The 129,208-nt window shown below is 52.7% G+C and overlaps 8 protein-coding genes across 16 annotated transcripts; 4 read left to right on the top strand and 4 right to left on the bottom strand.

Moving 5' to 3' along the window:
- Nucleotides 1–1,196: 1,196 nt before the first annotated feature.
- Nucleotides 1,197–2,375, bottom strand: LOC136565219 (C-C motif chemokine 4 homolog). Its single transcript, XM_066563698.1, has 3 exons — nt 2,257–2,375; nt 1,635–1,746; nt 1,197–1,284 (listed from the first exon to the last, which is right to left on the bottom strand). The coding sequence occupies exons 1-3, from the start codon at nt 2,327–2,329 to the stop codon at nt 1,197–1,199; spliced, it is 273 nt and encodes a 90-aa protein (XP_066419795.1). The 5' UTR covers nt 2,330–2,375.
- Nucleotides 2,376–13,505: 11,130 nt separating this feature from the next.
- On the top strand, nt 13,506–15,012 carry LOC136565024 (C-C motif chemokine 4 homolog). Its single transcript, XM_066563416.1, has 3 exons — nt 13,506–13,653; nt 14,151–14,265; nt 14,714–15,012. Exons 1-3 carry the CDS (start codon nt 13,584–13,586, stop codon nt 14,799–14,801), a joined length of 273 nt encoding a protein of 90 aa, XP_066419513.1. The 5' UTR covers nt 13,506–13,583; the 3' UTR covers nt 14,802–15,012.
- Nucleotides 15,013–21,362: 6,350 nt separating this feature from the next.
- Nucleotides 21,363–26,975, bottom strand: TRIM50 (tripartite motif containing 50). Of its 2 annotated transcripts, none has more exons than XM_066563626.1 (6): nt 26,363–26,975; nt 25,620–25,715; nt 23,598–23,828; nt 23,432–23,493; nt 22,803–22,915; nt 21,363–22,304 (listed from the first exon to the last, which is right to left on the bottom strand). In XM_066563626.1, the coding sequence occupies exons 1-6, from the start codon at nt 26,798–26,800 to the stop codon at nt 21,733–21,735; spliced, it is 1,512 nt and encodes a 503-aa protein (XP_066419723.1). In that variant the 5' UTR covers nt 26,801–26,975; the 3' UTR covers nt 21,363–21,732. The 2 variants fall into 2 exon arrangements, with proteins under 2 accessions (XP_066419723.1, XP_066419724.1); XM_066563627.1 differs by having other exon boundaries at nt 23,471–23,493.
- A 538-nt stretch (nt 26,976–27,513) lies between these two features.
- Nucleotides 27,514–38,165, bottom strand: LOC136565040 (C-C motif chemokine 5-like). Of its 6 annotated transcripts, XR_010784794.1 has the most exons (4): nt 37,632–38,017; nt 37,433–37,532; nt 30,755–30,848; nt 30,617–30,663 (listed from the first exon to the last, which is right to left on the bottom strand). XR_010784794.1 is itself a non-coding variant. In XM_066563441.1 (3 exons), exons 1-3 carry the CDS (start codon nt 28,775–28,777, stop codon nt 27,762–27,764), a joined length of 288 nt encoding a protein of 95 aa, XP_066419538.1. In that variant the 5' UTR covers nt 28,778–30,603; the 3' UTR covers nt 27,514–27,761. The 6 variants fall into 6 exon arrangements, 1 of the variants encoding a protein (XP_066419538.1); XM_066563441.1 differs by lacking the exons at nt 30,617–30,663; nt 30,755–30,848; nt 37,433–37,532; nt 37,632–38,017 and adding exons at nt 27,514–27,861; nt 28,320–28,434; nt 28,705–30,603; XR_010784792.1 differs by lacking the exons at nt 30,617–30,663; nt 30,755–30,848; nt 37,632–38,017 and adding exons at nt 27,745–28,434; nt 38,038–38,165.
- A 771-nt stretch (nt 38,166–38,936) lies between these two features.
- HIP1 (huntingtin interacting protein 1) lies at nt 38,937–82,820 on the top strand. Of its 3 annotated transcripts, none has more exons than XM_066563298.1 (31): nt 38,937–39,053; nt 68,099–68,162; nt 68,706–68,848; nt 69,388–69,444; nt 69,886–69,966; nt 70,634–70,710; nt 70,868–70,929; nt 72,153–72,293; nt 72,669–72,726; nt 73,261–73,336; nt 73,808–73,939; nt 74,550–74,647; nt 74,788–74,860; nt 75,153–75,336; nt 75,433–75,521; nt 75,615–75,731; nt 75,819–75,920; nt 76,611–76,805; nt 76,923–77,070; nt 77,162–77,248; nt 77,355–77,462; nt 77,876–78,012; nt 78,119–78,229; nt 78,348–78,406; nt 78,516–78,609; nt 78,948–79,048; nt 79,161–79,266; nt 79,396–79,519; nt 79,992–80,053; nt 80,570–80,681; nt 81,144–82,820. In XM_066563298.1, exons 1-31 carry the CDS (start codon nt 38,937–38,939, stop codon nt 81,224–81,226), a joined length of 3,198 nt encoding a protein of 1,065 aa, XP_066419395.1. In that variant the 3' UTR covers nt 81,227–82,820. The 3 variants fall into 3 exon arrangements, with proteins under 3 accessions (XP_066419395.1, XP_066419393.1, XP_066419394.1); XM_066563296.1 differs by lacking the exon at nt 81,144–82,820 and adding an exon at nt 80,986–81,103; XM_066563297.1 differs by lacking the exons at nt 38,937–39,053; nt 81,144–82,820 and adding exons at nt 60,623–60,706; nt 80,986–81,103.
- Nucleotides 82,821–84,467: 1,647 nt separating this feature from the next.
- On the top strand, nt 84,468–97,183 carry POM121 (POM121 transmembrane nucleoporin). Its single transcript, XM_066563751.1, has 13 exons — nt 84,468–84,613; nt 84,711–85,001; nt 85,269–85,427; nt 87,548–87,628; nt 87,906–88,077; nt 89,012–89,103; nt 89,857–89,927; nt 90,620–90,744; nt 91,137–91,239; nt 91,460–91,630; nt 91,957–93,693; nt 94,550–94,678; nt 94,883–97,183. The coding sequence occupies exons 1-13, from the start codon at nt 84,468–84,470 to the stop codon at nt 94,975–94,977; spliced, it is 3,372 nt and encodes a 1,123-aa protein (XP_066419848.1). The 3' UTR covers nt 94,978–97,183.
- A 221-nt stretch (nt 97,184–97,404) lies between these two features.
- On the bottom strand, nt 97,405–100,700 carry NSUN5 (NOP2/Sun RNA methyltransferase 5). Its single transcript, XM_066563292.1, has 10 exons — nt 100,601–100,700; nt 100,363–100,485; nt 100,041–100,215; nt 99,855–99,963; nt 99,464–99,602; nt 98,988–99,103; nt 98,493–98,671; nt 98,207–98,411; nt 97,983–98,135; nt 97,405–97,855 (listed from the first exon to the last, which is right to left on the bottom strand). Exons 1-10 carry the CDS (start codon nt 100,691–100,693, stop codon nt 97,750–97,752), a joined length of 1,398 nt encoding a protein of 465 aa, XP_066419389.1. The 5' UTR covers nt 100,694–100,700; the 3' UTR covers nt 97,405–97,749.
- A 5,579-nt stretch (nt 100,701–106,279) lies between these two features.
- On the top strand, nt 106,280–126,614 carry FKBP6 (FKBP prolyl isomerase family member 6 (inactive)). The gene is made up of 8 exons (XM_066563750.1): nt 106,280–106,574; nt 107,943–108,032; nt 108,612–108,814; nt 109,963–110,082; nt 111,050–111,244; nt 111,527–111,636; nt 114,902–114,989; nt 126,133–126,614. The coding sequence occupies exons 1-7, from the start codon at nt 106,280–106,282 to the stop codon at nt 114,975–114,977; spliced, it is 1,089 nt and encodes a 362-aa protein (XP_066419847.1). The 3' UTR covers nt 114,978–114,989; nt 126,133–126,614.
- Nucleotides 126,615–129,208: the final 2,594 nt, after the last annotated feature.

The raw sequence follows: 129,208 nt of genomic DNA, 5'->3' as shown, positions 1-129,208 counted from the left end.
CAGCCCTGGAAGTGTCCAAGGCCAGGTTGGACAGGGCTTGGACCACGAGAGTCCAGTAGAAGGTGTCCCTGCCCACAGCAGGGGTGGAATGAGATGAGCTTTAAGTTCCTTTATAACCCAAATCCTTTTGTGATTTCTTCACGGAGTGCAGATGTCAAGGAACTCTAAGCATGATATCCATGGACAAGGTGTGCCCAGCACTGTGCCTTTGGACACCTGCTCCTTCCCATCCATGTTCCCATGGAAAGCTGCATCCTGAGAACAACTGCAGCAGCTTTTCTACTGGTTGTTTTACCCCTACAGCAAGAGCTGGACCTTTCCCCTTGTTCTACAGGTGGGAAAGTGAGGAACAACCCCCATTGGGGTGGTCAGAATGAAAGATGGGGTCCCTGTCCCTCTCCAGCACTGCTGGTCTCAATGCTGCACACCCAAGTATCAGTTTGATGTGGGTGTGTGGGGCTGGGAGCAGCAAATGTGTGTGACGTGCCTGGGAATGTAGAGAGCAGATTCACGAATGTAAAAGTCCCCCATGTGGGTATAAACACTTCTAATTCTGTAGAGGATGTGGGGACTGGGGGTGTGTGCTGTGGGGGAATGAGGTTTTGGAGGCTGTTCCTGAGTCTGCAGTATGGAAACTTTATGGGTTTGCCTCAAACCATTTTCCATCTTCATGTGTCCTATGGAGGCTCAGATGCCTCATAGGTTTGTTCTGTGTGTGCTGGTGAACACCACACAGAGGCACATAAAAGGGAAAAAGCAAAGGTTTTCTCCAAATTCTTTATTCTCCAGAATCAAGAGTTGACATGTATAAACCAGGGTTTCCCATCATCCAACATTGGGTCATCCTCCTAGAAATACCCTCCCTGTCACCCCCCTATAAATAATATAATTATCCACAGAAAAAAAAAAGGACTGACTGCCCCATATGATGATTTCTTAAGTAACTTCAAATAATACAACAGCCAAGGTGCAGTCCCATGGGCCTGGGTTTGGGGCAGAGGGTGAGGCTGAAGCCCAGTCTGTGCGAGCCAAGGATGAGCAGCAGCCCCGAACACAAGGTGCCCTTCCAGCAGTCCCTTGGGAACATCTGCAGGTGCTCCTGTGGCTCCTCTTGTCCCAGGGTTCTGCTCCATGGCTGGAGCTCAGGATAACGTGACTTGTCCATGACAGTAGCCACTCTTGCCACACTGCTTCGCTCAGTTATGCTCCAAAATTCTCAGGTAGCTTTGGACCCAGGTGTTTTCAGGATTGGCACAGACCTGGCGGCCTTCCTTTGTGACAAACCTGTGGAACAGGGATGGGACCTGTTAGATCTCCGCTCACACCTGCTTCCCAGGAGAGCCTGGATCCCAGCTCTGAGCACTGCAAGAAGTTTTCCCCTGTGCTGATGCTGAAGGCAGCAGCTGGCTGTGATGCTCTCCACTCCCATCCCTTCCCCCACACTGCTTCCTCCACTCCTGCAGGAGCATCCCTAGGAATCCCCCCACGAGCATCCCCAGCAATCCCTGTGAGAGCCCTTTCTCCTTGGTATTCCCCTCTCCCTGCTCTGTTCCTACAGCCCCCTTGCAGTGCAGAGCTGGTCACTCACCCACCCCCCCAGTGCTGTCCCTGCCCTGTCCCATGCTGGCACTCACACGATGCCTGGCTGGGGGCAGCTGCTGCTGGTGCTGTAATGGTGCTGGATGAGCTTCCATGGGAGCCTGTGCTGGCTGTATGTGAAACAGCAGATTGGGATCTCGAGTCCAGCTAGAAGAGGCAAAGAAAGACCATGTAAGCTCTGGGACCTGTGCCGGCAGGAAAGGTAGTGAGAAATTAGAGAATAATTAAGGTTGAAATGGACATTGGGGATCATCTGGTCCAATGCCCTGAGCAGTATCAAGGTGCTGTGAGATTGTCACTCTGCCATTGCTCGGAGCTTCACTTCCACAACTCCTCCAGCCCCAGGGCAGAGGTGGAAATCTCTCAATTCTAACCAGGAATAAGTACTTTGAGCCCAGGTTGGATGGATGGGTGGGTGGATGGATGCATGGAGGATGGATGGATGGATGGATGGATGGATGGATGGATGGATGGATGGATGGATGGATGGATGATTTTCTGATTCCAGGGTTCCTACATGCAGTTGATCTCTGGGCAGAGTGAAGAATGGCAAAAATGCTGAAAAATTCCCACTTATCTGTCATGGGAGCTCAATGGAGAAATAATATGGAAGGTTCATATCTGTTCTCCCTTCATAAATGAAAAAGCAGGACTCACCTGGTCCAGAGAAAGTTTGGGAGAAGGAGGCTGAAATGAGGAGAAGAGCCAATCCAGCTGCAGGGACCTTCATCTTTCCGTCAGGTGAGGGCTGTCAGGGCAGGAGCAGAAGCTCTGAAAGATGCAGCTCAGTGTGCAAAAGCTGGATTCATCCCTCTTTTAAAAGGGAGTCCTGGAGACAGCTGGGAGCAGCCTAAATGGAAATTCCAAGATGATGACAAAGGATAACATGAAAGTGAAACAGCTGAAGGGAATCAGAGGGAACAGAAAAAAGCGAGGTAGAATGGAATATGGTCCCTCACAATGCCAAGTGACTCAGCATTCATTTTTGCTTTATTCAAATGAAAAGGAAACTAAAATGTGCCAAGTGACCTGGCCACAAAAAGAAGAATGGTCCCACTGGACTCCAGAGGGTGGTTTCCCTATGAGGCTGTGTAGGGAAAGACAGTGTTTGCCTAGGATTACGCAGCTCTGGAAAAACCCCAGCAGGCAGCACAGAAGTGCTCTCGTGCCGTTGTGTGCTGGATGTTTGCCAGAGACTGCTGAGCTGCTGTCCCAGAGCTCAGGGGTAGCTGCACTGAGGGCTCTGTGCCACCCAAAGCACTCAGCCTGGCCTCCCCACACCCGTAGGGCTGGCGCTGAGCTGAGGCTGGAATTCATCCAGCCCAGTCCCTGGAGATGCTGCCCAGAACCATGTCCGGTGGGCTGTGAGACTCCACAGCCTCTCTGGACAGCCTGCTTCAGAGTGCAATAAAGTTTTATCTGGTGTTTAATTAGAATTTCTTGCTGCCTCTTGTCCTGTTAGTGGCCACCACTGAGAATTAGGCTGCATCTACTTTGCTCCACCTACATTGGTAAGAATCCTCTGAGCCCTCTCCATCCTGAACTGTAACAGCATCTCCTCCCTGGAGAAATGCTACTATCTCTTCATCATCTCTATGGCCCTTTGCTGGACTGTCTCAGTATGTCCATACATCTCTAATCCTGGGGAGTCCAGAACTGGACCCAGCACTTGAGGAACAGACTCACCAATGCTTAGTAGAGGGGAAGTGTCCCCTCCTTCAACCTGCTGTCAATGTTCCTCCTCATGCAGCCCAGGAGCCTGATGGAATTTTGGTGGCAAGGGAATATTTGCTGCTCATGTCCAGCCTGGTGCCCACCAGGAGCCCCAGGTCCTTCTGTGCCAAACTGCTTTCCAGCTGGTCAGCACTGCCATATACTCATGCCTGGGGATGTTCCTTCACAGGGTCAGGACTTTGCACTTCTTTGAGCTTCATGAGGTTCTCCATCTTGATGAGGTCTCCATGGATTTCACACAGGCCAAAAGTGATAAGACAAGAGGGAACAGCTTTAAACTAAAAAAAAAAGGGAGATTAAATATTAGCAAGAAATTCTTCTCTGTGAGGGTAGTGAGACCCTGGAGCAGCTTGCTTCCAGGGAGAAGCGGTGGCTGCCCCCTCCCTGGAAGTGTCCAAGGCCAGGTTGGACAGGCCTTGGAGCAGCCTGGGATAGTGGAAAGTGTCCCTGCCCATGGCAGGAGGGACAGACCTGCATGGGTTTTAAGGTCTCTTTGATCCCAATACATTCCATGATTCTATGATGGCAGCATGTCCCTCTCAAGTGACAAGCTACCCTCGCAACCTTGTGTCACCTGCCATCTTGCTGAGGGTTACCTTTGTCCCATCAGCCAGGACATAAACATATTAAGGACTACCCAGTATCGATCCCTGGCTTTCCCTGCTGCTGACTGGCCTCTAGCTGGACTTTGTGCAATAGATCACAACCCTCCAAGTACAGTGTTGACCCCATTCTCAGCCTCTCTCACTGCTGTTTCACTAATCCACCCTTTATCACTTTGCCCTTAGCAGTCACAGGCATCCCAAAGGGCAAGATTTCACCTGGGAGCAGGGAGTTCACTAGCAGAAGGGGTTTGTCACTCCTGAGACATTTTGCCAGCCTCAGCCACTGCCTCCAAGAGATGCATTGGGTAGAAGATGGATTTCCTGGCTAAAGAGGTGAGATGAAAGTGGGGGACAACCAGCCTGATGTGGGAGAGACCAAGTCTCAGCAGGCCAACAACTCAGGGCAGCTCCTTGGGGAGCAGGAAGAGGGCTGACCTGGGCTTTCTGATCCCCTGTCACATTCTGGGCATGCAGTTAAAGACCCCTGCACGGCAGAGAGGCTACTCAGGCCTCTGGTTGTGTTCCTGAGCCTGGATTTTCTCTCCCAGAACTCTAAACCCTCTGCTTGGCTACCCTGGAGCTGCACATGAGAGCAATAGAGGCACTGTCCTTCACCAGCTGGCTTGTCCCTGGCAGGGACTGAAAGGAGAAGCTTGGAGGTTCCTTAGACTGGTCTGCTCCTTCCCATGCTTATTCCATGGGGAGGGTTTGTTTTGCATCCCTCCTTTCCCTCATGGTCTGGTCCTGCATTACATCCCTAGTGCTGCCGGTTGTGGCACATCCTCTTCTTGGCAGAGACCTCACCAGAGAGGCCAAGGATGTGCTTTTAGAGGGAGCAAAGTCTCCATAAGTCCTGACAAGGATATCAGGGAAGGTGGTGGATTTTGCCAGAAGCAAGTCTGGCAGGATCAGCTCTTTGTTCCCTTGGTAAGTCTGATCAGCTCAGCACAGAACAAGAAGTGGCTCCAGCTTGTGGCTGAATTGCTGATGGAAAAAACCCAAATTATGGCTTTTTGCCACGGAAATAATTCATTCAGAAACCAACAGTGGGAGTTTTATGTTCCTCTGTTCTTGCAAGTCACATTCGAGTGTGACAAACGCCAGCACCGAATGGAGCAGTGACAAAGGCTGTGGCTGCAGAAAGGCACCCTGTGGCTGACATCACCCTGTCACCAGCAGGTGACAGCTTTGCTCATGGGAACTTCGCACCTTCTGCTCACCAGCTGCTGCCTGCAAGGCACAAACCATGAGGCTGATTATGTGCATGGGGCACAGGGGGATGTGGGGAAGTGTGGTGGCTGCGATGGGACCTGCAGCTCTGTCTTTCACCTGGAAGCTCTGAGACGGTCGGTGAGGAAAAAAAGCACAACTGAGTGTGAGGAGGAGGAGGTGGTTATGTCACCAGTGGGTGCCCACAGAGCTGCTTTGTCAGCTGGGATGTCGCTTCCCCCGGAATGCCGGGAAGGCTCCCGGACCAGGGGGGCAGCTCCTGCCCGTCACCGTCACCCCGCCCACAGGGCTCCTGCTTTCAGTCACCGGCTGCCTCCCCTGGAGCTCTGCGCGGCCATCCCAAGCCAGTCGCCCTTGCAGACCTCTGGGCCCAGCTTCTGTTTTCTGGTTTCGGTTTTCTGCTTCTGTCCACTGGTTTTCGCTTCTCTGGCAAATCACAGAGCTCTCTGCTATTGCAGTTCATGCAGTTTAAGTGTTTATTAGCTGACCCCTCCCAAGCTTCCTTTATTATTCCTGGAAAAAAGCCATTCTTTACCACTTTTGCCTCACTCGACCTGGGGTATGAGGTTTGTTTTGGTGCACGCAGGGTAGAAATAGAAACTTAAAATTATTCAAAGGTAAAACATGTAGAAAAGGCTGTTATGGGGCTCCTGAGTCTTCACCCTGGGGTATAAACAGTGACAAAGATTAGCCCAGAAGCTTTCAAACTCCTTCAAGCTGCTCTGAAATCCTGCCCTTGTCTAGAGACACAGGTCACAAAGTCAAGAACCCAGGGCAGGGGAATGGTGGTACTTTGCCCATGGGTGATGGTGAGGGCTCTCTCCAGGCTGGTGGGGGACTTTGTCAGCCTCCCCCTGGGGCACAGCTCACCTGTGGGGGCTGCACTATCCCAGCCCTGGCACTGAAGGACCTTGGAGCACAGGAAGAATTATTATTCCATCCCTGTTACTTCCTGTAGCCTTTTCTCCTCTTTCCGTAGGTCCACAAGTGGATGCAAGCTCTGGGGAGTGGGATGATCCATTTGGGAGATGCTGGTGGCTTCACCTGGGGCAGAGGTGAGGTGCTCTGGGTGTCAAAGGACTGTCCCTCAGGCGATCCCTGACTGAGCCCAGGTCCCTCTACTCCCACTCACAAACTGACCCCACCAAGCCCCAAGGTGTGGCTGCGCATCCCTGCGTGGTCCCCATGGGATGCAGGAACCCTGGGGCAATGGAGGGATGGGGATGCTGTGGCCATGGAGGTGGTGGAGGGATGCAGGAGAGGCCGTGGGTGTTGTAGAAGGATGCAGGGGCCCACAGGGGGAGGCTGCAGGGCTATGAAGGGATGCAGGACAGGCTGTGGAGCTGCAGCACAATCAGTGAGCAGTGCCAAAGCTCCCTGAGCCCTCCCCTCTCTCCCAGGGGATGCGGGTGCCAGGCACATCCCATGCTAGCTGGGCCAGCCAGACAATATCCCCTTTGAAGGGCACAAATCCAGCTGGGGTGGAAAAACCCTCCATATTACAGAGGATAGGACCTGCACTTCAGAGAAACACTGCTGAGCACCCCTACCATCAAACAGCCCCACACATGGGAAGTGGTTTGATAGCTTTGAATAAATCATGAGGCCAGTAAACAGCAGTGCATGAGCATGGCTGTTCACTGGCAGCTGCAGAGCTCACACCTCGCTGTGGGACTGGGGCTCACACCTCCTGGGGGGCTCTGACCTCCCCACAGTGATACAGCCCTGCCAGGACCCTGCAGAGAGGGGCCAGCACTGGGCAAGGGAGTCCAGAGGGCCATCAGTCCCCATCCCTGGAGGGGTTTAACAGATGTGTGGATGTGGCACTTGGGGACCTGCATTAATGGTGGCTCTGGTAATGCTTGGAGGATGGTTGGACTCAATGATCTCAGAGGGCTTTTGCAGCCTAAATGATCCCATGATTCTATGATTAGGGATGTCCTCCAGCTGTGGCAATAGCCCTGACACAAGTCTGAAGGTTATCCCTGCTCTAAGGGGAGGTTGTGGTTCTAACCTGTGGGGATCAGCCAGACATCCCTGGGGCCACCTTCACCCATCTCACCCAAAAATGCCTAGAATGCTGCACAGCAGGAGCACCAATGAAAATGAAAACTATTTGTGTCTTGTTTATTTTTATTTTTCCTTGAATATAATGAGCAGGCAAGGCCCACTGGGTTCATTAAAAGTGGGTTTGGTATTCATAGAATCATAGAATAAAAGAGTGGTTTTAGTTGGAAGGGACCTTGTGGTGGTTTGACAGGAAATATGTTTTCTGGGATACTGTGGTCAGGCCAATTGGTGCTCAGATTTTGACCATTGGGACATTGGATCCGCCTCTGAGAACACGGGGTTAAAAGCAGGGCTCTCCCCGGGAGCCTTTGTTGGGTTTCCAGCGGGAAAGAGTTCGGGAGGGGAAAAGCCATGTGGCCGGGAGAGGTAGGCCTGACCCCAGGGGTGGAAGGGTGGAAGAGAGAGAGAGAGACACCGGGAGCCATCGGGTGGCCCCCGGGAGACAGAGAGAGAGAGAGAGAGAGAGAGAGAGCCAGTGCCTGGGACTGTAACCCTGAAACTTGATAAACATGGGCCTGTGCCGGCAGCACGGCTGGGAAGGAGAAGGAGGGGGCGGTGCAGCCGGCCGCTTGTAGGAGCTTTTAACCCCTTTTTGGACAATGAAAACTTTACAGAACATTGACCTTTCCTAGAAGAGAGATAGAGTGGAAGATGAAGAAGGAAATGGGCAAGTGTGAGAGAGGTCTGGGCAAGTGAGAGATGTTGGAAGAATAGAGAAGAAACTCAGGTGGAAGAGATGATGGAGTGGCTTATGCTGGACTCTGTGTGTAGCCATGGACAGAGCCATGTTTCCTTGTGATACAGGGACTGCATTCTAGGGGGAGGCAATGCCTCAGGACCAAGAGGGCTCGGTGTGGGTACCCCTCGGCCCCAGGGGCTGAAAAATATGGGGGGGACAGGTGTCCCAAAGGAGAGATTGTGGGGACAGGTGTCCCAAAGGAGAGATTGTGCCTTTTTGGAGTGGGACGAAGCATCCTTAAAAGTCGACCCTAGAAGCAGCTCTGGTCTGTGTTCAGTGGTGAGAGCACTGGACATGAAAGGAATAGGTCACCACTGGCACAAGAAGGACTCCTTCTCCTCTTGATGAACTGAGGATTGAGTATTCTGAAGGGTGGTGCTGGACTGAGAGTCGATGATTTGGGGGATGTATTGTATTGGGAATTTGGTGGGGAGGAGGAGGAGATGTATTTGTGAAGTTTTCATTTTCCTTGTGTGTTTCTTTTTTTTTTTTTCCCTTCCCTTGTAATTTAGTTAATAATTTTTTTCCCTAAGTGGGAGCCTGCTTTGCTTATTCCTGGTCACATCTCACAGCAGAAACCAGGGAGAGAGTATACTCATGGGGGCACTGGCATTGTCCCAGTGTCAAACCATGACAGACCTTAAAGAGCACCTTGTTCCACCCCCCCCGCCGCCATGGACCTTCCACTGTCCCAGGCTGCTCCAAATGTCCAGCCTGGCCTTGGGCACTGGCAGGGATCCAGGGGCAGCCACAGCTGCTCTGGGCATCCTGTGCCAGGGCCTGCCCACCCTCACAAAGAATTCCTTCCTCATATCTATTCTAACTCTACTGTCTTCTAGTTTCCATCCCAGCAGAGCTCTGAATTTTCAGCCTGGTCCTCCCTGCTGTTTTCTGGGGGACTCAACAATGATCTGAGTGAGGTGGACAGAGGATGCAGCCCCAGCAGAGACACTTTTTCTGGTTCTTCCAGACATTTGGGGGTTGAGGGATGCTGAAGGGGGTGGGTTGGGTATGTCCCAGCCCCTGGAGCCAGCAGTCAGGATGAACCAGGGACACAGCCCCACAGTCACCTCCCTAAGGCTCAAAAATTGCAAAACCTCAGGTTTTCCCTGTTTCTTTCTTTTCTTTTCATGCCAAGAATGGAGAGGGGTGTGGAGCAAAGATGCTTTTTTATTTCACCTTAATTTTCTTTGAAATACTGTACAGTTCATCCTCTTTGGTTTGCTCTGCTTCAAAAGAAAGGCCAGGAAAAATCAGAGGCATCAGCCATTAGAAAGAAGAGTATTCCCTAGAATATTTTATTTTGTAAAATGCCTTTGCTGGAGTAAGAATGGGACCTTCAGCAAGATACACATTTCTTATCAGCTATGACCAACTTCCTGTCCTGACATGACTGTGGGGAAACAAAGTGTTTTCTGTGAACCAGCCAGAGGTGACCAGCCAAGGTGGCCATGCTCTCCCCTGGACCCACCACACTGGAGACAGATGGTCCCCAGTCACTCCCACAGGCACAGCTTCTTACTGGAGTCAGTTCCAGGATGTGACATCATTTAAAAAATTCCAACATTTCTCCAGCAATGTCAAGAATGGTGGGGGTGACATTTCTGGACACTGGTGGAATGTCATCAGTGCTGGAGCTGGAGCAGGGCAGGATGGAGCTGCTGCAGGGGTTTGGCTTAGGGGCAATTTCTGAACTCAGGATATCTTTAATGACATCCTTTTCTGAGTGATTCCCAATTCCTCAGCATTAAATCCGGCTATAAATAGCAACTTACATCACCCAGTCTCACCAGTTTTTTTCCAGGTTCTCCTTTCATTCACGACAGAGAATTTCCCTTTTTCTGACAGAACTTATTTTGGGCATTTGCTTTACTTAGCACTTTCTCCTGGGATTTTTCGGGGGACTTGTAGAAAACCTCAATCATATCCCTCTATGTAAAACAGGGCAACATCAACCAGACTCCTTCAGATGGCAGATCTCACTGACTCCAAGCACTGCCTGCTAGGTCAGGAATTCTGAAACCACTTCATGGGAAAACTTCCTTCTTACACCACCACTTTGCTGTGTAATTAAATTAATCCCCCCAGAGATGCTCCAGCCCATTTTTCCCACTCTTCCATGGCCATCTTCATGTCTCAAGGCAACTCCCAGGGAAGATAGTTCCTCATCTGAGACACACTCAACCTCCCTTCCTAAAAGAAGGAAGAGCTGGAAGAGATGACTTTCTCTTTTCATCATCATTGGAATGTGGAAATGGGTAAGAAAACATTTTTTAAGAGGATGTTGCATCCCAGGGCATCACTGGCATAACTGTAACCTCCCACCTCTATCCAGCTGGCCATGAGCTGGCAGAGCAGGATCTTTTATCAGATTTCTAAGGAAGAATTAGATTCCTAGAAACCAAGTAACTTGGCTTTGGGGTTATTTTTGGCTCTCAGCAGTAGAAAAGTTTCAGCCCTTACCAGTCCCCTATAAGACACACTACCTAAACTAAACTGATCCTAAACTGACTTAGGAAATTTTTGCTTTGATTAATTTCGAAATAGCCCCTGAGTGTCTAAAATAATTTGGGATGTGCTTGCTGACAAAGGGATTAAGGCACAGAGGTGTCCAGCTGCCTGAAAGGAAAAATCTCTCATTGAAAACATTTGAATAATCAAATCAGATCCCAAACTAATTCTTCTGTTTTCACGAAACTCATCTTTTAGCAGAACATTCTCCACATTTTGGCACTGCGCATCTCAGGAGCAGGACGGGAGCACTTGGCTGGAGGTTCCGGATCTCCAGGTGCAACCCACAGATGCTTGAAGGCACAGTCAGAGGGGACAGCTCAGAGGCAAATGCTCCTCCATCCATGTACGAGTTATGTTCCCTGAGCAGCCAGACAGGATCCGAGAGAGCTGATGCTCACTCCCTCCTGGCCCAGCTGGAGTCCCTCGGAACGCCAGGTTCCCACCTCCTGCCTGGCTGGGCGCCCTGCTTGTGGAGGCAGGCTCTCTCCTCATCTTCCCAGGATGTTTGGAGACAAGCAAGATGACAGACAGAGTGAGGCAATGGGATATAGACTGATGAGTGAGCCTGCAAGGTGCCTCTTTGCAAAGGGAAAGATGGAAATGGGCCAGATCAGCTATGGAAGGGGATGCTCAGCTTGGCAAGAGCCATATTTGCTTCATGGGTTAGATCTGCCCTCCCCAGCCTTACTGAGAGACACCACCACAGCTCCCAGCAGGAGCCTTCCTGAGGGTGGGGACAAGTCTGGGGCATCTCCTGTGCCTTGTCCTCTGGAACCCTCCCTGCCCACCTGGAGCATGGAGCTAACTCCGCACGACTAGTGGAGAGCTGAAGGATATTGGGAAAACATCAGGTTATTTACAGAAGGTTCCTGGGGCAGTAACTGGAAACCTTTAATAGAAATAGGATGAGTCAGTACCCAGCGCTGCTGGGGGGAGTGCAGAGATGCCAGGGTGAGGTTGGGTTGCTCCATTTACATTATAAACCTTCCACTGTTATTTAGGAAGTATCTATCAAGACATCACCACTCCAAATAACAAAATGGAGACATTCCCCAGGAATGTCTGCGTTCCTGTAGAGAACAGGAAATCCTTCTAAGCACTCATCACCTCCCTGCCCAGCCTTCCCTCTCCTCCTCAGGAAGTCTGTCAGACCTCCATGGCTCTCTGTGTGGAGGGTGGTGTCTTCTTTCCAGTGACCTATCCCTGTCTCAGCCCTTGCCCAGCCTTCACAGAGCTGTTACTCTCTCCTACACATTGTACTTCTTCTCCAGTCACAGAATCACAGAATCACAGAATTTCTAGGTTTGAAGAGACCTTCAAGATCATCGAGTCCAGCCCATGTTCTAACATCTCAACTAGATCATGGCACCAAGTGCCACATCCAGTCTTTTTTTAAACACATCAAGGGATGGTGACTCCACCACCTCCCTGGGTAGATGATTCCAGTATTTGACCACTCTTTCTGTGAAAAACTTCCTTCTTAATTCTAGCCTGTATCTCCCGTGGCGCAGCTTGAGACTGTGTCCTCTTGTTCTGTCTTGTTGTTGCCCGGAGAAAGAGACCGACCCCCAGCTCACCACAGTCACCCTTCAGGAAGTTGAAGAGAGTGATAAGGTCACCCCTGAGTCTCCTTTTCTCCAGGCTGAACAACCCCAGCTCCCTCAGTCGTTCTTCATAGGGCTTGTGTTCCAAGCCCCTCACCAGCCTCGTTGCTCTCCTTTGGACACGCTCAAGCATCTCAACGTCCCTCCTAAACTGAGGGGCCCAGAACTGGACGCAATACTCAAGGTGTGGCCTCACCAGTGCCGAGTACAGGCGAAGAATGACCTCCCTGCTCCTGCTGGCCACACTATTCCTGATACTAGCCAGGATGCCATTGGCCTTCTTGGCCACCTGGGCACACTGCTGGCTCATGTTCAGCCGACTGTCAACCAGCACGCCCAGGTCCCTTTCCTCCTGGGCACTGTCCAGCCACACCGTCCCCAGCCTAGAACGTTGCAGGGGGTTATTGTGGCCAAAGTGCAGGACTCGGCACTTGGACTGTGGTCTGTGGTCATTTTCTCTCATCAGCTAAGACAGGATACCCTTTTCTTCCCAACATCCTAGTTTCTGTCCAAGCCCTCACCACACAGTTAATCTGCTCTTCATTTTCAGAATCACTGTTTCCTTCCTCACCCTGCTCCTGGAACTCCTTCTGCCTCATCTTCAGGGTTATCCACAAATATCCACATTTCTTTCAACTCTCTGCATCCTCATGCCCAGTCTACCAGTAGCTCTTGAAATGTAACTGTATATTCTTTATTTTAAAAAAGCAACAGTTTGATTAAATTGCAATTTAATGTCTCCTAATAGGACCTGGGGTGCATCAGGCAGTTCCAGGAGATAACAAGTAGCCCATCTCAGCACTCCTTTCCTTTAAATTAAGGAGGAAACTTGAGTGTTTCAGCTTCTCAGATTCCTCTTTCATGCCCACCACTACCTATGCCAGTGCCTGCAGTGCTGTCACAGCTGCAGGACATGCCCTGAGGCACCTCCAGCCATGGGGAACACATGCAGGACACTGGTGACAGCTCCCATCTCCTGCTCCTGGGGCACCAAGGGCTTTGCAAATATGGGAGAATCCTTGGTAAAGGAGACTTGTCTCTTTTTCCCTAACCAGCCTCATCCCACTAATGCTTCTGGCCCCTCCAGCATAGTTCTCTCATGGATACACTCTCCCCTCCAAGCTGCCAGGAAGGTTGGGTAACAGGGGACTTAGCAAATGCAGGAACCTCCACAGAGGAACTTCTTACTAAGGGACAGGCATGAGAGAAGCAGAAATAGCCACAGTGACTGTTTCATATCCTGTGTCACTGGGGAGGCACTGAATCGAGCAGGGAGCTTCACTCTTCCGGAGCTGGGGCTGCCCTGTTCCATCACGAGACTGCAGCACAAGTGGACTCTGGTGGAAATTCCACCATGCCTACGCAAGCTCTGCACAGACCTCTCGCTCAATAAATTGAGAGGCTGCTGATGGTCTCAGCATCAGACAGCAAAGACGCTTCCAAGCTACCCTTGCCTGCTCCAGCTCCAGCCACCACTTCTTCAGCAACATGAAGGTGTTTGTGGTTGCCCTCACCATCCTCATCGCTGCCTTCTGCTACCAGACCTCTGCTGCTCCACGTAAGTCCAGGGTCTCCTCACCTTCCCGAAGTGGGGACAGGAGAGATGTCGCTGCTGGGACAGCCCCTTCTGACAGCAATTCCACTCTGGGTCTCTCCCTCTGTCCCACCATCTTCTGGCAGGTGCTCCAGGGCTGTGGGACAAGAAGAGCTCAAAGACCATTAGCATAAAAGCTAAAGGTTTGCTACCTTTTTTAGGGTAAAAGCACAACCATGCCTCCCATCCCTGCTACAGGGATCAAATGTGGGCACCCTGAGTAGGGCTAGGGCTGACCAGATTTGGGCTGGGAGATTTTGCCTGGTGGCATGGGCTGTGTCAATGCTAGCTCAGGGTAAACCCAGCAGGGAAATAACTGAAGGAAGAAGAAAAAAGACCCCATCTTTTCTCTTCCTCCTCCCCATTATCCCTGCTCCCTAGACCCAGGGATGGGTAATCCCAGCTCCCTGCCTTGTCCCCCATCCCTTTGCACTGCTCATGACTGTCTTTGCCCTTCACAGTTGGCTCCGACCCACCAATCTCCTGCTGCTTCTCCTATGTCTCACGGCAGCTGCCCCGCAGCTTTGTGAAGGATTACTACGAAACCAACAGCCAGTGCTCCCAGCCTGCTGTCGTGTGAGTCCCTCCTCCGGGGCAGGGTGGTTTTGGGCTGAGGAGCCAGGGAGGGAAAGGCCCTTTTCCAAAGACAAGGAAGGAAAGCTGGGATAGACAAGAAGAACAAGGTGATGCTTGGAGCACAAAAGCCATATGCTGCTCCTGCTCTACCCCTTTGCAGATAAAACTGGTGGCTGCTGGATAGGATGGGCAAGGCATGGAGCTGCTCATCTTTGGGAGAGGCAGGACTTGGGCAGGGCTCTTGTCCTGGCCCTGGAAGTACCCAAGGCCAGGTTGGATGGGGCTTGAAATAACCTGGTCTAGTGGAAGATGTCCATGCCCATGGCAGGGAGTGGAACTGAATAAGCTTTAAGGTGCCCTCCAAAGCAAACCATTCCATAATTCTATGATTCTGTGATTCTCCATTCAGTGCTCTCCCACCAAAAACTGACCTACTTGCACCCCACAGGTTCATCACCAGGAAGGGCCGGGAAGTCTGTGCCAACCCCAAGGAGGACTGGGTCCAGCAGTACGTGAATGAGCTGGAGCTGGACTGAGCTCCTGCACAGACCCAGCTACTCCATGTCCCCAGCTGCCGCGATGGACAAGCGTGATCAGCTGGGGTCGACTGGAAGTGCTTCAATGTCATTTAGAGCTAGCTGAGAAACTGAAAACATTCCAAAACCCAACTTAATGTTGTGCTATTTCATTTTTTCTAGGGGAGGGATCAGGTGCAATAACTCTGAGATAAAAAATATTTTTATTTAATATGTTTTTGGGTTTTTTTACCTGTAGACTCAGATTATATTTTCTGTATTTAAGTAACTATATTTTTGACATAAAATTAAATTCAGATGACAATAAATAAATATTTTTGTAAGAATCTTCTGTGTTTGCCTCTGTTACAATCCTTTGGGATGACAATAGCTGAAATTATAATAGTGACAGCAGGTTCTTTATTTCCTTTTCCACACTGTCAAAACTCCTACAAGCTTTCTGTGTCTGAACATCCTGTTTTGCAAAATAATAACAAGAAAAGCCGTGAAGGAGGAGTTGTGAGAAAGGCAGGGATTACATTCAGGTAACTTGTCTTAAGCTTTTTCTAAGTTATTTAATTTCCATTCATTATGACAATTGGAAGCTCATTAAATTCCATTTCTGGCCCCATTATAGTCAATCAAAATATTACCTTTAGGGGCTGAAATTTAACACATTGGCTGTTTTAGGGAAAGCTTTCTGAGAGCTACAGATAAAATGGATCAGCTATTTCCAGAGCCGAGGGTGGAAAAAATATGTTTCACTGCAAGAATTTTAGAATTATTTCATTAAGCTCTCATTTAGCTGAGACATGAAGCTTGGCAGATATTCCCTTAGTAATACTTTGACTCCAAAACTTGCTCATCTCTGGAGATGCCTGTCCAGAGATGACCATGCCAGACCCCAGCCCAGGGCAGGACCTGCCCCTGCAAGGAAACATTTCCCCTGGTCCCCCCCTGCAGCTGAAGGAAATGGACCTCACCTTAGTGAAGGTATTTCCCATGTCCTTGATGGCATTTCCCACACCACTGATTGCTCTGATCAGCTCTGGACAGGATCTGTTGGATCAGCAAAGAGTATTTGGGTTCCTCCTGCCTGGATCTCTGGTGCACTCCACGGAACAATGCTCAGCTTACCACACTGAGTTTCCATACTGGATTTGGGATTTCAAACATAAACACCAGCAGGACACAGGCCAGCAGGGCAGGAGGCAGCCCTGGGAAGGGGTGACCTTGAGGAAAGGGTGGATGGTGAGCAGAGAGAGGAGGGTCAGGTGGGGCTGGGAGGAATCAGGGGGATGTGGGTGTGTCTGAGGGAGGAAGGAACACATCACTCCTCACTCGGGGAGCTGCAGCCCCTGGCTCCTCAGCCCATGGGGCCCTGTGCATCCCATCTGTCATCCCACCCCAGTGCTCACAGCATCCAGCTTAAAATAGCACCCTGAGAGGAGGGAAGTGAGGTAGAGAGCGGGAGCAGAGCCCCCTTCCCTGAGACGCTGCTGGGAGAGGAAGGAGCCCATGGCTGGGAGATTTAGATGGACAATGCCACCGGCATGTGAAGGGGTTGGCTTTGGTGAAAGCCTGGACTCACCAGACCCTGCACAGCCCAGGGCCAGCTCCAGAAGGCAGACTCATCTTGGCCACTGAGTACCAGCCACCCTGAGTGCTTCTGGATAGATTCACCCTGAGGACTGAGATTGGCACAAAGCCTAGTGCCCAGAGCTGCCCTCACTCCAGGGAACAGCAGGAACAGGAGACAGGAGGGGGAAGAGGTGTGTTGGGATTATCCCAAAATCACTTGAGCCTTCACAGTCCCTCTTGGATACAAACCCTGCCTGCCTCTGTGGCACTGGGAGCAGTCCCACAGCCTCAGATTTCTTGTGGAAGGGCACAGGGTCATCCAGTGAATACCATCCAGCCCGGGCAATGCTGGAGCCTGCGGCAGACAGGCTGTCTGTCTTGTGCAGTGTGCTAAAGCACCCAGGGCGCATTCCAGCCTCCCACAGCCCCGCCCTCCCCCTCCGCTCCAGGGTACCTCAGCTGGCTCCTCACTGCTCTTCTGGGAGCCTGCAGGAGCCCAGAATTACTCATGTCTTTCTTGATCTTGCACCCGCCTGTGTGTGACAGCTCAGAAGAGCGCGAGGAGCTGCAACTTCACACCCCCAGCAAAGAGGTGAGAACTGAGCACCTTCTGCAGAGGATGAGGAATGGCTCAGAGCAGGCAGGGGCTGCACTACCCATGGCACCATCAGCTTAGATCCTCACCCAGGGGTCACCCTGCCATGTGTCCTGGATATATTTGTGGTTGTGCAGCTGTTTGAGGCTGATTTTGCTGCTAGAGCTGAAGCATGCAAGGAGACCCTCACACCATGCAATCCTTAGGTCACAGAATCATGGAATCATAAAATCATGGAATAGCTTCAGTTTGAAGGGACCTCAAAGCTCATCCTGTTCCACCCCCTGCCATGGGCAGGGACACTTTCTGTCCTTGCAGGCCCCCAGCCTGGTAATAATTACATTGACTCCATGATTCACAGAAGGCTGATCAATCACTTTATTAAACTATACTTATTAAGAAACCCATTGCTTTTATAGACAGTTACAATACAGGTGGACCCAACTGCTCCTTCAAACACCATCACCACTGGTCAATCAAGAAACCACCCTTTGGTAAACAAATCTCCGTAACACATTCCACATGTTCACAACAACAGGGACAGCAAGTGAAGATAAGAATTATTTCTCATTCTTTTCTCTGATCTTCTCACAGCCTTTCCCAGCACAATGCCTGGGAAAGTTGTGCTGCTCTCTGTAGCCAGAGAGCTGCTGCCACTACCTTCCACTATCCAGGTTGCTTCAAGCCCCATCCAACCTGGCCTTGGACACTGCCAGGGCTGGGGCAGCAACAGCTGCTCTGGGGAACCTGTGCCAGGGCCTCCCCATCCTCATGGTAAAGAGTTTTTTCTGCCCAGGAAGTTCACGCCTGGGGCTCAGGGCTAATTGTGGTGCTCATTCCTCCCATAAACAGTCCCATGGGGTGCTCAAGCAGGTGGACACCAGAATCACAGAACATGCTGAACTAGAAGAGATCCTTAAGCTTAACAGATGGAGAGAAAAGTGGAGTTGGGACTAAGAGGAGGGTGGTTTTCTGCAGAATTTTCTCTGGATTCAGATCAAAACAAGAACAATGCTGTTAAAGGGGTTTGGAATTTGTAAATTATTCATCCTGAAATCAGAGTGTGGAATTTATTGAATGTTTTGCACAATGTATATAAAAAAAATTCTCTTTTTTTTTGGTTTTGTGGGGGTTGGTTTGTTTGGTAAAGTTTTTTGGTTTTTTGTTTGTTTTTTTTTTTTTGACAAAAGTCCTGAGCAAGCCTAGCTGTGAACAAAAATTCAATCATTACTATGATAAGAATATCATTATTATATATGCATATGTCTCCATATTTGCTGTTTACATCACTCTACTGTGTCTGTAGGCATTTTGAGGCACACCAAATACCAGAGGAATTGGAGGGTGGAGTCCAGATTCTCACAGAAGGAGGAGCAGGGCTGTGCAGATGGGGTGTGGATTGAAGCCAGTCAATGTTCATGGTCTGAGCTTTTACATCTCCACTTTTCAGAGAGGAATTAGACACACTGAAGGGAAAATGTTTGTTCACCCAGAAGTGCCAATTCTGTACCTTCCTCCCCATCCCCAGGGCCCTGGTTTGCCACAGGGAGGGGAGGCTCAGTCTCCAGAACAGCTCTTCCCAGAGACACCATGAGCAGGGGGTGTGTCACTTCTGAAGCACAAGAATCCAAAAATATAATGTAAAAGGGGATGGGTTTGTTAGCTGCATACAAAAGTAGTGTTTTCCTAAAGTGGTGCAATACCCCAGTCTTCCAGGGCTAAGGAAGACACATAAGTATTACAGAAGAAATTGTGCCTGGCTGCTGCCCTTCCCTGTGATGGCCAACAAAAGGCAGAAGTGGCCTGGAGGACCCAAAAGAACATTTCTGCTGAGTTCTTAGAAAGACGCAGACGATGATTCACATCCCTCTGAGATGATGAAGCATTTTCTTCTGGAAGAGAAGGGTGCAACATTTTTAAGAAAGCACATTTCTAAATCTGCAGGTCTGTTAACTGTGCTGAATCATAACAAGGGACACTGCCAGTGCCTGGGAGTGAGGAAACTGCCCCGGAGCCAATGCCTAAAGTGTTACTTTAATCTATTGATTGCTCAGAAAAACAGTAATATCCAATCCATGGTCCCTCTGCTGGATTTGGTATCTCAAGGGATTCCTGCCTTCAGCCAAACCACACCCCTTGAGCAGAACAGTCCTTGGCTGGGGTAATAGATGGACTCGCTGACTTTAGAGGTGTTTTCTAACCTGAACAATTCCATGATTCTATGATTCTCTGCTGTGCTGTGCAGCCATTCCCTCTGGATGAGGCTGAGCAGGATCTGGTCCTTGCAGGACAGGGTCTGTGTGGAGGCTATAGCCAGACATCTATGCACTGCCTTCGAGGATAGGGACAAACTCACCATGGCTTAGAGAGAAATCCTGCTTGCAAATCACCCCAGGATCAGTTTCGGGGCAGCAGGGAGCTCCCAAAGCCAGGTCCCAGTGCTCCCAGCTGCTCTCCAGCTGCCAACCAGTCTAGGCATCAGAGGGCAGACTGGTATGCTCCAAGCAGTTCCTTAGAAGCACGTGATGCAGAGTCCACCAGACGGAAAATCTTGGAGCCTACTCAGAACTATCTCATACCTTTGACCTCCACTGTCCTTCTCGGGGGAGGCAGATTCATGATTGCTAGAAACACTTTGGATGCTGCATTGGGGTGAGCTCACATCCTTTCTACTCATTCATTTCTTCCCCTGCTTGCAAGATCTCTGAATTGTTGCACTTCCTTCTGCTTCTTCTGGAAACACTTTACCCACCCAGGCCTGCAGCAAGTGCCACTTGTCCATCACCTGCCAGGATCAGGTTGCTCTGGACAGTTTCTATTCCATCACCTCCTCCCACTCCTGGTTCAGTGACATTTTCCCTGGTTCCTTCCCTGCACAACAGGTTTCTGTGGCTGTCCTCACTACTGCCTCCACCAACTGCCTCTGCTTTCAGCTCTTTGTTAAGGCTGTGAAGTTTATGTCCTTTCTTATTTCCTCAGGCTCCATAAACTTCTCCACGGAGTGAATATAAGATCATAATCTCCATGTAATATCTCCAGGGTGTCAATGCACTGCAGGAACCCACTGAGATCTATCATCCTTCTCCTTCCTGGGATGTGGCAAAGCTGTGACTAAGCTTGTCTCACTAGTCTGTTTTCTCTGTTGTGCAGCCACCAAAAGAAAGATCCTGAAGGAATGTGGGACTCCCCAAAACACAGCAAAACTCAGTCAAGAGGAACTGCTCTCCCAGTCCAGCTAATTTATTCACTAGAAGACTCCTAAAGCATCAACCAGGACATCCTCAGAGAATTGGAGAGAGACAATTTATAAGGGCCTGGAGTGGCAGGACAAGGGGGAATGGCTGCCCAGTGCCAGAGGGCAGGGTTAGATGAGTTATGGGAAAGAATTCTTCCCTCTGAGGGTGGGGAGGCCCTGGCACAGGTTGCCCAGTGAAGCTGTGGCTGCCCCAGCCCTGGAAGTGTCCAAGACCAGATTGGGCAGGGCTTGGAGCAACCTGATCTAGTGGAAAGTGTCACTGCCCATGGCAGGGGGTGGAACAACATGAGCTTTAAAGTCCTTTCCAACCCAAACCAGTTCAGGACTCTATGAGCTGAGCATTTCAGACTGTATTTTACTAAATCTCATTTTATCTCATTTTTTATCTCATTTTATTTGCATTGAATTGGACTTCAAATTAGGCAGCTTCTTGATTTCTGTCTGAAGGACACACTGCATAGCCACTCCAGCTGGTAATCCAGGGCTGGTGGCACTGCTTGCACCCCATGTGCCATGAGGTAGTGTCTTGTGCACCCAGGGCAGTGTCTCCTCCTCCTGGCCCTGTGCAAAGAGACCATGGCCCCACTCAGGTTCAGATGAGCTTTTCCCCCAGTAACACATTGGCAGCCTGTTCAAGGCAAGAGCCTTGGGGCAGCAAGACAGCCTGGAGGAGAAGGGATGTACCAGGGGATGGACAGACCAAAGGTGAACACTGGAGACAGAGTTTGGGCTATTTTTCTTTCCCTGGATCTTGCAGCCCTGAAGTACCCCTGCCCTGTGATGGGCAACTCCCCACACTTGGAGCTTTTCCACTCATGGGGTTTTGAAGGGGGGTGGAGGGGCTGGAGCTAACAGACCTGTAGGGATCTCCTGAGCAGGGGACCAGAGACAGCAGCCCAGGGACCACCCACATCCAAACAGATGTCCTCTCTCTTCACCCCAGGCCCCAGTACCACAAGGCTGGGGTGAAGCCACCACACAGGCATCTGCCACTCCCAAATCCCTGCCTGGAGAGTGCGGCTGCGTCCCACAGATGCCACAGTGGGATCTCTAGAGGATCCTCTGGGCTAGAGAGAATCAGGTCCAGCAGCACCCTTTGCCTTCTGAGATATTTCAGAGTAGCAGCAGTAGTACCATTAACCACACAAGGTTCCCCAAATCAAGCCTTTATTGCTTTATTCCAATACAATTCACATCAAAGTCAGCACTACATGGCAGGCTGGGCACATACGCTGCTCCAGCAGCCTGTGAGATGAGTATCAGGGCATCAGTGATCAGGGGACTCCGCTGTCCCCACTAGTGGCACAGAGGGTTGTGGCACATTCCTGCTGCAAAGTGCCTTCCCAACACATGGCACACAGTGGGTGTCACACATGGCAGGTCACTCCAGCAGCCAGAACTATGTGAGAATCCTGTCAGGACACTCACTGGGGCACTGAGGTTTTCCCCTAGTGCTGCCCCACTCACCAGGAGAAGCTGGTTGGGCTCCCAGGTCTCTACCCAAACCAGGGCAGCCACTCTCACAAGATGATGCATCCAGTCCCCTGTGGGTCCCTGACCCAGGAGATCACCAAGGGTTCTGCATTTCTGCCCCCCAAAAAAGCACCCAAGAAAAAGAGAGGCCGGAGATTGCCTGAGAACTTGTCAGTGAAGGTGTAAATGTGGGAGCGGTCGCTCACGTTGTAGAAGGAGATCTCTCCCGCCTCGTAGTCCAGGAAGATCCCGACGCGCCGGGGCCTCACGCTCAGGGTCACGGGGGACACGGGTACGGTCAGGGCCTCGTAGGTGCCCCCATTTTGCAGCCGCAGCACCCAGTAACCATTGTTGGGGGAGAAGAGGACAGAGCCTTTCCGGCCGGCAGCCTCTCGACACAGCCCCAGGCCCCACTCAGGCTTGTCTCCCACCTGCACCTCCCAGTAGTGGCGGCCCGAGAAGAAGCTGGGGCTGCCCAGCACCGCTGGGGCGCTGCCAAACCTCCTGGGGCTGTCAAAGAGGGACAAAAGCAGCTTCTTGCTCCCGCGCCGGACGCTCTTGCGGTCCTCAGACACAGAGAGGTCTGGGTGTGCTGTCTCTGGGTCCAGAATCACGTCCACTGAACAGAGAGAAGGATGGAAGGATGGACAAGGCTTCAGGCATCTGCAGGCACAGACACAAGCAGGTGCCTGTGACCTGAATGCTGGGCTCTCCCAAACCATCCCATATCCCACAATTATTTGCTCGTGGTTTTGCACAGCTTCCAGCACTGCCTGGGGGGAAATGTAATATAGAAAATGAGCCACATCAAAATACTTGGTGTCAGGCTGCAGAGCCAAATTTGCTTTCTGAAGCAAATCTTGCTTCAGAAAGAGGTCTGAAAGCAAGACGTCATGGGCAACATCGTGCTTGAAACCCCCGAGGGACATCCTGGGCTTCAGCGTCCCCTCACAATCCATCCAAGACCACAACAAAGGTCTTCCCACCATGAAACCAGCCTGAACTCATCAGTGCACAACCCTGGAGCAGCTGGACAAAGCTTATTGGAAAAACCTCCCTGTGCCCCAGGGTACTGGAGAAAACCAGAACCCAAATGTGCCAGGAGCTGCCCCCTCACCTTTGAACTTCTTCAGCATGTCCCTCATGCCCAGGCAGCGCTCAGGAATGCTGTAGTTTTCCTTCAGGGTCACAGACACAGCCTTGAGAGATTGGAATTTTACCCCTTCACACCTGAGAAGGGAGGGATGTCCTTGGATTGTATCCATAGCCAGCACCATGGCCCCTCTCCAGCTGGGAGGGGGGTCAGTGCCCTTTTGGTGCCCTTTGTCTCCCTGGAGCTCGGGCTGGGAAGAGCACTGGGGATAATTACTTGCATATTGGCAATCCAAATGAGATCAGAATTAAACGATACAGGGAGCAGCAATGCCAGGCCTGGGGAAGGAAGGAACAAAGCCACTGGGCAGCACATCCCTTAGGAGGGGATGCAGCTCACATGTCACAACCCAGGCAAGGCCTTGGCTCTGAGCCCCTGGAAAACCTCTGAGGGATTGTCTCAGTCCCTCCTGTGTCTACCCCAGGAAGACCAAAGCAGATGCTGGGCAGGGAGGATGGGGTGGCTGTTGTGGAACAGATGCAAACATCTGCCTCAAAGGCTGGAGGCATCCGGGACAGAAGGAGGAACAGCCATGGTGCCTGCCAAGAATAACCATGGGTACCCGCCAAGAATAATCATGGGTAGGTACCTACCAGGAATAATCATGGCACCTATCAGGAAAAATCACCCACCTACTCAGGATGCTTTTCATGTCCTAGAAGAAGACAAAAACGACTCTGGGTTTGTCTGGGCCAAGCCACCCACCCAGGTGACACAGGCACCAGGGCTGAATTAGTGGTGCTGGTGGCAAAGCCTAACCTTGAGCAGCCCATCAGCTGGCTGCTGGCTCTTCCCTTTTATCTCCAGGATCAGCTCCTCCAGCAAGCACTTCTCCTCCACCAGCCTGGCCAGGTTTTCATTAATCAGCAGCAGAATCTGCTTCTCTTCCTCCTCCAGCTTCTGGAGCAGTAGCTTCTCCTCATCAGCCAGCAGCCGATGCAGCTTCCCAAACTCACTCACAATCTTCTCCCGCTTTTTCTTTACTGTCTCCTTGGGATAAGAAGATTCATGGGTTGAATGTTATCCAGGCAGCCAAGACAGAGCCAGATGCTCCGGCATCCATGCCCGGCATCAGGCCCTGGGAAAATACTGCATTTTTATGATAAGTGCATGAATTTAAAAAACAGCCAGAGGCAAACTTGTGCTTCCACCTCACTGTAGTTCCTGCTCTGCATCCTTGGTTTACCAGCAGCAGGACTTTGCCTGGGGCATTGCTGCTCAGCTGTACCCCAGAGGTCTGGGGTGTGTTGAGCTGCAAGGAGGTGCCCTCAGGTATCGGGGTAGGTTTTTATTACAAGTCATACCTGCAGCCAAATCCAGGCTAATAAACTGCTCAGGCAGGTGGACAATGCTGGAAAAATCCCCAGTTAAGAGCAAGAGGTAGAAAAGTCATAAAATCATGGAATGGTTTCAGTTGGAAGGGATCTTAAAGATCATCTGCTTCCACCCCCTGCCATGGGCAGGGACACCTTGCACTAGACCAGGTTGCTCCAAGCCCAATCTAGCCTGGCCTTTGAAACTTTCAGGAACGGGGCAGTCAAAGCTTCTTTGGGCAACCTATGCCATGGCCTCAGCACCCTCACATGGAGGAATTTCTTCCTTATATCTAATCTAAATCTCTCCTCTCTTAGTGTAAGACAGTTCCCTCATATCCTGTCTCTATCTGCCATGTAAAGGAAGCCCTGGGGATGTGGAGGATGGAAAGGCAGAGCCCAGGAAGCTCCCCAGGTTTCACTACAAGGTGAAGAACCAGCAATTGGCAGGGTCTGCCAGTGCCTTAGGGCTTTTCACCTCATCCCTAAAAGCTGGCTGGAAACCTGGAGCTGCAGAAAGATACTCTGCAGTGAGCTTGGGCCAGGAAACCTCAGAATGAAGAAGATAAAAGGAAATTTAACTTCTTTTTTTTTTCCCCATCCAAGTACTTGAGCCTGAGTCATGAAGACTTGATAAGCCAGGACAGCCTCTTCCCCCCACCATTCACATGGGAATCTTTGCTCTTTTTGCTATAAAAGCACAGCCAAAGGAAACTGGAGGCAGCTGAGCCTTGACTCAGGCAGATGGGAGGACAGTGACACAGCTCTCACAATCTCTGTCCTTCTCCCCCAGTGGGGACAGAGGGCTCATAGGGACATCCTTAAAACCCACCACCACTTGTCTGGATTGCCACAGGCAAGGGAGCTGAGTGAAAAACTAGGGGAATTCAGAGAAACCTGTCTTCCCTGCCAGAGCTGATTAACCATCTGCTCAAATTCAGGGTTGGATAACTCATTTCCTTTCATTTCCTTTTCTGCATTTACTTTTACTTTCCAGCTTTCACTCCAAGAGATTTGAAAACCAGCTGTTTGCTGGTGTCTGCTCTTCCCAGAACTGTCTGGAGTGGGACAGAGTTGCAATAATTCAGCTTTTTTTTTTTCTTATGAAAACACTTCTGGTTCCTGTTGCTGTGGAGTGGAGCTCACCATACAGCTCATGCCTGGCTTGAAACTCAAGCACATGTTGTAAAACAAAAGGCAATAAAAAATAGCCCATGTCTACTTGTTTAACCAGCATAAAGTCCTCATGATTCCAGAGAATCTGGCATGCTCCTCCTTGCAAATCTTTTTATAGAGCTGCACACAGCTACTGAGCCTGGCTTCCAGCATTGCTCATACATGTGACAGCAGAACACAGCCTGGAGACAATGATAAATCAGTGTCCCCAGACAAGATCATTCAGGGTGGTTTTTTCTGAAATCCTGATATCTCTGAAGCTCATTCTTTAAGAATTAAGACAGGCACCTGCCTTGCACTCCTGGGTTTTCATCCTTTCTGCTGACTCATGCTTCTTCACCTCCTCCACCTCCTTTAAGAGACTCTCCAGGGATTTCTGGAGTTTGACCTGGAAAGAGGAAAAATGGGCTCAACTCACCCCAACAGCACCCGCTGAGCACTGCAAGTTGGCTGGGTCTCCTCTGCCGGGGGAGAGACACTGACCCAGTGCCAGGCAGTGCCAGGCACTGGCACCCAAACAAAGCAGCTGTGCTCTTCACTCAGCTCACAGTGTTAACCCTCCCCATGCTCTGCAGGTTTCCCCTATGTTTTTCCGCACTATTGAGGTTCTGGACACCAAAGCGACAGCCCTCTTTCAATGCTGGGGTGAAGGGTGGATAGTGGTACTCTCAGGATCATAGCTCAGATGTGGGATTTGGGTGCCAGCATTCCTCTACCGAGGCAAAATGTTCTCTGGGACCCACCAGCTCAGCTTCTCCAGGGGTTGTGAGTGGGCAGGGAGCCAGGCTGCGTCCCTGAGGTGGATGGACGGGGTGAGCCTGGGTCCACCAACAGTTTGGAAGATAAGGCAGGTCCAGCTTTATCCCTGCAGCGAGGGCGGCTGGGGGGGTGGGGGGGGGAGGTCACCGTCTGCGCTACCCCTCCTTCTGCTTTCCCAGCGATGCCACTGAGCGTGCTGGGGTCCCGGTGGCCGCACACCCCCGTGCCAGAGTGCCTCGGGGCAGGACAGGGACCCGGTGCCTCACCCTCCCGTACCTTGTAGACGTGCGCCGCCTCCTCGATGGGGTACACGGTGTGCGGGCGGTGCTGCAGGGACTCCCGACACACCACGCAGATGGGCTCCTCGTCCTCCTCGCAGAACAGCTTCAGCCGCTCGTCGTGCTGAGGGCACAGGGGGGTCCCCGGCTCCAGCTCGGGCCCCAGGCCGCCCCGCAGCCCCAGCTGGCGGATGCTCTCCACGATGTTGGCCAGCTGCCGGTTGGGTCGGAAGCCGCTGCGGTGGCAGGAGGCCCGGCACTGCGGGCAGGAGAAGGGCCCGTCGGCCCATAGCCCCTTGTCCTGGCAGTGCTTGGCGATGCAGCCTCGGCAGAAGTTGTGGCCGCAGTCGATGCTGACCGGCTCGCTCATGTACTCCAGGCAGATGGGGCAAATGGCCTCCTCCTGCAGCCGCTCCAGGGCACCTGCCAGCGCCATGGTGGCCCGCTGGGTCTCCACGGGCGCTTCCCTCGGCCCTCGTCAGCCAGCAAAGGTGGGCTCCCAGGCAGGCATGGCTGGCACAGCCCCACGGCGAGGAAGAACGGGCAGTGCCATGAAAGCCTGGAGGACGAGCCGGCCTCGCTACCGGGTAGTACCGGCCCCGGAGCCTCCGTGCTGCTGGGGGGAGGAGCTGGCACCGGCCGGGACAGCTGCAGCCAGCCCCAAAGGCTGGGACTGCCTCCAGCCCGGCGGGGCAAAGCCAGATAAAAACCCGGCGGGGAGAGCGGGACAGATTAGGAAGCACCAGAACTAACCCAGAGACAGCCCCGGGCGGGGACGGTGGTGGAGATGGGGTTGGGTCTGGTGATGGCTGAGCTCAGCAGCCCCGTGGAGCCCCTGAGGCACCTGCCCGCTGACCAGAGATGTTGGCCGAGGTAAAGGACCCCTCTCCACACCAACATTGTGCCAAAACATCCGCCGTGATACCCACCCACTGCAAAGAGCCAGGAGTTTGGAAATGTGCCGCGGCAAGGAGGCAGGCAGGACAGGCAGGATGAGAAGTGCTCTCCCTTGCATGCACAGAGAGGCTGGGGGACAGCCAGGTGTCACCCCATCACCCACAGACCCTCGGGTGTCAGCCCTGACCCCCTTCCAACCATTGCTACACACCCCAGTCTCCTTGGAGCATCCCAAGAACCGCTGGGAGAAGCTGCAAGTTTTGCTCCTTTTTATTATACAAAAATAACTTCAACACCTTCAGTACAAAGGAGAATGAAAAGTTTCACTGAAAATGTCAAATAAATTAGGACTGGCATTGCACAGCCTTCCATAAAAAAGCTAAACACTGAGTTGAATACCCTGCCAAATTCCCATTCAATGAGAAAATAGAATATGTCTTGGAGGTGTCCATGAGAGCACATCCTTGCAGAAGTGGTGCTTGGAGAGAGCAGGGTATTGCTCATCCACTGTGCTTATTGTCCTCTAATTGATTCATTATGTCCTTGACCCACTTGTCATTAGGGTTGGCACAGACCAGCTTGTCCTTGATGGTGGTAAATCTGGAAAACAAAATCCAGTGAGGAGAGATGAAGGAAAGGAAGACAGAGAGGATAGTGAGACCACCTGCTCCATGCCAACAGTGACACCCACCAGACACCTCTACAGGCTGCAAAACAGCCCTAGGGAAATGGGGTGGGGGTGGCTCCATGTCCTTACAGGTGTCCTGCTCTCTGCACTTAAACCGCTTTGTCCCCAGCATCTCTACATCTGGGACACCGTCCTGGCTGGGTCCCCCTATCTGGGGTGAGGGGGGTGACCAGCAAAAGCTCTTTTGGCTCAAATCTAATAAGGAGGTCCACAAACTCGCTCTCTGGGATGTGGGATTGCCCTCTGACATGTTCCCAGGCTGTTCTCCTCACATGGGAGAGCCCTGCCCAGTGCTTTTCCATGTCAGGATGAAGTATGATGTGGGGTTCCCCCACACTGTAAGGACAAGCCGGGCAGAAGATCTACTTACATCACAGCTGGTAGGGAGCAGTAGCTGCCCGTGGGCTCATAATTTACCACACGGCTCAAGGACAATGGACTGGTAATGTACTTATCACAGCAGGGACCACAACATCTGAGAGAAACTGGAAGAGAAATTTTCTGTTACATCAGACCAGGAAAAATGCCAGTGGGGAGAAGTAGGGTCAGAAGTTGAGAAGATTCCCACTGGAGGAAGTGCTGCTCCTACAGTGGGCTCCCACCACAGCCATCTTCCCCATCAGGGAACCAAGGTAAGACAGGCTTCTCCTTTCCTACAGCAGATGCTAGTAAGAGAGAGCTGCCAAGCATTACTAGACCTTATTCAGCAGACAGAAAGAGGAGACAGCTCCTTGGAGAGGAGAGATTGGACTCACTTGGAGAAGAGGTGGTCTGGTGGCAGAAGACAACCACAAAAAGTACAGAAAGGGCTGCCGTGAAGGTCTTCATGGTCCTATTGGGTGGAGGTGAATTGTAGGAGTGAGGCTGGACTGTTGCAGAGTGTCCCTCACTGTTCCTGGTGTGGGATCCCTGGGTTCAGCCCTCTTTATATAGGGAGACAGCAACCAAGGATGGAAACATTGCTGAAAGCCATGATGCAATGGAAAAAGTGCAGTGTCAAGGATACCACACAGCTTTGCAGAGGAAACCGTCCAGAGCCCTGATGACCGCAGCGTCCTGACATGGCACAGGGTACGATACCATAAGATACCATGAGTGGACACAGAACAGGATATGACCTGTCATTTCATTTCCCATGACCTAAGGGTTCTGCAGAAAACCTAGAATTAGTAATTCTGAAGATCAGTAGGTGGACCTCTTGCCTAGAAGTCACAGCAGTGGATGAAGGCCAACCATGGTTGTCATGCACTTGTGTTTCCCAGAACATCTGCATCATGGACAAACAGATCTCACCTCTGCCATAGAGTCAGGCTGACCACCCATGTGCCCACCCAGCCATGCTGGGTCCCACTTGCAACAAGTCTTTGGGGAACCGGTTCTGCTACATCACAACTTCTCAAATACTAGTGACAGCTAAAATAGTATTCAGTTCTTCATGGACATGGGAATTGGCCACTGATGCCCACAGTGAACTTTAGGAGCTGATGACTATGTTAGCAGAGCAAAGCTGACAAAGATGGTTATTTGGTTCCAGCAATGTAGCACTAGCACCCTCTTGACACTGCTCTGTCATTGTCCCAGCTGCCAAACACGCACAGAGAAAAGACTGGTTGATTTAGCACATGTTGCTTAGGATGGGAATGGTGTCTCTGCACTGTCAGAAAAACTGTTGGAAATGTTAGATCCCTCCAGAAGGACTCTGCTGTTTTCCAGGCAAAGGTTTGTGGACAAAGCCTCAAGAGAGTGGAGGAAGAGCAAAGTCTCCATGGTGCTAGAAAATGTGTCTGGGTGCTGGGCAACCACAGACACAATGGGAAAGCCACAGGAGCAGTCTGCCTTTCCTGATGGTCCAGTAACAAAAGGGGTCTTGCTCCTCTATGGAGGAGGATGATCACAAAATAGAATCCCCCACCCAAAGTGGGTTACCTTGTAGGAAGCCAGAGGAGGAAATCAAAGAGAAATAAGATATTGCCTGGAAGGGTGGATTGCAGGCCTGGGGCTCCCAAGTGCTCCAGGGCATGTGATAGATAATCAGCACATCTCAGGAGACTGAACTGCATGGAAAAGTGAGGCACACTCATTGGAGGCTGCAGGGTGCTGCCATGGCAGGGTTTGTTTTACACAAAGCTTTTTCTCTCACTACAACACCCTGTACTAAGCATGAACAAAATTGAGCCTGGGCGACAGCACATATGATGCCTTGGTGCTAGGGAGATGCAGCTACAAGCCTGGGGAGTGGGCAGCTGAGGAGGACCTGCCCACTGAGCCCTGGGAGCACAGGGCATGTTGCTGGGTTTCTGGAAAGACATTTCCTTAGCAGAGACATATCTGCCCCTTCCCACGGCAGGCAGGCTCCATACAGCCCATGGATTCTCTGCAGCCATCACAGCCCATTCCCCAGCTTGGCACATCTGTTCTCTTCTCTGAAGCTCTTTCTCTATGGCTTGCTTTCATCCCAGCTCCTGCTAAGGGGTTAAACTCCCAGAATGAGAGTCAGTTGAGACAGTCAGAATCACAGCTGAGGTTTTACTTGTGAAGAAGACTCAGAATATCCTGCTCCAAACAGCTGACAAGCTCAGGATTCCTCTGGGATCCTTCCTGCTCCATGACTTGCCTTGTTCTCTGTTCCAAAGCCCATTCAGATACTGGGATGAAACCTGGTACCTCCAAGGGCCTGAAGTCCTGCCACCATCATGGATCTACTCTCCCCCACACTGCAGAGTGGGACAAAGAAAGGTGTTAGGAGACCGAAAGCCAAAGCTCAGCAAGAAAGAGTGCAAGGACAGGGACAAACTGCCTGCATACCTTAGAAGCAGGAATACTGATGGAGCTTGGTGTGCCACTCCAAGGGAGACATGGAACAAAGGATGGAGCAACACAGAGGCACTGCAGTAATTCTCTGTTGAAATCAAAGCAAATATAAAACAAAAGATGGAGTGACACAGCAGTGTTGTAGATAGACTCCATGGAAAACAATGCAGCAAATGAAAACTAAGTCAAAGGAATGATCTAGATGGAAATCAAAAGCTGAACTTTGCTTAATTCAGAAATACATATTACTTTTCTCACCTCTATTTATGCTACTAACTGAAGTCAATCAAATTCCACCTAATCTGTAAATGACATTAACTGTAACTTTATCTTTTCCCAAGAAAATATTATAAATAGGGCTGAAGTGGGGAGGGAGGTCAGGAGACTCCAACATTTTTGTGGTCAGTTATTGTCAGTGGCAACTTCTAAACCTGTTGCAGTCTTCTCTGAGCAGTGCTAATAAACTGCTCAGTGTGAGTCACAGAATCACAGAACCACAGAATAATTAATGTTGGAAAAGTCCTTCAAGATCAGGTGTCACCAACATCTACTCCTTCCATCCCCTGCTCTTTCCATTTCTGCCAATACATTCAGAAACAAAATTGCACAAATTCCTATTGAGACCAACCCTACACTGTTCTGACACATCTCCACACAGGGACCAGAATAAAACTGAGAGGAGGAGAACAGACTGAGGAATGAGCTGGAGCCTCCTTGCTGATGGCTCACACAAACACAGCCCAGCTCAGAGCAGCTTTAGTTGAGTGTTCTGGATGTTCCACAACATTCAACTACAGGTTTGATCAAAATGTCAAGATTTGTTTTGAAAAATCAGTATTTTATAGCAGGAATATAAACATTGTGCCTCAACATTGTCAATGAATTCTCTCTCCTTTTGGATACACCTTGCTGTATTTCCTGCTTCCATTCAACCAAAAGGAATTTTTGGAGGTTTCGACACCTCTGTTATTTCCCCTATTCACTGTTTTCCTCAACTTTGTTCCTTCCTTAAAGATTCTGTATTCTTGCTTCTTCCTACCAAGACAAATAATGCAAACCTCTAAATATTTTGATTTCTAAAACCTCCTCCATATTATACATTCTAAATAGTGGCTATTTATGGAGTCTATAAAACCTCCGCCTTATGGTGTGCTTCAGCTCTAGACAGAAACCAAACACAGTATCTTTGGATCCATCACCAGGACAGGTTGGGGATGTGGGAGGAAACCTCTGCTCAGCCCTGAGGGTAGCCTGCTCCATCATACCACCTCCTGGGCTGGAGCCATGTCTGGGGGATCACTTTATCACAGTGCTCCTGGGAGCTGCTGGATCACTAATGTGGGAAACTGGGTTTAACTGTGAGCAAACCAGTTGGAAACAGAAAGAAAATTACTGGGGCCAGAGATCCCAGGGTGGTGCAGCTCCAAGCAAGATCTCAGATGAGAAGAAGTATTTTCAAGAAGAATTGAGACTTTCCACATTGAATTGAAGTCTGCAAGATGATAAGTGGCCTAGAAAGAGAGACAAAGCGAATACTCACTGCCTGCCCCAGAGCAGGAGCCACAGATTATTCAGTGGAGTGGGCAAGAGGAAGGTTCAAAAGGAACAGAGGGAGGCAGCTCTTCACATGAGGAGCTCCTTTCCAAGGGACATGGTGAGGACAAGGAAATTTTCTTGAGTCTGAGTATGGATTTCAGGGTGATAAGCTTGAGAAGATTTGGAAAATTAGAATGGTTGGAGGCTGGGAGCACACTCCAGGGTGCAGTAAAAATATTGATCTGTCTCTTCAAGGGGTCTGCTGTGACCACATCTAGAGGTATCAAAGCTGATGTAGATGGATCCTTAGTCTACATCCTCTGTGACTGTTCATCTTTGATGCTCCAGGACAATTGATCCAAAAGAACCATCAGGGCTACAGAGCAGCTTATGAAATTGCATTGAAATCCCGGGACTGAAATCCACAGGCACACCAGGATGTGCCTCCAGAGAAATATTTTTGGTAAATGTCAGCAGAAAGACTCCAACAGTTTCTAAGCACACAGCAAGGCAGAAATAAATTGCTGCAGTCCATACAATTTTCCAAGACAAATTTGGGGCACCTATAAAAGCTTCACTTTGTGACCAGGAGTCTAAAAGAGCAGGATGCGGGTGGATGCCATGTTGGAATGTGGCCCTCACAGAAATCTGGTGGTACTTCCCAGGACAGCCAAATGATGCCTCTGCCACAAGTCCTTTGTTTCCCCAACAATGTCCTCAGTACTGAGCAGCAACTGGCCTGGAGCTGATCATGGCTTGTCCAGCAGCTGCAGCACAGCATGACAGGTTTAGCCACAGTTCAGAGAAAGGAAAAGAAAACCATTTGGTGTTGGGTTTGAGACGGGTAGGACCTGAGGCTGCTGAGTACCAGAGTGACAGCTGCATTGTCCTTGCACACTCTGCCGCCTGTTGTCATCAGCTGGAGGTACAGGGGACATCTGCAAGTTAGGCCATAGAGTTGCAGGAATCCTGAAAACAACATTTGACAAGAGTACTGGTCGATGTTGGATCGTGGAAAACATAGAAATCATGGAGTCATTCAGGTTGGAAAAGACCTCTAACATCATTGAGTACAGCATTGCCAAGGCCACCACTAACTGTAGCCCTAAGCATCACATCTCTATTTCTGTTAAATCCCTCCAGGGATGGTGACTCCACCACTGCCCTGGGCAGCCCATTCCAATGCTTGACCACTCTTTCAGTGAAGAAATTTTCCTTAATATCCAACCTGGACCTCCCTTGGTTCAACTTGAGGCGTTTCTCCTTGTCATATCACTCGTTCCCTAGGAGCAGAGCCTGACCCCCACCTGGCTCCACCCTCCTGCTAGGGAGTTGTAGAGAGCCAGAACGTTTCCTGTATCATAAAGGGAAGACAGGGATATACTGGCTCTCTACATTCATACTCATGCCCTGTTGCAGTACCTGCCTTGTGCTCTCCCAAGACTGCTCTGCAATGAGCACACAGCTCCCACACTCAACTCTGCACACACCAAGTCTCACACAGAAATCCTTTCCTCAGTAATCCAACTCTGGCAGCCAAAGCTCCCAATACAGAAATAAAGGAAGAATTAGGAAGAATTTATTCATAGAAAGGGTTATTAGACATTGGAATGGGCTGCCCAGGGAGGTGGTGGAGTCATCATCCCTGGAGATGAATGGATGTGACACTTAGTGCCATGGTCTAATCGACATGGTGGTGATCAGTCATAGGCTGGACTTGATGATCTCAGAGTTCTTTTCCAACCAATTCATTCTGTGAAATCAGGCTTGCCATGTCCTGCCTTGGAAGAAAGCTGGGCTTGGTGGGGTGCTCCATCTGGACCTGCTGGCCATGCCAAGGGGACACCGTCCAGCAAGTGGCAAAAACACTTCCCACCTCCAGGTCCTGCTCATGAGCTGGTTTCTCACTTAGGCATTTGCCCATGCAGCCCAGTGTCCCTGTGGAGTTCAGGTCTTCTCCTGCAAATCCATCTGGAAACCTCTTCAGCTTTGCTTTTGAAGTCTTGGGCAAGCAGAGGCAGTTGCTGAGGCTTTGCAGAAAACACAGGAGATGATGTTTTGGGGTTACAGCCCTCCTTGTAACACCTGGGCAAGTAGGAGACCTAGACAGGACAGAGGTGAGGGCGCCATTGCACTTCAAGCACCTTAGCCAAGCAGTCCTCTCCAAGACCCTCTCCCAGTCCCAGGCTGTTCACCTCCAATGCTCTCCCAAGACTCCAATACTCTCCCAGGTCCTGCACCAAGACTGTCCCTGCCCCACATAGCAGCCCAGGATCTCTTTGGGAGCACAAGCAAAGACTCAGCAGCAACATCTGTTTGCCCAAAGCATTCAAAACATGGGATCAAAAGATGAAAATTCTCCCCATGCTCCCATGCCTGCTCCTCCTGGCACAATCTTTGCTCTCCAAGGACCCTCCTGCTGGGTCTGGACCACTACCCTGCCCTTTCCAGCTGGGTACTTTGGCTCAGAAGTTGTTTTTATCCCAGAGTCTGAGCAAATTACCCCATCACCAGGGCAGAGCTGCATCTGGGGCTGCAGGATTTGGTTTATGGAAGGCCTGACATAGCCACTGCCCTTTCAAGATGTGGCCCCAGGAATTGCTTGTCTGCTTGGGTGCGATCAGGATGGTGTGCCTTGGAATGTGTAAAGGGACTACTGAAGGGGATCCATTTAGGATCCATTTTTCCCACCTCCAAGCCTGAAAGAGCAGGATCTTAGCACAGCCCTCTCTGGCACAGCCAGCGAGATAACAGAGGAAGGACTGTGGAGCTCTGTGATTCTGTTTTCCCGGTGAAACAAGGGGAATCTGTGCTCTCCCTGAGCCCAGGCCAGGCCACGGGAGGATGATGTGTGTTGCAGCAGCACCCTGGGACTCTCCAGCTCTGGCTGGGGAGGGAATTGTAAAAACAGACTCTAGCTCCCAGCCCCCACAAAAAGAGCATCCCTGAGCCCCGGACAGGGCCCATAGCCCCTGCAGTCTCTTCTGGCCCTTCTCCTGCGGGCCCCTGCAGTCTCTTCTGGCCCTTCTCCTGCCACTTGTCCTTCCCCTTTGGATTAAGGATGTCCTGACAGAATGGGAGCAGACCCTCTTTAGGGTCCTGTGGACAGGAGCCTCTGGGCATGGAGCAGGAAAAGGAAACTATGGAGCCCTGCAACAGGGGAAGGATGAGCTCCAGTCCCACCTGCCTGGCCTGAGCAGCACTTGATGGGTGCCACATACTGCTCAGCAAGAAAAAAGAGAGGGCACACATTGTCCTCTCCATGTCCAGACAATGTCTGTCCCCATACAGGCCAGACACTCCTATGAAGGGCTCTGCCATCACCCTTCAGTCCAGCCTCTTGAACAGGAGTGAAGACAGAGCATTCAGAGCAGGTGAACCCCAGCCATGGCTTCCAAAAAGGACCTGCTGGGGAGGAAGAGCCCAACCTGCTCTACCTCCACACCCTGCTCAGTTTCAGCCCTTCTCCATTATCTCCCCATGGAACCTGAGACAGAGGAACAGACGCTCAACAAGAACAGCTCTGTGCCTTCCCCTCTCAACTACCTGAAAACAAGGCATCCTCTCCCAGTGGAAAGGAGCCTCTCAAATCCCTGCAAAGTCCCACAGCACATTCCAGCAGAGATGCTGCATGAATGGGCCAGCCCAGAGTGGTCTGACCAGCCACTCATGGGCTGGATCCCAGCTCCATCCTGTTACAGCCCATTCCTGGGGGAGGCAGGAGCAGCCAGTAGAAACAGCCCATTCTGTCCCATACCCAAGCACCATCCTCTGCTCCTGCCCAGGTCCCAGAGTGAGCACTGAGCCCTGGCTAGGGAAGAAGAGGATGTGGCTCTACTCTTCAGTAGGAGGGCGTAGCTACACCAGGCCGCAGCCTAGTGGTCCCTTGCCATGGGCTCCAGGAGCAGGATATTCTGAGCGAGGTGGAGGGTGGGAGAGGTCACAAGGATACTGCTGTCCTTTGTCCAGTGCTCTCCTTTGCTCTTCCTTTCCTCCATCTCTATTCAGGAATGATGTAATTTATTCAATTATTAATCATCTTGCTGCAACAGTGGATGAATCAAACCCATTAAACCTCCCCTGGGAGCAGCCCCAAGGAAGGAGGCAGGTTTCCAGAAAATACATTAAGGACAATGCAGACAGGCAGTTGAGACAAGCCACAGTGGGAGGAATAGCCTTGCTGCTCTATCAAATTGGATTTGATCAACTGGGATTTGATATCCAATGCACAGGGACTGGGAAGGCCTGTGATGCAAACAGCCTGCCACACACCCTGCTGGGCAGCTCCAGGAAGGTCCTGGTGTGGCAATTATTTCAGCTGAAAAGCCACAATAGAGAGATATGTGGGAGAATTGCTTATACAAGAGCTCCTGACAGCCCACATGCTAAAAAGCTGTTTCCAGATTGACCCATCATCCCAGCAGTGCTTTGCACTGTTCCTCCCCACCCAGAGCAAAGTCATTGATTTGTTATGATCTGCTTTTTAGGATCCAGGAACCCAGCTGGCACAACCCCAGCACAGCCCATTTGCTGTACCTGGGGATTCAGTTTTCAGTCCCTTCACAAAAAAAAAAAAAAAGTAATTTCTCCCAGTATTGCAGAAATGTTCCAAGTGAGAAATTCACCTCTGGAATAGGATGGTAGTCCTGGTCAAAATTACAGGAGTCATCAATTCACCAGGTTGAGAGAATCCCAGAATGGTTTGGGTTGGAAGAAACTTAAAGCTCATCCTGTCACTGAAACAGCATGAAAAACACAACCTTTCCAACAAATTTTAATGTTAGAGAACTCAAGCATTATTTTATTCTGGCCAGGATGATGTTCTGGCCAGAATGTGCAGCAGAAGTAATTTCATCCACACATTGGGTTGTGCAAAGAAAATAATTCCATCACATGTCTCTTTTCTAGATTTTTCACATACTTATACAGTCAAAACTCAAAGAGATTAATTGGTTCAATGTTTATTGGTCCCAAGTAACACAGATCTTAGAATTTGGTTTCCTATTGGTTATTGATCCCTTTACCTTAGCTGCTAATCAGGTCCTCTTTCTTCTCTTATGATCTTTTCCCAGACCAAGTGTCTCCAACACACCAGAAAGGATGTTCAGGTGTTGATGTTCATTAATAGTCGCTTACCTCTGGTGCATCCTCTGGCGGCTCCCAGTCCCTTGAGATGTTAAGCTCATCAGGCCTTGCCCAGGGAACAGTCTCTTGAAAAGAAACTTCCATTCCCTTCCTGGGCAAAGATGAACAAAACCCCTGATTAAAGTTAGTTTAAAAATTTAGAAGTTGCATCATTTCCAACAATCCTGTTCCACCCCTGCCATGGGCATACCTTCTACTAGACCAGCTTTCTCCAAGCCCCATGCAATGTGGCCTGAATAACTTCCAGGGATGGGGCAGCCACAGCTTCTCTGGGCAACCGGTGCCAGGGCTTCAATCACCCTTACAGCCAAGAACTCCTTCCCGATATCCAATCTAATTCTACAAAAATCTCTGATCTGAGTGACAGGACCAGAGACACAGGCTCAGATCAGGTTATAATAAAACACAGTCCAGCTGTTCAGGGGAAGCAAAATCCTTCTCTCAGCTCTGCTCTCTTCTTTTTCAGACACCTGCAACCACATTTTGCCCCTCTGCCAATGCTACACCCTTCCTGCTGGCCTCTGCCAGCTGTGCCGGCAGCACCCCCCTCCAGAGCTCCCACCCACAGTCCGGATTCCACAAAGGCAAAGCCTCACACAACCCTTCCGCAGGCTGCCGGGACCCTGCTCGCGCTGACAAACGGTGGAGCCGCCTCCCACCCCCGGCCTCAGGCAGGGCTGGGGAGCCACGAACACCCCGTGGGCCACGGGGGCTCAGCTCCGAGAGGGGCCGGGCTGGGCCTGAGACGGGCAGTAGGGAGGGGACAGCGGTGCCGCGTCATCCCCGTGGTCACACTCTGGCCTCGGCTGAGGGGCCGCAGCCTCGCAGGCCGCACGGACAACCTGTAAGGACTCCCGCGGCCTGCGGACCCGAATGGCTCAGCCGCGGCTTAGAGCCGTTGGACAACGGCCCCCCGGGCCCGGCGGACCCCGCGGCGGTGCCCTGTACACGGCCGAGCACTTCCCGGCGAGGCCCGAGCGCGGCCCGATTCCCGCGAGGGCCCGGCATCAGCGCCATCGCCACCGCCGCCAGGGGGCGCCGCGCCCCGCATCGGTGAGGGGCGGGGCGGGACACCGAGGTGTGAGCGGCAGGGTCGTGAGCCAATTACAGCAGGGGACTGCGCGAAGGCCCGGCCGCAGAGCTTGGGTGGGCGGTGCTAAGGGCGCGGCCCCTTAAGGTGGAGCAATGGGCAGGGGACTCTTGGGGGACGGGAGCTAGCGTTGACCGGCGTCCAGATGAACCAATGAACTTGGCGGTTGCCACGCAGGGGCTGGGCCTCCCGGCCGCTCCTCCCCAGGGGCGACACCGGGAACCAATGAGAGCGAGAAGTCGGACCTGCGGGCGGAGCTGCGGGTGGAGCTGCGGGTGGAAGGGTGGTGCTCGCGGGGCGTGCTCCAGCGTGAGTGGCAGGTGGGCGGGCCAATGGCGCGGGGCCCGCGCGGCGGCGGCGCTGCGCGGGACAGCAGGGCCGGGCGGTGGCGGGCCCGAGACGGCCATGGACCGCGTGAGCAGCACTATGAAGCAGGTGTCCAACCCGCTGCCCAAGGTGCTGAGCCGGCGGGCGGGCGGCGGCGGCCTGGAGGCGGAGCGGGAGAGCTTCGAGCGCGCCCAGGTGCGGGCGGGACAGGGCGGGGCGGGGAATGCGAACGGCGAGGAACGGAAGGTGGCAGCTGAGGGGGCCGGGCCAGGCTGGGGCGCGGTGCGATGGGAACGGCCCGCCGGGTACGGGGAGTGGCTACAGCGGGGCGCGGCTGTGCCGGGAGGGCGGGGTTAGGCAGAGTGGGCGAGGTTCTTTGGGTGGGCGCGGTCAGCCAGGTGGGCCGGGGCGGGGACAGCTCCGGTTGCCCAGCAGGTGGGTGTTGGCACAGGGGGCGGAGCTTGGGAGGGTGGGCGCGGCCGGGCCGGGCGAGCTGGGCTGGCGCCAGTGGGCAGGGCTGGCCAGGTAGGTGGAGATTGACGGGGCGGGGCTGGCCCCACCCTCCCGGGAGGGCAGTGGGTCGCAATGGGGGGACAGGGATGGGGATCCTCCGGGCCCCGTGGCTGGGCCTGAATCCTGGCCTTAGAGGAACAGCCGGGGACATCAGAGTGCAGTGGCACCCGGGGTGCCCCAGCCCAGCAGTGTCTGCTCAGCCTGGCCTCCCCGCCAGCGGGGCTAGGGAACATTCGCCCGCTGGCCTGAGCTGCTGGGTCTCCAAGCCCAGCCACAGGCGGGCATCATGCCCAGGACAGTGCCACCCTGTTCTTGGAACCATCCTGAGCACACATAGCCTGTGTCTTCACTGGCTGGAGGGGACATGGAATGGCTCTTTGGCCAGTTGCCCCACTGGGTTCTGCTCTGGTGTCACTCCGGGACCCCAGGTGCAGACAGGGTCTGTCCCTGCAGGTGGCTCCTGGGAAGAGGCACTGATATGTTGAAAAGCAGACAGAACTTGCTCCTCAGCAGCATCCAGAGTATCTGGATGGGGCCCTTCACTCAGGTTTTAGGTGATGGATTGGTGTCCTGCACACAGGAAAGGTGGCGGCCAAGCTGGAGGGGTGGCAGGAGTGCTTTGGTGGAAAAAGCTGGTGATTTGGGAAAAGGATGTGCTTGGAGCAGCTGGGGATATGCCTGGACAAGGCATGGGGGAAGTGAAGAAGGATGGCAGCAGAGGGAGATGGGGACAGCTTGGCCGTGCTCCATTTCCAGGGATGGAAAGTACCAGTGAAGCAGAGCTGTCCAGACCTACTGCAGGAGAGGAAGGGAAACTGAGGCAGAAGCAAGGGTAGAAGTGGGACCAGTGAGAGCAGACTTGGATGAGCCCAGAGTGGGAACAGCACATGAGTGATGGCTTAGGGATGGAATAAGCTTTGAAGTTGGATGCAGGATCATGTGCAGGGCTCTGCTCACCTTCCTGCTCAGGTTACCTCAGGCATCAATTATTTACTCATACTGCTAAAGGTAGGAATGGAACTGGTTTGCTCCTGGAACCTTCTGGCTCCTTGTGTCAGCAACAGCCCCGTGGGCCTGGAGCTCTTTCAGGCTCCCCCTGAACTCATGGTTTCCCGGGAAGGGCCCAGTGGAGGGGGCGGTGGGGCAGCGCCACTCCCCACATCGCTACGAGCTGGATTTCATCTTCCTCATTTGATTTCCAGACTAATGACACAGCATGGCCTTGTCTGGCTTTTCCTTCTTCTGTGCTTCAGCTCCATGCAATTCCCTTTCTAACTCATTTTCCATTTTCTTTCCCCCCCCCCCCTTTTTTTTTTTTTCATAATTCGCTCTCTGCAGTTTAGAGAACTTGCCAGGCACCCCTTAGGTCTTGGTCATACAGTTGTTATCCAACTTCTTCTTTCTGAGGTTTTTTTTAGAGAAACTTTGTGGGTTTGGGGTTTTTTCTTTTTGAAAGTGACTTCTTTTAAGAAAACTTTCATCTGTTAAATGACTTTAAAATGAAAAATTTCCCTCTATTTTCAGCATGTACAGACTCCTTCCCTCCCCTCCAATCCTGGCTGTCTCAGGGCAGCAGCACATGCATTGCAAAGCCTATTTTGGGCTAAAAGAGCCCAAACAGGCGGAAAGTGTGTCCAAATAGGTCTTTGGGGAGCCTGAGGAACACCTGCTTGGGTTGGCAGCACCCAATTTCTGTGGTCTGAGCTCAGTCTGGAAGAACAAGAACACTCTACGAAGCTGTGGTGATGGTAGGACACCCTAGTAGTGGGGAGGTCTGATGTTCCTATGGTGGTAGGATGTTTCTGTGGTGTTGGTAAACAGGTGTTGGAGTGGTTCCATGGTGATGGGATATTTTGGTGGTGGAAAGCTTCCATGATGGTCATTTCATTGCACAACGACTCTGCCCTGACAACCTCCATCTGTTGGCTTGCAGACAAACAGGAATAAATTTCCTGGTGGCCTCTCTTCTGTTCCTACAGTTGCTCAAGTATCTTGATTTTCCTGGGAATGCAAATGTGGGAAACCTGAGGACATGCCCAGATGTGGTGTTCCTTTCATACTGTCCTTGCTGCCTGCTGGGCAAGAGGAGCTCAGGGAGAATAAGACACAGCCAAGGACTCCTCTCTTTTTTTTGTTAATGCTGGTAGTTTTCTTAGGAAGTTGAGCAACGGGAACACCAAATCCTGCAGTTCTGCTGCCATCAGGATGAGCTGGGTGCAGCCCTGCCATGGGAGTATGAGTGTTGCAATGACTGTTACCCCTTTGCTGGTGTTTCATGTGGTGATTCACCATTCATCACCTCAACCTTGGCACAAATCTTTGGGCACAGCAAAGGTCACCAACAGAGGAGAAAAAACACAGAAGATGAAAATTCTGCCATATTTTAAGATAAATGTTTGTGTTTCATATGGTGTCTGATGTTTGCATCCCCTCCAAGTTCTCCTGGTTGGATTAAGGGGTATGTCCTGGAGCTGGAGCTCTGCAGGGAAGGTCTTCTTTGTTTAGGGTAGTGCTTGGGATCTTCCTTCCTTGGGACCTTCCCTCCTTCTTCCTCTTTCCACGCTGTAATTGTCCACAGCAGACATCCTTGTGCCATGATGGAGCCAAGGACTGAAATTCCTTCTGTGCTTAGCTAGTTGGCAAAGACTGGATATTCAACAGTCAGATGAGCCGAAATGTTGAGGGTGAAATGAGAGTTGGAAGGACACAGGACTTCAGCGGGGCAGGGATGATGCTCCAGGGGTGATGTCCCAGGCTCTCCTGCTCCTTCACTCATGTTTTGGACTGCCATAGGATATTTCCCTTCATTCCCAGCAGGGATATGGCCAGCAGGGCATCAGTGCAGGTGCAACTGCAGACTCCCAGAGGTGGTACATGACATTCCCAAGCAAAGCAGCAGCTGACTCCTGGAAGGCTGGAGGTGTGGAAGATCCTTACACAGCTCAGCTCTTCCTGCACCAACCTGTTCCTTCTTTTTGTAAACCCATCACTGGATGGGGCAAAAATGCTCTGACATCAAAACTGAGAGAAGTGCTCTTGAAGTTGCAGCAGGACATGCTCTGAGCTTTTGTCCTTGTCTCTGCCCTGTGGGTTTTGGGTGGAAGGGAGGCAGCATATTGTGGTAGTGTGTTGTCATCTCCTGGGCTGCAAAGTCACCAAATAATTCTCTTGTGTACCCTATCCTGAGCACTGCTCCAGTGCCCAGCTGTGCTCCATCAGGAGCCATCATGTCCCACACCACTGCAGGCTGCCCTGTCCTGAGTCCATGCTGTGCCCCAGGGATGAGGACATGAGATGGAGACAGTGCCTGGGGCTGTGGAGGAGCTACAGAAATTCCATGTTTGTTTCCCAGGGCTCATTGGCTGCTGGAGCTTTATACCAGCCAACGAGGCTGCATGCCCAGCATGGTCCCTGCTATAGGGACAATTCCAAGGGTAGTCCATCCTGATAAGGGTGAGGGTTGGGAGGAGACACTTCTTTAGAATTCCTGCAGAAAATCTAAACATCTTACATTTTAGGTTCTTTGGCTGCAGTTTTTTTCTGGGAAATTCAGGGAGTAGCAAAGGGGAACAGGGACCACTTGGACTGCCCACAGCTGCCACTACCTCTGGCACACTTACACACTGGGTCCTTAGGACTGTGTGCAACAATAAAAGCAATTTATGACTCAGGAATTACCCTGCAAAGACATATTTGCAGCAGAAGGTGATTGCTGGCAGCATCTCCTTTCCTGCCATCAGAGTCCCCAGGGTGGTGCTGGGGATATCAGACCCTCCTGCTAAGGATTTCCCAGTGGGAAAGTGAGGCATTTCCATGTCAGGGAGATGCAGAACTCTGAATGCAGCTGATGCCACATCTCCTCAGGAAGGTTTTAATGTTCTTAGTATGAGCCATCCCTCAGGGGCTGCAAAGCTGTTTTGCTTCTACCTTGCTGCTGGAGGAGCCTTCTCTAAAACCAGATGCAGAGAGATGGTGCAAAAGTATTAGGTGCAAATAAAATGGATTTTTTTTTTCTCCCTCAGTGTCAGTTAATAAATCCTTTTGATATGTGAACCCAACTTTTTCACAGCCAAATGCAGGTTAAAAGCAGCTTTGTGCCCATGCTGTCTCTACCATGGGCTGTGCCACCTCTGGACGGCCATCACAGCCCCATTAATGCAATTCATCCTTTTCTCCCATCATTCTTTTAAGTGGGAATATCGTCCTGCGTCTTCCAAACACAGCAACCCAGCTGATTTCAGATCAGACCCAGCGCAGTCCAACTCACAGTTGCAAAGGAAATACCATTTACTACTGAAAAAAACCCATTTTTTGTGGTTCAGATGCTGCAACCACCAGCAGCTTTGCCAAGAAATTCAGTTCTTACACAGGAAATGAGGCTCCTTTCAAAGCACCAGAGTGGGGCTATATATATATACAGCCTCTCTGAAAAGATATTTAAAGAAACATATTGACACTAGCAAGAACAGGAAAAAATAGCTCCTGGCTGTGGGGAGTGAGGGCTGATGGCAGCTGAGCCCATCCTGGGGGAGTGGGTGGTATAGGGAATTCATTCATGGCCCTTTCATCTCCAGGAAAAGGAGCTCCTGGGGTTGGTGCTGTGTGAACCCCCATGCGTTTGGTCTCCTGGCTTTTACTAGGAACTAGAGGTGCTGGGGATTGAATGCAACTTGAGCAGTGAGGTAATGAGTCATCTCATCTCTTTTCAGAGAGTCCCTCTTAGAAACTTATTTCCATCCCCAGGGAAAGAAAATAGTTTGCCTTGTACCAGATATGGGGCTGCTTTTCTCATTAGTACATGCAGGAATGGAGGGGTTTAGGAGGTTTTTTTTTAGATATAGAAATATCTATTTTAGATGCAGAAATATCTGAATTTTTTAATGTGGAGATGGACTCCAGAAGCAGCTAAGCCTCAACCTCGGGAGGATTGAATAGATTTGGTGCTGAAAGTACTGCCACCGAGTCCAGGAGCTTCTGTAGCTGGGAAAACATGATGGTTTTGGACCACCAAGTGGTAAGGGGGAACCGTGCCCTGAATTACAGCAGAGGCTGAGTTGGGAGATGGGGATGCTGGGGGATGTTGCTGCCCCAAAAACCCCTTTCCCTCTCAGTCAGCATGTACTTCCCCACCAAGGATGTCCTGTGCTAGGGGTGCAGGGGGTTTCTTGCCCTCTGAAATGTATCCAGTTTAACTCCATCATCTGCAGAGCTGAGGAGAAACAGCCAGGAAAGCAGAGTTTTCGCTGAATTCCCTATCAGAAGACTCTGGACTGAGTGTGGTCCCCTCTGCTGCCCCTGGCCATGACCCAAGTCCAGCGAAAACAGTCAGGAAGGGCATGTGGGATGTGGGCATCTGTCATGAGGAGGGGGTGGCTCATGCTAGCTTTGCTCTCCCAGAAGAAAAAAACCTGTGAACAGGGGCTGGAGCTGCACAAGGGACAATTTTGGCTGAAAGACTGAGAATCCAAGGATGGGGAAAAGGTGCCCATTGCAGCCCATTGCATCATCCCATGTACATGACATGCGGCCAGGATGAGCATCGCCTGCTCCAGCACTGTCTGGCACATGGCACTGCAGCACAAGCCCCAGCACCTGGGTTCTGTGCTCATCCTCATCCCATCACCCTCTGCTGGCTCTTTACCCTCTGAACCTGGGACAGAGGATCAGCAGCTGGGAGTCATACAGCAGCATGAGGGCTGGAGGAAGGGCTGGATCCTGGCCCTCATCCCTGCCACCAGCTTGGCTGATTGTTTTGCAGTCACCAAATAAGAAAACTTTCTGGGGACAGCCTGTTCCCTGGGTGACAGCAGAAATAGGCAGCACAGCCGGTGTTTTAGCCCGGATGTGCAAGTCCAGCCCACGGCTGGACTAATTATACATGGTGTGCTGTTCCAGGCTAATCACAGGGCAGACTAAATGATCCCAATCCACAGTAGAAAGGTGAGTTATTCTCTCAAAGGTGTACACAGACACTGAATAGTTTATTGTGGACTCACCGAGAGGGTTGGGTTGGAAGGCACCTTTAAAGTTCAGCTTGTTCCACTTCCTGCCATGGGCAGGGACACCTTCCTAGACCAGGTGCTCCAAGAGAGAGACCAGGTTGCTCCAAGTCCTGTCCAGCCTGGCTTTGGACAATTCCAGAAATTAAAGTCGAGCTGTTGGAGTGAGTCCAGAGGAAGCCACAAAGATGTGCTGGGGCCTGGAGCCCCTCTGCTCTGGAGACAGGCTGAGACAGATGAGAGTGTTCACCTGGAGAAAAGAAGACTCTGGAGAGATGTTAGAGCCCCTCCAGTGCCTAAAGGGTCTCCAGGAGAGCTGGAGAGAGACTTTGGAGAAGGGGCTGGAGTGACAGGACAAGGGGGAATGGCTTCAGAAAGACAGAGAGTGGATAGATACGGGATTCTGGGAAGAATTCCTGACTGTGAGGGTGGTGAGGCCTTGGCACAGGTTGCCCAGAGAAGCTGTGTCTGCCCCATCCCTGGAAGTGTCTAAGGCCGGGTTGGATGGCACTTGGAGCAGCCTGGTCTTATTTCTAGTGGAAGGTGTCCCTGCCTATGGCTGGGGGTAGAACTGGGTGATCTTTAAGGTCCTTTCCAACCCAAACCACTCCAGTATTCTATGCTATGTGAGTTCAAGCTTTCCTTGTGCTCTTTAGGCCCAGTGGGCCATGACTGCTGAGGTCTCCCCACTGATGCCATCCCCTGTTTTCTGGGCTCTTAGGAGGAGAGAGGGCAATTCCTGGGTTTCCCTGAGGTTCTGGCACAAGCACCTTGTAACACAGTTTGTACTTACGAAACCCTGTGTTCTTGTTCACTTCCATGAGAACATGGAAAAAACTATTTTCCAACCAGCATCTACTAATTCAAATAAAGCACAATGCCACAGGCTCTCTCAAGAGTGCTGAGCTGCTCACATCTGTCTTTTATTCCAATAAAAGAGACAAATGGTAAAATAAGCAGCAAGTCTCCAGGCTGGCCCTGCTGAAAGAAGCCACTTCTCCCAAAGGATCCCTTTCTCTGATGGAAGTTTCCTCTTTCCTACATTGCAAGCACTTAGCACAGCAGGACTAAACACCCACCGGGGAGGGGCAAAGGCTGATAGTGTTAAACTGGGATTTAGTGTCATCACACATGTAGGAATGTGGTTTTTGTTGATGGAGTGCTAAAATTATTTTTTGTTTTTTAAAAAAGGAAAAAAGTTTAAAAGTTTTTCTTTTTAATTAGGTAAAAAGATACTTCATAAAGCTTTAGGGTCTTTACTTCAAACTTAAGGATAGTTAATTGGACAGAAACTGAGAAAGAAACAGAAAAGGTCTCACTTAAGTAATTTATTAGAAAAAGAAGATAACAAAAAGAAATAATTGTTTTTATGAGGTGTTTTATTAGGAGTAAGAGCTTTTTGTCTTAGTGTTTTTTGGTTTTTTTTTTGGTAAAGAGTTTTGTTATTTTGCTTTTTATTAAAACTTTTTTGTTTTCAACACTGCCACAGAAGCCATCCTGCTAATTTTATGCCATCTGAAGTAGCTGAGCTATCTTGAGTGTGATGTAGATCTTCAAGAGCTTATAAGACCTGGCTTGAAGACACCCCTATATCACACACAAAGCTGGCTACCAGTCAGACTAGGTAAAAATAGCATCTAAAATTGTGGAAGTCTTGGAATAAAGTAGCTACAGCTCAGCAGAATTTTATTAGTTTGCTCCACTGCCAAGCAACAAAGGATCTTCTTCGCCTCCAGACTCGAGTATGGCACACTGGGGCAACCCAGGTCCCCTTGAACCTGAGTTTCATGGCCAAACCATCAAACCAGCCCGGCAACCTCCCTATGAGCTGAGTACAGCTAGAGCAACTCTGGACCTGCCTGATTCCTCAGTCCACAATGTTCCCAGCCCCTGGACTGGTACTTTCTGCATTAGTGGGAACAAATGTACCTTTTTGTTGGAGCACCAAACTTTCACAACCAAGGGACAGGAGGGGATCGATGAGTGAGTGCCGAGCATGTGGAGGGCACAGGCTCCAGGACAAAGCTGATGGACATTCCCAGCCCAGCCCATGGTTGGGACTGACACCCTGTGTTGGCCTGAAGATGTTGTTGGAAGCCGTGGCCAGGGTCTGATTCTGCAGCAGATACAGAGCTGATCCCATTGTCATCACACAGCAACAACCACAACCACAACCAACCCTTAGGCCATGCTCTCCATTGGTGTGAGGCTTGGCAGGCTGGAGCAGTGTCCACCAAAGAAGGGACTGAGATTCTGCAGTTTGAAAAGGCAGCTCCATGTGCTAAGAGACTGTTCTAAAACATTGGGGTTAGGCTGGAAGATCTTTAAAGATCATCTGGTCCCAATCCCCTGCTGTGGGCAGAGACATCTTTCTCCAGGATCAGGCACCTGGGCACAGGAAGGCTCTTTTTAACTGCTGAAAAGAGCAATTGGCATCTTCTGCACAAGCCAGATATGGCCCTTAGATCCCCAGCCTGATCCTGGTGGAGTCACAGTTCATCCACAACCTCTGCATCCTACCTCTAAATGAACTAAATGCAACCTTTGCATCCCACTGAATAAAGCATGGATCAGCACTCTGGCATCTCCACGGGCTTGGCAGCAGGTCACACTGGTGCTGGCCCTCACCTTGCTGATCCATGGGCATCACAGAATCCTTTGGATTGGGAAATACCTCCAAGGTCATCAAGTCCAGCCTGTGACTGATTCCTACTTTGTCACCCAGCCCAGAGCTCTGCATGCCATATCCAGTCATTCCTTAGACACCTCCAGGGATGGGTACTCCACCACCTCTCTGGGAAGCCCTTTCCAATGCTGGCCAGTGCTTTCTGTGAAGAAATTCCTTCTGATGTCCAACCTGAACCTCCCCTGGTTCAGCTTGAGGTGATGCCCTCTTGTCCCATCTGTTGTCCCTCTCATCCTGAACCATGGTTACCAAGTGTGCCAGCTTTAGGTTGCTCCATATGGACTACCCAGTCCAGCTCTACAACCCTTGGAACTGCTCAGGAGGAAGGTCCCACAGCACCAATTAGTGGTGTGAGGACATCTTCTGAGGTCTTAAGGGAATGCTGAAGTAGTGACAGAGGAAGACTGACTTTCTGGGTGTTGAAGAAGTCAGTGTAGGCTGGGAATGGCTGTGCCAGAAGAGGTGCTTCTTATGCACTATGTCAGTGAAGCCACTGAAGAACTCATCTCTTCGGGTGGTGCTGTTCCCAGTCAGTGACCTGATGGTGTTTTTCCAGCCAGGAATGTTTTGTGCACTTCACTAATGGGAATGAAATGTTCCAACAGTCTGCAAGGTTTGGCTGCTTCTGCAGAGATAAATACTTGTCTGGAGAGGGCAAAGGTGGGTATTCCTGAGTCTGCTGAATTTTATGGTCACCTGGAACTCACATAGTCCATCCTGTCCTGCAGGTGAGGCTGTTAACCCTTTCAGCAGCCTGGGGAAAGGAGAACTGTGTTTTGGTGGAGCTCCTTCCACCTTGTGATCCCAGGGGACACTCCATGCTCTGTCCCTGATCATCATGGTACCTTTGATCCTTCCCAAGCACAAGGAACCCAGAATTGTGTTGGGGTGATGGATGGGGCCAGTCCTAGACCTTCTCCTCACACAGGAGGGGTGACAGGTGGTGGGGTGCCTTGGGACACAGCACAGACAACATTTTGGTGGGTGGGATCCAGCCTGGAATTTCTGCCATGCCCCACAACTTTCCTTCCTTGGGGGTGCCTCAAGAGGCGGGTTGAGCAAGACCCTCTCCTGGCTTTACCCATGCCCTCAACAGGAGGGCAAACTGCTCCCTTGTTTGTTGTCCTGGCTCTTGCAGTCCCACTCCAGCTCTTTTTATAGCTCGAGAAGAAGTGCCTTGAATTTCTGAGTCGTCTTGGAGGCCAAGCACACAGGGAGGAGTCGCAGCTGGAAATAGGGCTGCTCTCTGCTCCTGCATTCCAGATTTTTTATTTTTTTAGCTGAAATGTCCAAATTTGAAGAGTCCCATTGCCACAGGCAGAGAACTGGGAACCATCCACATTTTTTCCATTCACTCTGGATACTCTTTCTCCCTTGCCTTATTTCCAGTGCCCTCACACCAGCCACTGAGCCCCCTCGGAATGATTTTCCCAGCAAATGGGGTCTGTCATCCCTGTCTGTGTTTTCTGTAACCCCCAGATTTTACCCTTCAACACAGCTGGTTTGGCAGGAGAGCTCCCTGAGGAATTAGTAGTGTCTGGGGGGTGGAGGAGCAATCAGGTACCAGCCAAAGCTTCTGAGTGGTGAGCAAAGAGCTCAGACTAAATATCCAGCAATTTCTGCCTATGGGGAGGGAAGCAAAGCTTTGGCAGCAACACAGACACAAATAAACCAGAGAAAATGAAAGAGGAGAAGTTGTTGGACAAAACCTGTGGTTTCCAGCCCACTATTATCTGGGATTTTTGCTGTGGTGCTATGCTGGGGCAGGGGCATGTGGACAGAGCTGTTCTGGCACAGCATCCCCAGCATCCTGGGGTCGGCTGCTCTCTCCCATAGGAGCAGGGTATAATTAACTGTGTCACATCTAGACTTTTCCATTAATCCCTTAATATCTGGATACCAATGTGGGGCACACCCTAGCTGCAGTCTCCCCTTTGAGAGTTCTTTTAGCACAGAACCACTTTGGTTCCCTGCTGCCCCTTGTCTATCAGCCTCCAGAGTGCCATGTGTGTGCACCAGCGTCTCTGTGAGCTGGGAATGGGGTATGCCAGGGAAAAATAGATCTGGGATCAAATCTGAAACGAATCTTTTTTCTAATCAGCCATCACATGGAAAAGACAATTAGCCAGTGTCCCCATTAGATCTTTTATCGTTTTAACTCTTTTCCCTCCCTTTCTGTGGCATTCACTAACTCTGGGAGTAGTTGCAATCCAACTTCTCTTCCCATCAGCAGGAAAAAGAAAATTTTCACATAGTGGGAATACTAAGAACTGTGGATTCCTATCAGAGGGGTAAAGTCCGTCAGACCCTTTCATTGGATAATAAGCAAATTTTGGGTACCCATTCCCAGCACCTCCAAGGAATTCTTTCTTTCCAGGTGCAGCAGGAAGTGCTGTGATTTCTGCTTGGGGAAATAGCAAGCATCTCATGAACAGGGTGTGTAGCCATGGTTGAAATCTTCTGCTTCTTCTTCCCATGGGTATTTCCATCTTTCCCAGCCCTGCAGGGTAATGATGGTGCTCAGGTCCTTCCACAGCAATCCTCAGCTGGTCCCACAGCCTGGGTGTTTCAGGACCTGGATATCTCTGAGTTGTTTCTGATAATACCATACAGCAGATTTCTTGCACGTTTTTCTTTATTTATCCTGAAATGTGAAAAAAAAAAAAAAGTCCTGATTCCCTGAACATCATCAGAGCACGAAGGATTTTCTCCGCAGAAGAAACTACTGCACTACTGGGTGCAGTTCCCACGGTCCTCGGGCTGGTGCCTGGCTTAGCCATCCATCACCTTCACAGAGGCCACTCTGATTCCTGTGGCTTTTGTGTCCCGGGAGCCTTGTCCCTGTGTCACTGGACCCAACCCTGTCACCTCCCAGCGCAATATCTGTCTAGCAGGAGGATGTACCAGGGGCGGGTGGGGGAGTGGAGTGGGGGTATGAGGACCAGGGTGTCCTGGGCTGGGCTGACCTGACCTTGCCGTGGCTGACAGCTGCTGAATTGCTGGAAAAGATGGAAACTGGGTCTGTTTAGTGTCTCTCAGAGCCAATTCCTTGTATTTGGGTGTCCCATAGGCCCCTCTGCCAGTGTCAGTAGTATTGTGTGTGCTCCTGTGATTTGCATTTGAGAGCAGAGATTTCCCTCCCACATTAAACCCCCTCTTTTCCTGGAATTACATGGAAATCCTGGGGCTGCCCTTCCCTCTGCCCTGATGAACTCTAGCAGGGGCATCCCTGAGGTGCAGAGCCCTTCAGGCACCCCTCTTCCCACCTTCATCCTTGTGTGGAAGATCCTGCTCATAAGGGCCAGAGGAGGCAGGGAACACAGTGGCAGGCACAGCCATCCACGCCCAGCCCATTCCACTGTGGAATTACACATGCGGGATGCCCCCCGCGCCACGGGGAACCAGTGGCTCCCAGCACAGGGGCCATCCCTGTGCTCCTGACGGAGCTGCTTCTTGTCATCTCTGCTTATTCCAAGTGCCTCCCATCCGTTTTCCCAATGCTTCCAGTAGGCACAGGCATGTTTTCCACACCCAGAGTTGGGTTTCATGCTCTTAGTGCCCCTCCAGCCTCGGTACTGGGGCTGGCCAGAGCAGAACAGTGCAACCCTTCTCCTTGGGCTGGGTGAGCCTAAGGGTATGCTGGCAGTGCTCCAGCCACTGGTGTTTATTTCCACACAAGGAAAATGAAATATTTATATGTCAGGAAGGGATTTTGCAGCCTTTTTCATGGAATCGTGCCTGCTATTCCCTCCTCAATCATCTCACACAGGCAGCAATAACACATGAAACACAGTTTCCTTTATGTGTCGGGTTTTTTCCACCTTGGGCTCCACCCTGGTTGGAGCAGAGATCCCTGCTCCAGCCCTGCCAGCTCCCCAGGCCCTTCTGAACCTTCTACCCAGGGGCATGCAGCTTGCCAGGTGCTCTCAGTTATGGGCCTCTTGCGGGAGCATCACCTGTGCAGGAGTAGCCACAGGCACTGGAGAGGTGTTGGATGTGGGAGCAGGGACTACTAAAAGAGTGCAAGGAATGCTTGGACTTGCATAGCAGAGAATCCTGGAGTGGTTTGGGTTGAAAGGAACCTTAAAGACCATCTCACTCCACTCCTTGCCATGGGCAGGGACATCTTCCACTAGACCAGGTTGCTCCAAGCTCTACCCAGCCTGGCCTTGGAATGGGGCAGACACAGCTTCTCTGGGCAATGAGTGGCAGGGCTTCACCACGCTCATAGGGAAGAATTTCTTCCTAATATCCTATCTATCCCTGCCCTCTGGTAGTGGGAAGCCATTCCCCCTTGTCCTGTCACTCCAGGCCTTTGTCCAAAGTCCTTCTCCAGCTCTCTTGGTGCCCCTTGAGGCAGAGGAAGGGGCTCTAAGGTCTCTCTAGAGCCTTCTCCAAGTGAACAGCCCAAGGTATTCCAGCCTGGCTCCAGAGCAGAGGGGCTCCAGCCCTCAAGGTTCACCCATGGGGTTTCATCCTGGTGCTGGTGCATATGAGGGGATGCCAGGCAGGGAATTTACCGTGTCATTTTTAGCTGTCATTTGGACACCTATTTGCTCCAACATTTCCCCCTTGGCCTGAACTGGGCACCCCAGTCCTGCTGGGTCTGCTGGGAGGGAGAGCAGCTCTTGGACCCTCTGCAAACCCACAGCTCTCCAGAGCACATGGCTCCACGGCCTTTTGGGAAGGAGCTGTTTGGGACGTGGGGAGTTGGATGGGGTCTCGGTGCTGGAGTGGGGGGAGAGAGCTGGGAAGTGCCCTCTGGTGCCAAAGCAAGCAGCCAAACCTGTGGGAGCACTAGGAGGAGGCAGCATTGCTGTGAGCCAGCATTGCTTGCTCTGCTCTGACCTCCCCCTGCAACCACACAGCACATAAATAGGAACAAGCTCAGGGTTGGAAAGTGTCCCCAGGCTAGATGTATGTTGCATATTTCCTATAAATACCTCGACTGCTGCCTATTAGCCAGAGGCAGGCACAACACCCACATTTCCCCCCACAGCCCCAGCGCTGCTGAGGGGGCTGCAGGCAGGGGCTGGCCAGGGACTGGCCTTGTAGGATGTGATCTGGTGCAGGGAAAACACGTGCTGTGGCATTTCCCAACCTATTGCATCCAGTGGTTTTACTTCAGGCAAGTTTGTTCCCCCTTTGCTACGCATCTGCAACAAAACTGCTCACATTTAGGTCTTGTGAGAGATGCTGAGGTGTGTGTGCCTGTACTGGAGCATCCACACAGCCTCCTGCTCCCTTGTCAGGGTTCACGGGGATATTAAGCTCGGCAGAGGTGGGGGAAGCTCCTGGGAAGTGGTTATGGGCTGGGCACTGAGCTGAGCACCACACTTGGCATTGCCAGGCTCTGCTGTCTCAATTCAAGGGGCAAGCAAAAGCAGATAATTAAAGTGATTCCTCTGATGAGGCAATGGAGGGATCACCTAAGGCAAATGTTTGGAGATTCACAAGGGCCTCACTATGCTTTGGGGGAGGGAGGAAGGCACCTGAGGGCAGACGCTGAATGTGTTTTGGCACTGTGCTTCGTGTGAAGCCTCAGCTCCCCATTTATGAAGTCTCCAGGGCAGAACTTGGCAACTTTAAAAGGAAATGAGTGGGAGATGTGTTTTATGGCTTCAAACTGAAAGAGAGTAGGTTCGGATTGGGTATTAGGGAGGAATTCTTCCTTGCAAGGGTGGTTGCCCAGAGAAGCTGTGGCTGCCCCATCCCTGGAAGTGTCCAAGACTAGGTTGGATGCAGCTTGGAGCAGCCTGGGATAGTGGAAAGTGTCCCTGCCCATGGCAGGGGTGGAATGAAATGGGCTTTAAGGTCCCTTCCAACACAAATCCCTCTGGGATTCTGTGATTTATCAACCATCTTCTGAGTCACTGGTAACACTGATCCAAGGAAGGGCTGCAATTAGAGAAAGGAGGACAAAGTTGGGGGTTATTGATGGGTGGGTCAGTGGACTCATGGCTCGGGGTAAACATCCCCGTGGATGGGGAGAGCTGCTGGGGGGCATTGACCTCTGTAAACTTTGGGGCTTGCAGGGTGGTGGGTGATATTGGAGCTCCAGTCCACTGGAGCCCACGGAGGCGTCGGGTTTAGATGTGGCAGGATGAGCCAGTTCCCACTGCAGTTGTCTTCTTTGCTGACCCTGCTTCCTTCTTTTGGGTGTTGGCTCATCTCAGTGGTGTCAGCGTGAGGCGAGAAGGAAGTGACACCACAGCAGAGCAATGTGCGTGTGCAAAGGAAGATCCAGCCTGGGGTTCCTAGGAGGGTTCCCAGATAACCTGCATGTAGGGATGGGGCTGCAGGGGACCCAGGAGACATCTGCAGTGATGAGCAAGTTGTCACATAGAGCTGAAGTGTGCAGGTTTATATCCCACTGCCATGATTCACCTGTGCCAGCCCTTTACCTGCCTCATGGTTGAGCATTTCTTCCCCATCTCTAACCTGACCCCACCCTTCTTCAGTTTAACATCATTGTCCTGTGTGGGACCCCAGAGGTGCAGGCAGCTCCAGGGGGATCTCAGAAGATGCTTGGCTTTTTGGGCTGTCAGTACACATGGCTGCATCATGTCCCATTTGTCACCCACCAGAATCCCCCAGTCCTCTACAGGGTCATCTCCATCCATCCATCCATCCATCCATCCATCTATCCATCCATCCATCCATCCATCCATCCATCCATCCATCCATCCATCCATCCATCCATCCATCCATTTATAAAATCAATGATGGCAGAATACCCTGAATCACTATGGAATCAGTGGATCCAGGATATGGAAGTCCTGCAAATAGAGATGAGAGGGCAATGTTGAGGACCATTGATGGGAGTTAATGGCCCTGTGGGTGGAGAGAGATGCTGAGGGTGTTTATCCTCACAGACTTCTGAGGTCCCTGCAGACCTCCCTAGTCTGTGCTGGCACTAGGGATCGCCCTGGCCCAGGTCCATGATCTTGGCCTTGGCCTGACTGAACCTCATGACGCTCCCATGGACCTACTGCTCCAGCCTGTCTAGCTCCTTCTGGAGGCCCTCCCTTCCCTCCAGCCCATTGATGGCACCATTCAGATCAGTCTCATCCTTTCTATGGGTTCCCAGCCCTACACACCAGGTAGGAAACAGGAGTTTCATCTGCCTCTGGTTTGCAGCATTGTCAGGAGCTGGAAGCAGCAAGGGGGGGGGAGGATGTTGTTTATCCCATCCCACCTCTCTCTTTCCCTCTTGCATTTTTAATCCTGTTAGCATTGTATTGCTGCTCTCTGAGCTCCTGCTTACCTTGTAGCAGCCCCACTGAGCCATGTTCCAGAGGGCTGTGTGATTGCTGTAACACCAACAAGAATGGATTGAACAGGGAGCTAAAAATACCAAATGATCAATAATGGCACCATGAACCTGGCTTTTTTTGTTTGGTTGGTTGGTTGGTTGTTTTGGTTTTTCTGGGGTTTTTTTGTTTGTTTGTTTGTTTGTTTTTTTAAGAAAATCTCTATATTGACAGCTCAACCAAGTGGCTTCCTGTAAAGGCAGGAGGGATAATGGAGCTTGGCTCCCTCTCTGCTGGGCTAGCAGCAGCTTCACCCACACCTCTCTGTCCATGGCCCTGGGAGCCCTTCTGGATCTCCTGGCTGGGGTGATGAGAAAGGACCGCTCTCCTCCCTGCTTTCCATGCTGGTCTAGTCGTGGTGAGCAGCTGGGGGAGCTTGGTGCTGAAATAACCCCTGGCACTCCATGACAGCACAGCCCTGGGCACAGCCAACAGCCCTGGCCCTGTGCCTGCTTCAGCTTGATCTGCTTTTTCCTCTCGCTTTCACATGTCCAGGAAACTGCAGCATTACATGGATTTGAAAATGGCCTTGAGCTTTTTAAGCACTGCTCCCAAGCAGATATTTTTCCTAAATAAGGATTTGCAAAGGTATTTGGGCATTAGCTGGCCAGGGGGATTTCCAGAAGTGTTGGAGCAGCCAAATACCCTTTAAATCTGCCTCCATGCACTGCAGGGTTGGGGCTGGAAGTAGCTGGTTCACCAGGACTGTGACCATTTGGGGACATTTTTTACATCAGCAGTGTCAGCATGAGGGTTTTCCAAAGGTTGTTCATTGATGGATCTCTTTGGAAAATCACAGTGGGCTGAACCCTGAGGGATTTGGCTGTACTGCAGTATCTGAGTCGAGAGAAACTCATCACACCTCCAGCTCCTGCCAGTACTGTTCCATCCCTGTATCCTGACTAATCCATGATGTGGTGCTGGCAGTAGGGAGCATGCCTGGTGCAGGTCTTGGCTCTGTTTTGGAAAGACATGGAACAGTGCAGGAAAGCCAATTCCTGTTACAGTGTTCTAACATCCCACTCAGAGGAAAAACTCAACTTCCTGTCACCACATTGGTGGCAATGGCTTTTTTCCCCACTAAGTCCCACTGTCCCAAATACCCCCAGTGCCCAGCATTCACCCCCTGCTCCTAAAATGGAAGCTCCTTGCACAGCCAGTGCTGGTCATCCAGCTCCAAGGGCCAGACACCAAACCCAGCCTAACCCAGCCTCCACAGCATATTCGCCAAGGGAGTGCTCCAGGGCTGGAAAGTTGCTGGAAAAAACTGAAACCTGAAAAAAACCCAGACAATAAATAGTTTTCCAAGTGCTTGGTGGTTTTCCCAGTGAACCTGCTAGTCTCCCTAGAGCTCTGAAAATGCCAGGATCCTGGAGCTCCCATATCACAACAATGCTTCAGCAGCATTGGGCAGGTGTAAGCCATGGAGCAGGATTAGTTTATTGTGAGCTGGGGAGGTGGGTTTAAACTGCTGTACACTGGAGGAGATGGGAAAAAATACCATTCTCTGAGGAAAATGAATTTAGGAGTCTGAATCCAAGGAGTTGGTTGAGCCCTGATTTGGTTCCTTCCCTTGGGGAAGACTTGGGAAATACAGAGAGATCAAGAAGGAGCAACAGATATTATTAGTCATCTAGGAGGGAGGCGGCTGCAGAGGAAGATGGTTTTTAGTGGAGTATTTTTAGACCTGGTAAAATGAACAGAAGGAGAGGAAAAAAGAGAGGAGGAGACCTTTGAGAGGCACGTAAATGCTCCCTGGAGCAGCTTGGCCCAGGCTTCCCACTCTCATCCTGAGCATTAGCTCAGGCAGAGATTTGCTCCAACAGAAATCAGAGATGTAAAAGCCAAAGCCTTAGGGAGCATTCCGAGGAGCCTCTCTAGGCTGCAATGACAAAAGGCCACACTTGCTGAGACATTTTACCCTAATTCCCATCATTTTAATGAGAGGTGATTGCTGAAATTGAGTTTAAAAAATTGCTTGCAGAGCCTCCAGCAGGTGGGGGGAAATGCTGAATGTCTCTTCTTTTTTCGTCCATCGTGATCCAGGCTACACATCCCATCCTGGAAGCTGGCAGGACAGTCACAGAGCTGCGGGAGGGTGGGGGTACTTCCAGGGTGGGGAAAAGGGACTTGCAGTGAAGCATCCAGGTAGATTCAGTACAGCCAGGGAGAGAGGAAGGATCTGCAGCTCTCCAGATCAGACCAGAGGATGATGAATGAAGGCCCTCAGAGGACAGGGTGAAGGAGGAGCTGCTTCCCTCCTGGTTCTTCAGGGAAGCAGCCCTCACTTTGCCTTCCCTCTTCCCTGTGGGAAAGGCTCCTTCCTACGCCGGTGGAGGCAGTGCCTGAGATGCCCTGCAGTTGTGCAGCAGCCCCATCAGTGCATCCCTCCTAATTCCCTCCATCCCACCCGGAGAGACTTGCTAGGGCCTCTGCAAGTGGATCCCAAATTGTTCATATAGGATGCAGCCCTGGAGAGATTTGCTGGATCCTGGGATGAAGTGTGTGGATTTGCACATTTGACTGGGATACTCTGTGTATCCCCTGTTCTTCATGAGAGCACATGGGAATAACCCAAGAGCACCCTGGGGCCAGGAATGCCTCTTCACCCTTGTGTCCTCACGGTGATGCAGTGAACTACAGCAAGGAGCTCCCTTGGGAAGAGCATGAAATTCCTTCCACCTCAGTGGATCCCTGAAGTGGTGGGATCTATCCCCATAGGCTGCACCAGCCTTTCTTGAGCCCTGGATTGGTTGGGTGCTGTCATTCCTGGTTGGTGCTTCCAGCTTTCCTGGCTTCTCTGAAACTGGGGTTTCTCTTTGCTCTGAGGACCCCCCAAAATTGCTTTTAAGTTAATTTCCAGATTTTCTCCTCGAGCTGCCTTGGCTCTGATTTTTGCCCCCTGGCTGAAGCCCCTCCCACGCTGTGAAGCCAGGTGGATTTGGAGCTCTCTGCCTTTGCCCAAAGTGCTTCCTGGTGGTGTCCAAACTCTGGACTTTGCCAGCTGGAGCAGCTCAGCCATGAGGAACCACACTGCAGCTATGGCCTCAAATACTTGGATGTCCTGGCTCTGCAGGAGGCCCTGGATACCTTCCCCCTGAGCTGAGCACTTTGTTCAGAGGGGAGCTGGTCTGAAAGCTTATTTGGAAAAATAAGGTTAATGATGATTAGCTGATTTTAATTTGGGGGATTGAGCAGGAGTGCTGGGAGCACAAAGCCTGTGAGTGGGGGGTGAGCAGTCTGGCATGGTTGCAAGCAAGTTCCAGTAGCATTACAGCATGTCACCAGTAACTATGAAAAAATTGATGTATCCTACTTATTATTTCAAAGGGTATTTTTCATGCAGGTGGCATTGTAGAGAAAGTCCCATCTATCCTGTGCATGTGGGAGGGACTGGGTTTAGTCTAGATCCTCTTTGGTTTTGGCTGTGCTCTTTGCATACCTGCCCTAAAGTCTCTTCATGCAAATGAGCCATTAGTACTTAATGACCAAGTGCTAATTGCAGCACTGTGGCCTCTGGAAGCTGTGGCTTGGCTTCTTGGTGACTTTGGAGATGGTGCCCTGGAAATTCTGGATTGCACCTCCAGCATATCCTGGGGCAGCGGGCAGCAGGGGTCGTAGCACTGAGTTCAGAGTAATGCTAAACCCAGCTAAGGGGAAATCAATTAATTCCACGATCCCTTTAAGCTGGGGGAACACTGTGCTGGGGGGTGGGCTGCATAGTGAGGATCCAAGCTCTCACTTTTCATGTTGAGAACACAGCTGGGAGTCACTCGCTGTGGGGCTTCACTGGGGGAAGGGCACAAAGCCTGGCCCCATGATGGCACCTGTGACAGGAGCAGGTACCTGCCCTGATTGCAGAGCATTGATCCGGGCTCGTTCCCAGGCTCAGACCAGCATCCAGACTCTGCTCCCAAAGGAACTTGGCTGCTGCTTGAAACCATCTGCTCTAGCAAAACACATTTAGTCCAGCAAAAAACCTGTGAGCTGTGCGCTGCGAGACAAGCAGTGCTGCCGAGCAGTGCTCCATCCATCTGTCCATCCCAGGGATCTCACAGGGCTTTAACAACCACCTGATGAAAACATGACCTGGATTTGACCCTACACTGGGATGAACTGGGTGGTTGTGGAGCTGGGTGTTGGGAGAGTGCAGGGGTGGGAGGGCTCTGTCTGCTTGGGGATGTGGGATCCTATTATCTCATTAAGAGAGGCCAAACCATCATCCCAGAGTAAGTGGCTGAGCTGTGACTAGACTGCAGTAATCCCGAGGGATTAGTGTGTTGGATTAGTGTGTTGGTTGGGCTGGCCCCACAGCAGCACTTTGTTCTTTGGGCCCTGAAGCATCTCCACCGGCAAGCCAAGGGCCCTGGCAGTGCTTTGGGGTTGCTTTCAGGAAATTCACTAAGTGACAGAAGAATGGTTTCAGTTTCTTTTGTGCCTTCCCATCAGAAAATATTCCTTGAGCACAAGGAGGAGCTGGGAAAAACCAAAATCCTCCTGCCTGGACACTTTCCTGTCCCCCGGCGAGATGGTCATGGTGGTCAGCGAGCTGTTCCTGCCTGCCCGTGGGACTGACTCCAGCCAGGGGCTTGTTACTACGCTGGTTTAATTGCTCTTGTTGGAAGCAAGATGCTAGCAGCCAAATAGGCTCTGGAACAAGGGAACTCTGCAGAGGTGCCAGACAGACCCACCGGTGTAGCTTCACCCCCAGGCACAGAGATGGGGCAGGAGATGGGGCAAGGGATGGAGCAGAAGGGCTGACAGGGAATGAATGGATGAGGGGGCAGACAAAGGGGTAGGGAGTCTGACAGGGAGTAAGAGAGGGCTCTGGCAGTGGGGCAGGGGATGGAGCAGGAGGCCAGGGATGGGGCAGCAGATCTGGCAGTGGAGCAGGGCTTCGGGTGGGGGTCGTGCATCTAGTAATAGGGCAGCAGGACTAGAGCGGCTGCGCCGAGGGATGCGAAGCTCCCTGCCCGCGAGCCCTCTGGCCGTCATCCTCTCCTACGCTCTGCCGCTGCCCCGGAGCGGGCGCGGCGGGGGTGGGCGGGCGGTTCTGCGGGACGCCCCCCGAGCGTGCCGCCCCCCGCCCCCGCCCCCCGAGGGCTCCTTTGTTATTCCGGCCGAGTGCCGCGGCCGCGCCCCCCGCCTCGGTCGTGCCGCCCCTCGCGGGAGCGCGCCCCGCGCCCCCCTCGCCCCCGCCCCGCCCGCTCCGTCGCCGCCGCTGCCCGGCAGAACCTTCGAGCGCCGCCGCCCCGCGGGGCCGCCGCCATGGGCGCCGCCGCGCCGCGCTGAGCCCGCACCGAGCCCCGAGCCCCCGCCATGGAGCTGGGCAAGGTGGTAAGTACCGGGCCACGGCCACCCCCCGGGGACCCTCGCGCCCCCCTCCCGGGCTCATTCGTGGAATCAGGGTTCGCATCCAGGGAAACTCCTTCCCGGGGAAGTTCTTTACCCTCGGTACCGGCGGTTCCCGGAGGAACATCACGGGGAGCGGGGATGGTTCGTGTGGCAGCGGGACCCGCCGGCGGGTGTGGGGGGTTCGTCTCCGTGGGAATGCGGAGCTTCCCGTGCGGCTGCGGCCGGGGCGGGTTCGCTACCACACGTCCGTGTGAGTCGTCTTCCCCCAGTCCTCAGCTCGGCCGGGTTCAGGCCGTGCCACGAACACCCGCGTCCCCACGAGCGCTCGTGTCCCCACGAGTGTTGGTGTCCCCATGCATCCGTGTCCCCACCAGCACTCGCCATGCATCCATGTTGCCATGGCCCCACGAGCACCTGTGTCCCCCACATACCTGTATCTCCATGCACCTGTGTCCCTGTGCCCAGTGCTGCTGTCACAGCTCCTCTGGCCCATGGGGACTGCGCCTTGCCCAGGTAGAAGGAATGAAAACGAATTTGGGGCAAGAAGTGGGTTTTTAGGGACTGTTCCAACATGGGGGCATGTTCACCCCTGTGCTGCCCTCCTGGGAAGAGGGATTTGGCTTTTCCCGGTGCTCCAGCATGTCCCTCAGATGCAGCACTGAGTCCACGTGGTCATGGCTGCTCTTGGCACCACTGCAAGATCCAGACATCCTGGGGGGCTAACAGGAGAGGGCTGCCCCATCCTGCTCCTGGGAGTTGCTGCTCACCCAGAAGCATTGCGAGGAACAATTTCCACCAACACTAGATCTGAGCTTAATTTCAGAATATTCTGCTAGGACAATAAGAGCTGCCATGTTCCTGCTGGGGTGATGCTTCTCAAGAAAGGTGGGTCCTGGGTGGTAGTTGATCACAGAAAAGCATATCTGGATGAGCTCCTTGCATCTGCTCCCCAGATCCTTCATCCTCACTCCTTTATCTCTTCCTGTTCCAAAAAATGCCTAAATATTTGCATCTGCTGGGAAGCAGAAGACTCTGGTCAGCGTCACTGGGAATGTTTCAGGAATTTTTGAAGGTGGTGGTAGACCTTCCTGGACTGATCCTGTCAGACATGGCCACACTCCCTCCCTAGACAGAAGTGACCACTGCTGGAAGAGATTATCCTTGCATAAAATCCCCATTTAAAATTAAAAGCCTGGCTATTGGGGCAGCTTATGGGAAAGGCTCTGGCTGCAGCTGAGCCAGCTCGGCACGGATTGACTGCCCCGAGCAGTAATTAAGTGAGAAGAGTAATGAATAAATGTGCATGTTTTAATGGAGGGATGGGGATCCTGGGGGTCCCCCTGGATTTCTGCCTCTCCTCAGATCCAGCTCCCTGTGAAGGGCTCTGGTTGTGCTCTGGGGTTGGAAGTGCCAGGCAGCGGCAGCCTGGGCTCTGAACTTTCCAGTGTCAGCTTCCCCAGTTGTTCCCTCTGAGATCTGGATTTTGTAGCCTTGCTTTTTGCCAGCTGTTCTCCCCAAAATTTCTTCTTACCATCATTTTTCCCCTAAGGTTTATCTGTGTAAAAGAAAAGTCCACGTTCCTTAAACTGGATTTTAAAATTCTGTGTCCAAGTAATTAAACTACATAAGTTATTTATGGCTGGAGGAAGCTAGTTGCCCAGCACTCCAGGTGCTGGTTCCTTGTGGTGGGCAGTGATGTGATCACTGTGTTAAACTCTTGTTTCTGGGAGCCACACTCTCCTTGTGATCATTCCAGCTCTCTCCTGCTGGCATTGAGTGTCTCACTGGAACCCTTGGGATCCACCACAGATTGGTTGGCTGGTTGTCCTCCTTCTTTCCTTTGCCTCGAAGGTGGAGGAGAAATTACATCACACTGTTTCATCCTACCCCATCCCTCCTGATGGTGTGGAACTTGGAATTCTCACTGGAGGCTCTGGAAGAGCCAGTGGTGGGTCAAGTCCTTGCACACAGCTCATGGGTGCATCCTCCTGTGGATCCCAACCTCTGCTTCCCTCAGGAGGAACTGGGAGCTGGTGGAGTGGGCTGTCTAGGCACGTTCCAAATGGACATAATGGGCATCCTACAACTTTACTTTGGTTTTGCTGCTGGGATAGCAGCACTACAGCCCTCAAGGCAAAGGCATGCTAGAAGCTAGGCATCAGCTTCCAGCCTTGCATGTCTGCTAGTGGTCAGAGACCTCTGAACTTCACACCACCACTGCATTTCCTGGCTTAGGTGTTTTTTTCCCAGGAAACCCCACCTGTGCTGGAAGAGCTCCATAACGCTCCTTTATCAGGCATTGCTGAGTGCTGGAGGGACTGGTGGTGTCATTGATCTAAAGTCATCATCCTCCTGGCCTCAGGAGAGAGAGCAGATCTGGAGGCAGCAATGCCAGAGCAAGGTCTCTGCCAAGAAGAGCATCGTGGTGATGCCATTGGATTCCAGCGTGACTCACGGAGTTTGTTGCCATCTTCCATGTGACTCTGTTTTGGGGTGTTCCAAGTGCAGACTGTGGGACAAGGAGACCCCAGACACCTACACTGGTATCACTTGGGGTTCATGGCTGTCTTTGGACACCTTCATCCTCCTCCTGCTGGCATCTGGGCTGGTGCCATCAGCATCTCCTCCGGGAGAGGGACATCTGAAGCCACCACGACTGGGAGTGACCCCAGTGGATGCAGTGAGGTTTTGGGGTCTCTGTCACTGAAATATGTTGTTGGTTTGAGGAAAATAGTTGTTTTGATGGCCCCAGCATTGCGAAATCTGAGACTTGTGTCATTTTGGGAGTTATACTCATCTGGAGGGAGCAGGAGGTAAGAAGAGCGGCAGCATATTCTGGAATATGCTCACACAGCCTGGACAAAGAGCTTCATCCCCAGAGCAGGTCCAGGATGTAGCCAGCCAGGATAGGAGCACTTGCTTTCCACACTCATGGATTCAGCAGCAGATGCAGCCAAATAGCCGGGATTAAGTGATGGGAAGGTATTTTTCAAATCTCCTGACTCCCTGCTCTCAAGAAGCCTATGGGACTGAGCGGAAAGGCAGGTTGAGCATCCTCCTGTCCAATACATAGAAATATATCCCTGGGTTTTACATCCCATGTGGCCAGCCAGGCCTGCCAGCATTGCTTTCCTGCCTTCCTGCCTCCCTTTCCCTCCAGCTGCTGTCAGGCACAAAACCAGGCTTGTTTCCTGCTCCTGCTGCTTCTGTCAGGCCACAGGTGCCCAGCATGGGGGGACTGTAGCCACCCCAGCTGTCCCCAGGAGCTCTTGCCAGTCCTCAGTGGAGCATTGACTACCCCAGGTGTTACCCAGCTGGCTTTTTTCCAGGGTTTTGCTGGACAAAACCTTTCCTTGAGCCCCTCGAGGCTGGGATTTGACATTAGCTGCTGAAGGTGGGTGATGTTTAAAGAGATTCACAGAATGACTAGGTTGGAGGAGATCTTCAAGATCATTGAGTCCAACCCATGCCCTAACACTTCAACTAAACCCTGGCACCCAGTGCCACATCCGGTCTTGTTTTAAACACACCCAGGGATAGTGACTCCACCACCTCCCTGGGCAGGCCATTCCAGAACTTTATCACTCTTTCTGTACAAAACTTTTTCCTAATATCCAACTTACATTTCCCTTGGTGCAGCTTAAGATGTGCCCTTGGAAGAGCTTGCCTGGCTCCCATGTTCTGTACACCCTCCAGAGCCTGAGCCAAGCTTTGCTTTACTGGGATTTGCATTTTAATTAAGCCCATGGATTTTTCTTCCAGGCTTGTTGTAGTCAGGTCTTCCTGCTCGCTCCCTTCTCTGAAGCTCCTGTGACTGCAGGGCTTGTGAGCAGTTTTCCAGAGGTACACTCCATCCCGGCTCTCCATTTATAGAAAGGAATTAAGAAGAAATGAGGGAGCATTACTAAGAGGATTTGCACTGCGACTTACTCAGTTTGTCCAAATAATTTGCAGTAGCTCTGGATTCTTTAATCAACACTCGTTTCCTTCTGGAAATGAAAGAAGCAGGAAGGCGTTGTGCTGCTCCTGAGCCAAGTTTGGCTCTTTGCCTTCAAATGGGAAATTTTGCATTCAGAGAGTAATCTGGGAAGAGCTGGCGGGGAGTGAGGGTGTGTGTGGCAGAGGGAAGTGCGTGTCAGGGCTCAGAAAGCCTCTGTCATCCTGACCCTCTTCCTCCATGCAGTTTTGGGCTTCTCTGTCTGGAGCCTGCAGATACATGCCTGGAGAGGTGAGATGAGACCTGGTCCGTGGGTCACCCTAGTGTGGAGCTGTTGGTGGCTCTGCCCTGCTGTGGGATCTCCATGTGAGAAGGTCTGGGCTAGATCAGGGGTTTGGAATTCCTGTGGGATAAAGCTGTGGTGGCCTGTCAAGCCATATGGTGTGGCCTGTCAGGCAGTAGACCTTCCACAGGTTTCTGGGAATCCCCTTGATGTTGCAGAGGGAGGAAAAGACTATTGGAAAGATGTCATTGCTCGGGGATAGATAGTCCCAGACTGCTCCTCTCCCAAATGGCCTGTGCCTTTCCATGCACACGTCAGTGGGGTTTCCTCACCCTGCTCAAGTGACGCTTGGAAAGCTAACAGTGCTTCCAGCATTCCATTGCAGCCTTCCCAGCCCCACTATCTTTCCCAGCCCTTGCAGCACCCATGGAGCCACTCCCCAGCCTGGCAGAGCCCTGTGCACAGCCTTGCCCCACGTCCTGCCCCACTGAGCCCAGTCCTGGCCCTGTGGCTCTTCAGGGCTGACCGGATGGCAGTGTCACGCTCACACTTCTCCTTCTGCAACAGACCCCTCTGGACTCTCCTCCTGCTTCCTGCCTGGCCTATTGCACAAGAGGAAACTCCAGGGTTTCCTGTCCCAGCAGCAGGGTGCGGTGTGGGGCTGCCTGATGTCCCCTGCCCTGTTCACGAAACTGGAGCAGGGCCGGCAGTGCTGCCCAAATGTGTCCTGGTGGGTCAGAAGTCACCCCCATAGGTTGGAAGCTCATAATTAAATTAAAATTCCATCAGCTGCAGGTGTGGGATGGTGGTGGGGAGCGGCATCTCTGAGTCAGGGTAAAAGACCCTCTGTGGGGAAGGAGTCTGGGCTTGCTGTCCAGGCAGTCCCAAATTTCTCTCTGCTCTGACCCAATTTTGCAGCCAAATCACCCCCCCTGACCCCGCTTGTCCCCCAGAGGTAACAATTCTAGCCTTGGTCTCCTGCTAGTGCTCCATGCTCCCCCAGTTTGCTGCTGTGGGCACTGCCAGAGACACTGATTATGGCAATTTGGGCAGACCCCAAGTGGCTCTGGGGATGGGACCCCCGCCCTGTACTCCTGGGAATGCAATGTGAAAGTGGGCTGTCCACAACTACACCCAGAAAGTGAGACCCAGCTTTTCCTCGGAAACCTTTCTGCCTTCCAGGTGGATGTGTGTGCTTCAAATGGAATTGAGGGACTTGGGGATGGAAGCTCCAGCTGGTCCCTGCCTGGAACCAGGGGCTGCCAGCCCCCATCACCCTCCCACTGTGTCCTCTCACTCTTGGGGGTCACTGGGGCTTCCTTAGTTAGAAAAAGTGTCCTTGCTTTGCTGGGAAAAGCTGACACAAAGGAGCAGTTCAACTGGGAGCTCCATTTCTAGCTTTCCCAGGGATGCAGCACAGCTTCCCTCCGGAGACCACCCCTGTTCTGGTCGTTCAAGGACAGTAGAAGCAGGTTGGGAAAGTGGGGCCTACATCCCACTTCTGGCTATGAACTTCTGCTCCCCAGCTCTGGCTTTGCATTTGGCTTGTTCCTTGTGGTCCAGGACTCCATTCTGAGGTGGAATGTGCATTTATCCTGGCACTTCTCACTGTGCCAGCTGGTTCATCACAGCTGTCCTGACAGTCTTGGGGCTGAAGACTGGGATTTTGAATGAGGACAAGCTGCCCCTGGAGGTGGATCCATGACATGTGTCACAGATGGATGTTGGGATGCAGGCATCCTGCTCTAGGCCTCTATGACATGGTCATCCAGACTGGCATGTTTTTAATGCTGAATTTAATTTTATGGTTTTCCTGACAAGGGGCTGAGGCTTCTGAGAATTCGGGTCCCCTGACACCTCAACATGAGCCTCCTACATCTTGCTGCTGACCTCCTATGTCACCTCCATGGTCCTTACTGGTCACCTCCATGGTCACCACCCAGAGCCAGTAGGGATAGGGCTGCAAACACCATAGAGCAGTGGCATCCCTGCAGCAGAACTGGAACACCCGGTCACAGTTTCAGCTAAGGGGGTGCTTGACTCTGGGCTGGGGGTGTAGGGCTGGGATGCAGCTGTGGGTGGGGTCTCATCTGTCTCAGGCTGTCATCATTCTTGCTCCAGCTGGCACATGTTTTGGTGGCAGAGGGACTTCCTGGGGGATTTGGGCTGTACTCCACCACATTTGGGGCTCCTGTGGGCCCCTCCAGCCCTGCTCAGCACAGACTCGCTGGAGTCCATATAGATGAAGCCACGTCGGGCCACCTCAGAGAGGACCAGGAAGCAGGGTTGCAGCAATGATTGTAGTGAGAAAGGCACTGAAATTAATCTCACGACTTTAATTGGTTTATATCAGTAATGAGCTGCTTCTGGCAGTGCTGAGCCAGGCGGTTCCTTCCCTTGGCAGCAGGATGTTCATTGGAGCAGGTGCCAAGGAAGCACTTGGTGATGTGGGAGCCTGGGGAGAGGATGACCCTGAGCTGGCATCTTTGTGTCCCTGTGAAGGATCAGGGCTAGAGTTAGAGTTAGAAATCCTGCCTGGAAAATTCTTCCAGTGGCTGCCACTGCATTCCATAGGGTAAATGGTGGCTGGCTGTGCCAAGGCTCCTCAGCATGGACTCCCCAGGGTCCTCAACACCTGCATGGCAAGTGCTGCCTGTGGGTTTCACTCCTGTCCCTCTAATCCGTGGAGCAGCCAGGACCTTTGCCAGGCTGCGCTGGCAGTGGTCTTGCCATCCTACTGCCCAATTTTTTGTGCCCCCTCAAATTGTCCTCCCCATTGAGCACCCCAAAAGTGGGGTAGGAGCTGCCAGCTGCTGCCCACGATCCAAAGGCAGAGGAGGAATTTGCCTTCCCTCTGCCTGTCTCACCACTCTGAGGGCAGCAGAGGGTTCTTTGTGGGCACTGCTTTAATTGTTTCATTATTATCCTGAGTAAATGAGTCCTGGCAGCAGCTGAACCTGGTGGATGCCAACTGCATCCCAGAAAGGCATCTGGGAAAGGTCAGCATTCATCTGGCACAAGCAGGGATTGGGGACCTGGATGGAACCCAGCCACTGCAGAGCCGGAGGGTCTCAGTGAGCAAGGGGGGGAACCGTGAAGGAGCCTCAACCTTTTCCATCTCACCCTCCCCCCCCCCATCACTTCTCTCTTGCAGACCGTCAGCATCAATAAGGCCATTAATGCACAGGAAGTGGCTGTCAAGGAAAAACATGCCAGGAATATCCTTCTCAAAGCTGGCCATGGGACTGTGGGAGCAAGGCTGGGGCTGCCTGGAAAAGGGGCAGCCTCAAGAGGATGTGTGAGGAGAGGTGCCCAGGGTGCTGGGGAGGCTGGGGGCTATTAACAACATTGGATATTTTTCCAGCATGGCACAGGGTCCCTGCTACTGCTGTCACAGCCTTTGAAATGTTGGTAGGTGCCCAGGCTAGTGCTCCCAGCACTGCCATCCCAGGAGAAGGCAGGAGGGGAAGGTGCCCACAGTAGGCTGGGACACTGCCACCAAAAGTGGATCCCCAGCATCCCAGCCAGGCACCTGGGAAGGCTCATCAGAGGCACAGCCCCAGCCTTGCATGTGCCATGGTGTTCCCAGAGCAGGGCTGGTGGCAGGGGAGAGGGTGGCTTGTGCCACTCTGGGGACAGCGAATGCCTGGACTGGCATCATTAGCTCCCTGTGGTGGCCTGGCCACTCTGGCTGCAGCTGTCTTTGGGTGGCCTTTCTCCGTCACCAAAGGGCAGAGGAGTGCTTCCTTGACCACCGGCACCATGCATCCTGGGCACGCACCACGAGAAGGGAGCACAGACCTTCTGGTCAGTGGTGAACCGGCTCCCACTGTCCGGCAATGCCGTGCTCTGCTGGAAGTTCTGCCATGTCTTCCACAAGCTCCTCCGGGATGGACATTCCAATGTGAGTGCCCACAGCTCAGCTTGGGGCCAGGTCCTTTCCCCTGCAGGGCTGCACTGGGTGATGGGAGGTGCTGGAGGGTCAGTGTCTGTCTGGGGGGGTCTGTCCTGGGGTGGGGACTGGAGGGCCATTGGTCTCCCAGGGGTCAGTCCTGAGCAGGACCTGGAGCTGGAGGGTTGGTGCCCTCCTGTGGGTCAATCCTATGGGGGCATCAGTGCTGGAGCTCTCCCAAAGGGTCAGTGCCCTCCTGCAGGTCAATCCTGGGTGCCAGAGCCCTCCTGGTGCTGCCCTGCCCAAAATCTTGTGTGCCTCAAACCGCAGTGCCAGTGCCAGAGGAAAGTGCTCAGCACCTGCAATGACGTGCGTGCAGGAGCCATCAGCAAGGATCCTCCTTGGGGAACTGGAGGCACCCAGGGCTGGTGGCGGCAATAAAGGGTTGGGAATGCATCAAGACCTCCCATGTGTCACCCAGTTCCTGGTTTCAAGTATGGAACACTTTGTCCTGGTGCTCTGCCTAGTGATTGTCACCATCATTCCTCCAGGTCCTGAAAGACTCTGTGCGATACAAGAATGAGCTGAGTGACATGAGCAGGATGTGGGTAGGTGACCAACCCTCCCAGCCATGGTGGGGAGACCATGGGGGTGCCATGGCCAGGCTGGGGGGGTGTAGGCTTGGGGGATTCCCTCTCCCAGGAAGCAGAGCATAGCCATGGCTGACCTGTGGCTGTTATCACCTACCTGGGCTGGGTTTCAGTTGCATTCTGTGTTCCCTTCCACCAAAATCAAATGCCTCCTTCCTATTTTATGGCAAAACCCAATAAAAACTTGGCTCTGACAGTCAAATGAAGCATTGAAACATGCAGAGAAGGTGATGAGAAGGTCTGACCAAATTCCTTCAGTTCAGCCAGTCTGCATCCAGGTGCTAGTGAGGAGGGTTTGGCTGTGGTTTTGGGGACATAAGGGAGGGGTCAGTTATTCTGCAGCAGAAGGCTTTTCTACAGCCTGCCCTGGATCTCAGCAGCTTTTTGGGGTCCCCACAGGGCCACCTGAGCGAGGGCTACGGTCAGCTCTGCAGCATCTACCTCAAACTGCTGAGAACCAAGATGGAATTTCACACCAAGGTAAGCCTCCCTGTCCCTGTCACCAAGGCTGTAGCAAGGGGTGGGCACTGGGGTGACAGCAAGGTACCAGCATGGCTATCCTGCTGCCTCCATTAAATATTCCTGAATCTGCCAGTGGCCATCAAAAATTGCCCAAGGGCCAATGCTTCAGGGGTGGCAGGATTCCTGGTGGCCCAGGGCTCCTTGGGCTGGGCTGGGATTTGGTGGATTACAAGTAGTAGGAGACACACACACACTCCATTCTCCCTCAGCTATCCTAGATGGGAAAACTGCTGGAAAGAGGTGTTTTCTGTGCCCATCACCCTGTTTTGGAAGTGTGATGTGACCTTCCCCAAAAGGCCAGGGCAGGTACCCCCTGGGGTGGATATCACTCCATCCTGTCCAGTTCTCTGCTGGCAGCCCTGTCTGCTCCCTGCTAGGCAGGTTTCTCAGCCCAGGGAGAATCAGCTCTTCTTGCTGGGAAGAGAACAGATGCTGTGGATTAGGGATGCTGTGGTCACCCAGGGTTCAGAGACCCTGTGCTACCTCCCTTTCCCCTCACATCTCTCCCCTGGCTCATCCAAGAGCTGACTTTGAGGCTGCAGGATCACAGCTCTGGTGCTCCCAGAGCTGTGGCCAGACCAGGAGATTTTCTGGAACCCTTTCCTGACTCCTGTTTTCCCCACAGAATCCCCGATTCCCTGGAAATCTGCAGATGTCTGACCGGCAGCTTGATGAGGCTGGGGAGAATGACGTCAATAACTTGTGAGTGCAGGGCAGGGGAAGGTCTGGGAGGGAGTGGGTGCAGGTGGGTGGCATGATCTGCCCAACCCCACTGGCAGCATGACCAAGCAGGGACAAGACCCTTCCTCATGGGTGTCCTTGGAGACAGTCCCCAACCATCCTCAATCCTGTTTCCTAGTTTTCAGCTGACGGTGGAGATGTTTGACTACCTGGAGTGTGAGCTGAACCTCTTCCAGACAGGTAAAGGTCTCCATTGCTCTGAGACATGGTGGAGTGAGAGATCTGCTGGAGTCCAGCCCCTTGGTGGGGCTGATCCAAGCTGGATGAGGCTCTGACCGGGGATGTTGGCTGAGGCCATCACAGCTCAGCTCTTCTATGGGCAGTTCACCTGAATTATGGTTCAAGGCAAAGTGGAAGGTGCTGCACCTGGGTCAGGGCAACCCCTCGTATCAATCCAGGGTGAAGGATGGAGGGATGGAGAGCAGCCCTGCCGGGAAAGACGTGGGGGTGCTGGAGGATGAGGAGTTCAACATGCCCCAGCCATGTGTGCTCCAAAACCTCCCATGCCCTGGGCTGATCCCCCAGCATGGGCAGCAGGTGAGGGGGCAATTCTGCCCCTCTGCCCCACTTAAGTAAGATCCCACCTGCAGAGCTGCCTCCAGCCCTGGTGTCCCAGCACAGGAAGGACATAGGGCTACTGGAGCAAGTCCAGAAGAGGCCACAGAGATGCTTGGAGGGTTGGAGCCCTTCTGCTCTGAAGACAGGTTGGGAGAGCTGGGGGTGGCCAGCTGGAGAACAGAAGGGTCCAGGAAGACCTTAGAGCTTCTTCCAGTGCCTAAAGGGGCTCCAAGAGCACCAGAAAGGAACTTCAGACAAGGGATGGAGTGACAGGACAAGGTGGAATGGCTTGCCACTGACAGACAGCAGGGTTAGGTGGGAAATTGGGAAGAAATTCTTGGCTGTGAGGGTGGTGAGACCCTAGCACAGGTTGTCCAGTTAAGCTGTGGCTGCCCCATCCCTGGAAGAGTTCAAGGCCAGGTTGGATAGAGTTTAGAGCACCCTGGTCTAGTGGAAGATGTTGGAATAAGATGGTCTTCAGCTGCTCCAAGCTGGTTTTGGAGCATCTTCCATCTGGCACACCCAGCACACTCCAGTGGCCAGTGGGACAACAGTGACAGGCAGAGCACAGGGTCACATGTCAGCTCTGCCCAGGAATATGGCTGGGGCTCAGTCCTGGTTGGAGGCCTATGGTGCCGGGCTGTAGTGTTCCCAGGCCTGGGTGGGAAACCTGGGTGGGAATTTTGCCTCCCACTGAGCTCACAAACTGCAGGGCGGCAGGCTGTGTCCCTAAGGGCCAGTGGGTGTCTTGCTCTGGATGACATGTGTGGATTTGGCAGACACAGTGTGGCACCCTGGGGTGCTACTGCTGCTGCTGGATCTGATCCTGCACTCCTTCCCTGCAGTGTTCAGCTCTCTGGACATGTCACGCTCAGTGTCAGTGACAGCAGCAGGGCAGTGCCGTCTGGCCCCGCTCATCCAGGTGATCCTGGACTGCAGCCACCTCTATGACTACACTGTCAAGCTGCTCTTCAAGCTCCACTCCTGTGAGTCTCCCCAGCACCACCGCCTTTGACAGGGGGAACACACAGGGAGGCACTGGGTCCACCACCCTGCTCAGCCTGGGCTGTTGACCACCACATCTTCCCCCACCTCTTTTTGCGGGGTGAAGGGAGTCACCATGGCAAAACACACATCCTTCAGGATCGGGAATTATGGCAGCCACCAGCCCACACTTCTCTCTGCTCTGAGGAGTGTGGGGTGTGGTCCCCTCCTGCAGCAGGACACTGTGTGGAGTAGTCGGACCCCCGAAGGAGGGTGGCCATCTCTGGGAAACAGCTATCTCCATGTGGCTGTGCTGATGGGTTGTTCCCTGATCCATGAAGACACCCGCTGACATTTCTACTTTCTGCTTCTTCTAGGTCTGCCAGCAGATACACTGCAGGGCCACCGGGATCGCTTCCTGGAGCAGTTCCGAAAGTAAGTGCCCACACCCAGAGCATTGGTGCTCTGGGAGTGCTCCCAAGGCACTGAGATCAAAAATGGGTGAGCAGGGACGTGCTGTGGTCTCTGGTACATGATTATTTAGAGTAACCAAAACAAAAACTGGCCACCAAGAGCAAAGAGGGGATGTCATGGTGCCAGGGGAGGATGTTGTTGTGCTGAGAGACAGCTTGATTCAAGGTCAGAAACTCAAAGAGCAGATAGCAGTGCTGACTATGCTCTGACCACACAGAGACTTACCTTGGGACAGTGATCAACAGCGCCAAGATCTTGACTGGGATGCTCAGGTGACTGGGAGAGGTGGGAGCTAGAAGTGGTGTGCCTGGCCACCGTCCCTCCTCCCCTCCTCCCCAAAACTTTTAAGTCCTAAGTTTGGTGGCAGCACAAAACACATTCCCTTCCAGAGCACTACAGTGGCCAGATGACCTCCCCCCCCCCCGCCCCAGAGTCAGGCAAGAGGTTGTCCAGGTTGAACAAGAATCATCTCTAACCATTCCCTGCTCCTTGCAGGCTCAAGGACCTTTTCTATCGCTCCAGCAACCTCCAGTACTTCAAGCGGCTGATTCAGATCCCGCAGCTTCCAGAGGTGAGACCCTGCAGTCCCCATGTTCCCTGTCCCTGTGCCCAGGGGCAGCAGTGGGGGCTCTGGCAAAAGGCCCAAAAAAACCTATTGCTGCCTTTCCCAGCTTCTTAGGTCTGGTGACAGTGTGGGGCTCCTGGGCCTTGAGGATTCTTTTATCCCTCACTGGGTGGCATCCAACTGGATGTAGCTGCCCTCTGACTGGAAGCTGAGATCCCCTCTCTCACTTATCCATAGCCCTTGATAAGATCCAACCCTGCGGGTCCTGGTTCTATCCCCGCGGGTCCTGGTTCTATCCTTAAGAATTCTGATTCTATTCCTCCGCATCATCACTCCAGGACCTGTGGGTCCTGGCTCCATTCTCATGGGTCAAGGCATGGCCAGCTCGGCTCCAGGGCAGGATTTTAACCAACTGTGCTTTCAGTCCAGCAGCAGTGCCAGTCTTTCCACCTTAGCCCTGCTCCACTCCCTCCACAGAGCCCTCCCAATTTCCTGCGTGCCTCTGCGCTGTCAGAGCACATCAGCCCTGTGGTGGTGATCCCCGCCGAGGCGTCCTCACCTGACAGTGAGCCCATCACAGACCTGGTGGAGATGGACGCAGCCTCGCAGGTGAGGATGGTGGGGGCTCTCTGCCTCTGAGCCGGGGTTATTTCTCTAAATCCATGCAGCGGTGAGGGCTGAGACAGTGGGGATGGCCTTGGGAGCTGGGGAGTGTCACTGGAAAGAGGTGGGTTGATGCTGGGTGGCTGTCTGGGTGCTGGATGTCCCATCTGGGTGCTGCTTATCCCATCTGGATGCTGGGTGTCCTGTCTGGGTGCTGCTGGGGCTGAACTAGCCTGAATTCTCCCAGTGCTGCTCAGTGGTGTGGTGCCCTCCAGTGAGAAAGGAGAGATTTGTCTTCAAGCATTGCCATGGAGACCTTTAGTTCTTCACCCTCCTCTCCACCAAGGGTTGTCTTCAGGCATTGAGTGGGGAGGGGAAGGAGCATGCAGTGACATGGCTTTGGGGATCTTCTCTCTCTAGCAGTTAGGTGGGGATGGACCACAGATGCCCCATGTTCATCAAGTTCATCACATTCAGTGTCCTGGAAGCAGGGGGAACCAGCCGCGGTGTCCAGGCAGCTTGTAGGCTGGCTTGGCAGTGACACTGGGGACATAGAGGGACAAGGGCTCCCAAGTGGTAGTGGGGTCACTCTAGGTCTGTCCTGTTTTTCCCACAGAGCCTGTTTGACAACAAGTTTGATGACATCTTTGGCAGCTCCTTCAGCTGTGACCCCTTCAACTTTAACAGCCAGAACGGGATGAACAAGGATGACAAGTAAGCAATCCTGGCGATGCTGCAGAATGGCCAAGATGGTACCAGGAGCTCCCTGTCTGGGACGGCATCACAGCCATAGTGACACAGGCAGGCTGTGTCCCTGAGGCACTGAGAGTGTATCCCATGTCTCTCCTTCCTAGGGACCGGCTAATTGAGCAGCTTTATGGGGAGATCACAGCCCTGAAGGAGGAGCTGGAGAACTTCAAGGCTGAGGTGGGTGGACAAGATAGTGACCAGATCTCTGTCCTGCCCTCTTCCCAGTGGCTTCCCCTGTACAAGGGGTCCCCAGGTGTGCCAGGGGGCTGCATCCCTGTCGGGGGGGTGGGCTCAGGCCCACTGCCTAGCATCCTTGTGCTTTGCCCAGATGCATTTGGGGGCCGGCAGGCTGGTACCCATGGGGGGGGGGCTGCTGGACAGTACTGGTGGGCATTGGATGGTACCAGTGGACATTGACTAGTCCTGGCAAGCACTGAACAGCACCATCAGCCCCCACCCATCCCCGCAGAGCGCGCGGGGTGCAGTGCAGCTGCGTGGCCGTGCCAGCGAGTTGGAGGCTGAGCTGGCCGAGCAGCAGCACCTGAAGCAGCAGGCACAGGACGAGAGTGAGTTCCTGCGTGCAGAGCTGGAGGAGCTGAAGAAGCAGCGGGAGGACACAGAGAAGGCTCAGCGGAGCCTGACGGAAATTGAGAGTGAGCAGGGAGTGCCAGCACTGGCATGGGGTGGGGTGAGCCCCAGGCAGTGGGGGGTCTCAGGTGCTCAGCTCTGTGTCCCTGTGTGCATGGCAGGACGGGCACAGGCCAATGAGCAGCGGTACAGCAAACTGAAGGAGAAGTACAGCGAGCTGGTGCAGAACCACGCTGACCTGCTGCGCAAGGTGGGCTCCCCAAACCGCCCCCCCCAGCATCCCCTCTCCCAGCCGTGTCCTCTGATACCGGGGGCTGCTCAGCTCATTCTCTGATGTTGCCAGAATGCGGAGGTGACCAAGCAGATTACAGTGGCCAGGCAGGCCCAGGGGGATGTGGAGCGGGAGAAGAAGGAGCTGGAGGACTCCTTCCAGCGCGTGAGCGAGCAGGCACAGAGGAAGGTGAGTAGGGATGGTGGGGGACACACCAGGGATGAGCCGGGGCTCCCCATGGGGCACCAGTGCTGCTAACTTCTCCCCTTGCTCCAGTCTCAGGAGCAGGCAGAGGTGCTGGAGACACTGAAGCGAGAGCTGGCAGCCAGCAGACAAGAGCTGCAGGTCCTCCAGGGCACGCTGGAGTCCAGCACACAGGTGAGAGCACCCTCTGGGCTGGGTAGCCAGGCCTTAACCATTTTAGAGGTGATACCCACCACTGGCCTCAAAACTAGCTCCCTGTCATCATCTTTGCCACATCTGAGCAGGTTTGATGTCACATAGGGGAGTTTCGTGGTCCTGAGTGTGGTATTATGTGGAGTAATGGGCTCCAGCAGCAGGGATCATGGAATAAAAATGCCTGGAAGAACAGGGTCAGTCAGCAGCTCTGTCTCTGCTGTAAGCCCAGGTAGCAGTGTAGCATCACACTGCAAGATGTGCCAGAGGGTAACCCATGCCCACAGAGCTGTGGAAGACAGCAGGGGTGCCTGGGCTCATAGGAGGCAGAAGCTGGCAGGAAATTGCAGTCACCCAGCTATGAGGTGGGCAGACTCGGCAGCTGGATGGGCATGGGGCAGAGGCAGCACCCTGCATCCACTCCTCCATCAGGATGGTGACAGTTGTGATAAAAATGCATTTTCACTGATAAAAGTGAAAAAGCTTCCCAGGAGCCTCGGTTTTCACCAGATAAGATCATCAGTGCTTCTCAGTGTGGGGAGCTGTTCTTGTGCAGGCCATGGTGCACCAAGCAGGGACAGTCAGGGTGGCACAAGCCTGGAAGAAGAATGGGTCCCCAAATGGAGGGTTCACCCTCAGCACAGCCCCAACTGCTGTTTCATGCCCCACCAGGCAGGAGCTGAGCAGAACACTCGGATTGCCAGCCTGGAGCAGGAGAGGGATAGGCTGAGCCAAGCAGCAGAGCAGCACAGGGACAAGATGGCAGCTCTGCAGACTGAGCTGCGGCAGCTGCAGGACACACTCAGCCACGAGCGGGAGAGCAGCAGGACAGAGCTGGAAATGCTGCAGACCCAGCTGAGAGACAAGGTACCACAAGGGTCCTGCCATCCCCCTTCTGGCCAGACCAGAGAGGTTTGGGTGGGCCAGGTGCAGGGAGTGCCTGGTGGCCCAGCAAGGGCTCTGAGCTCGGCTCTGGCCCAGCAGGAGAGCACAGAGCGGGCGCTGCAGCAGCACCTGGCTGAGGAGCAGCTGTCCCTGCTGCAGAGCACCACGCGCGAGGCCGAGCGCATGGTGCAGGACGCCCTGGCTCGCATGGAGGATCCTGCTCATATCAGCTGCACCGGCTCAGCAGGTGATGCCCCTGCTGCTCCCAAATCTGGTGTTATCACAGCCTGCCTGCTCCCTGTGGTCGCAGCTGAGCCCTGCCTCCTGTCTGCCTGCAGATTGCCTCCTGTCCCAGACGCTGGCGGCCTCCGAGTGCGCAGAGCGGCTGCAGGACGCACACAGCAAGTACCTTTTGGATGGCGCAGGTGAGAGGTGGCAGCCCCGGGCATTGGGCACAGGGGCAGCCCTGCCACACGGGGCAGGTGGCCAGCGCAATGGGGGCTGAGGCCTGTGCCCACTGTCCTGCCACAGCCGTGGGCTCCCTCCTGCCCCACCTGGCACTCTTCGCCCACCTGGTCAGCAACACCCTCCTGCAGGGCAGTGCGACCTCCCATGTGGCCCCTGTGGAGCCTGCTGACCGTGAGTGCTGCCCCAGGCCAGGGGTTGGGGGTGATGACCCCTGAGCAGGGGTCAGAGTGGGCAGGGGATCAGGGTGAACATGGTGTGTGGGTATGGGTCAGGGTGGGCAAGGGCTGGGGTGTGCAGGGACCAAGATGGGCAGGAGATCAGGGTGAGCAGGGGCTGGGGTGAGCAGATGTCAGGGTGGGAAGCACCAGGGCAAAGAGGATACTGGGGTGAGCAGAGGCCAGGGTGTGCAGGGGTCATGGCAGGATGCTGGGATAAGGTGGGCAAGATGCTGGGGCAAATAGGTGCTGAAGTGGGCAGAAACCAGGGCAGGCAGAGGCCAGCACAGGCAGGATGCTGTGGAGGGTAGGAACCAGACATCTTCCCCCAACATGTTGCCCCTTCAGCCCCCCATGCTGCCCATGCAGGTCTGCTGGAGCTGTGCAAGCAGTGTGGCAGTGAGACTGTGAGCTACCTCAGCGCCCTGCAAGACCCAGGGAAGGTCGCAAATGCTGACTGCAGCCTGGTGACAGCCTACCTGGGCCAGATCAGCGCTATCGGGGAGGTGGGTGGCCCAGGAGGGCTAGTAGGATGGGATCAAGCCATGGCAGGCACCAGCAGAGGGACTGTCGTGCTCCTGGATGGTCCCTTTCATCCCATCCTGTCCCCAGGAGCTGCGTCCCAGAGGTCTGGACGTCAAGCAGGAGGAGCTGGGTGACCTAGTGGACAAGGAGATGGCAGCAACGGCCGCGGCCATCGAAATCGCATCTGCCCGTATTGAGGTGAGGGTCACCAGGAGCAGAGAGGTGCCCACAGGCACGATGCTGGGGGCCTGCTGGGGCCCCTGTAGAGGCCAGGGAGACACACTGGGCTCAGTACAGCCTCTCTCCCCTCAACCAGGAGATGCTAAGCAAGGCACGGGCTGGTGACACTGGGGTCCAACTGGAAGTTAATGAGAGGTGAGTGATGATCAGAGCAGTGGACGGAGCCAGGCAGGCAGGATGGGGACAGATGCTGCAGGCAGGGCAGCTGCTCCACAATGGGGACTCAGTGGTGTTTGTCTCACAGGATTCTGGGCTCCTGCACAGGCCTCATGCAGGCCATCCGTGTCCTGGTCCTGGCCTCCAAGGATCTCCAGAGAGAGATTGTGGAGAGCGGACGGGTGAGCTGGGACAGGGGTGGGGGCAAGAGGGTGCTTGTCCAGCTGGGGGTCATTGTGCACTTGTTGGGACATGCTGCTCCAACCGTTGTCCTGCTGGGACTTCCCCACCAGCTGCCAGGAGCTCCTTGCTGACCCCAGGGGCTCACCCTGGTTATAGTTCCTGGGGTGTCGTGGTGATCCCTGATCTCCCTTCCCACACAGGGCACCCCACAGCCCCCAAGTTCAGTGTGTCCCCACCTCCCACACACAACCTGAATGACACCCTGACCTCCTCCTTTTTCCCCCCAGAGCAGGGGTTTGGGGTGATCAGTAACTAATTGTGCCTTTACCAATGGCAGGGTGCAGCATCCCCCAAGGAGTTCTATGCCAAGAATTCACGCTGGACTGAGGGTCTCATCTCTGCTTCCAAGGCAGTGGGCTGGGGTGCCACTGTCATGGTGTAAGTGCCACTGTCACCAGAACAGGGAGAGGATGGCAGAGTCCTGCCATCGTTCCAGGGAGGGGACATGGGTGGCAGGATGATGCTCCAGCTCCTCTTTGCTGTCCCGCAGTGATGCTGCTGACCTGGTAGTGCAAGGCAAGGGGACATTTGAGGAGCTGATGGTCTGTTCCCGGGAGATTGCGGCCAGCACCGCTCAGCTGGTGGCAGCCTCCAAGGTAGGAGCAAGGCTGCTACCCTTCCCATGATTCAGGGAGATGCGGGGGCACCATGTGGTCACCCCAAATCCTGGGGCTGGTCTTCTGCTCACCTGGCGGGGTGTGACCCCCTCCTCACTGTCCTGTCAGGTGAAGGCAGACAAAGACAGCGCCAACCTCTGCAAGCTCCAGCAAGCCTCCCGGGGCGTCAACCAGGCCACAGCCAGTGTGGTGGCCTCCACCAAGGCTGGGAAGTCTCAAGTGGAGGAGAAAGGTAAGTGTTGGGCTGCAGGGATCTTAGAATCATGTAATCACTAAGTTTGGAGAAGCTCTCTAAGACAATTGAGTTTACCTGTTCCCCCACCACTAACCATGTCCTCAAGTGCCACATCTACATGGTTTTTAAATCCCTCCAGGAATTGTGACTCCACCATACCCTGGGCAGCCTCTGCCAGTGCTGAACAACCCTTTTAATGAAGAAATTTTCCTTTTTATCCAACGTAAACCTCCTCTTGAGGCTGTTATCTCTGGTCTTAATGCTTGGAGCACAAACCTCCCCAAAACCTCTCCTCCTGGCACTCACAACTCTTGGTTGGCTGTGCCCCTGTGGTCTCTGCCCATGGCTGCCCGTCACTTCCTCCCTGCATATCCCATGGTACCAGACCCTGCCAGCAGTATGGGAGCTGCTGGGGAGTCTGACTGGGAGAGCAGAGCTTGAGGGGGGCTGGTGGTGTCTTTCTCCACAGATAGCATGGACTTCTCCAGCATGACACTGACCCAGATCAAGCGTCAGGAGATGGACTCACAGGTAGGGGATTCCCATGTTTTGAGAAACGCAGCCGGTCAAGTGTCTCTTGGGCTGCCTGAGGTGGGGCATCAAATTTGCGATCACCATGCCCAGCTGCCCCCAGGTAGCACAAGCAAAGGCAAAGCCCAAGGTGTGAAGGCAACAGATGGGTTGCCCAGGAGTCACATGCTCTTGGTCCTCAATCCCTCCCCAATGCTGTTTGCATCGTGACATAGCAGCCCATGGCCACCCCTGCCCCCCGTGTACTGCCCGCAGCACCCACCTCCGCCTGCCATGGGGCAGCTCTGGGGAATTCCCCTGCCTGGGATGCCCACACAGATCATTGTGCCTTCACTTGTCTGCATAAGTAGTGCCCACCTGAGCTCCATCCCCTCCCCAGGTCCACTCGTCATTGGAGAACTTGTGGGATGCACCTCTGTGGTCTTTGGGCTTGATGTTGGGGGCATAATGGGTGTGAAAGGGGAGTGCTTGGCCCAGCTCTGTGCTGGGGTGGGCATGTCCTGGCCATGTCCCCAGGTGCGGGTGCTGGAGCTGGAGAACCAGCTGCAGAAGGAGCGGCAGAAGCTGGGGGAGCTGCGCAAGAAGCACTACGAGCTGGCTGGCGTGGCGGAGGGCTGGGAGGAGGATGGTGAGTGGTGCCAGCCCTGCTCCCGCTGGGCAGCTGGAAAAGGTGGGGCAGGATGGAGAAGCCCTGCCTGCCATCCATGGCAATGAGAAGGTTTTGCTGCATCCCTCACAAGCCTGGGGATAGTTGGCACACATGGGCAAGTCCTATGGGGTCTCTCCACAGGAAAAACCCCATCATGTGGGATCTACATCATCCCCAGGAAGGGGGTTCAGGTGCTACTAGAGCAGCCTTGTGGTCCCAGAGGGATGGGGCAGAGGGATGCCGGTGGACAGCGCACCCCCTGACCCTGTCTTCCCAATTATAGCTGCAGATTAGCACCAGTGATAGAAGCAGCCCACAGGGGACACCTGGAACCCTGTGGGGGACACCCCTGGGACCCCACTTGGTGCAGTCTGTTGAGAAGAACCCCAAGGAAGTGGCACAGAAGCCCCCCTGAAGCACACATTCCCTGTGTCCCCCCAGGAGCCGCCTCCAGAACCAGAGTCGAGCCGCCAGCAAGACCCCAGGGCTGGGGCGAGGGCGCAAACTGCACCTGTATTTATTAGAGCTGCTGGGGGTGGGGGGAGGTGTCCACGCAGGGGTCTTTAACCCTTTAGTTTTGTTTTTGCACAGATTCTGAGAACTCTTAGAGCCTTCTCTGGCTGAGCGAGAGCGGTCAGGTTTCTCTTGCCTCTAGCTGCTTTTTCAGCCTTAATCCAGCCCCTGGCTCGACGTGAATGTCCCCCCGCCCTGGGAATGAGCATGCTGACAGCCCCGGGGGTGCCACCAGGTGGGGGACAGCCTTTGGGGTGCTGCTGGGCTTGGTGCTAAGTGTGCTCCCCCTCAGTGGGACACTGGAGTGCCTTTGGCCACTGCAAGCTGAGAGGTGGTGTTCTCACAGGATACCCTGGCTGGTGACACAGGGTGCTAGGAACAGCTAGGAAAGGGGCAGGAGCAGGAGGGATGCTGCTATGAGCTCCTGTCCCTCATTCCAGGTCCCCAAAATGCCTCCCAAACCCCCCTGAGCTGGGCTGCTCTGCCCTGACAGTTCACTGTGTTCATGCCAGCAATAAACCCTCTGCAAGGTGCTGGGTGTGGCTTTGGGCCACCACAGTGCCACCACACAAGCCACTAGTTCCTGGGGACAGGGGGTGACTCTAGGGCAGCACACAGAGGGTCTAGGGGGAAGCCAGGGTGCCCCAAAACCAGAGCACCCCAAAGCCAGAGTAAGCAGCTCCCTGTCCCTGCTCACTTTGGTGCCACCCTGGCGTCATCGCCACCCTCTTTGGGTGCAGGGGGTCCAGGGCCAGGGGTGGCCATGGAGCTGGCACCAGCCAGGGAACCTTTGTGCCTTGAGCAGGGGGCTCAGAGGGCAGGGGGCATCAGCCACCTCTGGGCCCCCCAGCTCATCTCGCTGCAGTGGAGACAGTGAGGTCAGACCATGCAGCAATGTTCCCATCCCCCACAGTCCTGGTGCCCCTGCTGGGGCCAGTGTCCCTCCACTCGAGGTCCTGAGGACGGGATTTGGCCTTTCCCCCTTTGGGAAGAGGCTGGGCTGTCACTGTGTGCTTTCCCAGCAATGCCGCCCCGTCAGCACCCAGCTGGCACCTGGAGCAGTGGGACCTGCCACTGCCATGGCCTCAGAGATGCCACCCCTCCACGCAGCCGTCCAGCGTGCAGGGAGCCACTGTTCCCATGTCCCCCCCAACCCTGCTGCCAGAGCACCCGCTCCGTGTGCCAGAGGGACCTGGGCTCCTGCTGCTTCCCCATCCTCAACTTGTGCTAGCTCCCCTTGGATGCAATACCAACCATCCCATTCCTGCAGGACACAGGGAGCCCCAAAACCCTCCCCACATTTTTGGGGGAGTCTCGCCTGCACGCCCAACTACCTCAGGCCTTGGGGCCCGGGAGCAGCATGGGGGTCACGGTGGCAGTGGGGGCTTGGGAACAACGGCACTGCTTTCAGCCTAATCCACTTGTCCCTTTTGTATCTCAGCCAGGCATGGGCAGAGGGTCCCTGCAGTGTCCCCAGTGATGACAGATGGTGTTGGGGATGGTGGGGGTGCCCCCCCACTGCAGGGCAAGTCGATTTGGGTTTTCATTGTATGATAATGACCATGTTGTTTGTTTTGGATTTTTCTCAATAAAGCCTTCAGCCCAGCCCCGCAGCTTGAAGGGGGGGGACACAGGGGACCTGTGTCACAAGGGGGTTGTGGGCTCTGCCCTCATCAGTGTGCTCAGCGGGCCCCAAAATCACTTGGTGTCGAGGTGACCCAGGTGTTGTTCCGGCGATGACCTCCAGCCTTTGCCCCCGCTGTCCCACACCTGCGTGTCCCCACAGCCAGCCTGCATGTCACCTTTTTGCTGGGAGGGCACTAGGATGTGGTCCCAGCTCAGCCCTGAGGAGCGTGGGTGGCTTTGTCCTCCCTTCCTGGGAGGATGATGCTGTACTGGGGAGGCCATGCAGATCACCCTGTCACCCCAGCAGAGCCGGGTGGCCCACATGGTCCACAGAGAGGGATCTCAGAGGAACGTCCCCTCCTAAGCATGGTTAACCCATCTGGGTGGCACCTAGTCTCCTCCTGTCTTGCCAGGGCCACCTGGACCCCTGGGATGCAGAAAGCCGTGTGACAGCAGCCACTGTCCCTGTCATTTTCCCTGCTGTTGTCCCTGCCTGCCATGGTCCCTGCCCTGCAGAACACAACTGGCTGGCAGTGGGGTGGGATATCCCCAGGAATAGCCATGTCTCCTGAGGAACCCAGGGGCTCAGCCAGCCAGAGATTTCCCGCAGTTTCCAACCCTGTCCCCAGAGCAGGATGGTGGCAATGGCACCCTTCAGCTGGGGCAAGGGGACAGGCTGGACACGGTGGTGACTGGGGAGAGGCAGGAATGTGCCTGCCGCTGGGTTCCTGCGCGTGGGACACAAAGTCAGATATAGGGTCGGGACTGGGGACATATGACAGGGACTGGGACAGCGGGACTCGGAGGCTGGAATGGTATAGGGGGGCTGTAGGGGACAGGGTGGGGAGAGAGACATAGGGAGGGGCAGAGGGGGGAACACAGAGGCTGGAATGATGTTGCGGGGTTGTTAGAGACAAGACAGGAACACAGAGACCGGGAGTACATGGGAATTGGGATGGTAAACAGGACTGTGGATTGGAGATGGGGAAATTGGAAGCTGGGTGGGGGAGACGTGGTGGGGAAGGGATGGGGCTGGGGCAAGCCCAAAGGTGCCGGTGGGAACAAGGGAGATGGATGACGGGGGGGGGAGACCCCGGCGGGGGAACGAGAAGGGACGACAGGAGCGCCATGTCGGGTCCCGGGGCTGCGGCCCGCCCGCTCGCCCGCCCCACTCTGCGCATGCCGAAAGCCCGCGGAGACAGGGCTGGCCGTGCTCCCGCCCATTTAGCCCCGCCTACTTCGGGCCCCGCCCATCCCGCGCGGCTGGAAGGGCCGCTCACCCCAGAAGCTCCGCCCCATAAAGCCATGGCCCCCGCGTTGACAGAAGAGGGCCGGCCCCGTTCGTCCCGCCTCTCTCGTTAAGCCCCGCCTACCCATGGGACCCCGGTCCCTCCGTGCATGCCGGCAGGACTCGTCGGGCTGGGACTGGAAGCCCCGCCTACTGGGCGTATCCCTCCAGCTAAGCCCCGCCTCCGCTGTACGCGCCGAGAGGGCCGGCCGCGCTCACCCTAAGCTCCGCCCACTCAGGAAGCTTCCGCCCTGCTGTTAAGCCCCGCCTCGTCCTCTCCCCCCCCCGCCCCCCCCCCCCCCCCCGCAGAGCACGCCGGGAGTGGCGGGCGCGCGGCGATGGCGGGCGCGGGGCCGGGCGGGGGGCGGGATGGGGCCGTGAGGGCCGCGCTGGCCGTGGCCGCCGCGCTGGTCCTCGCCTTGGCCTGGCTGCTGCTGCGGGGCGCGCTGCTGGGCGCGGCGGCGCTGGGCGCGGCGGGCGCCTGGTGTGCCATGCGGCCCGGCCCGCCCGCCCCGCGCCCGCCCGGCAAAGCCGCCGCCAACGGGGGCCCGGCCGCCAGGGCCGCGCCGCGTCGTCCGCAGCCCGGGTAAGCAAGGGGAAGTTGGGGTAGAGCGGGTGGGGAAGCCCCAGGCCGCGTCGGAGGTGCTGACCGCGCTCTGTCCCCGCAGGTTGCCGCGCTGCCGGCCGCAGGCCCCGCGCCGCCGCTACCCGCTGCCTGAGGCCCTGCCGGCCGTGCCTCTGTGCTTGCCCGCCGCCCGCTGGGAGGGCGGCTCCCCCCGCAGCACGCCTTGGGCCCGCCGGGCAGGGCCGCTCCGCAGCCCCGTCACCGTGAGAATCGCCCCGCCGGCCGTCGGCATCGCCCGCTCCCCAGCGTGAGTATGGGGGAGACCGGGACACACCTGGGGGAGGAGCCCGGTTGTCAGCCACGGTGGGAACCAGAACACACTGCGAGGAACGCTCAGTCCACTGTGCTGTGCCCGGGAGCAGCATCCCATTCTGAGTGCTACCGCGTGGCTGGGAGGATGGTGCTGTCCAAACCTCCGGGAAGGGCTGCAGGGGAGACCTGTGTCCTCCCTTCTGAGGGGGGATCAGACCGGGACCCCAGCCTGTCTCACACCTCACTGTGCTCTGTTCCACAGTCTAGAACAGCTGGTCTCACCTCTGGCCTTCCCAGTCACCAGCAGCCCTGACCCATGTGCGAAGGAGACTGTGCTGAATGCCATCAGGGAGAGCAGGAAAAGGGCTGTGGAGGAGGAGGAGGACCAGACTTTTGAGAATGATCAGGAGACCAAAAGAAGGTAAAAAGGGAGCTGTTCAAGTTGCAGACAGTGTGTTGGGAAGGTCACAAATGGGATTCTTGCTCAAGAGGTGACAAATGGGATGTGTCCCAGGGCATACCAGGCCCCATGAGACCTGGATTCAGGGCTGGAAAAGTACTGTGAGAAGTTAACTGCAGAGAGGAAGCACACCCCATCCATCACCCAGCCCTTGGTGCTGCATCTGAAAGTTCTCCTTTGCAGTCAAAGGAATGTGGTTTAGGTGTGGGTCCAGTGTGTTCCCCTGCCTGGCTGGGATGTGTTTTGGGAAGCCTAGGTGGGAACAGGCTTGTGCCCTCACAGGGGTTTGAAGACTGAGAAAGCATGGTGGGAAATGTTGGTATCTGCTGTAGGCTCTGTCCTTCCGTCAGCCCCAGGCTCCCAGGAGAGATGGGATTACCAGGTGGAAGCATTGCACTTGGAGAGCTCCAAGCACTTCCCTTGTGAGCTGATCTAGCAGAGGGAGGTGAAACAAGAGAGAAAATGAGACACTGCTGCTTTTGTTACTCAAGGTCAGCAACTTCCATCCCTGAGTTCGAAGGAGGGAGGGTGCTATGTTTTTGCCAGTGTCCATAGGAAGGACAAGGAGCAAATCCTGAGAGCCATGGTCTGCTAGAGCCTTTCCAACCACCCAGCCACAGCACTGTCTTGCTATCCCACCCTCCTGCTTTTCCTAGAATCACAGGATGATTTGGGTTGGAAGGGACCTTAAAGGTCATCCAGTGCCACCCTCTATAATAGGCAGGGACATGCTGCACTAGACCAGGGTGCTCCAAGCCCTGTCCAACCTGGCCTTGAACACTTCCAGGAATGAGGCAGCCACACTTTCTCTGGACAGCCTATTCCAGGGCTCACCACTCTCAGAAGGAAGTATTTATTCTGTATATCCAGCCTAAATTGCCCTGCTTTCAATTTGAAGCCTTTCCCCCTTGTCCTATGACAGCTCTTCTTGATGCAGTCCTTCTCCAGGTTCCTTGCAAACCCCTTCAGATCCTGAAAGGCTGCTGGGATGTCCACACAACCTTCTCTGCTTCAGGCTGAGCAGCCCCTGATGTCTCAGCCTGTTTCCACAGGGAAGGTGCTCTAGTCCGCCTTAGCGAATTTGTAGCTCTTTTCTGGACTTGCTCCAAGAGTTGCCTTGTCCTTCCTAGTTGTGTTCATGGAGGCTTTTCCATCTGGGCTGGGATGGGGAGCTGAGACACTGCTTGGGCAGTGCCTGGGGCATTGTCCTGCCCCGGGGCTGCTGCTGTAGGTGGCCCAGGGAGCAGAGCAGGGTAAAGCAGGGCACACCATCCTCTTCCAGCGCTGAATTCCCACCTCTGAATGCTTGGCTCATTGGATCCAAGCCCCACAAGAGCCAATCAGGACAACAGAATGTGTGTGCAGACAAAATCAGCTCAGAGTATTTTTCTTTAAACTGTTTTTGTAATATGTCGATACACAGCTCTGCTACAAAAGCCAATTTTGAAGGCATTAATGTCTGGCAAGCACAAGGAATGGTTGTAGATAGAAAATTTCGTGTACTTGGTGGACAGAAAGGAGCTGTGTCAGCTGGAGAGTGTGGGACCACCTGTGCCTTGGAGTCAGCTTGCCCTGGGCTTGAGGGGAGCTTTTGGCCAAGTGACAGGGCTGTCCTACACCTCCAGTTCCACTTTACAGTAGGGTGTCTTTTGTGATTTTGACACTTCAGATCCTCATGAAATCATAAGGGGAAGGGGAATTCAGTTTTTTACTTGAAGTGTCCAGGGCAGTGGTTAGGAAGAGGTCAGAGCTCAATCCTGTTCAGAAAGACTGAGCAGCTCGTTCCTAGAAGTGTTTTGGCTTAGAGTAATGGATTTAAGCAATTTTTTTTTTTTTTACATGAAATTACTGTGCCAAGCAGGCAGCTGGATGAGCTCCTGGTGTTTGGGGTGAGTCAGTGAGGACAGGCCCATAGGGAGAGAAAATGTGCAGCAGGGTGTAGGTGGGGAAAAGCTCTGTCCTGAGTATTGGGTGCCAGGAAAAAAGCAAGGTTTGATCTCTCTCTGGGTGCTCAGCCTGCCTTTCCCTAGGCTGGGAGAAGCTTCCACACTGTCATAGGCTTTCACACTCTCTTCCCACAGGCGCCACGACAGCAGTGGAAGTGGGCAGTCAGCATTTGAGCCACTGATAGCCAATGGTGCCCCTGCTTCTCTTATACCCAAGTAAGTGCCCAACGGCCAAAAGCAGCTCCTAGAATGGGAGGGAGCAAATGTCTGTGGGATCTGGAAAAGGGGGCTTGGGTTTTGCTTGCAGAGCCTGTCTTCAGGGCAAAGCAAGAGAGACTGTGATTGTGCCTTCTGTCTGTCACCCTGTGACAGCAAGGCTGTGCTGCTGCTGAGAGTTGTTTCTAAGCAGGATTTCCTTCCTCCACCTGCTCTGTATGAAAAGGACCAATGGGCAGGAGCAGCGAGGAGCTCATCAAACCTTCATCCCCCCCAGGCCAGGCTCTCTGAAGAGGGGCCTCATCTCACAGTGCCCAGATGACTGCTCTAACAAGAGGTCTCGCACCTCCTCCATGAGCTCCCTCAACAACACTTACGCTGGTGGGATCCCCAGCTCCATCCGCAATGCCATTGCCAGCTCCTACAGCTCCAGCCGGGGCCTCACACAGGTAGGGACACTGTATCTTGGCATTCTTTTGGGATCACCCCTGTAATCCCAGCTCTGGGCTCGTGAGGAGACAGTGGTGTGGCATGGTGTCTGGACCCAGTGTGGCTCAGCCTCGCAGTCTCACCACCTCAGAGAGCAGGTGAGCTGTGGGCCGTGGGCCAAGCAGCAATTGTTTAGTTTTTGGAGGAGTCCCAGGCTGAGCTGCACTACTGCTTTTACACCAAACCAAGAAAGAGACTGTTTTCTCCTCTCTCCTTCTTCTTGGTCTCCTTGACTGGATAGATCCAGGTGAAGGAAAAAATGGTGTTGCTGTGCTGACATCTTTTCAGCAGGACTCAGCAGTGTGGGAGCCGTGTGTTCCCATTCTGACTCAGGTCCCACCTGCTGACGGTGATGGAGCACTGCTTGTGGCCTGGCTGGGCTTGCAAATGTGCCAGGGACAGATAGCCATGGCTACTGGAGCTTTGTCTGTGTGGGGAAAGGTTTGCTCCAGGCGGTGGGAGGGAGGGGTTTGCTGGGACTGCAGAGTCTCACCCTTGCATTGGAATCCATCTGCTTTGAACTCCTGGCAAGGAGGTGCTGCCTTCTGCCAGAGCAGCCCCACACACAAGGGTGTCCAAAGCAGTTGGGTGGCCTCTACCTGTGTCACACAAAGGCAAGGTCCCAGCAGTGTACTTCCTCCCTGGGCTCAGTCAGGGCAGTAAAGGCCCTGGAGGCTGCTTGTTTCTTATGTGCGTTCAGCTTAGGGTGGCCAGATTTTGTGCTCCCTAAAATGTGGAGGGGAGTTTAAGTGGTGGTGAAGCAGGAGAAGCTCTGAGCTCATTGGGCTCAACAACCATGGCCCTGGGCAATGGGGCTTATTGTGGGAGAGCAGGGGGCCTGTACTCTTTGCCAGACCCATGCCAAGTTACTGCTGGTATCTCTCTGCATTCCAGCTGTGGAAGAGAAGAGGTGTGAGTGTGTCCCCTCTGTCCAGCCCAGCGTCCTCCCGCCCCCAGACACCAGAGTGGCCTCTCAAGAAAGCCAGGTAATCAGCTGATGGCCAGCCAGCAAGAGAGCGGTCTTTCCCAGCCATCTTAGCATGTAAATCCCACTTTCCACTGGAGCTGGGACAGTCCATGCTCCTCTCCTACACACAGTGATGTAGAGACCCACTTGTGTCAATTGGCCTCCCTGTCACCTTGTCATGCTGTGGTGTGTCTGAGCTGTGTCACCCCTGGCCCACTCCCCGTTAAGGTCAGAGATTTAAGGGCACAGGTTGCCACAGTAGTGATGGTGCCTGGTGGCATTGGCCTGGCCAGGATTGCCAGATCATTAGGAAGAGACAGGCCCTGATTTTTGCCTTGTCAAAGTCAAATCCCAGGATCTGTATTTTAGTGCCTGCCTTGGAGCACAGCCTGTGTTCTCCTCTTTCTGAAATCAGAGGAGCCTGAACTTATGTCAGAACTAAAACTGGCACAACCACCTGGATGGGCCCAACCTGCAAGGGGCAGTGACTGCCATCTGAGACCCCCAGCTACCCTTCTGAGGCTGACTCATCTTGTGGAGGGTGCACAGGCTCAGCCAACCTGAGCCTGGAGGAGGAAGCAATTCCTCTCCCTGGAGTTGGGCAAAGCTTTTGTCTTGAGATCTGTTTGCAGGAGGCAAATAATCATCAGGGATACTCCTGCAAGTCTTCAGCGATACTCCTGCAAGTCTTCAGCCTGTTCAGTCTCATCCTGCTCCCTGCAGACAGGGATGGGCCCAGGGTTGACCTTAACTGTACCTCCTGCTTACACAGGGAAGAAGAGTCACAGCATTCCAACGCTTCCACCCCAGTGAAATCAGACAAGGAGCTGCAGACAGAGAAAGGTAAGTGTAGGTGTGCTCTGACACTGCACCCAGGTCACCAGTGCAAGCAAGAGAGGAGGACAGGAGGCAGCCAAGGTCTGCAGTGGGATTGGCTTGAGGGGTCACCTGGAAACTTGGCGTGTGCTGGTCCCAAGGCAGTGGCACTTCTGCCCTTAGTGACTGCCCTAGTGGGATTTCCAAGTGATAAGGGGGTGCTGACAGTGTTGGGGTGCTAGCAGATGCCTGGGAACTGGCTTGCAAGGGGGAGTTCCAGCTCCCAGCCCAGCATGGGTCAGGTGTCAGCCTTGATCCGCAAACTGCAGTGGCATGACCCAATTCCAGTCTGAGCTTATTCCAATGCTTCCTCAGCTAAAACGGAGAGGAAATCCTCTGTGCCCGTGGCAGATGGGCCCCATAATACAGTGCCAGCTGTGGCACGTATTTTGGGTAAGGCAGTGTGTTGGCACAATCCATGGGATTCCCATCTAGGAAGGGGCCACTGCCCCACAGAGCCCCACCAGCCTCATGTCACAGACCTCCTGGATGTGAAGCTGCTCTTCAGGGTATCACAACCTTGTCCTCAGCTTAAAACCATGCCCCTGGCCCTGCCCTCTGCGTGGGGCCACCCAGAGTGGGGTCAGAAGGGACAGACCCATCACTACAACCAAACACTTCTCTGCCCAGAGCTCAGCCTAACTTGTCTCCTTCTATAGGTGTGGAGTCACCAGTGTGGAAGAAGCAGAATTCCCTGAGCCCACCATCTGCTTCGGGGAGCAGTGGGAAGCGCAAGCGGAAGATCCCATTGCTGTCATCTTTCCGTGGGGACCAGCTAGTGCTGGTATGTTGCTGTCTCACAGGCTTTTTGGTCCCGCTCTGGCAATAGAATGTGCTCACTGCAATTTCTGCAGGGCTGGGGGCACACTGACCTGCCTGCCCTCAGGAAGGAGGCCCCGTCCTTGGTCGAGTGGGAAGTGACGCTCTCCCCAGCCCCAGTGTCTGGTGGGCTGTGCGTGGTTGTGCTGCCTGCTGCCGGACCAGGTAATGGCCTGGGGAAGGCCTGCCATGCCCTCAGTGCCACGCCGGGGGCCCACCAGTGTCCGGGACCCGAGCAGCTGCGGCAGGACCACCTGCTTCACAGGGCTCACCACAGACAGTCGCCAGCACACCTTCAGAGAGGCTCTGCCCGCTTCCCTGGGAAGGAGCTAAGCTGCTGCTGCTCTCTCTTGGCAGCCCCCACCACCTCAGCTGGGCTACTCCGTCACCTCAGAGGACCTGGATGCAGAGAAGAAGGCAGTGCTGCAGTGGTTCAACAGTGTCTTGGAGGATAAGGCTGGTAAGGATGGGCTGGAAATGTGGAGGAGTAGGAACAAGCTTGGGTCTGGGGGTGCTCTTGATGCCTTCCAGCTGAAGAAATCTCATGCTTTGTGGTGCTGAGTGAAGTTGCCCAGGGCTGTAGGGTATAGGTGCAGTTCCCCTGCCTGCTGGGAAATTCTGCTAAGGGTTTGTTCCTCACAGCCAGTTGTGGGTCCTGATATCTTGCTGTTTCCCTGTAGATGCAGTCCCCAGCACCACTGCAGAGACAATGCCTGTGTCCAAGCCACCGGTGTTTGTTGTGACCTCCCCTGGGCCTATGCCTGCCTCCACAGCTCCTGCCCCAGCCAGCTCCTCACTTCTGGACAGTCTGAAGAAGATGCAGAGCAGCCAGGCTGTGTCCACAACACCAGGTGAGGCGGAGGAGGAGAGTTGGCACGGTGGAATGCCAGCAGAGTCAGGCAGGTGCAGCAGGAACTCCTCGTTGTCTCTGCATGAAGCAGCTGACAAAAAACGTCTGTTCAAATGCTCTGCTGGCAGCAGAGCTAGCATTCAGGGCTTGAGGGGACACCTTTGGGGATGCTGAGCCCCTGATCGTGCTGGAAGCTATGGTAACCATGGAGGGCTAGGTGTGATGGGAGCTCTGGGAGCCTTTGCAGCCATAGGTCAGTACCGTGGCCGAAGGGTGGGCTTCTGAAGGTGTCCCCTTGTCCATAAATAAGCTCTTTCCCCTTTCCAGATTCCACTGGAACTGTGGCAGCATCCCAGCCACCTCTGTCAGCTGCACAGCCACCTGCTCCTGCTGTGTCCTTGGAGTCAAGCTCTCTTCCTGCCATCTCTGCTGACACCAGGCCTGTGCCTGTATTGAGCACACCTTCCCCCAGTGCTCCCACTGCCCTGGTGGTGCAACCGCCCAGCAGCCTGGCCCCTCCTGTGTTCACTGAGCTGGGCCAGACGCCCAGCAAGCCTCCCTCCTTCCAAAAGCCAAGCATCCTGTTCGGGATGCTGAACACCCCGCCAGCCAGCCAGCCAGCAGTGACGGCGGCCGCTTCTGTGCCCACCATGGCCACTGCTACACCCACTGCATCCACTGCTGTGCCCACTCCACCCACTGCCATGCCCACCACAACCCCCATCTTCAAACCCATCTTCGGTGCTGTGCCGAAGAGTGAGAATGCAGCAGTCTGCACGGCTGTCACTTCCACCACAGCCACCATGCCCGTAAGCTCAGGCCCTGCCTCAACATCCTCCACGTCTTCCATATTCAAGCCCATCTTTGGCAGCATCACTGCAGCTTCATCTCCAGCAAAAGTTTCTCCTTTTGCCTTCAAATCTGCGGCACAGCCAGCCTCAGAGCCGACAACTGCCTCCACAGCTGCTCTGGCAGGAATCACGGGTCTTCCCAACATCATCTTCACCACTGCAGCTACAACTGCCACCTCCCAGAGTTCCTCCACGGATGCCACCATTAAACCTGTCTTCAGCTTTGGACAGAACCCGCCTGCTTCCACTGGCCCTGCTGCTAGTGTGACTGTCACTGCTGCCACCTCCACCAGCACAACACAGCCCTTCCTGTTTGGAGGCCTCTCCAGCTCTGCTCCCAGCACAGAAACCAGCTTTACCCCCTCAGGGCCCGTGTTCCAGTTTGGGAAGCCACCTCCAGCTGCAGTCACTGCCACCACCAGTGTCCCAGGAGGCCCTGCCTTTGGCCAGGTACCTTCAAACTCAACGGTTGCTGCCACCACCATGGGCTTTAGCATATTTGGGAGCACTACACTGACCACCTCTGCCCCAGCCACCACAGCTCAAGCGCCGCTGACATTTGGCTCCTCAGTTTCAGCTTTTGGCAGCTTTTCAGCCAGCACAAAGCCACCACCACCGTACCCTGGCACTGGGAGCCAGCTCACCTTCAGCGCTGGAGCTGCTGAGAGCCAGGTGCCCACCAGCAAGCCTGCTGCTGGCCCCATCAGCTTCACCCCCCAATTCAATTTCGGAGCCTCCCCGGCACAGTCGGTGGCTCAGCCAGCATTTGGCAGTGGTGCCCAGCCAGCCTTTGGCACAACCAGTGCCCAGGGCTCCTTTGGCACCAGCAGCACCCAGGCAGCATTTGGGACCACCACCTCGGTGTTTTCTTTTGGAACAGCCACCTCCACCACATCCAGCTTTGGTGCCACCACCCAGACCACAAGCAGCAGCACCGGTGCCAGTGTCTTTGGCACCACTCCATCTCCATTCACTTTTGGGGCCAGCACCCAGCCGGGCCCCTCCACCAGCGCCTTTGGGATGGGTACACCGGGCCTCAGCAGTGGGTCCCCAGCTGTGGCCTTCAGCTTCGGGGCTGGGCAGAGTGGGGCAGCCCCAGCAGCAGCACCCTTCGGCTCATCTCTGCCGCAGAGTGCACTGGGAGCACAGGGCCAGAGCACTCCCTTCGCCTTCACCATGACCAGCACTCCCAACAGCAAGCCTGCGTTTGGAGGTGAGTCATTGTGGAACCATGGAATGGGTCATGTTGGAAGGGACCTTTAAGATAATGTTGATCCACCCCCCCTGCCATTGGCAGAGACACCTTCCACTAGACCAGGTTGCTCAGGACCCTGTCCAACATGGCCTGGAACATTTCCAGGATGGGATGGAGGCAGGCAGGCCATCTTGAGGATCTAGAGTTGGGCAGGAGTATTTCTGATGGACCTTGCCAAGGTGCCCAGGGTCCACAGTGCTGGTGAGGCCAGTGCTCCTGCTATGCAGAGCCTTGCTGTACAAAGGGAAGGCACTCCCATCACTTCCTGTAACGATCCTGCCCCTCTGAGGAGGGGAATCCCTAAACTCTGCTCATTGGCCCCTCTGAAGGCACCAGCTCCCCGACTTTGCCCATTCAAGTATCCTGCAGGAGCTGAGGTCGTCTGAGTCCTTAAGAATCACCTGGAACACCTTAGTGAGCTGGAATGCTGCCAACCAGCAACTGCTCCACGGATTGTGCCTAACAGCAAAACTGTTATGTTTCCCTAACACTTGAGATCCTCGCTGGATATTCCCAGTTCCCATGGAACTGAAACCCACACAGTGAGCAACTCCTTGATCTAGCAAGGCCAAGGTCTTTGTTCCTCTCTGACAAATCCTTCTGTGCGGCCCTGCTGTTCAGAGAGTCCAGGGATTATCTGGAGAGTGTACCTTTGCATTTAAAGGGCTTTTCAGGAGCAGAGGCTGGTTCTGGGGTATGGATTGTGGTGCTTCAGCCCCCATAGAGCATCCTGTACCTCCTCTGGGTGCCACCAGCTCCCAAAGGCTCTTTCTCCTTTGCCAACCCTGTCTCACAGTGACCTGTTGCTTTCCAGGAGCTTCAGTGCCCACCTTTGGGCAGGGCACGCCTGTCCCTGGAGCTGTGGGCAGTGGAAGCAGCACCCTTTCCTTCAGGACACCCAGCACTCCTGCCTCAAGCTTTGGAGGAGTCGGCACTTCCTTTGGTAAGGAGGGAGTTGGTGCTCCAGCCTTGGGGAACTCATGGGTCATGGTGTCCCCTTAGGCTGGGGACAGTGGTAGGGCCAGGTGTTCTCTGGGAGATGGCTCAGGGAGTACATGCTGGACTCTTGCCAAGCCTTCCATTCCTCCCAGGGTGAGGATTGCACTGATTCCAAAGCTAGCAACCTGAGCAACCTTTCTGCTTCCAGGTTCATCCACTCCCGCCTTCTCCATTGGGGCAGGATCCAAGATGGGCACTCGCCAACGGCTGCAGGCACGGAGGCAGCACACCCGCAAAAAGTAGCCCTAGTGCTGCTGGGCTCCACTGGCTCACGTGTGGGGGCCTCTGGACTGGAGCTGTCCCTGTGGTGGGACCAGGCCCCGTCCCTGACACCCACTGGATATACCATGCTGGGACAGGATAAGCCAAACTCTTGTTACTTGAACAATTCCAGACCCAAGACTGGACAAATCTCTGTACATATCCACAATGTTCTTTCCCTCAATTTATTTTGCCTTGTTTAATAATGTGTACATTTCTCCCCATTTGCTTCTTCTAGCTGTTTCCATGCCCCTCCCTAGCCCTTAGCCAGCCCCAAGGCCATGTCCCGCTCAGAGCTTGGCTGGCGACATGCTGTGGTTCCGAGTTGCTGTCAGACGCCGTCTTCACCAGGTCCCAAAATCTTTCCCGTTGTTCATCCCATGGCCTGGTGAACATGGTCCCATGCCTGCAGCCAGGGTGAGTTCCAGCCTGGCTCTGTATCGGTGCCACAGGTGACTGGCATGGGCGTGGCTGGGTGACACCCCTGGGACCTAATGTCCTGCTACCTCCAGCTGAGGACATGCCATAGCCTGGGACCTGGGCTGGAGGCACGGGGTGAGGATGGGGGTCCCCCCACCCCTCTTCCATCTCCGCTGCTTCATGGGGCAGCCCCCACCCTGCCCCCACCCTGCTCCCCAGTTCTGCTTTATCCGTGCTCCTGTTCCTGCACTCACTGAATCGAGTTTGGAGGAAGAGCTAAACCGTGTGTGTGGCGGCATGTTGGTTATGCCGGATTTGCTGTTTGGAGTTTCTTTTTCGGGGGCACCAGTCCTTGGGGGGAGACGTGCCCCGGCTAATTGGGTGTTGACAGTAGCATCACTGCGTGGCTGCTCGTGCTGGGGAGTTGTATCTTCTATGTTGTGACTAAAAGGCAGCTAGGACAGGGGATTCCAACTATGGCAGTCTCTCCACTCCCTTTTCCTCTCTCTTTCCCCTGTCGTCCGCACTTCAGGGGGCTCTGGAATTGCTCACAGAAGGAGTCCAGAGCAGATGCATTCTCCCCTCCATCCCAAATCCAAGTTGTTTTTCATTTTTCAGCTCATTTCCATCCCAGTGGGTTTTACTAGCTCCTAGGAACTGTGGTGCTGCTTCCCTTGTCCCCATCCAGCCCGGAGTGGGATTCCCACTCTTCCCTGCCTTGGAGCTTCTGTGGGAAGAGACTGCCAGAGATGGGGATCACCAAAGAGCCACCCCCTGCCCTGTCCCTGGTGAGGGATGGGCACTCCATTCCCAGGAGTGCTTTGCTGCTGGGTTTTTACTCTCCGAGCCGTGTGAATGTGTGTGTTTGCTGGGGTCTAAATTAAAAAAAAAAAAAAAAAAAGAAAAAAAATCACAAATATTTAAACATTTTTTAACAAAATAAAAATTTATTTTTATATTTAAGCTAAATTGCCTTCAAATTCCTTCAAGCTTGGTTCAGTGAAGTTGCCTACCCTGAAGCCGTTAGTGTTTAGCTATTCCCACCCTGCCTGTGCCTGTGGGAATGCACTGTACTGGGAAAGGCAGCTGCATCTTGCAGGCTCTGCCATGCTCCCCTCACTGTTCATCATCCCCTTCCTTTTAAATGTGATGTATGTGGATGTGACTAAACCTTTTTTTGTTCGTTTTTTAAAGTTTTTAATTATTTCTCTGAGGGTGGGGAGCAGGAGCTCTCATGTTATGGTGCTGAGTGCCAGGGTCAAGACATCTCTCCCAGCAGAAAGGGGAGTTGATGGGCTCTATGTGGGACAGAGGGGACACAGCCCTGCAGTAATGGGACACAGAGGACTGCAGAGGGCAAGGGGCTATTGCCTGCCAAGACTGACCTTGGGTGTCCTTCCCTGTACCTGTTAGGATCCTGGGCCAGGAGAGCACCTGCTCCTCATCCCTGAGGTGCCAGGGTTTGGCCAGGTCAGCTCTGAGAAGACGGGGATGAGTTGGGACAAGGTTGAGGCCACCCTGACTCTGGGTCCTGCCCCCAAGTAGCTGCCCCATGTAGTCCCACGCACCTGTGAGGAGCCAGGCTGTCCCTTCCCTGCCACACAGGCCTTGCTGGGAGAGCCCCTTGCGCCTGGGGAGAGGCTGGGTTTTAACTGACTGAAGACTTGGATCATTCCTGGTGTTGGCTGATGAGGAATTTAGTGTGAATGTGCAATTTTTGTTTCCTTGCTTCTTATGTCTCCGGTTTAAAATAAAATTACTCTGTTCACTTGGCTGTGCCCATGTATGTTTCCTGGGGCTGGGATTCCCAGGGCAGGGTGGTGCTAGTGGGGTTCAGGTGCAGCACCCTCTGGCTCATGTGTCCTTGTTCCCCCAGTTCAAAGAGAGGGAGAGGATTATTATTATTTCACCTTTTTCCCCCCACTATGCCTGTACTATGAACAGTGGCAGTTTCAGGGCAGGACTACACAAACACACTGGAAAAAACAGTGAAAAGAGAGAAACTTTTAATCTGCTTCATCCCTACAGTGAATTTTTTTCAGGAGGGAACATGATAAACTACCCTTAATCCAGCTGGAGGACCCCAGCCCTGCAGGGTGCAGAGTGGGGATTGCCTTGGGAGCAAACCTGGGGCAGGGGTTGGCTGCAAGGGGCAGCCCTGGGTGAGCAGTTGCCCCTTCCTGGCACCAGGGTGGTCCCAGCATTGGCACTCAGTCCCCAGCGTTACAGAATTCTTGCTATGACTGCAGTTAGCACATAGCTTGACTTGTGTTCAAGCCAGTATGTGTTCCCCACAGCCACAACTGTGCAGGGGTTTGTCCAGAAAATGTTGTTTCACTCTTTCACCCGCTGCTTTTTCTTTTTCCTCTTCTTGGGAGCTGCTCCTGGCTCTGTTCCTTCTCCTGGCTGTGGGTTCTCCTTGGCTGCTACAGGCAGGGAGCTGTAGACAAGAGCAAAAGGCCTGAGCCACAAACACCCCCTCACACCCTCCCCAGGGTGCCCAGAGCACTAACCTTGGCCATGGTGCCCCCCAGAAGCAGCTGGAGTCCCCCACAGCCCCCCCTCACCTGGGGGCAGCAGCCCCTTCCCTGCACCGCTCCAGCACAGCCACGAAGAAGCCATGGGTGAGGGTCTCTGCAGGGGAAGCACGGAGGCAGCTCTCTGCTCCAGAGAAGGCCGCAAGTCCTCGGCAGGGCCAGGATGGGAAGGCAGTCACCAGCCTGCGACATGGAAAAGGGGTCAGTACCAAACACTGCCCTACAGCCCCCCAGGTTCCCTGAGCCAGACCCACCTGAAGGCCGAGCCCCACTCCTGCAGTACAGCCTGCATCACATCCTCGTTCTCTTCCTGGTGTAGGGAGCAGGTGGAGTAGACCAGGCGCTGGAGAGCTGGAAAGCTCAGGGCATGGCTGAGGACACGGCGCTGGAAGCCAGCCAGTGCCTGCAAGCGTTCAGCACTCGGGGCCGCCTCCTCCCCTGGCCCCCGCGTCACCATTCCTGTGGGACGGGAGCTGTCACCCAGGGTTTGCACACCCACAGCCCGGTTCCAAGTGAGCAGCTGGAGCCCCCGCACATTACCTGAGCCACTGCAGGATGGGTCGAGAAGGATGTGGGTTACCCTGCTGTATTTGCGGTCTCTGGGGTCCACGGTCAGGAAGTCCTGCTGGACCAGCTGACAGCCAGTGACCCCTGCCCGTGTCAGCAGTGTGTTCATGGTGGCCACGCGCTTGGGGTCCACATCAAAGGCAAAGATCTGTCTGAAGGCAGAGCCAAGCGCCCAAGACAAGCCGTGAACAGACCACCTGGCCTCCAGGAACACTCAAATACTGGGCAGGCAGACCTTGAGAGCTGCCTCCCCTCTGGCAGGGTTATGGAATGGGCCCAGGGCTGGGGGCTGGGAGTGAACCTCTAGGAGACTTCATGTCCCCTCAGGTCCTTCCAGTGGCCCAGAAGTGACCAGCTCACCTGAGCTGGTGACAGGTTGTAGCTCCTCCTGCCATCTTCTTGTGGGCTGAGGGGGACCAGGGCCACCCCCCCTCTTCCCTCCACCCCTGCACACAACCCTGCCCTCACCCCTTGTTCTTCAGGATGGCAGCCAGGTGGCTTGTTTTGTTTCCAGGGGCAGCACAGGCATCAATGACATGGGAGCCAGCAACAGGGCCAAGGAGGAAGGCAGGGAGGCAGCTGGCCTGCAAGAGGGCAAAGACCATCAGAGGGGTGGGCAGAAACACCTGGCCCCTCCTCAGGCATGGCTGATGCTGTGGAGTCACAAGGACCACCATGACACAGGGCCAAGGCCACCACCACGCTCCACTAAAAGCCTTGCCCAACCCACAGCCCCCTGCTCCTCCCAACTCCCACAGGGATTTTATACCCCAGAATTTCATCTTGAACCATCAAAGAACAGAAGCAAAGCCCCAGGGGTGTCCCACAGTTTCTGCTTTGACTTAAATGCTGCAGCAAGCTGAGCCACTGTGGAAGGAGCTCACCCTTCATCCCTGTCAGTAGTTTTCCTGCCCCTGCAACTTTCTGCTCCCCAGTTCCCCCACCTTGTCCTGCAGAATTATGTGTCCTGAAGTATACAGCAGGTTGTCATGGAGGTCTGTCTGCGAAGGGAAAACCAACAGCTCCGGAAGATGCAGATCCAACATGAATTTTTTTCCAGAAAGGGCCCTCAGCTCCTCCACACTGTCCAAGAGACACAGGGAGTATGAATACAAAGTCCTAATCCCACTGCTCCCAGGCTGAGAAATCCCTTCATCCCATAGCTCCTCACCAGCTCCAGGCAGCACCCAGATAGGCAGCATCTAAGAGTGGGGAGTGATAGAGACCCCAACCCAATCACTCTGAGCACCAAGCTCAGCAACCTTTCAACCCACCAGACCTCATCCCACTTGCTGACATTCCGGGAAAGGTGGGATAGCAGAAAGAAACACTCACCTGGCTGCCTTGCCCAGATAGGCATATCCCTGGCGCTTGAAGAACTCGATCACATCGTCCACACAAGTCTTCAGGGTGTTGACCCGGACGTAGCGTGGGACCTGGGAGGCTGCAGGGGCCGGACAGGTCAGACACAGACCCCACTGCTCCCAACACAGGGTGCCCACCCAGCCCGAGCCCACTCACCTGCGGTGCTTACTGCCTTCTCCGGGGCCAGCAGGTCCTCGTTGCGGCTCACCTTGTGCCGCACCTTCATGCGGGCCAGCTCGGCCTCCAGCCGTGCCCGGTGCCGCCGGGCCAGGGCCTTCCAACGGCCCCCGCACTTCAGCCCCTTGCCGAAGAGCAGGTCATACACCAAGACCTGCGGGGAGGGGACGAGGTGAGCCTGGCCCCGCCGCCCAAGGCCACCGCGGCTCCGGGACACCACGACCTGGGGATTCTGCGAATCCGGGACAGCGCGGCTGTAGGACATGGTCCCACGGCCCAGGGATTCCGCGGACGACCGTACCTTCGCCAGCTGCGGCGGCAGCTTCTTCTCGGTCTCCAGCAGCGCGGCTCCATCCAGCAGCTTCTCCAGCACCGAGGCGTAGCGGAGGGTCTCGGACACCAGCGCGTACAGCTGCCGGACATGCTGTGGAGCAGCCAGCGATGAGCGCTACCGGGCCCGCGCCGGGCTCCGGGCTCCTCCCGCCCTCCCGGGTGCGACTTCCCCGGCCGCCCCGCACCCCCGTTCCCTCCGGGCGCACCGGGAAGCCGCTGTTGTACACGAGGCTCTTCAGGCCGCCCTCGCCGCGCTCCAGCCCCGCCAGCACCGCGGCCGCCGCGCTGTACAGCGCCATGTGCGCCCCGCGCCGCTTCCGCCGGGGCCTCCGGGGCCGCAGGGGGCGAGCGCGGCCCCGCTCCGGGCTCGGTGCCCGGGGCAGAGCGGGCAGAGGGGGCGGAGCGGAGCGGAGCGGGCACCGTGCGGTCGCTGCTAGGCGGGCAGCGCGGGCGGAAGGACCCGGCCCACCCCGGCTACACCATCATCGCAGTGACCCCGGCCAACCCAGTCACCCCGGTCACCCCTATCACCCTGGTCACACGGTGATCCCAGCCACCTTGTCCACCCTGGCCACCCCGACCACCCCGTCATAATGACCTCGGCCACTCTGGTCGCCCCGGCCAGCCAATGACCCCGGTCACCCCCATCATCCCGGCCACCCCATCATCGGTGACTTTGGCCAGCCCAGTGACACCATTGACCCCCGTCACCCTCCCTGTTCATCCTGGTGATCCCAGCCACCCTGACCAACCAATCACCCTGACCATCCTGGTTAGCCCGGCCATGCCAGCCACCTCTACCAGTGACCTTGGTCGCCAGCCCCGGACTCCCCATCCGGTCCCTGCGTGTGGAAGCACACTGACATTACTACTGATTGTTAGACCCTGTGGCACCCTGTGGGTGACGGGTTGGTGGGGATTTGCTGCAGACTTTGGTGGTGCTCATGCTGCACTCAAACAGAGCAAAGAATGCCCAGCCCTGGAAAGAGGGGTCTGCTCCAGGAAAGGGATCTGCTCTGAGAAAGATGGATCTGCTCCGGGAAGCTCAGAGAAGTATATGGAGGGTAAAGGATAGCCCAGAACAGCCATAAGGCAGTATCCCAGCAACCTGGACATGGCTTTGAAACTGTCCCCGAGCCATCGGGTGCGATGGATCAGTCGCTCCAGCACGACCACCTCCAGGGACACCTGGATCTGGGAACAGGCGAGAGCTGCTTTGCAGGGTCTGAAGGGTTAGCAGTGGGTACTGGGGATCAATCATCTTGTACCTGAACGATCAAAAGGTGTAAGAACCTCATTCTAGTGACAGGATCTGGGGGAATGACTCGAGCTCTGTCACTGTCAGGGAAGGTTTAGTTTGATATCAGAAAAAGGTTCTTCCTCCAGAGAGTGCTGGGGCACTGAACAGCTCCTCAGGGAATGCTCATAGCCTCAGGGCTGCCAGAGCTCCAGCAGCATTGTTAAACGCTCTCAGGCACAAGATGGGATTATGGGGGGGGGGTCTGTGCAGGGCCAGGAGTTGGACTTGATGATCCCTGTAGGTCACTTCCAACTCAGGATATTCCATAATTCTACAATACTTGAACATGTGGAAAGGCACATTCAGGAGCCCCAGTTTGGCAGGGATACAGGAACAAACATTTACCTTGGTGGTGGTGTTTTATTCCCTGACTTCTGATTGGCATAGGCTGGTTGTGCATTTCGGTGACAGGCCCAAGGAGTGGGTCCCTGGTGACCCTTTGCAGTTTGCAGGAGCCACTGCTGGGCTGTGTGCAGAGTGGCTGAGCCCTTCAGGTTCCTTGCTCCCCTCGGCCCATGGCCCTGGGCAGTGTCCCTCCCTAGCAGACTGGGCACACAGTCCCCCATGCCAGCTCACAGCCCTGGGCAGCTGGAAAGACCAGGACTGACTTGCTGCCTGCACAAAGGTCCTCAGCTGCTTTTTGTGCTCCCATTTCCCTCTTCAGCAGCCTCTCACCATGGCTGCCTGCTCGGCTCTGGCTGTGCTGTTCTCTCAGAGAGGGTCCCTGTGTCAGCCAGCAACCAGCCCATCCACCTCAAACTCTCTTTGGAAGGATGGGCCACAAAGACCCTGAACACTCACTGTTCACCCTCTTCCGGCATACAGACTTTTCCCGTGGGGACATCCTGGCAGGTAAGCTGTGTTTCAGTGTGGTAGACTGGGGATGGGGATACTGAGGTTAAGGCTAACATTTTATGCCCTTAGAGGAAAGGACCCTCCTGTACTGATGGAGTTTGTTGTGCAGCACCACGGTTTCCACAAGAGGACAACTCTGCCACAGCCTTAACTGAGATAAGCTGAGAGAGGTGGGACTGTTCAGTCTGGAAAAGAGAAAGTTTCAGTATCTGAAGGGGGCTACGAGGAAGCTCAGGAACTGAACTTTTCATCAGGAACTGGATAGATGTAGAGGCTTGGCTGCAGAAGAAAGGACACAGGCTTCTTCAGGGGGTGCATAACCCAGGCCTGAAGCTAGCAGATAGTCCTTGAATTGCCCTTGGACCACGAGATAGGAGGAAGCTGGCAGGTTGCACCATGATAGCAGGATGTACCAGCAGGATGTCTGTAAACTGCAAGGCAGAAATATTGCAGAAATAAGCAGGAGCATGAGCAGCTGGTTTGTACCAATCGTAGCACTAGTTAGGGTGCCTGAACAGCCACTTGTAACCAATAATATGTAAGCTTAAGCTGCGTGAACAGCCGGCAATGGTATATAAGAGCATGCCAATTAGCAATAAAGAGAACAAGATGTATACCTCATATTGAGCCACTTCTTGATTCCAGACCCCCTTTTCCCTACAGATAGATCAAGAAGAAATGCATTCAAACTGAAAAAAGAGGAAATTTAAGTTAGATAAATGGAAGAGATTTTTCCCTGTGAGGGTGAAAAGGGCTGGGTACAGGTTGCCCAGAGAAGCTGGGGCTGGCCCATCCCTGGAAGTGTCCAAGGCCAGGTTGACTGGAGCTTGAAGCAGCCTGGTCTAGTGAAAGATGTCCCTGCCCATGAAATTGGGTTGGAATGAGATTATCTTTAAGGTCTCTTCCAAGCCAAAGCATACCATGATTCTATGCCTGTGCATCTGTGGGGTGCATTGGGCAAGACTCTGAGGTGGGCTCTGTCCTCACGGGCCAGCACAATGCTGGGTGCCAGCAGACTGCGTGCACTTGGCAGCACACGGGGCACAGGAGCTGCCCCTCCAGCACCCTGGGGAGGGACAGCATGCTAGGCTGACAGGACAAGTGCCCACACTGCAGCATCAGTGGCCCCTTGAACACCCCCAGGCAGATGGGACAGAGCAGCTGCTCCTCCAGCTTGTCAATGCTCATCTTAGCCATCCTGCCACCTTCCCACACAGATCTGGGCTGGGAAACACTGGTGGGAGATCAGTCTTGTTCTAAGAACAAGATCAGCAGCACAGACAGTTGCAAACCCATCCTCAAAACTCCAAACAAAGTCTCAGATGGTGATTTTAACCCATAATGATTTTGTGGCTACACCTGGCCCACACCTGGCCATGTGTTCTGGGTCTGCCCAAGGTGTCAGCAGTCACCCCTAAGCTGTTCCCACCTTGGCCCGGGCAGGGATGTCAGACTGCAGTGGAGTCCTGCCTGTGTGCCAGGGCTCAGACACAGGCAGGAGAGATTTTCCGCTGAAAAATCCCAGTCTTGACCCTGTATGAATTCCCACAGATCTCTTTGGGGTTATCTCAGCCCATGGACATCCTCAGAAAGACTGGCATCACTCAAGTGATACATCTAAGAAGCAGAAGGAAAACATGAAAAGCACGTTTATCTTGGAGACAGGGGGCTGGATTTGGGAAGCTGAGGCACAGCTCATCCCCTTGAAACTTGTTTCCATGTTCTATGCTCTGCCCCAAAAGATGTGAGCTGAAATCCCAGCCTCTCCCATCAGCCCCAGGGAGCACAGGGCAGTGTGTTTCCAAGCTGTAAGGCTCACAGCACTGCCTTTCCTGCTGTTTGCAGTTGGGACAGAACTGCCAGACTCCTGGGCAAGTCAAACATTTGGCCTTGAAACTGAAGAAAATGAACTTGAAGTCAGGAACTTGATTGCTTCCCCAGGGAAAGGGGAGGCTGTGACCTGAGCTGGGCTGGTGTCACCATTGCTGTGGGTTGAACCAAGGGAAGCTCAAGTGTTCACGAGATATCCCAGGAGCACAAGCAGAGGGACCAGCCTCAGGTGCTCACAGAGAAGTACCTCCCAGAGACCCAAATGATACCCAAGCACTGAGGTGGCCTGCAGGGGTTTCTCCAGCTCCACTTCTCCCGGGGCATGGACCCGAGTGACTGTCCTTGACTTCTCCTGGCCAAGCTGATGGGACCCTGTCAGACAAGGCAGCTCCTCCTCAGGATGGGGACTCCAATGGCTCCCTTCCTGCAGCCTCAGCCCCTTCAGGATGTTCCTGCTCCCAGGGAAAGCTGGGCAGGCTTTTGTCCCCCTGTCCTGTCCCTGCCTGCAGCCTGGCATGGGCACACGCAGCACCAAGAGCAGAGCGGCCGTGTTTGCCTCCCACAGCAGCCAGGCTCTCCAAGTCCCTGTGGGGCTTCCTATCCCCACTGCAACAGAGAGAATCTTCTCAACAAAGCACATTGTTATCAGCTAAGTTTAAGATAACTTGACTTTAAGATATTGTTATCAACTAGGTTAACTTTGCTATTAATTACAATTTCTTTTCTTTTCTTTTTTTTTGTTAAACCGGTGGGGTTTTTGTGATGAGGTGAAAACCTGTCATGCTTTTGGAAAAAAACCAGAATTAAACCAAACAGTGCTCTAACTGCGTAGTGCAAGGCACAAGGAATTATTTTGTCTGATTGTGAAAAAATATAGTTCCTCATATAATAACTCCAGGTTTATCGATGTGTTTGGCTTATGAGCATCCCTCATACAAATCCCATAATTATCCCATCCCCTGGCTTCCCTCTTACCATCTCCTGGGGAGCTGGGGATGGTCCTGGCTTCTCCTTGAGGAATGTCCAATTTTGGGAATGTGGTGGTGGAAGGATCACCCTGGGGCTGTCAGCCAGCCTTACACTGAAGGTCTTTGAGACACAGCAAAGCAGAGGATGAAGCACTTTCTCTCCAAAGGGGGACTGGGGACAGGCTGTGGGGACCTCCCTCCCTCCCACCTTCTGTGAAGAAAAAACTTGGGTTTATGTTCTTTTGTAGTGATCTCAAAAATTCTCAAGAATGTGTGCTTATTTCTGCAGCTATTTTGCATTCTCATTAGTTTTGCATTTATACCATTTCAAGTGCCTGAAGAAGGCCAAACTTACCATCTTGTTCCAAACCAGTCGGATTTTTTGCCTGTGGTAGTTTTTGGGTGTTTGTTTGTTTGTTGTTTTGGTTTGTTTTTTGTTTGGTTGGTTTTGGGCTTTTGGGGTGGTTCGTTTTTGTTTTGGTTTGGTTTGGTTTTTTGTTTTGGTTAGTTGGTTGGTTGGTTGGTTGGGTGGGTGGGTGGGTGGATGGGTGGTGGTGGGGGTGGTTTTGGTTTTGTTTTCCCTTTGGTTTGGATTTTTGTTTGATTGGGTTGTGGTTTGGGTTTTGGGGGTTTTTTGCTTGTTTTTTTTTTTTTTGTATAGTTGTTTGGTTGGGTTTTTTGATCGGCTGTTTTTGTGGGGTTTGGTTTTGGGGTCTTGAGTTTTGGGTTGGTTTGGGGTTTTTGTTCTAAAGAAATGAGGAAGGCAGTGCACACCGCGGACTACATCCCCCAGCGTGCACCGCGGCGCTCCGTGACGTTCCGCCTTCCGTTGGTGCTGCGCAGCCGCATGTCCATTCCCGCGTGGTCTAAAGCCGCGCGTTGGGCCGGCGCTGCTGCTCGGAGCGTGATTGGCTAGAGGCGCCGCGGCCATGATGGCGGGTGGCGCCGGCCGGGAGGGGCTCGGGGCCGGGGGGCGAGACCCGGACCCGGACCCGGACCCGGACCCGGACCCGGACCCGGACCCGGACCCGGCTTCGGCTTCGACTCCGACTCCGACGTGGGCTCTGGCGCCGATCCCAGCACCGACCCCGGCCTCGACACCCTCTTTATCTCTGGCCTCGGAGTCTCTGCAACCCCTGCAGGACCTGACCGGCGATGGAGGGGTGCGCAAGGAGCAGCTGCGCCCCGGCAGCGGGCAGCCCGTGCCCCCATCCGCCTCCGTGGCAGGTAGAGCCGGGTCTGGTGTCTCCGGAGCCTCCTGTGGGCCCTGAGAGGTCCCGTGGCCAGGGCCGGGCACCCCTATTAGGGATGTCCCAACTCTCTGGCACAGGTTGCCCAAGGAAGCTGTGGTTGCCCCATTCCTGCAAATGTTAAAGGCCATGCTGAAGCAACCTGCTCTACTTGGAGGTGTCCCTGCTCATGGGCAAGAGGTTGGACTGGGTGATCTTCAAGGTTCTTTCCAACCCAAACCATTCCACGATTCTTGCAGTCTCTCCAGGGCGGGTGCCTGGAGTGAGGCTGCCTGTGCTCGGCCTGGCTGCCCGGGGAGGTTCAGGGTGCTCTGCAGTAATGTTGTGCCTGCATTCACTGGTAGTGAATTCAGGCACAACAGTAGTTCAGGCACCAGTAACCATCTCCTGAGCAGCTTTTAAATAGGAATTGTTTCCTTTAGCCTGTGTTCAGCAGGACTAAGAACGTGAAAATCCGTGGAAGTGTGGGCTAGAGTGAGGATCTGGTGCTCATCTCTGTCACCTGTGTCTCTGTGTGAGGTTTGGTCTGTGTGGCTGGACCTGAAGTGGGTGCTGAGGGAAACAGGGCAGAGCCTGTGGGGGAAGATCCCCCAAGGCGCTAATGTTGACATGCCAGTGGCTGGCAAAAACCATAACAAGGACTTAAAAGTGCTGATATTGTACTACGGTGTGTCTCTGTTTCAGAAACTGTCTCCTCTCCTTATCAGTGTTTTAATACTTGTGATACCCTGTTTAACTTCTTGTGGCTGACACACTAAATGAAAAGGCATCTTGACCTTGAGGAATGAAGGATTTCTAGGGCCTACCTGTGCTCACAGAGAAGTTTGAAGTTGAAAGCAGTTCCTGAAGTGCAGGGCCCTGGTGCTGTGTCAAGAGAGGCCCATTACAACGTATTTTCTGAGGCAGAACTGGAGTTACAGATGCAGAGCTTGGGGTAGCAGTACATTTTCCCCCTTGTTCCTCTTTCCAGAGCTCCAGCTTTGGTTAGGGAATTATTTTTAAATATTTCTGCATATAACTGGGGCATTTTAATTTGCTCGGCTGAAGTTTCCAATTCTTAAAAGTGCAAAATCACATCTCTTAAATAGATTAGGACTGTGAAGCAGCTGCTTTGTCTGGGAATTATGCTAAAACACACAGCAGTTGACTGCTTGGATGTGACCAGGTTTTTGGTGTAAAACAGAAGGAGTTTTGCTGCCTCTGCTGTTCTATAGCAGAACGGAAAAGGAGAAGCAGGATAACTGGGTGGTTACAACTCTTGGTGTGCTCCTGATGTTGCTGTTATGGGATATGAAATCAACCTCTTGCTTTTCCTTTCTACCCACTACTCGCTTTGGCTGTACAGTGAAGTACTCTGGGTACCTAGGAAATTGGAATAAGCTCTTCTGTTCAAATGGGAACAGCAAGTATCCAAGGCTGATGAAACTTGGAAAAGGTAGGTTTGAGCCACAAACTTTGTTCTGGGGCTTGGGATTGTAATAAGGCATTTTGGGCCCTGGGGTTGTATTAAGGCATTTCAGTTTAAATGCTGTTTGGTGTCTTTAGGTTGTTTGAAGCCTTTAACACTTGTTTATGGAGTCCAAAATCCTCCTGGTTCACGTGGGAGATGGAATCTGGACCTGCTCACCCTCTGCCTGGGAATGGTAGGGAGGTGTTTCCCACCTGCCCTCAGGTAGTTTTAAATCTCTTGAGAGGAGATGATTTCCAGGCTGGACAGGCCTTTTAGTATGCTGGTCTAGTGAAAGGTGTTCCTGACTGTGGCAGGGCTTGGACTGGATGCTTGGCTTGGACTAAAGCCCCTTCCAATTCCCACTCTGGATTTGCAATGCCATGTGCTCAATCCCACAGCAGCAGTACCCCTGATAATCCTTTCTGGAGCAACTGGCTGTTGTAGTTGCTGAGACAGGAGCTCCCAGGGATTTTTTTTCCATCAGGCTTAAGGAGAAGTCATTGTTTGGTGTGTGAGGGTGTTGATGTTCGTGAACTTCACATGTCCCACCCCTCGTTGTGACAGACATCACGCTGTGGGGGCTGGAGATCGGGCTGCTGTCCATGACCAAAGGAGAGGCTGCACTGTTCGTCCTCACTCCAGAATACGCCTATGGCCAGCGGGGCTGTCCTCCCTCCATCCCCCCAGACACCACGGTCCTCTTCAAGGTGGAGGTGTTGGACTTCATAGACTCAGAGGAGTGCGACACCTTCTTTGAGTTGACTTGCGTGAGTTCTTTTAATAAGGCTTGAGACCGGAATCTGGAGGGTGAACCATCATTGTCCTGTCTCACAGTTGCTGTGGCTTGTGTGTTACATGTGTTCATGTGAATGCTGGTGCAAGTATCTAGTCCCTGGGCTCCCAGCTCTGCTCTGATCCACATGCCTGCCTTTTGTGTCCCTCCATGTCTTTCTCTGTTTGCCCTCCCATGCAGAGGGAGAAGGCGGGATCTGCCTTTGTTTGCTCCTCTGTGCTGGAATGGCTCCCATTTATTTTTAGTTTTACCAGAAACCTCATGGTTGCACTAGAGGGCAGCAGCTTCCAGGAATTTCTTTAAGGAACAGTAAGGAGCTGACTGTTACAATCCTCTTCAGTCTGCAGTGTCCCAGTGCCCCACCAGCCCTCACCCTTTGTCTCTGCCTCCTGGCTCCTCTCCCAAGTGCTCCCTCTTTTTTCCTTCCTGGTGAGTTACAGTGCTATTGTTAATTAACCTTTCCATGTCAAGGGCTTTGGGCTGTGGTTGTGGGTCAGTGAGTGGAAGCAGAAGCTAATGGGGGAGCCCCTCCAGCCCCTGCACAGGTAAATTTTCCCCCAAAGCCCTGTGAGCAAACCAGACTTGTTGTGCTCCCTCCTTGCCCACCCATTTTGGCTGACTGACCCCTCTCTATGAACTGGTTCCAACTTGCAGACCCAGAAGAAAACCTGTGCCTCCATTTTTATCTTTTTTTTTTTTTTTAATGATTACTGGGATTTTTGTTTTGCTGTTTGGTGTCTTTGGGAGTGTTAGGCTGTCCCAGAGCTGGCCTGAGAGCGATTAGAGCAATGGAATGTTTCGAGCAGCTTTGTGCCAGTGTCAGCATTTGTGTTAACTCAGCTGTGTGCTGAAGGAGTTGAGCAGGTTTTAAGAACACATTCCTGCTTTTTTTCAGTCCCCCTTTAGGCCTGAGGAGCTTCCTGACCTCTTTAGTGGAATAATCAGCACAAGAACACTGTAATGTTTCAGCCTGGCTGGGGAGATAGCACGTGGTGGTGGCCCGGCCTTGGTAAGGACCTGGCTTCTGCTCTGTGAATAGGAAGGAGCTGTTCAGGACTGTCCTGTGAGTTCTCTGCCTGTTTTCTTTAGTTTGAGCTGAAATTCAGATATTTCTTCACACAGGAACAGCGGGATAGACTTCCTCTAGAAAAGGTGTTGAAAGTGGCAGCGACAGAGAGAGAGTTTGGCAACTACTTCTTCTATAAGCAGCGCTTCAAGATTGCCAAGGACAGATACAAGAGGGTATGGCACCAGGAAGATGTGGGGTGTGCTTTGGGAAAGCTTTGGAAGAAGGGATTATTTTAGCTCACCACAACAGGTACAGGCTAGAGATCAAATAGCTTTATGGTATTTTTCCAGGCATAGTTTGTTACTTTAGAACAAGGCTTGCACACCTGGTTTTGTGTGAGCAGCAGTGGTAAATTAAGGAATAGTCACAGAATCATTTTGGCTGGAAAAGTTCTCTGAGACAACAAGTCCAACTGTTTCCCAGCGCTGCCAAGGCCACCACTAATCTATGTCCACAAGTGCCACATCCACAGGGCTGTTAAATCCCTCCAGGGATGGGGATTCCACCACTGCCCTGAATAGCCTCTGTGCAAGGGCTGGACAACACTTTCAGTGGGAAACTTTTCCCCAGTATCCGTCCTGAACCTCCTGTGCTGCAACTTGAGGCTGTTTGTCTTGTCCAGCTATCTGGGGGCAGAGCTTGACCCCCATCTGGCTGCACCTTCTTGTCCAGGAATTGTAGAGAGTGAGAAGGTGATCCCCCCTAATCCTTTTTCCTAGTCTGAGCCTCTCTAGCTCCCTCTCCTGGCAGGGTAAACGCTCAGTTATTCTCAAACTGGAAGGCATCTGCTACTTTTTCAGAGGTAGAGATGATTCAAAGTTGCTTTTGCTTGGATTTTTGAAACAAAAGTAATTTGACTTGCCTTCTCCCCTGTAAAATATCCATATTAAGTCTGAGTCCTGGGTCCTTTTTTTTTTTTTATTCTTCTGCTTTCCATGGTAAGTTTCTAAACCTGTGGTCATATGGTCAGCATGACTAGTCATGCTGAGAATGCCATGCCCTGTATTTAGAGTTTTGATTGTTACTACTTTTTAGTGACCTAGGTGAACAGAAATATGGGTGTAGCTGCTGAATGAGATGGATTTCTCACTTTCCATGATGGATTTGTTGTGCACTGGCTGGTTTTCCCTCTCTGCTCAGGCACTCTCCATCCTGGGTCGCAGCTCTTCCAGTAAGACAGAGCAGAGCCAGATCAACGCTTCCAAACTGCTGCTGTTCCTGAACCTCTCACTCACTTACCTGAAACTGGAACGTGCTGACCGAGCTTTGAAATACGGGGAGTTGGCCTTGGAGATGGACCAAGGAAATGCCAAAGCGCTCTTCAGGTGTGGCCAGGTGGGCAAATAAATCATTATGGAACATCCTGGCCTGGTTGTAGAGGGAGCCCAGAATGAACTGAATCTCTGAATTCTGGGCTGCTGCAGTAGTCAAGGTGGTTTGTCTGCATCTGCCCTTTTGGACAGTCTGGCTCTCTGGAAATGTGTCACATGAGCTTTTCCTGGAATGTTCCTGAATTACTTTTCTCTGTCGCAGGAAAGTTTGTTTTGGCACGAGGCCCGAAGAAGGGCAGCAGGTCTGTATTTATCTTGTGATGCATCTAACTTCTTTCCATGATAGGCTTGTCTCTACATGAGGGAGTACAGCAAATCCCGGGATTTCCTGGCCAGAGCTCAGTGCATCCAACCCTTCAACCGTGATATCAACAATGAGCTGAAGAAGTTAGCAAGGTGAGAGCCCTCCTTTCTATACCTGGGGAAGAAAGAGAGTGTTTGGACAGGCTGTAATACCCATTCCAAAATATTTAAAATATTAAAAAAAACCCCAAACTATTGGGTTAATAAGTGACTTGGGAAAATGCATGTGGAGAAAACAGCTTGAAACATTTTTCTGGCCCAGAAGCTGCAAGTGAGGAGCTCAGAGCACCATGTATTTCTTTGGTGGGATGTATGTTTCCTGACTTGTGAGCAGATAAGGGTAAGGACAGGGATGTGGGAGCTACTAAAATACCTCAAATCCAGTGAAATATGATGAGACTGATGATCCAGCTGGTAATGTTCTCAATAAGTATGATTTTCATTCCCTTTAAGATGTGTTGGTTATTTTCAGCAAGCTGCATGTGCTTCAGTGCACAATACTAATATTCATTGAAAGTGAATTTCTTGCCATCTTGGAGATAATAAATGAACAGCCCTGAAGATGAACTCTCCCTTTCCCCACAGGCTGAGTTAAGGACTATCCTGCCAGCTTTTAGTCATGTCCCCACCCCACCAAAACATGACTAATGCTTGTCTATGGCCTCATGATGCTCTTCCTTTGAAACTGCCAAAAGCATTAGGTTTTTCCCAAAAGTGTGTGCTGTCCTCCTGGCACTGTTTACTGAGGCAGGAGCAATGCTGTCCTCAGCTCTGGAGCTCACAAAGCAGCCCTTGAATATGAACCCTCTTCTATATGGCAGTGCCAGGCACTTGCAGAAAGGCAGCAGTAACACCTAAAAAGAGTGATTGGTGCTGCTGGAAATGCCAGTCTGGCTGAGTGCCTTTTGCCAGGGGATATGTTGGTGGAGGGCTGTTCTGTCCTGTGTATTCATGTTGTCTTTAAATAGTCTGTCATAACACTGAGTCTGCAAATGTGTTCTGTTACTTCCAAAGCACAAAGAGCTTGAAGGTGGTAGTATTAGCTGCTGGTCTGGAAATTTTAAATTAATCTCTTATATTCATCCTGATCTCCCACTGGGTATGGAGCTACCAAATTGTCCACTGAGAGTGGGGAGTTCTAAACTAGATCTGGCTGGCTGCTCTTGGAGGCTAGTATATGTATAATGCTAGAAGGCCTGATTCTAGAAGCCTCATGTATTCACTTAGATTTGTTTGAAATATTTTGGTAGATAAAAGGGAAATTTTGCTAATGGTGTTTAGGTGGTGTGGCTGGAAAGCAACAAGACATTTCTGCCTTTGTCAGCTCCAGCTCTGTAGAGAGCAGCATGTTCAGTGAGTGTGCATGTGTCAGAATTGAGTGCACCTTAAACCACTCTTGTCCCGGAGTTCCTGCTTTGCTACCTGTTAAAACTGGTGTACTTTTTGCTTTTAACCATGCAATGGTTTGGGTTGGAAGGGACCCTAAAGCTCATTCCACTGTCATGGGCAAAGACTCTTTTCACCATACCAGGGTGCTCTAAGCCCTGTCCAACCTGGCATTTAACACTTCAGGGATGGGGTGGCCACAGCTTTTCTGTGCAACCTGTGCCAGGGCCTCCCCACTCTCACAAGGAAGAATTTCTTCCCAGTATCCCATCTAACCTTGCTCTCTGGCAGCAGGAAGCCATTCCCTCTTCTCCTTGTCCAAAGTCCATCTCCAGCTCTCCTGGAGCCCCTTTAGGCAAAGGAAGGTATTCTGAGGTCTTTCTGGAATTCTTTCCAGGTAAACACCTTTGCTCTTCCAGCCTGTCTTCAGAGCAGAGGGGCTCCAGCCTTTGGAGCATCTCCATGGCCTCCTCTGGACTTGCTCCAGCAGCTGTATGTGTTTCCGGTGCTGGAGGCAGCACTGCAGGAGAGGTCTTTTGCCTGTGACAAAGAGTGGAATTAGTGTGAAACAGATGAAGCAAGTGCTACCGGGTGTTGGTAATGAGGCCTTACCTCTGGCTAGATATGTAACGTTGCCAGCCTGCCCTTGCCTGAGAACTTGTAGTGTGATCTGACAAATGAAATATGATTCAAAATCTTGTTTTTAGTGGCTTTTCACTTCCTTACTGAGTACATTTGTACTTTGTTAAATGCAATGTTGTGTGGTAATCAGCAAGCTCCCTTTTGCTGTCTAAACCAAAGCTTTGGAATGCATCTGTTTACTGGCTGAAACAGATTCTTGCCAAAATCTCCTGGAGAACAACAGGTGGAATCCAAGGTGAGAGGTATGTAGAATGTGGCTGGTACCAGCTGTGGTGGATTTGGTGCAAATTCTGCTGCTGAATCTAGGAATTCTATTGGAAGGCTTGCATTGCATCAAAACCAGAATGAATTTAGGTTCTTCCAATATCTGGTATTAATCTGTTCCTCCAAACAAGGGCTCTTGGATTTCCTGCTGTCATAGGTGTGGGAATGTGCCAGCTACGGGTGGGCATCCTTGGTCAGCTTCTGTGTGAGACTTACCAGGAGAGATTTGTTGTGCTGGGATTTCGTACTCTCTTGAGGTTCCGGGCCCCAAGGGTGCCGAGGGCTGGGGCTGAGAGAACCTGAGCCAGCCTCTCACTGGGGCTGGTTCTAGTGTGTTGCACAAAACCCTTCGCTTTTGGCCTTATATGGCAGCAGATGCAGGAAAGCCGAACTCATGGGCAGCCACTGATCCTGGGAACAGTGTTCCCAAACTGACTCAGCCTGCAGCTCAGGGATTCCTTACCAGTGAGGTGAGAGCATAGAGAGCAGAGGATACTGTGCTTGGGAAAGTTCAAGTGGAGCGGGCTGCAAAGCTTTTGCCATCCTGTCCACTGGCAAGGAAGAGAGAGCAGAGGAAGATACATTTCCTTGTCATCCACTTAGTCCAGACACAAATCCCCGCTGTCTCCTTCCCATCCTCTGCCCAGATCCTATATCTACGGTAGATATCCTGCTGTATGGTAGTTGGACAGTGTCTCCTGGGTGCTAAAAGAACTTGCATAAGGACTCACAAAAGTATCCCACAGCACACAGGTGGGGTTCCTCTGCACTGTCCCATGTTTCCAGAACTAGTGTAGGGAGCACCTGTCTAAGGAGGCAAATGATCTAATTAGTCCCGAGCAGAGCAGAGATCCAAGGTCTGGGGATGAGACGTGACATTTCCAGCTCTCTTTCCCTGACATTGCAAAAAGAAGGGCTTGGAGGAGCTGTGTCTGTGCTGCCAGCACAATTTTCCATCATGTTAATTTATTTATATCCAGAAAATAACATTATTTTCAGGTTGTGACACTGAGGGTGGCACAGACAGTCTCCAGCCCCTGACGCCATCCTGTACTCTACTTTGCAGATACTACAAGGAGTACATGAAAATGGAGAAAGAAATGTGCTGCCAGATGTTTGACCCTCTCAATTCTTATGGCTGAGAAGAAATCAAGGTAACCAGATTTTGAAAAGGGCTGAACTCTCCCAAAACATGTCATGCCTGTAGTGTTCTCAGGTGGGGAACTTGCTTCTCTTCTGTGGGGTAGGCTTTTGGAGGCAAAATGGAAAGTGGTGGGAGTGTGTGGAGAGGAAGGGCAGGATGGTGGGGTGGAATACTGCTACATCATCATCTTGAAGAATCTTTCTTGTGAGGCAAAGCATGTGTGGGACAGGGACCTGGAACTGGCGGCAGTTGAGTAAGTTTGGTTTGTTGTTTCCTGTGCTGCTCATCCCAGCTCATTCCTGGTCAGAGCCAGGGGCTGAAATAGCTCTACTTGTAGAGCTATTTCAGCCCCTGTAGTCTTGTTTCTCTGCCAGTTAAAAGAAAAGGAAAAAAAAAGAAAAGTTCCTGTCAAACTTAAGAATTGGATTTCCTCCTCCTCTCCAGCACTTCTGTCTGGAGCTGTTGGAATGCCTCACTTCAGAAGAATCTAAATATTTTATTTCTGGGGGTTTTTTAAGTATTAAAAGAGGTCTGTTTGGATAGAAAACTTCAAGTAAATGTTTTGGACTCTTTAAAGCCTTAAATCTTCTAGCAAAATTGACAGGTTTATAAATGCACAAAGGCTCTTTGATCCATCTTTTTTTCCTCAAAATCTTCAGCGGGGGTGCAAGCAAGAGCAGAAATCTTTTCTGGTCTCTTGCTTTGGGGGAAACCCTAGGGAAAGAATTCTGGAAAATGACAAAATCCTTCTGTCATGAACCATCCCGAGCTCAGGGCCATCAGTTTGCTGCTGTTGTCTCTCCTGCAATGCAGACAGTACCTCTTTGCTAGCAGAAAATGAATATTGGCAGCCTTTCCATCAGCTCTGGTGTTTTAAGGTTGTCTCTTTGTGCTTGTGAGGAAGCTAAGGCAGTGTTTGAGGAAGAGGTTGGATTGAATGCTCCTTCCTAAAGGAACACAACCTTCTCCTGACTGGACATGATTCCTTATCTCTTTGGACATCTGGACATCGTCTGGACATCTCCTTGCCTTTACTCTTCCTGCTGCTCCTTGCTCTGGTCCAAGCTGGGCATGTGACCTCAGAGCACAAGTCATCCTGCCCTGGGTTTGGGATGAGACTTTAGTAAGTGTGTTAGCAGGTGCCTGCCCCCCGGAGAGGAGCTCTGAAAGGGGTTGTAAGACTGATGAGATCTTGTGCAGAAAGTCTGTGGCTCTAGAGTTGGCAAGAGGCCCTGATTTTCTACTTGCTGCGTTTCAGGAAATTGCAGTTTGGAAGCATATAGGATCTTGGGTCTCATCCCTGGTGGTGTCTGACCTGGGAAGCTCTTGTGGGGGTCTGGGATTACCTGGGTGTGGTTTGTGGTAGGAGTCAGGGTGATTGTGGTGATCTGCTGGGTCACCAGACAGGTCGTCCCCAGGAAGGTTGTGTGGCTTCTCGTTTCCCACAAAGCATCGTGTGAAGATGCTGATTTCCACACATCTGCTGTAAGTAAAACCAGTGATTTTGGTTAGAGGAGACTGAGAAGTACAAAGGAAAAGGGCGAACTCTCTCCTGTAGGCAAGCTTAAGTGCTGGGCTGAACTGCTTATCAGCCAATTTATCCACTGACTTCTGTGTATGGAGTTCACCCACCTTACACAGCTGATGGGTAGCTGTCAGTCAAAAATATTTCCAGGCTTCCTTGAAGTTGATTTTTGTTGTAGTATTAAAAGGAAACTAAGTCTCCCAGATGAACATAAGTCACCGAGACCCAAACAAAAATCTACTGTTCATTCATGGCAAAAGAAGTCCTTTGCTGGAGGAAGTTCCTGCAGGGCCTTGTGTGAGCTGAAGGTTGTGCTGCTGCTTTAAAACTTCATTTTACATTCAGAGAAGAGCAAAGCAGTTCCAGCAGGAGCTCCTCCTCCCTATCAAAGACACTGGGAATTGGTCAGAATTGAGGCAGAACATTCTTTAGTGTTTTCCAACAGCTTTGTACCAGTTAAGTTTAGAGTACAGGCTGTACTGGGGCAGTTTGGCAGGCCAGCTTCATCCATTCTCTTAGACACTGAGTGAGGAGATGGGCTGGAAATGCTGTCTGCAGTCCATGGTTAATGGACCAGTGGAATCACAAAAGTTATACAAAACCTCCCTATATACCAGCTGACAGATGTTTGTAAAGCACTGAGCTGACCTGTGGTCCAGCTCCTGAATGGCTCAGAGCTGTAGTTGTAGTATCTCTTCCCTCCTGAACATTGCTGCAGCCATCCCTTGCTTCACAGCTCTTTCCAAGCTGAGACTGCTATGCCTTTGCTGAACCCTGCTGTGTTCCAGGAACAAAGTTCATTTCTCTGTACTAAATAATCCAGAGGTTTGTATAATTACACTCAAATCTGGGTTTGAGCATTGATGCTTAAACCCAGTTTGATGCACCTGAGCATCTTCCTTCTGCCTGATATTTTTGCAAGGGATTTTGTAATGATAGGGCAGAGGAGAATGACTTTAAGCTTTAAGGACTTCAAGAGGGAAGATTCAGATTTGATATAGGGAGGAAGTTCTTTCCTGTGAGGTTGGTGAGAGCCTGGCACAGGTTGCTCAGAGAAACTGGAGCTGTGCCATCTCCGGAAGTGTTCAAGGCCAGGCTGGATGTGGCTCTGAGTACCCTGGTCTAGTGGAAAGTGCCCCTGTCCATGGCAGGGAGTGAAACCAATGGGTTTTAAGGTCCTTTCCAACCCAGACTATTCCATGATTTCTGTAGCCCCTGCCAGCTGTAGAGCCCAGTTCTTCCAATTGCCACAAATATCTTCCTCAGAACACATTTCCTACCTTTTCAATGGAATTTTGGGTCAGAATAGATCTCCCTTTGGCTAAATGCAAGGCTGCTTGTGGTGCTTCTTGGGGGAATTCAGAAGTACTCAGAGGGAGACAAAAGCACAAACTCCTTTTTAAATCCATCCTGCTGCAGTTGCTTCTAAATCTCTTGGCTCTCAAGCTGGCCCCTCTGAGGGTTTGGTTTATTCACCTGTCTCTGTTCACTTTGTGTGGTGCAGGTATGTAGAGCCCAGTTTCCTGGGATGTGCAGAGCTTTAAGTCCTCCTTGGTGTTCCCTGAACTGCAGAATGGTGGGCTGAGGCCTCTGGCTTTTTGGAGCATTTTATTATGTTTTGATTGAAAGACCTATCAGGAAAAAAAAAAAAAAAGAACTTTCCCATTGTTTTGTTGTTGTGGACTCTCTCTCATAAGAGAACTAAATCATGAGGACTGGGGACAACTTCCCTAAGAATGTCTGGATTCTAGTAGAGGGTCCTTGGTGATAGTTCTGTCCCAGGAGGATGAGTCTCTGTGCTCTTATTTTTGGCTATAGGTGAGCCAGAGTTTTGAAAGCTTGTGTCTGATATGTATCTCAGCTCCCTATACAGGAGAAGTGGTCCCAGGAGTTGGGAACACACAGGGAGATGTGCCAGTGAAAACAAACAAGACTGAAATTATGACAGGAAACAGTAACTTTGCAGTCAAACTGGTGATTACCATGAATAGCAAGTTCTATCAATTCTGGAGGCATCAATTGGTGAGAACTGGCTGCAGAACTGAGGCTGTGTCACCAGGTAGAAGTGGCTATAATTGGGCTTAAAATCAGCAGCAGTTGCCAGTTGAACTGACCTACTAAGCTGCAGGAGACTTGCAAATAAACTGAGAAGTCTGTGTATTACACAATCAAACTCCTGCCTTGGGAAAGCTCCAGACTTGGAGCAAGTTGCTGTTTATTCCTTTCCCTCCTGCTCTCTCTTATTCCGGAGCAGAGCTGAAATGTACCTCCTGCTGATTTTGTTCCTCCCCACTGCGGCTGAACAACAGAGAACCAGCGATTCACTGCTCCTTTAGAATATGCAAATTCCTGTCCCACTGAGGTGTCCTGTGCTGCAGAGGAAATTAGGTCTCTGCTTTCTGCTGAGCCTTGCCAGGTGAGGGGGAAGGCTTGAAGGAAGACTTAATTAAGCATTCTCCTTGTTAAGCAAAGGAAGGAGAAAGGTTCTAATGAGGTTGTTGAGTTCTGTTTTCCTTCCAGCTCTCTCCTCTTCTAGCATCTTGCACTTTTTTCTGAGGATTTCTGCAGTTCCTGCCTGCAGTAGTACCTGCGATACCTCTCTGGAAGGATCTTGGGCTCTGATCTCTTCTGGAAACTGAAGAAATTACTGCGGCGCCTGGTTTTAGGGATCCCTGTAGGGGACATACTGGACATAGGTCTGGATGCACTAGGGCTGGCTTTGCCTAGACTGGGAGGACTGGCCAGGACTTAGAAGCCACAAGGTGATGTGAAATGGAAAGGAAGAGACCTGTGCAATATCCCAGTGTCCTACTGTGCCTGTCCTTCAAGGCTGTGGTGAAGTATTGTTCCCCAGCCTTATCCAAGGATGGGCCCTCTGCTGTTCTCTCTGATTTAGGAAGTGCCTAAAGCCTGTAATTTCCTTTTGTGCTCAAACACAAGGCTCCCAGGTGGGGTAGGAGCAGATTCCTGGCTACAGTGCTGAAAGGAAACTTTGCTGACAAGAGACTGGGGCCAGGTGGGGTTGGGCTCTGCTCTCAGATGATAAGTGACAGGACATGGGGAAACAGCCTCAAGTTGTACCAGATTTAGATTGGATATTTGGGGAAATTTCATGGAAAGGGTTGTAAAGCATTGGAATAGACTGCCCAGAGCAGTAGTGGAGTCACCTTTCCTGTAAGTGTTCCAAAAATGCGTGGATGTGGGACTTCAGGACACGGTTTAGTGGTGAACGTGGTGGTGCTGCATTGATGGTTGGACTTGATCTTAGAGGGTTTATCCAACCTCCTGAGTTTCTGTTCTCCTCCAGCTCCTGCCTGTTAAAGGTCACCTGGCACTGGTCCTGGGAAGACCAGGCTGAGACCCCAAGGGATATCCCTGTGTGAGGTTTTACTTCTCAGAGCCTTTGCCAGCAGCTCTAATATAAAATATTGTGGTGTTACAAATCAGTAGAACATGAAAAAGGTGCTGGGCTCTTTCCATTCCCATGATAACAGCTGGTTTATCATGCAGGTGGAGTTTAAACAGACTTGGCTATGTGTAAGATGGGAATTTCTTTATGAAGTTTTAGCTTTGCAGAGCACTCAGAGTCACTATCCCTCACTTCCCACAGCAAGGAGGCACATGATTATCCTAAGTTTTTCTCTGACTTATAATTTTTTCAGGCCTCCTTTCTCTCCTCGAGTTGCTCCGTCTGGGCACCAGTCCTGCTGCTTTGGAGGCTCCAGACCTTCCCTTTGAACTAACAGAAGAGATGTCTTTGTCCTTTTTTTCCTTAGTCTTTAATCCAGGGATTTTAAGTGATCATGGATACTTATTACTGTCCTGATGCCCTTCAGGGGAAGTGCTCTCCTGGTTATGAGAGGGTGTTGGTGCTAGTCTGAGTCCTGCAACCTGCCAGCTCTGCTTTAGTGAGCAGTGAAACACCAACAAACTTGAGCAGAGTTTTAAATGCTCTAATTGGGCATTGCAGTAGCTGTGATGATACAGGAGCAGCTGAGGTTAATGTGATGAGTGCTGAGGGCCCTCAAAAGTGTTCATTGTGGTTTTGAGAAACACTCATCTGCTTGTGAGCTCCTAAGCCTTGTTCACCCTTGTTCACTTGTGCATGGAATCACTGAATCACGGAGTTGTTAAGGTTGGAAAAGCCCTCTAAGATCACAGAGTCCACCTGATCCTCCAGCACTGCCAAGGCCACCACTAACCCATGTCTCCAAGTGTCACATCCACACATCTCTTAAACCCCTCCAGGGATGGACACTCTACTGGCCTGGGGAGTTGTGTCAGTGCCTGACCAACCATCCTGTGAAAAAAATGTCAATATCCAAACTAAACCTCCCCTGGCACAGCTTGAGGCTCTTCTTTCTTGTTCTGTCCCTTGTTCCTTAGGGGCAAAGCCCAACCCCCACCTGGCGGCCCCTTCCTTTCAGGGAGCTGTGTAGAGCCAGAAGGGCCCCCCGAGCTGAGCCCTTCCCAGCTCCCTCAGCTGCTCCATATTGGAGTGTCTTTTCCATCATCAGCAGCACAGAGCAGCTGATGGAATTGGGGGCTGCATCCCTGCTGGAACAGCATCTGGGCACTAGCAGGTGTGTCTGACACAGTGGCAGGAGCACTTTGCAAGCAGGTGATGGTTTTGGCTATCAGCACCAGGAAGTCCCCCCAAGGGCTCCATATTTAGGGAATGAACTTTTAGGAAGTCTTTTTGCTTCAGATGCAGGGAGTGTCTTGGCACTGTTGAGAGTTGGTTTGCAGAGCTCAAGAGTTACTTCCAGTAAGGATAGAACATGACCTTAATGTGCCTCTTGTGCAGCCCACCCTGCTTTATCAGGGGCTGTTGATTCCATAGAATGCTGAACATTATTGTCGTAGAGGTTATCTGAGCACTTGAAGGACTGGGAGCTGCTCCGAGGATCAGTTTCAGCCCCCACTTGCTGGGTGAAGTCCTTCCTGAGTCAGAAGTGTCTGTTGATGAGTTCATCATTTCTTTCACCTTCCCATAATCGTTCCTCTTATGGGACCTCTTGCTCTCTGAAGAAGAACTTCTGTTGCTTTGGCTGAATGCTGTTTTAAGGGTTTGTTTGTTTTAAGGTATGCTTGGGAAAGAGCTCTGCTTTATGTTCTTTTTGCTTTATGTATTCTTGTCTTATCCCAGATCTAAGCAGACTTCACAGCCCTTCCTTCCATTACTTTAGGTTTGGGATGGTAGTGCATGTCATCAGCATTCAGGGCCTTTGGAGTCAAGACTTGTTACAGATCTCTGGAGAATTCCTCCTGCCACAGAGTGTCTCTCTAGCATACATGCGGCTCTTGGAACTCACTGTGGATCTTTTGCAGAGCTGAGAATCTTTGTAAATTGACTTGAAAAAAAAGTCCAGAGGAAAAAATGTGTGTAAGTGCAGATCTTGAGATGACAGTTGACGTTTATGTGGCTTGGCTTTAGAAAAGAGGAGCAGCATATCTGTTCCTTCCACTTTCTTCTGTGGATTTGGGCATCTGTGATAGGACTCTGACTTTGGATGTGGGAAGGGTGGGTGTCTGTGCTTGTGTGCTGCCATGCTCTGAGAATATATCCACAGCCACCTCAACCATTGGAGTGGCTGCTTGAAGTCCTCACAGCTGGACATCCCTAAAGAGCACTTACAGAGAAAAGAGGAGGGCATGGCTGACTGCAGAGCCACTTCCACAGAGAGCATATCAGTGGTCCCTAATTAGGGAATTTTCTCCCTAAGGCATGTCACCTGCTCAGAGAAAGCTCCCTGGGATGACAGTGTCTCATGCCCAGATAAATCAGGACAGGCTGGTGTTGTAAATAGCTGTTCCTCTCCTGGTGTCAGGGTGGATTGCCCAGCACCTAATGTTATCAGCTGCTGAGAGCACGCTGGTGCTGCTGGAATTTGATCTCAGCACTCTAGAGCACTGCAGCATTAGAAACCTCTCATGGAGTCCATGAGATTGTTCCCTCCTGGTTGCAGTGGTTTTTTCTCCAGAGTGTCAGTGCCTGTGGGACTGGTCAGGCTCTGAGTGAAGAGCATTTCTCAGGCAGTTGCTGTTCACGGTTTTGGCTCTTTGCTGATGTGTGCACATAACATCTGCTTTCCCAGCCAGGCTCATGTGGAGCTGCAGTGTTAGGATGTGCTTTATCCTTCTGGCTACTGAGTCACAACTTCCCTTCCTTTCTTCTCCATGCTCAGTTGTGAATCCCATTTAGATCTGAACCGAAGCATTGAAGAGGAGATGTTCTGTTTCCCCTAAGAGAGGAGGCTGCATTTCTGTGAATATTGTTTGAGGTCACTTTTCTGAGATGCGAACACTTTCCAGACTGCCACCACCAACCCGATTTCTTGGATACTTGCCTTGAGGAGCATTCTTCTCACTGAGGGTTGTCCCAGTGCAGCACTCTGGGAGCTACTGCCTCAAGGCATGGGGACAGTGAGGGCTGAACTGGCAGAAACCATGGTTAAGTGCACAATTCTGAGTTTTCCAGTTTCCTCATGTTTTGACAGGAACTTTATCTGCTGTGTTTGGTGCCTCCCTACAGCCTTTCTAGAGATGGAGGCAGGAAAGGGGGAGCTGGGGAAGATGGACCTGCAGTTTTTTATGCAGAAAAGCAGCTTAAAAAAATTGTAAAGCCTTACTTAAGCATTAACTGTTAAATGTGGCTTTAATGCAGAGTAAAGGTGATATAATTATGATTATAAATGACCTGTGACCTGGTGTGTTACTCCCTATGAATTGATGATCAGCTTTGTAGTTCAAAGGATGAGTTAAAATAGCTGAGACCAACAGGCTTGTGTGTGACCTTTGAAATCTGAATGTGCCTTGCTGGATTTCATGGCTGAGTTGCTGCCAACCTGCTGTAGTGAAGGAAACAAACCTTGGAGCAGGGCTCTTGTTGGAGTGTGCTATGCTTCTCCATCCAGGAGCAGCACAGGTATTGAACCTTATCCAGCTGCTCTGTCTACAGGGTCCTGTGATTCCCCTCTACTTCTCTTCTGATTGTGGAGCCATTTGGTGGAAATGAAAGAGATAAACTGGTCAAACACTCCCTGAAATGACTTTAGGATTTCAGTTTGAATATTTTTTTAATTAGCTGCATGTAAAGACTTTATTACTTCAAATAGCAGCCATGAAACCAGAAACCTCTTGGTCTGATCCTTTATTTTCCTGGTGTATAAGAAGCCTCAGTTAGCTGTAGGCTCGTTCCAAATTAGACACTCCAAACCCCAGCTAACAGCTGGTGGGAGCACCAAGTGATCAGCTTTGAAGTATGCCTGTTGGGAACATGAGGAGGAACTGCTGCGCCGGGTTGGGATTAGACTGACAAGGAGCAGAGTGGAAGTCAGTTGTATTTTAGGAGGAGCAAGGGTGCTTTAGTTTAACAATACAGAGAACACTGTAGCACATCCAAGAATAAGGATTCCTTTTTCCCACTTGAAGCCTTTCTTTCCTTCTCCTGGTTGAAGAACTTTCTGCTGTGAACTGGAGAAATTATTTATGTTTTTCTCCTTCTGATTCATTTTCAAAGAGATCAGCTGAAGTGTCCTTTATGGACTTCCTTTCCCCCTTTTCCTGGAAAGTGCTGCCAGCCTGGGCTGACAACTGATATCTTTGTGTGTCAGGAACCTCGTGTACCCCCAAAGTTTTGGAAGTTTTGGCAGTACAAGGGGGCCTATTAAACGAGGCTGTAGCATGGGATTTGGTGAGTGCACTAACTCTCCATTTCTGGTAGGCTGGAAGTCTCATTCCTGTGTTTCTGACAGTATTAAAAGTTCCTCAACTCATTTGTGCTTTTATTATCCTTAACTTTAAATTGGGGACAGTCCTTGTAGGAGGCACATTGTGCTGACTCAGGCCCAGTTTTCTGGCAGGGTGGCCCTTGGTCATAGGTTCTGTGTGGCTCTGAGCCCATGGACTGATGATCCCACTGCTCCAGGGTCATCAGAGGAAGATGAGTCATTAGGGGTGGGCTGGAGAGTCTTGATGTTCCTCAAAGCCCCAGTTATTCAGTGATCCTGTGGTGCCTTTCAAGGATGTATAATGAATGAGGTGTGGATTTTGAGCATCATGTGATGCTTCATCTTCTCCTCTTTTAGTATGTAAAGAAGCTATTTCCCTCACAGTTCTTGGTTCTTTTTTTTTTTTTTGCCTCCTGGTTAGCAGCCTGTAACTCAATATCCTCTAAGGAACAGGCTTTCCTATTTTGCTACCAGTAATTTGATTTACATGTGCTGGAATGGCCACTGCAGCTGAGCTGGCTGGGTCAGCTGTGGTGGCATGCAGATGCTGGAAGAGTATAAAAATGGGTTTGGGCTCCTGGTATTCCTGAGCTGTGAGCAGATCATGCACCTTTTGGATGGTATCCTTTGATACTCAGAGCACCTGTAGGTGACAGATGCTGGGTTGTTCTGGGGAAAGGTTTCTAAGGATTTTCTTGGGTTTTCATTTATTCTGTTTTTCCTTCTGCTGGTAATCCTATGGATGAGAGAGGGACAAGGCTTATGTTCCAACAGTATTTTGGTGTCTTTTGTGCTCACAAATTGGGGAAATACTTCCAGTAGGAGTTTTTCTGTGTTGGTATTTGAGAGGAGCCACTTGCAGCTACATCAAGGACAGCAGGATGTGACCTGTGGCACCAGACACAGGGAAAGGTGCTGATTCTGTCTGAGGACCAGGGAGGGGAAGGTGCTGTTTCTGTAGGAGCAGAGGGAAAGCCCACCTGGGAGAGGCACTAGAGGAGCAGATGAGCTTTTGGCAACAATGTCAGTGAAGCCATTAGAAGGTGTGAGGTAGGTGAGCCAAGTCCTGATCAGTAACCAGAGAGGCTCCCCTTTCAAGTTTAGAGCTGAGGAGGGAGGAATCACCACTTAAAAACAGTCCTGGTTCTTACCCAGACCAAGCTGATGCTGCACCAAGATATGAATTTCCTTCTGGTTACCCTAGAGAAGGGGGAGGTATGGGTGGAGGCTGAGATGAAATAAAGAGGTTTTGCTGGATGTGGAAATTGTCATTTCCCTTGCCAGGGCTTCAAGACTGTCAAGGACCCAACTTGCAAGTGATGGGGTGAGGTAAACAATTGCCCAAAGTGCTGGGGGTGCTCTGTGATCCATTGTTGCGATGCAGCCAGATGGCCAAGCCTTCCAGTGCTCCTGTCCTGCAACAGGAAGGGGCTGGGAGCGGGGAAATATGGGAAAAAGCAGTAGAAATCTGGGTTGAAGAGAAATTCCTGTTTGTCATACAAAATTCACCTTTCTCCCAAAGGCAGAGTAAGTATCCAGGCTTCAGTTTCCCAGCACCAGGAAAAGTGTAAGTGATGGGAAGCATGGATGACCCTGCATAGGAAGGGAGGTTGCCCAAGGAGTGCTTTGGGGTTTTCCCTGAGGGGGCCTGACTTGTTTTTAGTTCTTGTCACTTAATGCTCTGTTTTCTCCAAGTCTTTCATGAGGAAGTTGAATGGATTTTAAGGGGATTTTACTGTGTTTGTTCCATTTGTGCTAATCTGTGGAATTCTAGGTGTTTCTTTCAGGGTCACTGGAGGTGTGTGCTGGTAACCATGGATCATTGAGAGCTGAAATTCAATAAACTGTGCAGGTGATGCTGGGGAAACACTGACTGTGATACTTTGTCATCCTAGGACTGTTGCAGCTGTCCACCTTTTGGCACATGGAGATCTCAGCATCACATACAAGTTTTGGGAAAAGGGGCAGGAGCACTGTCTTACTTCAAGAGACTGAAGTGAAGGTTCAGTGTTTATACACAACCTGATTTTCCTGAAGTTTGGTTTGTTTGCTATGTTTTGAGGCAGTTTCCAGAATAATTGAATCCGTGCTGTTGGAGAGAGGAATGGGTCTGTGTAAATTCCTTCTCTTCTCCCATGCACACTGTTTGAAGAAAACTTTTTCCTGATGTCCTGCCTCTTGCAGATAGATGCCAGGCTGCTTTCAGGAAATTTGTAAGGGGGAGGAGGATGCCATGAAGTTTTCTATTTACACAGGTTGATCTTAAAAAAATATGTTTGATATTTTTTTTCTGAGGAAATAAACCAACCTGAACATTAAAGCTGGCAGGACTTGTGCCAATGTATTGCACAAATAAAAGTGATTGCAAGAGTGATAATGCCTGAAATGAACTGGAATTTGGAATGGGGTCTGTAGAGCTGGCTCCCTTCGTGGGTGACTGGTTGTTGTACTCTTTGTTTTGGCTGAATGTTCCTGTGAATGTTGATGCTAGATCTAAAATTGCTGAATAATACCAGCTTTGGAGCAAACTCCAGAACTCTGTGTGCTCACATGGGGCTGTGGCTGGGATTGAATAAATGCAGAGTCAGAGATGCTCTAAGAGCTGGACTCCCTCTGCTCTGGAGCCAGGCTGAGGAACTGGGGGTGTTCACCTGGAGAAGGCTCCAGGAAGACCTTAGAGCCCATTCTTCTGTGTAAAGAGGCTCCAAGAGAGCTGGAGAAGGACTTTGGACAAGCAGCTGGAGTAACAAGACAAGGGGGAATGGCTTCCAGCTGATAGAGGGCAGGGTTAGATGGGATAGTGCAAAGAATTTCTTCCCTGTGAACATTGAGGCCCTGGCACAGGGTGCCCAAAGCAGCTGTGGCTGCCTCTGGATCCCTGGAAGTGTCCAAGGCTGGGTTGGCTGGGGCTAAGAGCACCCTGGTCTAGTGAAAGGTGTCTCTGCCCATGGCAGGGGGTGGAACAAGATGAGCTTTAAGGTCCCTCCCAACCCAAACTATTCCATGATTCTGACTTCCACAGCCATATCAGCCAGGGCTTCCCAGCCATCCATGTATCACAGGTGGCCTCATCTGTCCATCTTCTTGGCCTTGCTCTTTCGCAGAAGGGTCTAAAACCATATCTCCAGGCAGTAGAGGTTGGGCTGGCACTAAGAGGAGAATTGTAGAAGCATGGAATATCCTAAGCTGAAGGGACCCACTGGGATTGTCCAGTTCAGCTCCTGCTGCAGGGCCAGTGTGTCCCTGAGCCCTTTTCTAGCCTGACACTAGATGGCAATGCCTCCTTCCCAGCAGTGTTTCGGACTCCTTTCTGAGGGCCTTTAAATCTGGATATCTGTCTTTCTCTGCATAAATTTTGTAGTAACTCTGAGTGGGAGTTGATGCCTCTTCCCTACAAGAAGCAGAGAACTTTGTGCTTCCTGGGATAAGATAGTTCTGAAGACATAAACACAGCAAGTTTCCTAGAATGGGACAGCTGTGCCTCCCAGGAGTTCCCTAACAAGGGCTGTGCTGGCACTTCCCTGCCAGCCCTTGGGTCAAAAGACTGTGGGCAGCTGGATCCACGAGTGGAGACTTGGCACATCCCCGTCCACCAATGACCTTGGAAAGGCAGGATCTCCTGGACCCCAAACTGTGGGGACAGACCCCATTGAGAAAGACATCTCATCTGCTAAATCTGAAGTGTAGGTGGGGTGTGACTGCTGTGGCGCAGTGATAAGCTTTCCAAGCCTCTGGAAGAGCCACTCCAGTCCTGCTGCCAGCAGCACACACAGCAGGAACAGCAGCCACCCTTCCCTGCCACCCAGGCCATGCTGGTTAATTGTACTTCACCCAGAGTCTGTTAACAGGCAGGTTGACAGGCAGTTTGTTGCTGTTGGAGACTTCCCACGGTGAGGTAGATCTTGCTGAAGTGCATTTTTCTTTACCAAATTATGTCGAAAAACTACTTTATTTTTTTTCTTTTTTTTCCTTTTCTTTTTTCCCCCCTTTTTATTCCCCTCTTTTCTCCCTTCCTTTCTCCCTTCCTTCCTTCTTTTTCATTATTAAAGGAGGAAATACAATCTCTTAGTCCCTGGGCAAAATCAGAGGTGTGTTCGGATTCTGACTTGGCATTAGAGCCGAAATACTAGTCCTTGAGCAAAAGAGACAAAAATCTCTACAGAGAGCCACACTTTTGGGGTGGTAGTCAAAAAACACTGAATCAGAGAAAAGTTTCCTACTGGAATTTTTAATTTTTGCCAAAATGCTTCCCTTCCCCCCCCTCCATGCAATAATTTTTGACAAGGTTCGTCCCAGCTCAGCCGTGGACTTGTATTTCCAGTTTGGGTTTATCAAATGTCAACCTGCAGCTCTGCAGCTGTGCTGGGTTTGCTCAATTCCAAGATTATCTGATCTCAGGTGAAGTTTTCCTGCCATGGCTGTTTATCCAAACCTGAAATGTCATGCACCCTCACGCCATCAATCCAGCAGCTCCTTGGGCTGCAAAGATAAAGCCTCTTTGAAGTGTGAATCACAACCCCTATGTGTCACCTGAGCATCTCCCATCAGGTTGTCCTCCCCTGCACACCACTGACCCCCAAGAACACATAAAGGCAGTAAGATCCCACTCCAAGCCTGTTTCCTCCACTGGCACCTGGTGCAGAAGCCCTGGAGACTGTGGGTGGGTGTCCTCCTTGTGGCCTCTATGGTGTAGGCTGTGCTCTGCCAGGGACAAGGGTGAGCTGAGACTGCTGGCAAGCAACCAAAACACATGAAATGGCTGTGCTAAACCTGTGCTGAGACATCCAGGGCATGTGAAATAGGAGTGCTGGAAGGTGCTCCACGTTGTGGCACCTCCTGTTACGATGCAGGCTAGTCACAGGTTTCCTCCAAGGTACAAGGTGCTGCAGTGGGAAATGCAGCATCTCCCCAAACCTTCCTGCTATGCGTGGGGATGCTGGTCCTATCAGCTCAGTCTGGGTAGGTGCTCAG

This window comes from Molothrus aeneus, chromosome 20, assembly GCF_037042795.1.
Source record: "Molothrus aeneus isolate 106 chromosome 20, BPBGC_Maene_1.0, whole genome shotgun sequence".
Classification (NCBI taxonomy): Eukaryota; Metazoa; Chordata; class Aves; order Passeriformes; family Icteridae; genus Molothrus; species Molothrus aeneus.
Note: the sequence above shows the minus strand (reverse complement) of the source record. Positions and strands in the feature narration are given on the sequence as shown.

Excerpts from the sequence above, each read along its gene's own strand:
- LOC136565219 (XM_066563698.1), bottom strand. The coding sequence starts at position 2,329 with ATGAAGGTCCCTGCAGCTGGATTGGCTCTTCTCCTCATTTCAGCCTCC. Across the intron at positions 1,747-2,256 it reads CCAAACTTTCTCTGGACCAG|CTGGACTCGAGATCCCAATC; the intron begins GTGAGTCCTGCT and ends TGCCTCTTCTAG. Across the intron at positions 1,285-1,634 it reads TGCCCCCAGCCAGGCATCGT|GTTTGTCACAAAGGAAGGCC; the intron begins GTGAGTGCCAGC and ends CCTGTTCCACAG.
- LOC136565024 (XM_066563416.1), top strand. The coding sequence starts at position 13,584 with ATGAAGGTGTTTGTGGTTGCCCTCACCATCCTCATCGCTGCCTTCTGC. Across the intron at positions 13,654-14,150 it reads CCAGACCTCTGCTGCTCCAC|TTGGCTCCGACCCACCAATC; the intron begins GTAAGTCCAGGG and ends TGCCCTTCACAG. Across the intron at positions 14,266-14,713 it reads TGCTCCCAGCCTGCTGTCGT|GTTCATCACCAGGAAGGGCC; the intron begins GTGAGTCCCTCC and ends TGCACCCCACAG.
- TRIM50 (XM_066563626.1), bottom strand. The coding sequence starts at position 26,800 with ATGGCGCTGGCAGGTGCCCTGGAGCGGCTGCAGGAGGAGGCCATTTGC. Across the intron at positions 25,716-26,362 it reads AGGCGGCGCACGTCTACAAG|GTCAAACTCCAGAAATCCCT; the intron begins GTACGGGAGGGT and ends TCCTCTTTCCAG. Across the intron at positions 23,494-23,597 it reads CAGCTGATGGGCTGCTCAAG|GACATGAAAAGCATCCTGAG; the intron begins GTTAGGCTTTGC and ends GTCTTCTTCTAG.
- LOC136565040 (XM_066563441.1), bottom strand. The coding sequence starts at position 28,777 with ATGAAGACCTTCACGGCAGCCCTTTCTGTACTTTTTGTGGTTGTCTTC. Across the intron at positions 28,435-28,704 it reads CCAGACCACCTCTTCTCCAA|TTTCTCTCAGATGTTGTGGT; the intron begins GTGAGTCCAATC and ends TTTCTCTTCCAG. Across the intron at positions 27,862-28,319 it reads TGCTCCCTACCAGCTGTGAT|ATTTACCACCATCAAGGACA; the intron begins GTAAGTAGATCT and ends TTTGTTTTCCAG.
- HIP1 (XM_066563298.1), top strand. The coding sequence starts at position 38,937 with ATGGACCGCGTGAGCAGCACTATGAAGCAGGTGTCCAACCCGCTGCCC. Across the intron at positions 78,610-78,947 it reads AGATTGTGGAGAGCGGACGG|GGTGCAGCATCCCCCAAGGA; the intron begins GTGAGCTGGGAC and ends TACCAATGGCAG. Across the intron at positions 79,520-79,991 it reads GTCTCAAGTGGAGGAGAAAG|ATAGCATGGACTTCTCCAGC; the intron begins GTAAGTGTTGGG and ends CTTTCTCCACAG.
- POM121 (XM_066563751.1), top strand. The coding sequence starts at position 84,468 with ATGGCGGGCGCGGGGCCGGGCGGGGGGCGGGATGGGGCCGTGAGGGCC. Across the intron at positions 89,928-90,619 it reads GGAGCTGCAGACAGAGAAAG|GTGTGGAGTCACCAGTGTGG; the intron begins GTAAGTGTAGGT and ends CTCCTTCTATAG. Across the intron at positions 91,631-91,956 it reads GGCTGTGTCCACAACACCAG|ATTCCACTGGAACTGTGGCA; the intron begins GTGAGGCGGAGG and ends TCCCCTTTCCAG.
- NSUN5 (XM_066563292.1), bottom strand. The coding sequence starts at position 100,693 with ATGGCGCTGTACAGCGCGGCGGCCGCGGTGCTGGCGGGGCTGGAGCGC. Across the intron at positions 100,216-100,362 it reads TGCCGCCGCAGCTGGCGAAG|GTCTTGGTGTATGACCTGCT; the intron begins GTACGGTCGTCC and ends CCCTCCCCGCAG. Across the intron at positions 98,672-98,987 it reads GCCATCCTGAAGAACAAGGG|ACAGATCTTTGCCTTTGATG; the intron begins GTGAGGGCAGGG and ends CTCTGCCTTCAG.
- FKBP6 (XM_066563750.1), top strand. The coding sequence starts at position 106,280 with ATGGCGGGTGGCGCCGGCCGGGAGGGGCTCGGGGCCGGGGGGCGAGAC. Across the intron at positions 111,245-111,526 it reads CGCTCTTCAGGTGTGGCCAG|GCTTGTCTCTACATGAGGGA; the intron begins GTGGGCAAATAA and ends TTTCCATGATAG. Across the intron at positions 111,637-114,901 it reads GAGCTGAAGAAGTTAGCAAG|ATACTACAAGGAGTACATGA; the intron begins GTGAGAGCCCTC and ends TCTACTTTGCAG.